The sequence below is a fragment of the Hippopotamus amphibius genome, chromosome 13, assembly GCF_030028045.1.
Source record: "Hippopotamus amphibius kiboko isolate mHipAmp2 chromosome 13, mHipAmp2.hap2, whole genome shotgun sequence".
In the NCBI taxonomy this organism is placed as follows: domain Eukaryota; kingdom Metazoa; phylum Chordata; class Mammalia; order Artiodactyla; family Hippopotamidae; genus Hippopotamus; species Hippopotamus amphibius.
In genome coordinates this window covers 18,324,335-18,468,513 of record NC_080198.1, presented here as the reverse complement: position 1 = coordinate 18,468,513, position 144,179 = coordinate 18,324,335, and the positions used below count along the sequence as shown (strand labels likewise).

General features: G+C 43.9%; 2 protein-coding genes across 4 annotated transcripts; one reads left to right on the top strand and one right to left on the bottom strand.

The window, feature by feature from the left end:
• Positions 1–45,254: 45,254 nt before the first annotated feature.
• Positions 45,255–108,625, bottom strand: EIF4E3 (eukaryotic translation initiation factor 4E family member 3). 3 transcript variants are annotated; one of them, XM_057705394.1, is made up of 7 exons: positions 108,423–108,616; positions 93,983–94,055; positions 77,533–77,627; positions 76,897–76,957; positions 74,204–74,270; positions 70,181–70,336; positions 45,255–46,379 (listed from the first exon to the last, which is right to left on the bottom strand). In XM_057705394.1, the coding sequence occupies exons 1-7, from the start codon at positions 108,602–108,604 to the stop codon at positions 46,222–46,224; spliced, it is 792 nt and encodes a 263-aa protein (XP_057561377.1). In that variant the 5' UTR covers positions 108,605–108,616; the 3' UTR covers positions 45,255–46,221. The 3 variants fall into 3 exon arrangements, with proteins under 3 accessions (XP_057561377.1, XP_057561379.1, XP_057561378.1); XM_057705396.1 differs by lacking the exon at positions 45,255–46,379 and adding an exon at positions 63,812–65,848 and having other exon boundaries at positions 108,423–108,625; XM_057705395.1 differs by lacking the exon at positions 45,255–46,379 and adding an exon at positions 68,434–68,911.
• A 26,240-nt stretch (positions 108,626–134,865) lies between these two features.
• On the top strand, positions 134,866–136,671 carry GPR27 (G protein-coupled receptor 27). The gene has a single exon (XM_057705393.1). The coding sequence runs from the start codon at positions 135,227–135,229 to the stop codon at positions 136,361–136,363; it is 1,137 nt and encodes a 378-aa protein (XP_057561376.1). The 5' UTR covers positions 134,866–135,226; the 3' UTR covers positions 136,364–136,671.
• Positions 136,672–144,179: the final 7,508 nt, after the last annotated feature.

Genomic DNA, 144,179 nt, shown 5'->3' with positions numbered 1-144,179 from the left:
AAAGAGGGCAGCTGAGGTAACAGGGGGGCGACAGCCAGATCACATAGCCCATCGTGGGCCACTGGAAAAGCCTCTGGCTTCACTCTGAGTGAGATGGAAGCTTCTGCAGGGTTTTGAGCAAATAAATGGCATGATCTAACAATGACCACAAATGCAGTCTATGAGAAATCCGAGCAGCGCTGGGGCTGTCTAGCTTGAGATGCTCTCAGGAGGACTCGGTAGTGCTTCCGATAGCGGAAAAGGCTGTTTGTGCAGAGCCATTCCCTGACCCTGAGGAGAAACATCTGGAGGAGAAACCCAAGAATGGAGGCTCCAGGGTGTCAGATTTCAGCTCAGTTGTTACCCACTGACATCTGCTGGGTCACAGACCACCCCCTCCCCCGGCCCCTCAATTCGCTCAGTTCATTCCCGCTGAAATCCACAGGTGATGAGGCTTTAACCATCAAACCAAGACTTAGCACCTAAAGGTTTTGCCTCTCTGATGTCTCTTGAGGCAAATCCTGTCCCAAACAATTCACATTAGTCTCAAAAAGAACCCCAAATATAAACCAGCTCTCTGGGGGCTGTTTCTGCCCAATTTTCAAGACTGTTGGGTTGTGATGTCAGAAACAGCCAGTGTTAAAGGTGCCCACCCTGCTAGCATAACCCCATCTAAATGACATGACCACTTCATTCTACTGAGAGCCTGCGTGAGACAGGAGATCCCTCCTCTGTGGTCAGGCGTAATCAATGCTTATGCTTCTATAGTCTCCAAAAGGAGCCACATGTCTGATGAATATTCAACATGACCCACATATGGTCCTTGAACTCATGGAATGTGAGAGCGGACAGGGACCTCTGTATTCAGCTACTGGGGGTGCAATACTGGCTCCACCACAACTGCCAACTCTGATGGATTTGGCAACTGACTGCCTGGAGGTCTCTGAAGAGAAGCGGCTGAAACGTGCAAGGAAACTTGGTACGTGAGCAAGTGATAGGAGTTGAGCAGCATGAGAACCCAAATTCATACCGCCATATCTAACCCAACCCTCCCAACACGATAGATAAGAAAACCAAAGCGTTTACTGTCCCCACTGGTCAAGAGAAACCTTGACAAAGACCCAAGTTCAGGTGCACTGTGATTAATATACACTGGTCAAGGATGGCTCTAGGTTTCAGCTCAAGTAACGTTAGGAATGGATGGCTGCCAGTATGGTTTCACATGTTTGAAAGGCTCCAGCATCCTAGCCAAAGGGTCCTTAACCTCTGTCCGATCCCCAGATTCCAAAGTGTATACCCAATAAATTTCAAGCTTCTCCTTTGAATTAAAACATTAATATCCTTGGATGGAGGCAATAGGATATGACTTAAATCTTGTCTCTCACAGTATGAATGATGTTATTAGATATCTTCCAGTAGAAAAATCTTTAATGATGTCATTTCAATTTAGAGAAAGATGATAAAAAAAAAAAAAAGTTACACCCAAGGTGGGTGGATGAAGATTAAGCAGTAAGCTCACTGAGCTTTTAAAGTGGGAAGGAGGGAACACAAGGAAGACGTCGTCTGGAGGTAATGCAAAGCCACTTGGACACACTCTACACTTCTGCCTAGAGCCAGTCCTGTTCACATCGTTTCGGTGTCAAATGGCTAAGTGATCTGCATCTTCTAATGGAAGCTATGCTAGATGCAAATTATTTTTTACTGTCCAATAATGGACAAGTCATCGTACTTAAAAAAAAATCAAACATAAATTGCAGCCAGATTTTATCATTCTGCCTTTACTTTCCAAGACTATTATGAAAACACTCTCTTACCATCAATCAACACCTTTTCTTGATCTTTTCCCATTGTGGTGATGGTTGAAAATGGAGGTGTCCAGATAAAACAGGCAGATGAGAGCAACGACAAGACAGGGCCAGGCTAAAGACCACCAAGGACAACAAACACTCTGCATCGGGAAGAAAATGGAGAAACGTGCATGCTGGACAGACCACGAGCACTTCAAGGGAGCAGCTGCCCACCTCCAGCTCATGATGGGACTGAGGGCCTAAACACCAGGCCTTCGCTTTCTCCACAAAGTCAGAAACATCTAGCTTATTGCATGCAATATCCTGATTTCTAAATGCTGACATTTAACTTTTAAAAAAGCTGAACACGATGCAAGCTGATCATAGACACCTTTGGCCAAGTTTGACTTATTGGTGACCACTTTGCTATCCCTGCTTTAAGGCAGGGGTTGGCAAACAATAGCCCTCAGGCCAAATCCAGCCCCTGTCCATTTTTGTAAATAAAGTTTTACTGGAACATAACCACTCTCATTCACTTGTGTATTGTCTTCTGCTGCGTTTATGCTAATAACAGCAGAGGTGAACTCAGCATGTTTGAAATCATATGACCCACAGTGCCTAAAAAAATTTGCTCCCCAGTCCTTTACAGAAAAAGTTTGCTGATCCCTTGCTTTAGGGTCTTGAAATTGATAGACCCTCCCAGGATCTCTGGTCTTTTCCAACAGATCAGCTGGCATCCTTTATTAAATGGATGCAGGAAGGGCCTGGAACAACTTCCGCTGGCCTGTTTGTACCACATACAAGCCACAAAACTGATTATTTTGCCATCACAAACAGAATAATCAATTTGAATACTAAGCAAACCATGAAATAGCAGAATAGTGGTTTTGTGAAGGGACTCCAATCACCTGAAGCAGAAACACCTATGTTAGAATCCCGCCGCTGCCACCACTAGCTGGGAGGCGTTAGGCTGAGTAATTGACTTATGAGTGGCTGTTGTATCATCTATAAAATAGCAATATCATTAAGTAAAGAATGATACCTACTCTGCAGGTTTTGTGTTGCGGCTCGAAAGCAATATATCTCAAGCATCTGGCACTTAAGAAAAGCTCTATAATGATGCAGCCAGTAATCCTAATGGTGGCAATAATAACAGTATCACACAGATTCCAAACTTTGCTGCCCAGCACATTTTCCTTTCCCTTAGATTTTCTTGGATAGGGAACATGATTCTGGGACTCTTGATGTTTCAAATGAATGTTCAGGAGAAACACAGAAAATGCCCTCCTTTAGGACTCAGTAATGTCTTTTAGGGGCTGGGGAGTGAGTCTCTTCAACGTAAGGGCTCAGGAAATGGGCAGAGTGAGTGTTTAATAAATGTGGGTTGATTTGTTCTCATGCATGAGTGTGTGGTTGAAGGGATGAAAAAATAACAGAGTCAGAAAAAATCTGAAGTTGGAGTGTAATATTTTTCCTTTGCACTGTTTCTTAAGAAATTATCTCCAAGTAGAATTCAACTAGTCAAATCCTGACTGGGAGGATATCTGCAAGAAGACTGACTTTTTTCAGCAGTCAATGCAATGAAATAAAGCTGTGGGGTGGGATTCGGTGGGGGAATGTTCCGGACTGAAAGAGAATCGGGAAACATAGTGACCTAATGCCATGCGCAGTTCTTGACCGGATTCTGGTTTGAACACATCAGCTATAAAACAACTTTTGGGGACATTTGAAAAATTTAAATATGGAGTGGGTATCAGATAATATAAGAGAATTAATTATTAATATAATTATTAATTGTTAGCTTTGATAATAATATTTTGGTTATATCATTTTTAGGGATACACAATGAAGTATTTAGGGTTAAGGTGTGCTAATGACTAAATCATTTTTAAACATTTTAACCAAAGCTTTTAAAAGGAATAAATACAGTGAAAGAAAAGCACAAGTGAAGGAAAAAGTTAACTGTTAAATTTAGGTGATGGGTGTATTATTCTTTCTACATCTCTGATGTTTGTAACTGTAATTTTACATGATAATGTAAAAAAAAAATCCATGAAATTTCTCTCTTTCCTGAGTTCTTAAGGATGCTGATTATATTATATTTGGAAAGTATATCTAGGGTTGTGTTGCCCTTTCATCTCTCAAGAGTAGAAAAGTCATCTTTTCCATTGAACTTTAGGCATTTTAGTAATAAGTAAAAAAATGTAGCATTACTAAAAGATTAGTTTCAGAGTATTAGTTTGTCATTGCTGCTGTAACAAATTCCACAAACTTGGCGGCTTAAAACAACATGAACTTATAAACTTACAGTTCTGCAGGTTAGAGGTCCAACACAGCTCTTTCTAGGCTAAAATCATGGTGTCAACACCTGGAGGCTCTAGAGGGAACCCCCTTCCTTGCTTCTAGAAGCCACCTGCGCTCCTTGGCTTGTGACTGCCTTCCTCCATCTTCAAATCCAGCAACCTTGCATCTTTGACCTTTGCACTATCATCACACCTCTCTTTCATCTCATCTAGGAAAGACTCCCTGCTCGTAAGGACCCATGTGATTAGACTGGGCCCACAGGGATAACCCACGATAATCTCCCTAACCACAAGTTCCGCAGCCTTAATCACACCTCAGAGTCCTTTTTGTAGGGTGGAGTAATACAGTCAGGTTTCAGGACTAGCATGTGGACCTATTTAGGAAAGGGCTTTCTTCTTCTCATCACAGACACTGTTAAAAACCATAATGCATGATATCATGGGTCGCAGGATTATGGAGATATTCAAAATAACCGTAGCAGCAGCAGCAGTTCCCACTGTTTGAGCATCTACAATATGTCAAGCACACACTAGGGGGTTTGTGTGTATTTTCCCACGTTCCTAATGAAGTTCATCAGATTGTGCAGAAGAGGAAACTGCAGTTCGGGGAGGTTATGAGACTTGCCAAGGTGGGAGCTTGAACTCGGGCCAATCTGATCTTAAAGGTCCCCTTCAATACCTCCCAACCCTATTCCTGTCTCTGGTGTCTGCAACGCCGTCCTACATTACTAACACACCCGGCACTTTAATTCATGCTGCTGACCTACCGACTGGTCAAATTGCAATTATCCATCTCTTTCCCTTCCTTCATTTTTTTTTCTCATTTCTTTTTTAAAAGAAAAATATCCCCTCCCTATTAGATTTCTTCTGGAGAATGCGCTCTCAAATACTTAAGCAAATATTGTCACCCATCTTGGACAAGTCATTTGCTTATGTAAACTGATCAGGACAGATGTCACATAAAATATTTGATTTGGAAATCATGTGGTTGTTGGACAAGACACTTTCAAAACTGGGGGTTTTATCAGAAAATTTGGTTAAGAGCATGCATAGAAAGACACCCATTAATAAAGAGCCCATGCATCCTGAGATGGGCTCACTGGGCTTGCTGCCTTTGTGTTTTGTCAAGGAGGAGAGCAGAGACATCTTGGTTGGTTAGTTGTTTCAGGAAATGAACAAGTTAGAATCAGCACTGACTCATCTAGAAACAATCTCAGCACCTAATGGATTTGACATTTCTGCCCAAACTCCCTTCTTCCCTCCCCCATGACAGCAAAGTGAAGTTACACTAAGGTACCTTTCAATGCAGAGACTGTACATTAGCCTAAAAACCATGAGACCAATTCTCACATGTGTGTCTTGATTTTAAAATGGCTTATAGCAACTATATTCCTTCCAGAATTCTTCAAAAATTTACAGTTATGTTATCTAACAAGCTCTCCATAGAGAGCTTGATTTAACACACATACTTCTTGTTAGAAAGTCTTTTTTCTTGAATAGTCAGGAGACACAAATTTCAAGGTACTTCTATTTATCCATTAGAGAAGATCTCTTTGTGTAATCTCTCCAAAGTGCATTTCAACTAAAGGCGTGATATAACCAACTCTTTTTATAGACACAATCCTCCTAAAATCACAGGCTGCGAGATGGGTCATTTGTAGATCGAGCTCACTGTATTATTGATTAGTTTTCCCCTTCCTTCCTCTTCCAGCAACACACAGACTTTGTCATACCAAACTCAAGCTAAGTCATGAGTGAACAGTTCATCAACTGGGAGAAATGGGAAAGACTTCGATGAAATAAATAGTTTGGTACCTCAAACACCATCATTTCATGTGTACATTGTATTCCTCTCGTAAATGCCAAAGCCCTCTGGTTGGCCAACTGGTTCTGAAAAATTACAAAAAATCTCCAACTCCTAAAGCCTGGTAAGCACCTCTTAATTTTTTTTTTTTTCGCTTTATGATATAGGAATAGTATAAACACAAGATGGGAGCACTTAGCGCTTCTTTTAGCATCATCTTTCTGGAGCTGAGAGGGCTGCCCAGGGCCTTCACACTTAGCCGCCTCTTTGGTCTCCAACTCAGTTCTTCTCAAGACATTTTTAGGGCCTCCTCCAGAGGCTCAGGCCCAAACAGATGTCCCTCTCGCCCCCACTTCAAACTGGTGTGGCGTGAAGAAACACAAGAGGGAAGAAAGGAAAAAAAAGCTTTAGTAACCATGTGTCGCAGTATAGAAAGTGGTTCATATATTAAAGGAAAGTCAAAATGAAAAACCAGAAAATATGTAGCTAGTTCAACAGCATCATGAAAAACAGCTTCTAGCAGCTTCTCAGCTGAACCAAGTAGGTGTGAACCTTAGAGGATAAGATTGATAACATGACACACACGGGTGGGGGTATTGATCATGACAGACAAACTTTAACTCCCAAAGGCAAAGTTTCTCAGCCTCTACAGTACAACAAAGCATAGCGGCTGATGCTTTGTTTAGGGGGATGTGCTATCGATATATGCTGCAGGCAGCATCCCTGGTCCCCGCCCCACTGACACCCGTAGCACTGCATCCATGGTAACTGAAAAAGTCTCCGGAGTTGTCAAGTGTCCCCTGGGAGCAAGATCACTCCCAGGTGAGAACTTCTGACTTCAGGTATGAATCTGGATTACCCACTGTTCCAGCTTACAATGGTTCCACCTAAAGATTTTCGAGTTTACGATGGTGCAAAACTGATATGCGATTCAGTAGAAACTGTGAATTGTGAATTTTGATCTTTTCCCCTGGCTAGCAATACTCTCTTGTGAGGCCGGGCAGAGGCGGGGGCTGTAGTTCTCTGTTGGTCATGTGATCACTAGGGTAAACAACCAACATACTTATAATCAATCTGTACCCATACAACCATTCTGTTTTTCACTTTTGATACAGTATCCAATCCATTACATGACATTCAACACTTTGTTTTAAAACAGGCTTTGTGTTAGATGATTTTGCCCAAACGTGGGCTAGTGTAAGTGTTCTGAATGTGTTTAAGGGAGGCTAGGCTAAGCTGTGATGTTGGGTAGGTGAGGAGTCTTAAACGCATTTTCAACTTACAGTATTTTCAATTTGTGATGGGTTTATTGGGACATAACCCCACCAGAAGTGGAGGAAGGTCTGCATATTTAACACTCAAGTGATGATTCCACTAGTTCAACCTAACAGGCTTCTTGGAATCCTCCGAATGAGTTGGCCACATTTTAGAAACCCAAATCTCAGGGTACTGACATCCAGAGAGTACCAAGAGGAATTACGTAGCCCAGGCACATCAATTTTATAGATCAGGAAATTCAAGCCCAAGACAGGGGGGCTAGCTAACCGAAGTACTTGATTTAATGGTGGCCTAGGCTTTGGTACTGTTTTTTAACAAAAACGCCCCAGATGCATCTATAAGCAGCTAGGGTCGGGCTAGGGATGGATCTACATGGAGATGCACTTTAGACCAGAGCCTCTGAAGAGCTGCCGGTGGTCTCAGAGCCTGTGTGGATGACTTCTAGACTGCCTTCAGGAAGAATAGCTCACTGGGATCTGTCTGTGACCAAGAGGGGCCACCCCCTTCCCCTTAAAGTCCTGGCTCTCAAAGATAACCTGGGTCAAGCAAAGAAGCCCCAACCTCCTCCCATCAGTGCCCCTGTTAGAAGAAGGCCTGGGTGTTCCCGAGACACAAACAGCAGGAGACTGGCTAAAATACAGGATTTCTTCATAAGCTGGGCAGATGTGTGTTTGCAGCAACTGTATTTGCATGAGAAAACATTCTGTATGGAACAACGGGCATGCAAATTTCACCTTAATTTGGCAACTGCAGGCCTAACACTACAGAAGTGAGTACATCAACTGCTTCCTCTGGCTCTCAGCTCCTAAACCTTGAGAGAAACCAGAACTCCTACTTCCTGCGATCTGCCTTCCGCTTCCCCAGCTCACTCCGAGACCTTCATTCCCTCTCCCTGAGGACTCCTCTTAGCAACTGCTAATCCCACTGTGGGCCTAGCCACCGGAGTAGGGCAAGCAGCCCAGATAGGATCCTGGAGGATGCTTCTGATCCTTGAGCCTCGGAGAACTGACAGCATCACCATACATTCCCAGTGGTCCTTCTTCTGCCTGGTTTCTTGGAGCTGTTGTCACGGACATGTGTTGTTTCTGTCTGCCAGGCCAATGTTCCCCCTCCTTCTGGTAACAACACCCGGGTTTTTTGCTTCCTAAGGAACTGCTCCTCCCCACTCTCAGTCCTCGAGGTGCAGGTGGGTTTGGCTGCACCCCCAACCCCACCTGTGGGATCAGAACTCAGGGCTGGCTCAGCAGAGCCCTGTGACTCTCTGGCCTCAGAGACTGGTTCAACGATGCGCAAATCAGGATACCTGGGCCAAAAGGCTGAATTCCAGGAGGGTAGCATTTTTGCTGAAAGAGATCAACTCCTGTAACACATGTTGCTGAGAGGACAGGGCCTGGGCCGGGCCAGGGAAGCCACCTAAGAAGCCTACAGAGGAGGGAGAAACCATGAGATGGAGCCTGACCCAGACCCCACAGGGTGGCTTGAGTTTCCAATCCGGCTCTGTCTTAAGCCACCAACCTTATTCTGGACTCTTATAACTGGTTAATCCCTTTACGTTTAAGCCAATTTGGAGTAAGCGCCCATCCCTGTTAACTGAAGTGGTCCCAGCAGGGGTAGGAGACATGGGGCTCCTCAGATCATCAACCACTTGCTGTCCCCCAAATTCCCTGAGTATTTCCAGACATCCTTTTCTTCAGGCTCTGAAGAAAAGATGGCTGAAGATCTCCTCAGCTTCTTGTCACCTATTAAATCCTAATCTCCTTAGCCTGAGCTTTCAGGCTTGCAGTAACCTGGTGTGAGTCACCTTGGTCACTCTTTCTCCAATCCCTCCCTCTTGGTGTCATACTCCTGCCTGCATCGCCCTCGGAAGCCCTGCCAAGGGTCCCCTCGTGGCCTGTCCATCCCCTCTCTGTCCTAGGGACTCACCAGTTTTCCAGTCTCCACCTCAGTGTCACCTTCCATCAAGTCTTCTGTGATGCCACCGGCTCAAAGCCACGGCTCTCTCACCTGAACGCCTGTGGCCTGTTGCCCGGACACCTCTGCACGGGGAAAACGTGATGTAGCAATGGAGGCCCACAGCAGGCATTCAAGAACATGCTGTTATTACCAGCATAGTCACAGGTGACTTGGTTCTTCGTGCCCAAGTCCTTGGTCCAGCTGCCAAACGTTAAGTCTCTCGAGGGTCCATGCCCCATTCATCCTTATTTCCCCGTAGCACTAAAACAATGTTGAGTGGATACGATCATGTCTGGATACTTGCTATTGTTTTATTAAAAATAGGCTCCGTCTTCATATTGCCAATAGGAAAATCAGGAGATGGAGACATAGAAGCAGTTATAAGGAACCACTTTGCCTGCATCTGAGATGAAGTGAGAAGTTTGGGTAAAATGGGGTATAAATTAAGTGGAGAGATGGGGGCCTAGGCTTCGGAGACAACTCGGTTTGGGTTTAGAGCCTGGTTTTGCCACTGCTGTGGGATCTTGGGCCAGCTTCTCAGCCTCCAAAAGCTGTTTCCCCACTGGTAAATTGGCATTTCTAGAACACATCTCACAGGATGCCCAGGAGGTGTAAACATTCCAGCACATGTGAAGTGCTTCGCTCATTATATGACAAGCGGCATGTGTTCCGGGAGCAGCCACCAAAGGAAAATGTCTGAGACCCCACATCCTGCGCCAGATGGTTCCCACTTGCCCTCCCCACTTCACTGGTCCTCCCAGCCTTGAGGATTACACTCCCAGGTGCTTATTTGTTTTTCAGCTCTTCCTAGGTCTGGAAATAGCGGTCTTCCGTCTCAGTAGGCTGTATTGCTCCTTTGTGTCTCTCTGAAAATTACTGTTGAAACATTTTTTGTATCATCCTTTTACTTCCTTTACATCATGACCCTGAGCACACTGTCCCAGGACATCCAACTCTTCTCTTTTTATTCCCCACTTGCCAATCTTGGTCAATTAAAAAAGGTCCCGGGACTTCCCTGGTGGCACAGTGGTTAAGACCCCACACTCCCAATGCAGGGGGCCCGGGTTCCATCCCTGGTCAGGGAACTAGAGCCCACATGCAATGCTGCAACTAAGAGTTCGCATGTCACAACTAAGGAGCTGGCGAGCCGCAACTAAGATGCGGTACAACCAAATAAGTAAATAAATACAATAAATATTTTTTTTAAAAAAGGTCCCCAGCTCCATAGGCGAAAGTTCAACGGGACAATTGTGACCTTCTATGGTGCCTGCTGCTGAGTTGGTAATCCAATTCTGTCCTTCCTTCTCTTGCAGATGGTCAGTAAACAGTTATTTACCAAGCGTCTTCCAAGTACCAGGGACTGTGCCGGGCGTGGGGATGTATGGTGAGCCAGCCAGACAGGTGTTTCCGTCCTCGCCCTCTTCGATTCTGCAACGTTTCTTTTCCATAAATGGAAGGACAAACAAAGACTGGAACCTCCCCAGTGCTCGTCTCCCCCTGCCATCTCCTCCTTTATTAAAATTGCAACACGAAGAAGGAAAACAACCGCCCTTCCTCCAAGAAGGAGCTCGTAACTCCCTGCCTCAGTCACTGGGAGGTGAATATGTTCACTGCTTTTTAATTATATTGGCCTTATTGTTTCATAAGAAAATAAAAAACAGTTTCAACAGGGAGACTGTGCCGAGCAGAGGAAGCCAAACATAACTTATGCACCTTATTAAAAACAATTAGGGACTGTTTGATGAGGCAGATTCGCTCCAGATGGCTAGCCTCCATAGAGCCACGGTTCCCATTTCTCCTCACCTTCCCCCAGCCTCTTCCCAAGTTCTGCATCATCAGTTTTCTTTAAATACAAGGATGGGATTGTAAGGGATGCTGTTCCCACGTTCACGCCTTCGCTCTTCTTCGCTGCTCCTACCCGAATGTTTACTGGCTCTGGACTTCTCCTCTGTCACCGTCTCGGTCCCAGCTCTCAGGCTGTCAGGAGCATGACTGAGAGACACTTTATCAGCCTCTCGAGACCTCCAGGTGTGCCTTGCTGGGTGAGCAAGTTTACCTGAGGGGACCTTGGGCACCACGCATGTGTCAGCATGCTGCTTCATTTCAGCCATGAGTGGACTGGGAGGGATACAAAAGACCACTGTGATGTAACACTGGCCGCCTTCCTCACACTCACGAGCTCCTTTCCCACCTCCTTCTCCGCGTTTCAACAACACCCACAGACTGGAGGTTCTCCCCACACATCGCATGTTGTTCTGCCCTGTGTCTTTGCTTGCACTGTGTCTTCTGCCTAGATTGCCCTCCTCCTACTTCTTCGCTCAGTTCATCACTATTCACCTTACAACTTTCAGCTAAAGCATCACCTCCCTCCCTCGCATCCCGTCCAATCTCCATACCTGGGCTGTGTTGACGGCTCCTCATGTTGATTTAGATCTTAACGATCTGTGCAAGGTTCTGTTTTCCTTAAGAAACCACGGGCTCCTTGAGGGCGAGGACCGAACCGTGTTCATCACCATCTTCTCAGCACGTCACACAATTCAAGGCACACAGTCTAGGGGCTCTCAATCCTAATGACCTACTAGACCCACTGGGCAGTTTCTTAAAAATAAGCCTGCCAGGGCCATACCTTCTAGGGAGATGGTTTGGGGTGCAGCCCCAGCATCTGTACTTTTTAGCAGCTCCCTAAGTGGTGCTCACACCCAGCAAAGGTTGACACCCATAACAGTCGTCACTCAACAGAGTTTGTGAAACTGTGCTCCTCCACGCTTGGAAACAGAAGAGATTTCGGGATTTTCTAGAATAGGTTTTTATCGGTCATTCCTGACTCTGAGAAATCTAGACATATGAATACATGAGGAGTAATTTAGTTTCCCATGTTGCTTGATTATTCTCTGAAAATAAAAGGGAAGAAATAGAAATGACAACAAAATGGCAGAAGGTTTATTAAACCCCAGCATCCATTGACAGAGGACTGATTAAAGATGACGGTGTGCCCATACATTGGACTCTTACACGGCGACTGAAAGGGCAATTCTCTGCCTACAGACAGGGACCAATACCCAAGACAGACTAAATTTAAAAAGTAAGATACAAAGCAAAGTTTCATGGCTCTTGTGGGTTGAAGTGTGTACCCCACGAAGAGATGCTGAAGTCCTTAACCCTGGTATCTTAGAATAAGATCTTATTCGCAGAGGATGAGGTCCTATTGGATTAGGGTGGGCTCAAATTCAATGACTGGTATCTTTATAAGAAGAGAGAAATTTGGGTACAGACACAGAAGGCCACTGAAAAACAGAAGCAAAGATTGGAGTGATGCAGCCACAGAAGAGAGGCATGAAACTGATGCTGCCTGAGAACATCCAGAAAGAATGTATAGTACCAACAACTGGACTTCCAGCCTCTGGACGCTGAGACAATAAATTTCTGTTGTGTCAGGCCACCCAGTTTGTGGTAATTTGTTATGGCAGCCCTAGAAAACTAATACGGTAGCCTATCATTTTGTGGAAATTATGTATGTATGTACATATGTAGGTATGTATGTATGTATCTATCTATCTACCTATCTACCCATCTATCTATCTACCCATCTATCTATCTATCTACCTACTTACCTATCTATCTACCTCTCTATCTATCTGGAATACCAAGAAACTGAGAACAAACATGGCCTCTGGGAAAGACAGGTGATGGCTACAAGCAACGGGAGAAATAAAGATTTATTTTTCAGGGCACGCTCTTTTGTACTTTTCGACTTTTGCACTACATTCACCTGCTATTTAAAAAAAAAATTAATGATTTTACAATTATTGGGATTTTTTTTTTTTATAGCTTGGATCAGCTGTGGAAATGACCCAAGAAACCTGCTTAACCTCTCAAAGCCTCAGACTTCACATCCAGAAAATGGGGATAACGATAGCAACCACGGTTGACCCTTGAACAATGGGGGGGCGGTGAGGTACCAACCCATCCAGCAGTTGAAAATCCGTGTGTAACTTTACAGTTGACCCTCCGTATCTGCGGTTCCCCACGTGGGGATTCAACCAACCTTGGATTGTGCAGTGCTGTAATATGTCTTTATGGAAAAAAATCTGCATATAAGTGGAGCCACACAGTTCAAACCCATGTTGTTCAAGGGTCAACTGTACCTCACACTCAGTGCATGACACGCCTGGAAGAGGCCTGGCAGAGAAAAGGTCTCATGGGGTCATCACTTTGGCTATTGTTTTTATGGCTAGTGTGTGACTAAAGGGCTTCAACAATAGTTAAACTCAAAATAAGGAATCGCGAGTGGGACCCTAGGGGGATTGGACTAGACTGTGGAGACAGAAAATAAAGCTTGCACTTGATCAAGGCGCTACATTGCTTAGCATGTGCTACACAGACGAGACCCTCCTCAGCAGGCTTCCTCAACAGCGGCCATGCCGCATTCGGGGCTGAATAACCCTAGGTGTGGAGGCTGTGCTGTGCACAGTAGGTTCTTTAGCAACATTGCTGGGCTCCACCCACTAGGCGCCAGCAGGATGCCTCTCTTCGTTGTGGTCATCAAAAAAGCCTCCAACCCAGAGAAAACCATAATTCAAAAAGATACATGGACCCCAACATTCATCACAGCACTATTTACAACAGCCAGGCCATGGAAGCAACCTAAATGTCCATCTATAGAGGAGTGGATAAAGAAGATGTGGTACACATATACCATAGAATATTACTCAGCCATAAAAAAGAGCAAAATAATGCCATGTGCAGCAACATTGATGGACCTAGAGATTGTCATACTGAGTGAAGTAAGTCAGACACAGAAAGACAAATATCATATGATATTGCTTATATGTGGAATCGAAAAAAAGAGGGTACAAATGAACTTATTTACAAAACAGCAGTGGGGTCACAGATGGAGAAAACAAACCTATGGTTACCAGGGAATAAGCGGGGAGGGATAAATGGGGATTGACATATATACACTACTATGTATAAAACAGATAACTAATAAGGACCTACTATATAGCACAGGGAACTTTACTCAATACTCTAACGGCCTATATGAGAAAAGAATCTTAAAAAAAGAAAAAAGAGTGGATACATGAATAGGTGTCAACATACCTGGTTCACTTTGCTGTACACCTGAAACTAACAACACTCTAAATCAACTATACTCTGATAAAGTTAAAAACAAACAAACAAAAAACCTCCAGACATTGTCTAATGTCCTCTGGTGTGCAAAACCGACTCCAGTTGAGGTCCACTGGTCTGCACATCAGTGGTCCCCAGTGTGTGGCCCCCAGGCCAGCAGCATCAACGTATAACCCTGGAGCCGGTTAGAAACACAGAATCTGGGCCTCATCTCAGACTTAACCACATCTGAACCTGTGTTTTAACAAGATCCCCACGTTGTAATTATACACATGAAAATTTGATCAGTGTTGACCTACACCAGTGGCTATCCCCTCCTAAACATAGGAATCCCTGCGCCTTTGGTTAAAAACACAGATTATTGGCTCCTACCAAACCTGCTGCATCACCTCTCTGGGAGAAAGGGCTAGAAATGGATACTGTAAAGTGATTCTTAGGATCAAGAAGGTTGGGGAAACTATACAGTATTTCTACAGAGGAACAAAATTTAGCAGTTACTTTCTAGAATTGCCCGGGGAGAACGTGTCTGGGCTCAAGAAACTGTTCTCCGGAGATTCAACAAATCCTCATGGAGCACTGGCCAAGGGACAAGCCATTAGAAGAGACACATCTCCTTACCATCATAGAGCTTACAGCCCACCTGTGCACAAAATGGCACAGAAGCAGAGTCTAGATGACACTGTTTGAACTCCTGGATCTGCCTGTGTCAGAACCCTTTGACTTCCTTGTCCCATGAGCAAATAAGATCTGTCTCTGCTTAAGTCAACTGAAGCTTGATTTCTAATCATTTGTCTCTGAGACAGTCTCAATTGACACACTATCCTCTAAAGTCACAAGACTAATTTTCCTTCCTATGACCATGCTTAATGAAGCAACCTTCTAATCCTAATATGGTTGTCCATGAAGCTCAGTCCCCAGGGAGACAATACAGAGCTCAGTGAGCATGAGAATGTAATGCTTTTCATAGCTATAGAGAACATTATAAATGAATTGTATTCTGGCTTTATACATCAGTCTCTTGTGAGTTTGGTTCCTGTGAGTCAGTGTCCGGGCCTTAACACATTTGGGTATACTTAGCAAAATGAATATTCTGACCAGTCCCTGGAATGAAGAGATATCACACCCACACCCCCCTGTTTTCAGGGAGGACTTCTTTAAATAGCAAAAAGTGGTTAAACCCAACTGGCCTGTAGATCTCCTTTCAATGTATGCAATAGAAAGGTGGATTTTTCCTTCTCTTATTTATAACTTCATTTATTTACAACACACATCTCTTTTTGTTCCTTTTTCTCCATCTTCTCCTACACAGTATCTACAGTTAGCATTCCTTTTTCGCGTTGCCTTCCATAAGCCCATATCTCTTTTTAAGACTTTGCTTTGGTTTTCTCCCACTGGTCCCAAGTGCTCACACAAAATGGTGCTTGGAACTCCTTCATCTGCTGCTCTATGCATTTCTCTCTACATACGACTTTCTAAACTGATATCATTTCTTTCTAACGTTCTCTGTTTTGCCAAATTAATTGCTGCCATAATACCCAACGTGTGAACAACCACTTACCTGGTTGTTTATTCCTGAATCCATACATTCGATGACCTACCCACTTCACTCCATCAGTGCGTTACATGTAACAACGACAGGAGCAGCCCTCACTCTCCCTGCTGGCTGGAATTTAAGCAGGTTAGAACTTTTGGGAGGAGGGCAAACACAAAGTATATAAAGAGACTTCACCCAAGAATCACCCATCCAGGGATGAATCCAGCTATGAGTCCTAAAAGAGCAGTAAGATAAGTAGACGAAGTTGTCAGGTCAAAGATGTTTGCAACGTTGATAACTGGCAAATTGTAAATAACCTGAAGGTCTAATGATGGAGGATCAGTTTTCTTAAAAAGCATACAGTCCAGAAAAAATCTACAATAATGCAAATTCCTATATAATGCAACTGGTGGATGAGCTCTGGTCCACGACTTGGCTGTCAGAGGTGAGTGGAAGTTCTTCCCCTGTGTAAAGGGTGGGGTGGGGGGAGGGGAGGCCAGGTGGTAAAATGTCAAACAATCCTGTTTGGGAAAGGAGGGAGATGGGTGGTGGGTCCCCACGTCATCAGAGCTCTCCTGGGCCTCATCTTCCCAGATGGGCTAATGAAACGGATGCCAGCTAGTGGGGAGATTTTTGGCATTGCCATCACTGGACGTCCTTGCAAGACACAGGACCCAGACTGGCTCCCTCTGACATGTAAGCTGTACTGGTCAATCTCCATCGAGAGGTACCAAACGGGAGGTGGGACTGGCAAGGAGTGGGGTCTTCCCTGTGGACTGCCAGAAGTCCTGTCCTACACTGTGGTGTGACCTTGGCTAAATCCTTTCATCTCGTTGTACCCCTACTTCCTCACCGGTAAAGTGGTAACAGGACTCACCTCACGGGGTTGATACATAAACTACAACCGGCCCATGGTTAGCATCTCTGAACATTTGCTATTATTATTGGTACTAAAAGTTATCTATCAGCTTTTTTTTCCCTTTCTTCTTACTATGCAGAGTTGGGATTCTGAAGGGAACAGCTGCACAGTGTTATCATCTTTCTACACATTCACACATAGCAATCTTAATGATACACCACAATGAATAATTTGGCGTTATTTAGCTCTCCGTACTCTAAGCCACGGACTGCATCAAACCCAACTCAAACAGCGATCTTGCTCTTCAAATTTCGGCAGCGAAGTCATTCATAAATTAAAAAAAAAAAAAAAAAAAAAAGGGCTCCTTGTTTTGTGTGAATCAATTCACAAGATAAATATTTAAATAAAATGTGGCTTCAATTGTGCTCTCTGATGGTAATTGCTGGCTCACACTCCGTTTCTATATCAATGTGTTTTATTTTTTCCCCCACACTGACTAATGAACAGAGCTGTCAGAAGCCCACTGCTCATGATCTAGGGAGCAACACATTAGCAGTTTCACATAAACACAAAAGCCAGCAAGGGAAATACACATGTAATACACAAAAACTCCAAATACTCAGTTGCTATGAACAGATAAAGAATCCAAGGCAATAAACATAATTAACCAAGTAACTGACATGCTCTTAATATAGGACCCAGCCCTGCATCACCCCAGCTACCAATCAAAATATATATATAATGCAAAGAACAAAACCCTTTCTGCATAGAACATACTCCATTGGGAAGAACCCACAAAATTCTGTACCTGAGGTTGCAGGGGGTGCGAAAAAGCTTATTTATATAGTTTGGGGATATTTACAATCCCCACATTGTACTCAGTCACATACTCTTGAATTTATATCCCATTCGAAGCGGGAAGAATCCAGGATTTTTTACCTTTAAGACTCAGGATTCTTTTAAATGTCATTTCATTCATATCCTTCATATCTCCATGGACTGTTCTGTTCCAGTTTTTACAGTTTATTCACTCCATGAAAATGTACCGAGTCATTACCATGTGCCTGGCACTGCTGGGGAAGATGGATTCCAGGAAGAAAACTTCCAGGCTCTGACAGTCATCAAAAGACCACAGAGGAGAGGTCATTGTCTCCCAAACCGCTGCGCTCACGAGAAGCACTGTAAACTCACAAACCGCAATTCTCTAAGATAAATATTTAAATAAAGTGTGTTTTCAGTTATACTCTTTGATGATAATTACCGGCTCACCCCCTGTAATTGCATCAATGTGTTTTTATCTCCTTGCCTCACGCTGATTAATAAACTTAAGATTCAGAAGATAGAGAACTGTGAATGTTAGTGATAAAAGAGGAGATACGACTGTTCTAAGTGATGGATTCTCCCGATTTCTCTACCTGCCAATACCTTCTCTGTCAACTCTTCAGCCATGTGGAGGGTGAGATTGCAGGCAGAAATTTCAAGACCTCTCAAATTACATCTGTGATGCTGGCATGAAAAGGCTGGGGTTCAAAGTGAACATCCCCTATGAGGTGGGTCTCCCCACAATTGTCTGAAGTCCCTATCTGGATTCTTCTGAAGAGGAAGCGGCTAAGCCTTGTAACCTGTTGTGTTCAATCCATTCACACCAGTGACCCCAACCAAATCAACAGCACCCTTGCTGGGGCTTGGAAAATTCAAGAGTGAAAGAAAAATAATGCTGCATAGCCCAGGAAAGAAGTTAGATGTGGGCTTCTTTCATTTCTTTTTTTTTTCTCTGACCCCTCTTCTTATGTGGTAGATCAGAGTATCGTTCAGAAATACCCACTTCCTTTGCCCTTCAGTTCCATGGATAGAGTGGGGACCACTTGACTCTGGGCTTGGCCATGTGACTTGCTCTGGCCAATAGAATGTTAATAGGTACGACGTAACCAAAAGGCTCAAAAATCACTTGTGGGACTGGGCATGTTCTCTTGTGTTTCCAGCACTGCCCAGGCCAGTAGCCCAGGGACCCCAGGAGGAGGAGAGGACCCACCCAGCCAGCTCCAGCCTCAGTCACCTAACCCTGAGCCATTCTGCGGACATAGGAGCTAAAGAGATGCCCGTCTTTAAATGCCACCAACATTTTGTTACCACCTGTTACTTGGCAATAGCTAATGACATAGCTGATCTCTGACGGTACCCATCCTGCATTCCCCGGCTCCTGTCCAATTAGAAGACACATCCCTTCTTCCCTTCAAGGCCTTTAAACTTTGAAACGCAGCAGCCAAGGTTTGTTTATTGGATCAAGAGAAATCTCAGAATCCCACGTCTTGGTTTCACATGGGACTTGAATCCATCACTTTCCTCCTTTGCCTGTAGCTCCCACATCTGCTTCCTTCACTCTCACCTACATCGTGAATTGCCTCCCCTCAGCCTCTGGGGCCGCTTCTTCCCTCTGCCCCTCCTCATCCCCCTTCCCATCCACTCCACATGTATGTCAGATGCTAGAAAGGCAGAAGGGCAAGAAGAGCGTGGAAAGGTCATAAAGGACACATGGAAAGATCACTTCGAGACAAATGAAATGAATGATGACGGCAAATACTGCCAAGCGGCTCAGTAGGCAAGGGCCGCCTCATTCAGCCCCGTGGCTTTAGCGAACCTGCACCTGCCAACAACTGTCAAACCCTCTACAGAAGCACAACCTCTGCCCTGAGCTCTGCACACATATTTGCAACTGCCCATTGGCTGTCTTCACCTGGACATACTGCAGGGATGCCTGCCCAGACTCCCCAAGCCGGATTCGTTATCTGCCATCCAGATGGTCCCCTCCGTGGGCCCTGTTTTGGTGATGGGCAGGTACAGTAGATGCTGGTGGTGTGTTCAGTTCTTATGTCCTTGGGTCTTACCCGGTGTGGCCTGTGCTGCAGGCTTCCCGGTGCCCATGGGCTGGCTGCGGGAGCTGAAGTCCACTCTACCCCGTGGACCAGAAGTGCCAGAGGATTGACTCCCCGCAAGGCCCAGCCCTCCTCCAACGGCGGCACCCCCTCTGGGGATCCCGTGGAGGTGCACGTTCTGACTCCCACAGGTCCCCCGCGGAAGCTCCAGCGACTACAATGGCAACGCCCTTGAGGACTAGCTGACGTTCCTAGCCTGACTCGTTCTCCACCACCTCGCCAGTGTTTCTTGGTATCACCTCCCAAGTAAACGATGTGTACAGGAATCCTCACACTAGGGCCTGTTTATGCGGGTAGCCAGACTGAGGCAAAATAACAATCGATCCTAAGCGAGATTTTACACTATCTCTTTCACACACATGTCTAATTGATCCTCCCCCCCGCAACACACACACACCCAATACGACCTTATTCATTCATTCAAAAGCATTACCAATAACCTAACACACCGGGTGCTAGGGATGCAGCTGTGAACAAGACAGTCAGGGCCCAGCCTTTCGGAGCTTAAGCTCTAACAGGGAGGACAGACAAAAAACAAGCCAAACATACCACCAAGAGTATTATCACCTGCAGAGATGAGTTTTATGAAAGAATGAAAGCCGTGTGACGAGATAAACTGAGGAAGGCCACATTCGGGAAAGTGAGCAGAGAAGGAGATGACATGGCAGCTGGCAGAGGGAAGAGCACAGGCAGTGTCTGCCCATCCGAAGACACGGAAGGAGGTCAGAGGAGGTGAAGGACAGGGGACAAGGAAGAGTGTCTAAGATAAAGGAAAAGAAGTGGGCCAGGGCAGACTTTGGAAGACCTGTGTGATGATCAGGGGCTAAGACCCACTGGAAGGATTTCAGCGAGGGTGTAACGTGGTATGCCTGGGTCTTAAAAACTTCCCTCTGCCTGCTGTATGAGGATTATTTTGGAACCTGAAAGTGTGGAAGCCCAGAGGTTCTGGGAACCTAACCCGTCTTCTGCTCAGGGTTCATTCTGAGCCCCATCACGGCTTGTCCGTAATATTCTCAGGGTGTCCGACTCTCCCCTTGAAGGTGCGCAAGCTGCCGGCAAGCACGACAAATATGAGCTGTGCTCTGGCAGGCTTCATCAGATAATCCAGAGACAGAAAAGTAAGCAGTAAGGCGAACACAGGGCCTCGATGGTGGAGGGGAGAGACTGGGAACTCAGAGCTAGAGGGGGTCAGGAAGAAACATGCAGGCTGAGGCCTGAGTGGTGGGAGCAGGAATTAACCAGATACAGAAGTTCACGTGCAAAGGTTAAGCAGAAAAGAGCATGGGGTGTATAGGGAACGGAAAAACTAAGTCTGGTCAAGGCATGGCTTAGGTGGTCAATGCTTAGTGAGTGAACGAGGGAATGAATGAATGGGTGTGGAAAGACACAAGCCAAAAGGGAGAAAATTCTAATCTAATGTTTCTAGTCCTTCAACATTGCCATTCAAGAGCTTACACTACATCGCAGATGACAACCTGACAAATGAGTTAAACTCAACTCGGGATACATTTACTGAGTACTTACTACAGCCAAACGTGTTCATTAAGCATTCGCAATAGATGCACAGGGCTGGCTCTTGGCCTGGAGAAACTCAGAAAGCCAAATGACGTTTGCATGACCACCAACGATTGTGCTTTGACACTTAAATGACTACTATCAAAAGTGAGGCATAAATGGATTTTGTCATGTGGGTTAGGCATAGAGATCTGTCTTCCCAACACAGTCTCAGTTTTTTTAAAATAAATAAATATATGTATTTTAAAGGTCTGGACTATGGGCCTAATCTTTCACCTTGGTCAACAGAAAGAGGGAGATCCTATAAACGGCAAGGTCCTACCGTATAGCACAGGCAACTAGATTCAATATCCTGGGATAAACCATAATGGAGAAGAAAAGGAAAAAGAATGTGTATACACACACATATATAACTGAATCACCTTGCCGTACAGTAGAAATAACCACAACATTGTAAATCAACCGTACTTCAATAAAATAATTTTTTTTAAACAGAGGGAGATCCTGTACCCTGACGGATTTCTACTTTACACCGCAGATTCTTTTTATTCCCTATAGCCTCGCTGTCCATTATTTTTATACTCTATACTTTCATCGTCCAACATGGTAGCCGCAAGCCCTCTGTGGTTATGGACGCCTTGAAATGTGACCAGTCTGAATTGAGATGTGCTTGTACATGTAAAAGACAAACACAATTGCCAAGATTCAGTATAAAAAAGAATACACCATATCTCATTAGTTTTTTTAATATTGATTACACACTGAAATAATGCTCTGCCGAGTATACTGGGTTGAAGTAAAATTAATTTCACCTGTTACTTTTTACGTTTTAAAATGTGGATAACAGGAAATTTTAAATTTTATATATATGTCTCATATTTGTGGCTCCTATTATACAGTCAGTTCTACTAGTTATATTGTTTCATATACAGTACGTATATTTACATATAATACAATATAGTATATATTATATATGTATTGTTATTTTGTATATAACTTACACAAAATAAGTTACGCTTATGCTGAAAATGTGACTTTGTTCCAACATGGTTGATATATTTAGAAGTGACTGGAGCGTAACACAAATGATGTGTTTACTTACGTCTGCAAGGAACACTAGGTAAATCTAGGAAACTGAACACCCAGCGGAACTGAGCGGCTAGGGAACACACAAAATGCTCCCACACGCGCAGACCTCAAACACCGACCAGCTACTTCAGTTCACCACATGGATCACACACCACACACACCCACACCTGGTGCTAAGACTTTCCGTCCAATTTCCCTCCACCACGTACCGTAACTCACAGCCCGCCACCCACTGCTTGTGCACGCCACTTCCCCAAGCAAACGCCAGGGCTTTTCCAAGCTAAAATGCAGTACGTAGTTTAGTACTTATGTACTCGTAATCAGTGAAAGTAGCCAAACTGGGCTGCTTTTACTAGGTTCTTTAAAAAAAAAAAATTGATTATGTCCTTAATGTTATGATCCTCACCCCAATTTGTCTGTAAATCCTGTTGTTTTCATTGCGAGATTTTGCATCTCACGGTGTTTTTCAGTAATGCCTATGGCTGTATCTCTATTGAACAGGGCTGTGCTATAGAAACTCAGTTCCCAAAGCAAGCACTAGCATCTCAGTCCTACTCTTCAGACACCTGATTAACAGGATGCTGGATCATCCTTTAAAGCAATCTTTAAAAAAAACAAAGCAATGTGATTTCAAGGTACCGTAGGGCCAAATGCCACATAACCTATACGAACACGGCTAATGATTATTTTGATTTAATAACACAACTGTGAACATCACTGTAAACATGAAAACAACCATTGTGCTTTTATGAACAGTGCTGGGGGAGTGAGATAAATAAGAAGTCTTGCTGCCTGGGGGGAAATGTTTGTTTGATGGATGAGATGTGCTTGTAGAGATGGACAGTGTGACTACGTAGGAGGGCTCTTCCTTAAAATCCCAGGGGCCACCATTACCATGACGTCACTGGAAAATTGCCGGTGGCTGGGATTCCTGCTTCTGAGAGATGACGCTTTATGTTTTTAAGCCTAGCTTTATCCGGGCGCTGTCAGAATAGACCCTGGGGGCTAGATTGGAAAACCAGCATAGAATATGGACTCACTTAAACATAGACACTTCCTTAAAAGCTTTTGGTTCGATGTGAATGTAAGTCATTTTGATTACTCAATTTCTGTATTTATTAGGAATGATAAACCAAAGTACTTGAAAATAATTTCAGTGGTGATGAACTGTGGCGCTGGGTCGATGAGGGACACGGCAGTCAATTACCCTCTCACTTTATTTTGGTCCCCGGCAATCAGTTGGGATCAATACTCTCAATCTCCATTGATAGCCGAGCGCAAATCACAAATAATTTTTTTAAGTGGGCTGTCACAGTGTGTGCAGGCAAGTACAACAGGTCCTGGGCTGTCCCCTGCGCTTCCGTGTGGGCGGCTGGGATTGGGTATGTGCTGTGGCACTCCCGGCCCTGCCGTGACAGCAGGACCAGCTGCAAAAGGTCAGTTCGGCCTGAACGGACCCTAAGCCTCACAACTGCATCTCATTACAGTCCACTGTGTCCTCTTCAAAATGGAGCTGCCTGAAATAAGCTCGAATCTGAAACTTGGTGAAATCAACAAACCGAGCAAAAAGAATTACCTGGAAGGTAAATCATGCGAAACTCGACAAGAACAAAGAAGGGAGGAACTATAACCCGGGAAGGATACCCATATATTCTAAATGTGCTTTTTTAAAAAGGACGTGGTGGGAAGAGAGCTTTTCCTGAAGGTACAGACTGGAGAAAGGGTGACTCAACTCAGCCCCTACGTGTGTCATTGGGGAGGCAGAAAGACCCCTAAATTCAAAGTGAGAGTCTCCTAGTTTGGTCCTTCAGAAGCTGGGTGACCTAGGGTAAAACACAGCACCACCGGACCACCGGAGAGGTGAGGCCCAGTTCCCGAACGGAACAGGTTGGATTAGGCTGATGGTTCCCAAACCGTGTTCCCTGGGGTACCCTGCACCTCAGGGAAAGGAGGAGAAGGGTTGAGGAGAGGAGGAAGGAAAGGGTGGAGGGGGATGCCAGGAAGCTCCTCAAGCTCCCCTCCGTGTGCTTCTTTCTCTTTGGTGCCTCTGGCGCTACGTCAGAGTCTGTCTGCAGGAACAGCCTAGAGAGCACGTGAGAGTCTGGACCCTGGAGCCAGCCTGCTTGGGGCTGCTTCCCAGCCTCCACTTTGTTGCCGGGTGACCAAGCCTCTCTGGGCTTCAGGTTCCACAGATGAGACCCAAACAGTACCTGCTCCCATGCACTGGTTACGGAGCCTAAATACATGAATATTTGTCGTGCATTCAGAACAGTGCCTGGCATATGGCACACCCCTACGTAGGGGTTTGAGTCAACACTTTTATGCTGCCTTTAGAAGACTGTTTTCACCTATAGGCCTAAATCAGGGGTCTCCAGACTTTGTAACCAAACATCCGTATCAGAAAAGACATTCTGTGCCTGCAAGCCCCATGTTTACATACTCGTATATGTACATGTATACAAGCACACTATAGTTGTAATGTATTTTATTTTCAAGGTGTGCAGACAATTCTGGGATGGACATAGGTAGGTCTATAAATAGGGAGTGAAGTTCAAACTATTGCCTTGATTCCCCTCCCGTGTCCTGAGCTCAGGGTGCTCAGCACCCAACGCTTGTCTTGGACCTCCAGTGAAAGCGGTTGGGTGAGCCGGGTCGAGTATAAGCAGAAGGCTTTCATGGAAGCAACCTAAATGTCCATCAACAGAGGAATGGATAAAGAAGATGTGGTACATACATACAATGGGATATTCCTCAGCTGTAAAAAAGGAATGAAATTGGGACATTTCTAGAGACACGGATGGACCTAGAGACTGTCATACAGAGTGAAGTGAGTCAGAAAGACAAAAACAAATATCATATGTTAACGCATACATACGGAATATAGAAAAATGGTACAGATCAACCTGTCTGCAAGGCAGAAATAGAAACACAGATGTAGAGAACAGACACGGATTCCAAGGGGGGAAAGTGGGGTGGTTGGGGTGGGATGAATTGGGAGATTTGGATTACCATATATACATTACTAATAAGAAAAAAAATCAAAATTGTACACTTTAAATATATGCAGTTTATTGTATGTCAATTACATCTCAATAAAAGTTCTCTTAAAAAAAATAAGCAGAAGGCTTTGCAAAGTCATGGCAAAGGGACCCTTGTCAGTGTCATTTTCATTCAAGAGGGGATGCTCTGTGCGTTCTCCAGCATGAAGTGAGCACCTCTGGGTGCCCTAGGGACAGGGGAAAAAAAAGATCAGGTCTATGGTCCTAAACACAATTCAGAAGCTAAGACTAAAAAGCTGGCCGCAAGCCTCACACCCAAGGATCCGTGACAGAGAGGTCATGCCGGAGTGCAAACAGCGCCAGGGAAAGAGAGAGGCCCACGAAGACGAGCGAGGTCTTCCGTGTTAGCACTCTAAGACACACAGTAAAAGCCTGCCTTTCGCCCGTGCCCTGCTACCCCTTGCAGAAATTCCAGGCCAGGAATCCAGGTCTTCCTGGCCTGTGTCCAAGGGCATTTCCTACGAGATCATGATCAATTAGAGTTACAGAGCCACCCATGTTCACCAACCAAACCCGTGGCCAGCTTGGGGAGCGTGAACTGTCCAGACTTCATCTGAGATCAGAAAAGCCCTCTGAGAAGGCTGCCACAGCCCCAGAGGAGGGAAGAGACAGGCAAGCAATGATTGAGAAACATCACATAGATGCGGAACATTTCATTTATATCAGGATAAATTTCTAAGTCACTCTCCTCTACAGATATTCTTAAGGGCTAATGTTTCAGGAAGTAGCCTCCAGAGCTGAGGAGTTTTATGCTATTGTCGTAGAAATGTCCTGGGCTGTCTGCTCAGCTCACCACAACCGTCCTATCTGCCCACCTCCTACACAGAGTGTCCATGTGCAGCTAGGTAGGTTCCACAGCAAAGCTGCTCAAAGCTCAGGGTGTACACCAATGACCTGGGGACCTTGCAGACATGGAGATTCAACAGGTCTCAGGTGGTTCGAGAGTCCACATCTCTAATGTGGTGTTGTAACCAATACCAGTAATGACGCCAGTGTTGCTCATGCAGGGACCACACTTTGAGTGACAGGCTGTATATTACTCCACCCACTGACCACGGCTGTTTGGACCTGGCGTAAACACCTGACCAAAATGAGCCAACCAGCTTCCCTCCCAGATGTTTAGCTTTGGGATAAAGAGCTTCTCTTCCTTCTGGGATAATCTCTCAAATGTGGAGAGATCTAAAAACTCAGAAGCTGTGGGATAGCCATTTTCTGCTATGTGGATGGAGAAAAATGTGAGAAAAATTGAGAAAATGTGCAAGACGAGGGACACAGACAGGACACAGAATGCCTGGGTCCTGCAGCTTTTAATTCCTGGGTCCAGGTCCTATTGAAGCCTCTCAAAGTTCCGTGACTCGGGTTCCACAAGACACCCCTTCATCATTACAACAATTTTCTCTGTTTCACTTAAGCTGTTGAAAGTTGCTTTCTGTTACTTGCAACCAAAGAATCCTACTATACAATATTTTAGACAGCGAACCGTTACCAAGGGCAAGCACTGGTCATTTTAATCTAAGACTTTACCAAAAACACATAAGAGGTGATTGTAAGACACCTGGTGATTGAATGAATGAACATAATGCCCCGGGCATGGCGTTCTCCACAACTTCCCTCTGCCCAGATTTGGAGGAAAGCCTTTTACTTCCTGTCATGCTGTCAATCCTAGAAATCCAATTGTGAATGCAGCACACTGTCAATTTCTCTATTTATGCCATCTATCCCCTCTGCACTCTGATTTCATTCTTCCTCTCTGGCAAGGGAGAAAGGGACTCGGGGAAGGTGTATTTCCCCTTTAAATACCATGAAAGTTATGAATATATCTTTCCCAAACTGCCAAAATAATTGTTTCATTTACAGAGCTGAAATTCTCCAGGGAGCGTCCCAGTGATGTTCTAAATTGCGAACATCAGATATGCAGAAAACAAATATGGAGCAATCCATATGCTCTCGATCCTGAATTTAGCATCTCAGCGCAACAAAAACTTGCATTTCAATCACTTTCAGTCAGTTTTGGGTTGTAAGTATGTGCAGGGTTAGGGCTGGAACGAAGCCACCGGCCTGGAACCTTCTGCAGAGAAGGGCTCTGTCTGCACAGCCTGAGGCTCCTGTGCAAGTTACCATTTAGAGAGTTCACTTCAAATTAACACTTACGGGCTGCAGATCCCCCGTCAAAGGGGAAACCGGAGAAGGCACTGGCTCTGTGTGACTGCAGAAGAAGTTGCCAAATTTCTCCCTCTTCCTTTTCATTACTACTCACAGAGTCCTATTGCTTGGGGGATTGGGGCACGGCCAGGCATTTCCCACTTCTCTGGGCTCCATTATGAACACAGCATGTAATGAGGGACAGGAGATCAGAGCTTGGGATGATGACACTGATGATGGGTTAACATTTATAGAGCACATTTTACGTCCTAATTGCTACTCTCAGAACCTTACCTATGTTAACCCACCTAGTCTTTAAAATAATCCTGTGAGGTGCGTATCTTCATTATCCCCATTTTACAGATGAGGAAACCAAGGCTCCAAAAATTGGCGTAATATACTAATTAGGTGTGGGGAAACGGCACTTGCCTTTTCCTGCCAACAGCCCTTCTCCCTCTTCTGCTCATAGTTCTCAGTTTCCCTCTGGAGAACCACTCTTCCCTGCTGCACATTGCTTTGGTGGGACCTTCAACTCTAGGGCCAAAAGATTCTATCTATTCAGTCACCCTTGGACTATATATGAACTACACAAGAGCAGGCACTGGTTTTTTCCATGTCAAATCCTAGCCCAGGGCACAATTTAGATGCTCAACAAATGGCTGAAGGACTAAACGAACGTAGCTTATCATGTGTAAGATATTAATGTAATGCTTCCTACAACGGCTGTGTGCTTAGGAAGTATCCTGATTGGTCAAGCCTGGGTTGGGTGTTTCCTCTAGACCAATCATATTCTCTCAGGAATGTGAATGCAATTATACATGAATAGAAGCTTTTGGAGCCGATTCATCCCGACCATGTGCCTTAAGAGGGGTTGCTACCTCTATCTTGGACCTGAACCTGTGCTTTTCAGGCCTGGATGTTCAGCTTTTGCTGCAGTTCTCTGAGGTTACCTCTAACCCACAAATAAATTCCCTTTTCGCTTAACTGCACCAGAGGTGGTTTGTACTGCCCACCAAATCACCCTGCATTTTTAACTGGCATGTTTGTACCATTCATGACATGGCTAGACCCAGAAAATTTAATTATGGGGCCATAGATCAGTGCTGAAAGCTTAGGACCTAAGGTTAGGCAAAGTCACTGGCATGGAGCATTCATTGATTATTCCACAAACATCATTCACCGAGTGCCTTTATGAGCCTGGAGCTATAGTAAGTCTCTCCCCAGACTTTTCAAGATTCACAATGCACAACAATTATCAAAGTACCATACCCACTTTGCAGAGGAGAACATTAAGGCTCAAGGAGGTTAAGCAGCTTGCCCAAGGACATAAATACAGGGAGTAGCATAGTTAGGACTGAAAATCATGTCTTCCTGAGGCCAAAGCAATTGCTCTCACCACGGTAGCCCACAGTCTCCAATGGACTGCTGGCTTGGCTCATTGGCCGGGCTGAGAAATCCAGTTGCTACAGCTTGAGCGAAAGCAAATAGAAAACTTGAATGGAAGCTGAGTTCCACGTGGGTTAAACTAGTTCAAGGGATGGGGACAACAACTAAGTAAGTTACTCTATGCTGTACTATTCAATAACCCTTTCAACTAAATTCTTTTAAGGGGAAATGCTGTCTGAATCAATAAAGATTCAAGAAATTGGCTGAACCGTCCCAATTCCCCTAGCTTCCGTGTTCCAGGTGCCTCAAATCTCCTCCCATCATGGTCTGATATGCACGTGCAACTTCTTCTGTCCTAAGGAGAGCCCTGTCATGTTTTACACTCCATACGAATCCATTCACAATCAACTTAAAACCCACTACAATGTGTTAAGACTAACTGGAAATATTTATATCAAAGAGCAGTGAATGACATCATAGACCCAAGTGCAATCTTTCTTCTCTTGATCTAGTGAACAGCAGATGCTTTTCCCCTTACACACCCATTTCACCTTCTTTTGTTGTCCCTGTGAATAAGCCCTTCCTGGTGCTTGGTCCATGTGGCTGAGTGGGGTTGACCTGAGTTCCTCCTCTCTCCTTAGAAGCAAAATGGGCATGTGATTCAAGTCTGCCAAATAAATGCCTTCCATCTCCCTGGATACAATATTTGGTTCAAGGTTGGCCACTGAATGGTCTCATCGGACTCAGTCCTGGGGCTTCTGCTAGATTCATGATATGAAGAAGTCCTCTTTCCCTTGGGATTTTCAGCTACAGGGAAGACAGAATGCCAGAACTGCCTGAGAATAAAGCCAACACCAGAGGAGGCAGACGTGCCAAGAAACAGACAGACGAATAAAAACTCACTGCATCATTCAAGCACCTGAATGCAGCCATACCTGAAATCTATATCTTGGATTTTGTAGTTAGAAAGTAAGACAGATGCTCCCTTTCGTAGAAACATCTCTGAATCTCCTAATCAAAAGAACTGAGAGTAATACCATTGACTCAACCATATGTTTTGGAATTACATTTATTTGCCCTGAACTGCTCCTATGTTCTCCCAAATCTTAATCAAAGTAAATCTTGCCTAAGATTTACTAATTTTTTTATTTTACATTTTAAAAACTTTATGCCCTAAAACTCCTTTGTCTGGAAGTTAAATGTTTTAACACAAGAAAGAGTGAAAATATAATTCATTCCCAACTGGGCATTTATTTGATAACCCAATTCTCTGTAATAGCCCAACTAATGTACTAGAATCATAGTTAGGAAAAAATACTTATGTGTCCTGCATATCATATAATATTTACCGAAAACCCACTAAGTTCCAGGCTACTGGGGTAAGGCATTAAACAAAACCAGAAAAAAAAAGTTCCTGCCCTCACGGCACTTATATCCTAGCAGAAGGGGAAAAGACAAGAAACAAAACACATAGATAAATGAAGCAGGGCAAAGTGAGAGAAAATGGTGGAGGAGGTGATGCTGTTTTAGACAATGGCCAGGAAGCTTCCCGAAGAGGTGACACTTGAGGCGATACTGGTGCTAGCTGAGGAAGAGTAGTGCAGGCAGAGGGAACAGCTAGTTTGGGACCCCAAGGCAGGGATGTGCCTGGTGTGTTCCAGAAACACCAAGGAGGTCAGCGTGGCTGCAACAAAGTGAGGGGAACAAAGTGAGGCAAACAGTGACAGGAGATGAGGTCAGCAAGGTAGTCAGAGGTTAGATCATCTGGGTCTTTCTAGGGCCAGAAAGACTCTGAGTTGGACTGTGCTATGATGGGAAAGCAATGGTGCGAGTGGGCAGAAGAATAGCATGATTGAACATATATGTGAAAAGAATCGCTCTCGTTATGTGTAGAGAATGAACTAAAGAAGAGCAAGACGAAACAGACTAGTTCAGAGGCTACTGAGGTCCAGGCATAAGACCACGTGGATCACGCAACTGAGGTGGGGGTGATAAGTGGATTCTAGATGTATTTTGAAGGTAGAGCCGCCTATCTGGTTTTAAGAATGGAGCCAATGTTGGAAGTGAGAAAAAGAAAATCAATGGTGTTGACACCAAGTTTTTAACATGAGCCTAAAGGTGCATAGAGATGTCATTTTCTGAGATAAAGAAGATGGCAGAGAGAACAGGTTTCGGGGGTGGAAACTGAGCTTAGTTTTGGACGTGTAGTTTTTATTGTGATAAAATATACAAACACAACATTTACTATTGCCATCATTTTTAAGTGTTCAGTTTAGCAGCATGACGTATATTCACAATGCTGTGACCATCATCACTATCCATTTCCCAAACTCTCCCCTCATTCCAAACACAAACTCTCTGCCCGTTCAACACTTCTACCTCCCCACTTCCCCTCCCCCCGGGCGCTGGTCCACTCTGTTCTACCTTCTGTCTCTAGTGGACACGGAAGTGGAAGATGCCGACTGGACACCCCCCTGAAGATATTGGAAGGTAGGCGGACACACTGACTCTGGGGTGGAAGGGAGGAATGAGAGCTAGAGACATAAACTGGGGAGTTATCAGCAGATGCAGAAGTCAGCCCACCATTCCCATCTTTGCACTGAATGTTTGACTTCGTCTCTCTCACTCCTGTGCAGCCCAGAAAATGAATATGGTGCCGGAGAGAGTGTCTGGCATAAAGTAACCATTCAATACATATTTGCTCACTTGAACAACTCAACTCTTTGCCCTCCAGTTTGTGGGCACAGCGATTCTTTGAACAAGACATTTTAAAAGTACAAGCCGTTAAAATCAATACCTCTATTTCTCGGGGGGAAAAAAAAGAGTCTAAACAAATTTTAAGATATACTGGCACTTCTACTGCAGTTTTCAGAAATAACGTTTGATGTGGTGATCTCTTTGGCTGATGACTGTGCCAGAACCCAGTACCACCTGACACCATGCTACGGTACATAAACAGACTGGGAGAGACACGACCAGATGTGGTGTGTCCCAGCGAGGATCAACGAGCTTGAAAAGCAGGAGACGAGGTCCTGTCTAAAACCAGGCACTTGACGTGTGTTTCAAAATCGCCAGCCTCTCCTCACGTGACCCTGGTGACGTTTGAAGAAAAACGTGATCGTGGAAAGAGGTAAAATTTTGGTTACCAAGATGGCACTCAGACAGTGATTTATCTGCAGCGGACAAGTGTTTCCTACACAGAATAATCTTCAAGTCTTGCTGTCTTCAGACACTGACAATCTCAGCTCCGTTCAGGCATTTAGGAGCAGCCGATGCTAGGGGCGCAGCCCCGCTTTGGACATGTCGACGTGTGCCGTACATCCTCAGGGTGTGGGAGAGGCTGCAGACTATCTTTGTGTAATAGCATTGGAATCATCGTCTCCAGTCGCACAGCCTTAAGTGCAGAAAGTTGCGGATAGAAACTTGGTAGGGGACGATTTCAAAAGCCTCAGCTGTTTACTACATTCTCTTGACACTTGCTTCCATCACCTGTATAATTAACCAGAGCTTAGTCATCTACCAGTGCCATGGCGACAGCCCTGAAGTTGAATTCAAATCTTAGCACAATCGAGACTGCAAAATTCAATGTACAGCAGTACAAGACGGGCAAGTGTTCATACACGCCAGTGTCAGTGTTTCATTGGGAAGTGGAAACACACTGGTGTTTTCTCTCCAGCATCATACTTTCTCAATTCACTGTCGTTGGGTTGGTGGATGCTAAAATATCTGAATATGTCATTAATAATATTTGAAGAAACCAGATAGCTTCTGGAGGGCATGTGAGAATTTCCAATTACACGAGCTGGAGTTTGAACTTTGAAAGCTAGGATACGTTTGCCCACTTTGGAAAAAAAGAGAACCTATTCTGTTTAAAACGCTGCTTATCTAACTCCAATTGTATGGGGAAAGATGAATTTACCTCCTGCCCTAAATTTTATCAGTGGCTTTGAACCTTCCTGATGAGCCCAGAGGAGAAAGGAAGGAGTATTTCTCCACATTCTCTCTGCAGAGTAAAACAAGATATTCAGGACGGATTCCACAAAAGGCTTTCTTAACCTGGTGCTATGTGGTGCTACTACCCTCTACCTGACAAACTTCCTTAGGGTACATGGGCCTTCATCTGTCCTCAAGGATGATGCAAACAAAGCATTTTCATTACTATTGTATCATTAAGAGACTTAAGAACCAAAAGAAATGCTTAAATTCCTGTGCCTGAGTGTTGACAAAATAAAAGGGACTTGCATTTATAGTGAGAGCCAATGGAAAAACCTAGCATGTCTTTCGTAATGCACCAACAGCATTTTCTAACAAATTCCACTGCAAAACTGAGAGCCAGAAATCTTTTTCAATAGAGAGAATAAGTTCCCTGGCCTTGGGGTTTTTGAATGAATGGTATATTTGATGCAAAACCCTATTTCAATAATGTGCCCCATTTGAAACTATTTTTAAGTTAGCATGGCCCTATTAGATGCTGATGATGGCCACTCTGAGCAGAAAATTTAACCTTGACTTTTCCTGCTACCATGGCTCAGTGTCTGTCATGCTCTATTACTAACGTGTTGACTCTCAGCCGTACAGGTTATTTTTATTTGGCCAAGTTTCACAGCTATTTAGCACTTGCTTCAGGAAATAATTAGTGCAATAAAAAGGGCTTTGAATATACTCAGAGGCCATGAACTCCGCTTCTTCCATTCTATCACTGGGAGTACATATAAGCCATAACATGTTGAAGGAAGTCCACATGAAGATGATTGAAAAAAAAAAAATTTACATCCTGTGGCACTATCCATGAATTGGTCAACCTATAGCAACTAGCACCTTAGCCTCTGGGCAGCAAGGAAGACTGCACTTTCGACAAGGAAGAGCACATTTCCTTCCAGAGGAATGAGACAGTTTCAAAAAGCAGTCCAGTTTATCGAATTTAGACTGTGTACAAATGGGACTCATGGTCAATAAGACTGAAGATCAGGTAGGTTAGGGTCACTGACAGTCTTCACGGCTCAGAAAGGAGAATCAATTTGGAGGAGCCATTGGACAATCAGGTGAATGACAGGATGGTTGCTGAGTTTCCGGAACTATAATCTCCAGTTTCACAGGACAGGCTGGGGGGTAAGAGCCCGAGAGCGGCGACAGCAGTAGGAAGAGTAAGAAAGGCACTGACAGTGGGGATGACAAAAGGACCGCGAGGGAGATGGACCCTACTGGTTTTGGTGACTACTGGGATGGGACGTGTGTTGGCTCACAGATGACTGGTTTTAATTCACGGACAGGAAAATGGAGATGAGTAGAGGATCTGGAGTCAATTAGAGAGGAATGTGTGCGGTTCTGTTTTGGAGAGGTTGAGTTTGAGCAGCCTGCGGAATGTCCAACTGGAAGCTGAGGTCTTGTCTCTGAAGAGAGAAGCCACACTTAAACGTCTAGATTGTGGGATGGCTGAGATCGAGGTCACATCCAGGCTCTGGCTAAGAACAAAGTAGCTGGAGTGTACGGAGGAAGAAACCTGAAGCCAGAACCTGGTAGGGGAAAACTGGAGTATGGTGGGTGAAAAGATGGGGGGAAAAAAGGAGAAAACCTAAGGCATGCGGTGACACGGACACCAGGGAGGAGGGAGTCTCAAAAGCTGTAAATGATGCAAGTTAGTTCCAGAAAACACAGACAAGGGTGAGGAGGAGGGGGATAAATTGGGAGATTGGGACTGACACACACACACTACTACATATAAAATAGATAACTAATAAGGACCTACTGTACAGCACAGGGGACTCTACTCCATCCTCTGTGATGGCCCACGTGGGAAAAGAATCTAACAAACAGTGGATACATGTTTACACATAATTGATTCACATTGCTGTACACCTGAAACTAACAAAACATTGTATACCAACCATACTTCAATAAAACTTAATTTTAAAAAGTATCATACAGTTTGACTTTTTGAACTCAAAAAAAAAAGAAGAAGAAGAAGAAAGGAAGAAAAGAAAAGCACAGAGGAAGCCCACAGGATTTGTTCATTAGGGAATGGTTTATTTTTGTTGGGTCAGATTGAAAGTGGATGAGGACTCTGCACAGCAAAGGAAATCACCAACAAAATCAAAAGACAACCTACTGAATGGAGACAATATATACAAATCACTTATCTGTTAAGCAGATAATATTCAACATATATAAAGAACTAATACAACTCGACAGCAAGAAACAAGCAAACAAGAAAACCCCCAATTCAATTAAAAATGGGAAGATCTAAGTAGACATCTTCCCCAAGAAGACACGCAGATGGCCAACAGCTTCATGAAACGATCTCAACGTCACTAATCATCAGGGAAGTACAAATTAAAACTGCAATGAGATATCACCTCACACCGGTTAGAATGTCTATTCTCAAAAACACAAGAGATAGCAAGGGCTGGCAAGAATGTGGAGAAAAGGGAACCCTTGTGCACTGTGGGTGGGAATGTAAATTGGTGCAGCCACTATAGAAAACAGTATGGAGGTTTCCTCCAAAAATTAAAAATAGAACTACCAAAGGACCCAGCAATTCCACTTTTGAATATTTACCTGAAGAAAATAAAAACTTTACTTTGAAAAGATACATGCACCCCCATATTTGTTACAGCGTTATTTACGACAGCCAAGAGATGGCAACAACCTAAGTGTCCACCGACAGATGAATGACTAAAGAAGATGTGGAACACATATGCAATGGAATATTACTCAGCCATAAAAAAGAATGAAATCTTGCTATGTGCACCAACATGAATGGACGTTGAGGGCATTACGCTAAGTGAAATAAGTCAGACAGAAGATGACAAATACCATATCATCTTACTCAAATCTGGAAGTAGAAAAAGGAAAAAAAACAAACAAAACCCAAGCTCATAGTTACAGAGAACCGATTGGTGGTTGCCAGTGTCAGGGGACTGAGATTTGGCAAAATGGGTAAGGGGAATCAAAAGGTATAAATTTCCAGTTATAAAATAAATAATTCTTGGGGGTGTAATGTACACCATAGCCAGTATAGTTAATAATACTGAATTGCAAATTCGGAAATTAAGAGAGTGAATCTTAAACGTGATCATAAGAAAAAAACATTTTGTAACTATGCATAGTGACAGATGTTAACTAGACTTCCTGTGGTAATCATTCCGCAATATACACAAATATCGAATCGTGTTGTATAGCTGAAACTAACAGAACATTACATGTCAATTATACTTCAATTTAAAAAACGTGAATGAGGAGATGGGCCAGTATGCAGAGGCATCATCTGTGGGGCTCTTTGGAGAGATGGGCAGGTGTAGGAAAGGAGAAGATAGGGGAGCATAAGGGCATCCTAGGACGAAGGTGCCCAACAGCTAATTAGTGGGAGAACAGGAGTAATGCAAGGTCTAGGCGAAAGGGGGTCATTTTATTATATCCAATGCACAGTTTAAATTCACGGCCATGGGTATCAAGGTTGAGTAGGCAGGCCATCAAAGGTAGAGTGGAAATGACAGTAACCACTAGAAAGCAGGGAGACATCATTTGGGGTGGGTGAGAAAGATAAGGTATGTATATGGGTTTTTTGTGTGTTTTTTTCTTTCCTTTTGGTATATAAATGATGTTGAGTGCTAGTGAAAACATCACCAGGGATATGTTTTCCATGGAATATTTAAAAAATTGAATTAGTTGCCAACATTTAAAAATTGCGAGTATTTCATATAATTTTCTTTTCTGATTTATCCTGATGAAGGGCATGAGCTGGGATACCCACGTCACAGCAGATGTCACGAGCTGCCTGGTTGTGGGCGCCCCCTCTGGACACTGCGGGGCTCTCCTGTGCCCTGGTCCTCACCATTCCCTGTTGTCTGCCCCAACCCACCAAGCTCATAATACCTCCCTGGTCTCCTGAAACACATGAGTTTGCAACCTCGTGGTCTGCAGGTTCTAATTAATCAGTAAGAAGAAAAAAGTAGAAAGCAATAGACATGTAAGAAATGATGATCGGAGGCAATTTTGGAGCCAGACCTCAAAGTCTACCTTTTTATATAATTCATAGATTCTAAATGTAAATTCCTCATTATATTTCTTCTAAAATATAGACACATATAAAATATAAATACAGATCCACATTCCCTTATTCACAATTCAGAAGTTTCAAGTTTTGTTTATTTTTTTAATTAACTCAGTGTTCGCAAGACCTGACCTGATACGGGATTTTTATAGAGGTTACTTAGATCACTAACATGAAGACTCACACATTTCACTGCAGAAACATTAATCTATCAGTGACAGCGTACACGATGTATGCTCCATGCACCATAGATCTTTATAAAATCCCCCTGATTCTATATTCTGGCACCAAGGATTTCAGGAAAGGGATTGGGATCCTTAAATATCAACATTCACACACCTATGAACAAAGATATAACTGTGTCCATTTGAGAAAAAAATGTATCCTGCTGGAAAAAAAGGGGGCAGGTGTCTAAAACAGTATTTTCAAAATAAATTTATGAAGACAATTAGCAAGAGTTGGGAGGGGTAGTTCAGTATTCTTAAGCAAGCAGGTAATCGGAAGAAAAGAGCAGTCATAAGAGTTCACAACAGATTTTTGCCAACAGAAGCAGAGGACACCACTGTATCAAGAAGCAAGTGTTTTCCCTTTGCTCCATCCCCAGACAAACCTCCACTTCATGGTCTCCGAAAAACAGACATCTTAATACCACAGCGATTTTACAAGGGGAGGTGAGAGGCTGCAGCAGTCCTCAAGTCTACTCGCTCAAGTGAGATTGCTCAGTCTTCCATGTCTGTGCCAAAGACTCTCTGGCATGGGGCTTACTTGCCAGAGAGACCAGCCAAGCCTGTCTTTCCCCAAATGGAGGCTTAACTCACCAGAGAGAAAACCCATCGGTTTTTGCATCAGCTAGAAGTCAGGCTCTGAAGGCTTCCAAAACCACATTACCAGGCATGGGCTTTCTAGACTACAATATCCTCAGGATGCATCTCTGACTGGTCTTTGACCAGCACTGTCAGTTGCCTGATGTTTCCCCTATTTTCTCTACTGGGGTGATGGTGAAAAAAAATCATTAAGAAAAGGAGCCCGATGTTCCACATAAAGCCAGGCTCCCCAGCGACATCCTCTTAGCCAAGCGGAGTCCGCCATTCGCAGGGATGCTAAGCGCTTCCGAAAACCATCTCACAGTTCCAGCGGTGTTCGGTACCTCTCCCCTGAGTGTACGGTACTGAACAGGGCCTGGATACCTGCTTGCTAAGCAGAGAAGAGCATGTACCTGGTTTTATGCCAAGCCAAAGAGAGTACCCACTTGGTATCACAATAGCTTGAGATCTCCAAGAAACTGATTTTTTTTCTTAAACAAAGAGTTTTTCTAAGAAGCCAGAGAACACACTGGTGAGATTGCTGTTTTCAACTGCACCTGAAGCTCTGGAGCCTGTACAAAGGAATTCGGATGAGGTGTTCTGCCCCTCTTTCCTCTATAATCTCTAAGGGATTGCCACATAAACCAGGGCCACTTTGGCAGTGGCAGCACTGACTGAGCCCCTCTCAAACAGAGCATGCCAAAAAAAAAGAAAAAAGAAAAAGCAAGGAACCAATGACGCCTACCGCATCAATATCCCAAAATACTTTTATTCCCCAATGCCCATCTGTAAAAGGCAACGCTTGCTTTGTTTAAAAAAAAAAAAAAGAAAGAGAGGATAAATGTGTTGGCATCGACATTCAGACACCACAGCCAGGCCCTGTGGGGTTGCCCACTTTTCTAAGCTTGCCTTTCTCCCTTTCCCGGGATGACAGGGAAGTTAGAAGAACAGGCAAATGGTGCAACAAGCTTTTCATTCTGACCTTAGTTATTATATTCCTGAGACAGAACCCAGAGTGGAAAACACCTTGTCATTTTTTTTTTGGACCCGCAGTTGCAGCCTGATTTCTCTTTCTTAGTATTTTTGAAATCTTTTCTTTCAGGTTATATTGGAATTCGTTGCCTCTGAAAATATAAAAGGGCTTGTCTGCATTGAATTCCTGGACAGCGCCTCCCTGATTAAAATCCAGGGTGAGTATAACATGCTTTTAGCACGTTTCCTAGTTAATGCAGCTCTTTGGGAATAATTCCCGTCTGCTCACCTGCAAATCTGGCGCTCGACTTTTCATTCTTTCAGTGCTTATACCATATAGCTGACTCTTTCCATCATTTATGTTACAGTGCCATCTTATGGTAGTTTATGACCACCATTTATGGATGGAAAAACTCTGGACCACCTCTCCAGCGTTTTAAAGAAAGATATGGGTTAAAAAATCATCTCTAATTAATCTCACCAGGTAAAATGTATCAAAAAGCAGAGGTCTGTAAATAAAAAGCTGTTTCAATGAGGTCTGCTCATGGCTGAACACTGCAGAGAATAAGTGAGCAGCCACACTAATCTTGGAGACAACTGATGAATTTTTTTTAAGGCATTTACGTTCTCATTCAGCGACTATCACCGCATAATCCAACATTTAAGAAGCAGCATTCTCCGTGAAGGCCCTGGTGTATTTAAGAAGGCTAACAGATGAAGAGGCTAGTCTAAGTCAGTGATTTGCTGCCCAGAATTTTCAGCTTTGCGTTCTCATGGTGCCTTATTTCTTCCTCCTCACCTCCAAAAAAACCAGGACAGAAAGCCCCACCAAAGTCCCTGGGCCCCTATCAGCAAGACACAAGTAAACCCAACCCCACTTTTAAGCCTGATCATTTGCAAATGTATTTCAGACCCAGGTTTAATTCCGAGAAGATTCCTTGGAGGAGCCTCCTTCCGGAAGTCTGCCTGCCAATTTCTGGAGGCTTTAAGCCGTGTTTCCTCTCTCTTCTCCAGGTTTCTTTCCACCCACAAAGTTAATGTACATCGTGAATGGGCCTGAATTGAACTGCCTTCATCAGAACTTGCCAGTTTTGTGCCTGCCACTGCCAGTCACTCCCAGGAGGGCACAAGGGAAGAGATGGTTTCAATTCCAGGTTGGTTGGGGAGGAGGTGGGGTTACGGGTAAATAAAGTGAGTTCATGGAATGGGACTGGCGGCGAGGGGGCGGGGGATCTACGGTGGTAGGGAGGGTTTTACTAAAATAATGTCCTATCCTCTTCAATGACAACGTCTAAGAGCTAACAGAGTAGTCCACCTGCAACTCTCACTTTCCAGAATTCTTTGTTCTCATCCCATCTCCCTCCCAGACGGCCTCACTCATTTTCTCATCACTCCTGTAGGATCCAGAGGAAAAGTCTGCGTTGCTGGTGCCAGGCAGTTTTCCACCTCTAGATGCTCCTTTTCTCTTCATAAAGAAGATACATCGCACATGGTGATTCACGAGGAAGGAAGCAAAATTAATATGCATTTCACCAGATCCAAAAGGAGAACTTTGGAACAAAGGCAATTTTTTTAAAACGGCGTTCGAATGTCAAATGTGTCTCAGGTTCTTCCTGCCCTGTCACAATGGAACTGCTTTCCTTTTTAACTGCTCCATTTTCAGTAACTGTAGGGATCACAATTTCAAATTAAACATCTCCAATAAATCATGGCGGGTTGGGTTTGCTGGGTGTCTGTGCCCCTTATTCGCTCACCCCATCCCCTCCTTTCCGCCCCCGTCCCCCCCCCAACTCTGTTTGGCTCATAAACTTACCTTTGCTGACCCTTCTCCCCTCTCCTGGCGAGGGGGCTATTCTTCCTTCAGTCCCTGCACGTGAAATGTTCTTCTCTCTTCAACTGTCATCCCCCAAACAGCAGGGACACGCCTGGTGCTCACATTTCCCCCCTCTTTTCTTGAGGGTGTGTTTGTGTGTCTCTTATTGTTTCCCCCTCCCCCGCCCCCTTAATCAGAAGAATGTGATCAGAGACTCCAACACATTGAGCTCAGAGTCTGAACTGACTGTACCCATTAGGAATTCTTAAAGTGCAGCTCACTCTACAAAATGACTCTTTACAGATGCAAGAGTGACATCATGGGTTGCCTCACCCCCACCCCACCTCCCAACATGTATGGTTTTCTCATTGCTGTTCCAATTTACATTTCTCGGTTTACCAGTCAAAAGAGATGCTTTTTCTAATATCCATCCTGCAGACTCCATCTGGGATCCCCCAAACAAGCTGTGTTCTTCTGCCTCTCTCACAGGCAGGAATTAGAAAAAGTCTGCACAGGAGCAGGGACGAGGTCAGGCCTTCTTCATCCTGAACCAGGAGCCTCAATGCCTGCAAGTATGCAGGACAAGTGAACAGGGAAGATGAAATACAGGCCTTCCTTCAAGTGATTTTTTATCCCATCCAGCCTGCTGATCTTGTGCTAATTACCTTGGGAAAGCCCAAGTGCCAGTCCTCAAAAAATCCGAAGCAAGGACATCTACTATCACTGCAATTATCCTACGATGATCGTGCATCGCGAGATATTATTACCCTTCCAAGCTTTTGGCCTAGTGTCTCATGTGAACGGAGAACCAGATGGGAGTTTGGGGGGCTAAAATGGATACACCAATTATTTATAGATTCGGACTAAAAATCATGTGAACTGCCTTCTGTGGAGTTCCATCTCCCGAGAACAGACTTGAAATAGACATAGTTGTGCAAAGTCTCAGAATCCTTCAGAATAATCCTAAACATGATGTTGCAAGCAGGCAGTGGTGGAGAGAAGCCTGAGGAATTTGAGAAGCCCCTTAATAAAGAAGAACAGAGTTTTAGAGCTATCTTTCGGGCAGCTCTAGAATGAGACCCAGCGGTTCAACTCTACACCCTGTTGGCTTTAGCAGCATTGCCCCTGGCCATCGTGACCTCCCGGAAAAGCCTTTAGATCTCCACTCGGCGGCTTGCATAGCTAGCTGGGTTTCACCAGCTTCTGAGCAGAAGGAAATTGTTCCTAGCACCTACACATGACAGGCGCTCAATCAACATTTACTAAATGAAAGAATAAAAGCAGACTTTCTTTTGTTAATACTAAGTATATGACTATGTATAGTTGGAGGAAGTTTCCTTAAATTCTCCGTTTTTTAACTACGACATATATTTAAGCATTTTTTTTTTTTCCTTTTGGGGGAGGGTGGTGGAAGGCAATATTTCTTGAAGGATTCCTTCGTGCTAGGTACCACACTAAATACCTATGTTGCTTTATTTCAACCTTATAATATCTAACAATCTGTCGCGTCTTACAGTGGAATTATATATAACCTGGCCGAGGTTAACCAGCTTGTCTAGGTCACCCAGCCAAATTACTCTGGAGCCCAAGTCCTGACTGCTCCCAAACACAGCCTGTTTTTCAGTGATTCAGAATTGAGAAATCCTGCCTTCTGTTATTACTCATAAATCTAAAAATCACGATGGAGGAAATTTTTGGAGAACTGCTGAGGGCCTTAAGATTTTTTAGAGATGCTTCCATATTCATAGCCAAAAAACCATTTAAGGGAATCAGCAAAAGCTTCTGCTTTTATTTTTTTTTAATGTCTTTAATAAATAGTCTCTTGAAAGACAGGAACAAGCATCCTACACTTAGCTCTAAACTCTCTCCAGGCTCTCCTCTCTATTAGACGACTACTTTGGTTCACAAACTAGTGAAAATGCGTCATAAAGAAGTCATTTAGAAATGAACTTATCTCTGTTGATATCAGTACTTCAGTTACGGTGTTCATTTAAATAAGCTATCTGGGGACTTCCCCGGTGGTCCAGTGGTTAAGAACCCACCTTTGAATGCAGGGGATGCGGGTGTGATCCCTGGTCGGGGAACTAAGATCCCACATGCCAACTAAGCTGCAACTACTGAGCCCAGGTGCCACAACTAGAGAGAAGCCAGCATGCCGCAATGAAGAGCCCGCACACTGCAACAAAAGATTCCGTGTGCCGCAACTAAGACCCAATGCAGCCAAATAAAAAATACATATATTAAAAAAAATTTAAATAAATAACCTATCTGTACTAATTTAACTGTTATTGATATCCACTGAAGCATACAGAGCATCATGAAACATGTGGGAGAGAACTTTGATCCCATTTCCTCTTGACTTGGGAAAAAGTCCTCCAACATCAGAAAGGAGAGATTCTGCCACTCTATCAAGCTCACATGGAACCAAAACAAACTTTTCTATTTTCCAGTTAACTGTCATTCTCAGGAAAAAAGCACTCCGTTTCTCCCCTGAAAAGGGAACAGCAGTACGCCAGGTCACCTCCCCCAGCCCCACGCAGAAGTGTTCACTGGGCCGTGGACGAGGATCTCAAGAAATGATCCAATTCTGGGCCCTCCGCTCCACGCGGCTTGAATAATGTCAGCTGGAAGAAATACACTTCCTAAAAATTACAAGAAAGCAAAAAAAAACAACATCCCAAGAAGGCTTTCAATGTGTTCTCAATACTCGCTTTGTGTGGGGGCCATTTCCAAGTCAATCACCTAAAGTTAAAGACACCCCTTTAATTTTATTTTAATGATGCTCGGAAAGTTGCAAATGTGGAAACCTATCTTCCCCCTTGGTTTTAAATCCCCTTGTTCCACAATTAATTTTCCAACTGTCACAGCATGGAATGCCGTGGGATTGTGAGTGTGTGCGTGTTCCCCGCGTATTCTTTGTACTTTCACCGCACACTACCTTAGATCATCCTCGACAAGAGAGCAAAGGTTATCATTAGCGTGTTGAATAATGGATGGTGTCCATTGTATTTTCTTGTTTAGGACAATAAATCATCCTGAAAACTTTTATTATGTTCTGTATAAAATGGAAGCACATCAGCACTTGTTATGTTTGCCTCTCCTGAGTCGGTTTGGCAGGGCGCCTTAGGCTGGAAAGAACAGCCAGGGGTTGCCAAGCAAGGGCTGGCTTGATTCTGTGCCCATTCCTCCAGGGGATGTAAACATCCTGGCCTGGAACACTTCACCAACCTGTAGCGAGAAAACTCCCATGCCCAGCGGTGCAGTCGGGAAAGCTGGAAACCGTGAGTCACAGCACCAGCCAGGCCCTGCTGGGTAACAAAGAGGTCAAAGGCGGAAGCCACATCCACCTGTCCCCACCCCAAATATGAGGACAGCACTGGATTCCATGGACAGCCAGGCAGGAACCGAGTGTAGACAAAGGGCAAGGAACACCAAGACGGACAGAGTCCCCACCAACCACGTGCCAGAGACTGCAGCACACACTTTCACGTGCCTTATTTCAGGTCCTGTCGAGGATGGCTGCTCAGTGGGTAAGGCCATGGGCTCCAGAGTGACACTCCCCTGGGCCACCACTCACTGGTTGTGCTGTCTCGGGCGATTTGCCTCATCTAATTCTCAGGATTCTCAACGGCAAAGTGGGGACAGACCAGTTAGATACTGAAATCCTTTCCTAGCAGACCATCTGGAGTAGCGCCTTCAATCCCCAGAGCCCACACCCTCCCACTGTCCTGGCTGAACCAGACACGCCCCCCACCCCCGCCCAGGGAACCTCCCCATCCATCGTGGGCCACCCTGCAATCCAAGAACTAAAGAGACACGTGGGCACAGCACAGCCTCTGGGGCCTCTCCAGTGATAAAGGCTGATCTGCTCCCAGCGATGGGTATCCGTGCGCATCAGTCATTAGATAGCTTTCCAGGGCTGTCCTAGGGACAGGGGCGGAGTCTAGAGAACCTATCAGATGAGAAGCCACCCATCAATGACAATGATAGGTGTGCTTAGTATACCGATGTGGAAAGCTAGGCTGAACAGGGTTCAGTAACACAGAGAAATCACGCAACCAGGCTATGAATCTAGGTGGCTTCCACTCTCCGCTCCACATCTGTCAACCATGAAGTATCAACGGAAGAATCCTAAGAGCCCCTTTAACGATGATGTAGAAGAGCTTCCCTCCTAGAGAAAGCCATTGCTTCGGCTAGATTTCAAATGTCCATGCTCATTTTTAATGTCATCCCCACGGATGTGTTAAAAGGGCAGCCTGAATTCTGTTGTAATGACAATGTTTTAATTCTGTTATCAGACTTATTACATGGAAATTGCTTTTCCCCAGCCTGAAAGGAACAGACTGCTCTCAGCTGTGGAACAGAGTGTGACAAGCACACAGCTAGCCTTTTCAACCACAAGCGACATGATGCTCTTCTTATGTCTCGGTTCTCTAAGTGACTACTGACTTGTACCTCTGTGCTTCTCCGTGTTTTTGAGGATGAGGGAGAAAGTACGTTAAAAAGATTAAATATCTAATTTTATAGTCAATAATTTCTTTAAAAAGTCGTATTGAGATAGACTACTGTCAGGATACATTAGAAACAGTAACGGTTCACCAACTGGAAATGTGACTCGCACAGAGTCATCCCAGCATAAACCTATACCCTGCTCTCGAAGGCACAGGCTTCTGGTTCTACATCCTGCTTATCTATCAGCTATTATCACTTGAGTATGAAACAGTCACTTTGGGGCAAGAGGATGCTTCTACAGGAATAGAACATGAGGCAAAAAGTTTTTTTGTTTTTTTGTTTTAAAGCTCTTTATTGGAATATAATTGCTTTACACTGCCGTGCCAGTTTTAGGCAAAAAGTTTTGTTAAGCGAAAGGAGAAGGAACATTACGGTGGGGGGGTGGGGGGGGGCCAGAGTGGAGATTATTGCACAACTCATTTAAGACTTAGCTACTCAACATGCGGTTCATGGACCGACAGTTGTCGACATTACCCAGGAGCCCATCGGAATCTGAGGCCCACCCGCTTCATGTATCAGAATCACTATTCTGATCAGATGCTCAAACAATAAGAGAAGCCCTGCTCTAGGGAGTCCGGCCTCTGCTCACACTGGGTGGAGAGGAGTTGGGGGAGGGGGTGCAGCAGAAAATGGAGTTTTAAGAGATGGCAAAGTACCCAAGTGTTTGCCTAAGAGGTTATCCTGCCTGCATCCACTGCAGGGGAGAAACCTCTGCTTTGGGATGCTGAGCTGGCCGCGGCTGCACATGGCGTGGTGACCATCTGTGTATCAAGAGAAGACGAACACTGTGCAGGAGCGTGGACCTGTGCGGAGCCTAAGCACGGCCAGGTGTTTAAGTGGGAAAGCCAGTCTTGAAGATCAAAGGCAAGTCGATTGTAAATGAGAACATCTTGCCCACCAAACCCAGGGCCTCGGAATGGAGAGAGGGGGACATCTGAACAGACCAGATGTTAGCAGCCAAGGGCTCCTGAGAGCCCAGAATAAACTCGCTTCAACAGCTCTGTGGCATCAAAACCTCATTATCCGCCAGGCCCACCGCTAAATGCAAACACAGGTTCTACTAGCAGATGGAGAGAAGTCCGTGGAGGCCCCCAGCTGTCCCTGTGGTAAATGGGCAGGAATTAATTAGAGGACAGACACTGAAGCCCCCGAAAGTAACTTCTCTTTTGTGGATGACAAGGGAATGTAGTTTTTGGAAAAAGCTGGGTGAGCACTTTGCCTTACGCAGTCTGGGGTCAGGCAAAGCGCCGTCTCTGCGGGCCTGAGATGGGCAGGCAAGTTATTTTTGTACAGAAGCCTGGGTGGTTCTGGCTCAGAAGCTTACACCCCTTCATGCCGGGACTTCAGATCCGGTACCACAGACCCTGTCACTCCACCAGCAACGCAGTGGCCTCGCAGGGACACAGGCATCTCACGAACTTGTGGATTTTCCACAAGTACAAGCCGGTCTCTTCTTAATTGCCCCCACAGAGATTTTCCTAAATACATTTAAATAGAGTAATTATTATTGTTATTTTACTTTCTTCTGGATGGCACCTTTCCTACATGCCGCTCAAAGAACTATTCTGAAATGATCCAACTAATCTTTGCAAAATTCCTGGGAAGAAGGTGGGTGGTACTTTCTCTACACTTCTGGAGGAGACGGAAGAAATGGAGAGAGGCTCAAGGGCCTGGGGGTAATGGGGATGCGCGGAAATGGAAACCGGGCTCCCAAATCCCATTCTCCCAGACAGCGCTCTTAAGTTCAACACCGTCCAAGTCCCCACTGCCTAGACCAGAGCCCTCAGCGCAAAGCCTGTGTTGAGATCCCGGTGCCAGCCCTCAGTAAGACACGCCAAAGTGTCTTTGTGCAAGTGCATTAGCCTCCCTGGGCCTTGGCTTGGGTGTCTGTCTGATGCCTCAGGGACACGCTGTCTGCTTGGGGCAGGGTTCTAAGCTGAGACCCTTTTGCTGCACTGGGAAGCACAGCCTCTGGAGTCCACGCCCCCGTGGGCTCTTCTGCCCTTTTATGCATTGCAGCGTCAATGGCATATTTTGGCATAAAATGGGGCAGAGGCTCCGAGATTGGGCTTTGGAGATGGACGGCCTGGCTCAGATCTTGACTCCAATTCTTCCTAAGTCTTAGGCCTTGGGCAGCTCACTTAACCGCACTGAACCTCTGTTTCGTCATCTATAAAATGGAGACGGTGATGAGTCAGTGAGATAGTGCAGACAAAGGGCCTGGCATCAGTACGGATTATACAGAGAGAGGGGTTAGGAGGACGAGGAATCCTGGCTTGCCACCTCTAGCCACGCGACCGCAGGCAGGCAGGTCACCTCACTCACCGGGTAAGGAAGATTGCTGTGAGGCTGCACAAAGGTCACAGATGTGATTTACAACAGATTCGGGCACAGAACTCGATACATGTCATTAATCCTATTATAATTTTTGTTTATTTTCCTCCACTTCATCTGGGGAGCCATGAATACTGGCCTCCACCCCCAAGAAAAGGGATTACTCCACAATTTGAGGGCGACGTGAAGGGGAAAAGGGCTCAGCATCAGGCCACTTTCCCCAGTAATCCGAAGAAGAGTCTCTCAGCTGGACAGCGCTCCCTCTGGAATCGGAGGGGCTGCTGCTGCCACTCACTGGCTAAGTGATGCTAGGCCAGTCTCCCCATCTTCCTCTCGGGCAACTCATCACCGCAATTACGGTAATACGCGAACCACCGTGATCTGCCACAAAGGTGACGAGCTGATGTACACAAATGCCCTTTGTCAACTCTTACACACTCCATGCATTTAAACGGCTATGAACTCAGAAACATATACTTGAAAAGCACACGTGGGTCTGAATTTTCATTTGAATGGGGGAAACTAAACACTTTTCTATGTGTGCTTTTATTTTTCATTCCTTTGAGTTAAAAAAAAAAAAAAAAGGTTTCTTTAAAGCTCCTGTAGCAGGTAGGAGAAGAATGAAGACACTTTAATTTCCGGCGGTGCCAGCGCTCTGGATTTGGGCTTCACCCCCAGCTGCTCTCAAACCAAACCAAAACCAAACAAACAGTATGTCCACCCACCTGGGAGACTCAAAGTAACTCTGGATTTCTCTTTGCTGAGTTTCCTGTGGGTACTTCAAAGCCTGGAGACTTTGCAGATGTCTTGGTGGTGATTTCCCTTTAGCAAACACATGGGAAATACTCCAAGAAGAGAGAGACCGGTTCCACGAGAGGAAATTTGGCGGCAGAGAGAGAGGGAAGCAAGCCGAGCTGATGAGTGCAGTTGCCCAGGTTCATCTCTCAGACATACGGCGTGCATTTGCAGCTGGGGTCTAATCCTTCAGCACACCTCCAGCACTTACAGCTAGCGTTTATTTCTAGCCTGTGAATAGTCAAAACCCAACTTGACGAGAAAGAATTCTATTCCACACTTCACCATTGGCCAGACCCTCCCTGCATGCCGCCACCCCCAGGGGAAGATAAGAACAGTGGGCTCTTCTACTTGAGAAGGGGGAGGGGGTGGCCGGCAGAGGGTGGGTCCAGCCACCAACGAGCTATTTCCAAATCTGTGTTTCTTTGACATATCTGATTCTCCTCCCAAAGCCAAATTCCCTTAACATAGAGTCAGGGACATTTTTACTTGGAGCAGCTCTAAAGCTTGAACACAGAAAGTAAATCTTGATTTTCAGGGAAGTTCTTTTGTGGATTAAAATCTGCTCTTTGAATCAAGCAGCCAGCTCATCCTTTTAAAAACAAGCATTTATTACACAACAACCCGGCCTATAAACCTAGACATGGACTGGTAAGAGTCTGTGCAGGCAGCAAGGTGACGGCCCCCAGGCAGGGCCCCAGGGTTCGTTCCAATGGTGGGAGATGGTACGGGGGTGGGGGCATCCACTCCATGTCCCGCACAATCTCCCAGGACATCTGCAGGAGGCTATGCAAGGCAAGCCGCCTCGATCTGGCGGGACAACGACCACAGCTATGGGTCAGGACGAAGCCCTCTCACCCACTGGGATATCAAACCCACAGGACCAACCAGGCCTTCCCCTGGGAGAGGCCCTATCAGCTGGCCCGGTGTTCACCCCTGGTTATTTTACATTCCAAAGATCCTCTGAACATCTGCTATGAGCCTCCTGAGGACAATCATGGTCTCCATCCTCACCAAGTCTAGCGCGCGAGACAGACAAGCAGGCAATCTCCATAGAGTAGCTATGAGCTATACGGGGAGAGGTGTGCAGCTCTACAGAGGAAACAGGGGAGGGGGGAGGGAGGAGGAGAGTGCTGCCAGGGCACCTGGGGCAGTCACTCACCTCCAGGGAGGGCAGTGGGGGTGGACAGATAATGGGAGTGGATCCACAGGGCTGGAGACCTAGCTCCCTGTGGGCCAATCAAGGAGTCAGGACTTTATCCCCATGGCAACTGAGAGCCACTGCATCACCCAGTCCCAGTCCCCTGGCATCTCAGCTTATGCTAATTGCTAAAATTTACTGAGCCTGACATAGCTTCGAATACCACACAAAATGTGGACCGTGCTGTTATCTCCATTCTTCAGCTAAAAAAAAGGGAGGCTGTGTAGTTAGGAAACTTGCCTTAGGTCATCCCACTACTGGGACCTGAGGCTGTGGTAGAGCTTTTAGAGTTTTGTCACCCAGTATCAATACCCCCGTATCTGGGGAACCACTGCCATTGACTTCACTCCTGCATTAGGGATGGGTGTCTGACGTAAGCCTGCCCTGTCACCACATGGCTATGCCCTGTCCACAGTAACTGACTCAGGAATAAGAATGAGAACCAGTTAGTCAATGGTACACAATCTTGGGACTTACTAGGACTCCAGCGAGAGAAAGAGAGGAAAAGTCTGTATTTTTGCACTTAAAACTGGGAGGATATACGTTTACACCTGGAGAATGAAGACAACAGAAAAATAAGAACCAAGATAATAGGTCTCCTGGATCAAACTCTGCCTGAAACCATCCCTCCACAACTTTTCAGTTACGTCATTCTTTTTTTTTTTCTTTAACATAGTCTCAGTTGGTTTTTCTGTCACTTGGAATGGAGTACCCCTAATGCAATGTTGCTTATGGTGACCCTCTCTCTTTGTACTTCTAATGTTTTACACTACTGAAGTTAATTTGGTGTTTTGCATGATTCTTACTTTTAAAAAGTGTTTATCCTCAGTGAAAATTTCAGGCTTGGAATAAACAGAATTCAGAAAATAAAGGCAGAGTAGAGGACAGGGGTGTGTTATTTAAACAACTTCAAAATTACAGTTGCCTAGGGAAAAGGAAACTGGATGTGGAGTATGGGGACCAAGGTACACATCCTGCTCCGAGGCTCACTAGCTCTGTGACCTTGGCCAAGAGACCTTTCCCCACTAAGCTTCAGGACCCTCAGCTGAAATAAAGGAGTATCACTAGCTAGGACGCTGACTTAGGTCACTGCTTTCGAGCCAGCTCTTGAATCATCAAAAGTTGACTAGCACAAAGTTAGGAAGTCCACTCAGATCCAAAGGTAAAGGGGGTTCCTCTTCCAAGAAAGTCCGCACCTGTTAAATCTGGCATGTGTAGCTGAGAAAAGTTCATCATTGCACTTGTGCCCACAGAAGCGGGACCAGGTAACTGACAACCCCTGGAGGACCTAACTTGTACAGGATCTTGGGAATCTCCAATGACAGCCTCGGGAGAGGGCTTCCACCCTGCCTCAAGTCCTACTGGGCTCAGGAGACAATACCTCACCACCTAGCCGATGGACAGAGAGGACTTTCCCTGGCTCACTTACGACCACCATAGACTCTCTCTAGAGCAAACTCTGACCACGAGTTTCCAAGGCACAGCTGGTCTTGGTTGTCTCTTAATGACTCAATCTAGTTAACTGGGAGGAGGCCCAAAAGGATCTCATGAAAACCACCCTGGTTAATTTATCAAGATCGACACTGGCAGGTTACACATGGGTAGTGAATTTGAAATCATCTGATGAGCTGAGTGCTTTATTTACCTATTCTACTAAAAATTAACCTTAGCATTTCTACAGCTTTTAAAAATAGATACTTCTGACCTATTTTGAACTTCATACAATGAAGAAAGTATCTCTAAGAACTGGAAATAAAGAAGTAATAGACTTTGAATACAAATTGCTTTTAAAACCTGTGTTCTGTCCCAGGTAAATACATTTTGTCCTCCAACAGCTCAATCTAGGAACTCAGGTATTTCCATCTGCAACATGAGATTTAAAGTGTTGTAAAAACATGAAATATACAAAATGAAATGGATATGTGAAATGGCTATTGAGCTTTGTTCTAACAGGGGTATGTTATAACCAGGAGTCACTGATGCTTTCCACGGGCAGAAAGCAAATCCTCAGCTCCCACAGCACCAAGGTACACACTCACATGCAGTCCTGGCCAAGTCCTCACACCACTTCCACCTTTGCCCATCTCATCTGAATGACTCCAGGGCTGCTCTGTCTGGGGGCTCCACGTTGGGCTAACAGACGTGACAAACCATTGAGGAAAACAAAACAAGGGGAAAACCAAAGTAACTCCCATTTTCATCCTCTTAGAATCTGACACATTCTCCAACTCCAGCCAACCATCCAGCAGAAACCATTAACAGTGCACAACGCTTGTCACGGGGACTAAAATTCAGCGACATAAACACAAGAGGCAGAAACCATTCATGAAGACGAGATACTACATGGACAAGACAAAGAATTTGATTCAAAATCACAAACCTCCACTGAAGTTTCTTCAGGGCCAACAATTTCTGCCTCGTGGTGGGAAGACGATGCATATTAAAGTTAGTGACAACTTAGTTTCTTATTTGGGGGGCGTTCTAAACGCTTGAAAGTCCAAGGGGGCTCCCGCGGGTTACCCTAGCCTTCAAGCCTCCCTCCAGGAGCTGAGTTAAGGGGTGGAGCCACGCAAAGGAAGTGTAATGGCTACACTTCCTTTAAAGATGCTCTCAAACGCCGGGAGGAGACAGGTGTTATTAATAAATTACTTTCTCCTACCACCTGACGTAAGGCAGGGGCCTCTTTGCCAGGCTCACCGCATTTCTTTGGTCCCTCCTTTTTCCTACTCAGTAGCCCTAACTTTCTTTATATTTCTTTTCATTCACCCCATCCCTGGCCCAAAGCAGCTCAATTTTCTTGCGTAACTTCAGATATTCATAAACACTGTTACTTCCTACTAATTATTTAGGAATAAAAAAGGTGATGGGGGAGGGGCGGCCAGCTACTATTATTATTGTTCACATTTGTTAAAATGAGCATGTTACTTTTATTCTAAAAAAAAAATTCATAAAAATAAAGGATTTCCGGACTCTACTTCAGAATGTGATTTTAAAATAACTAGCCAAATACCTAAAAACCAAAAAAAGTAAAACACCAAAACAAAACAAAAACAAAAAAACAAAGAAACAAAAAAACCCCAGGCCTGCCTTGCCCAAAACACTGCAGTACCGTGAGGTATCAACATCAAAACCTACACAAGAACAACACTTAACGGTTGGTGATGGGCCTTCATGCATAATTTTCTCATTTACTCTTCCCACCATGAATGAGGGGACGTTCATCCTTCCTGTTACCCAGATGGGTAAATGGAGGCTCAGAGGTCAGGCAGCTCATTCAAAGTCACAAAACGAGCAGGTTGGGGTGTAGGGAGGTGGGAACGAGTCTTGTCACTTAAAACACAGTGCTCTTTCCGGCCACAAAAGCTATCCCCCAGGAAAGGCGCGTGGGTGTCTTGGGTGTCTTAAGACAGCACCTGTGAGCAAGGTGGCTCCTCCGTTCAACCAACAGCAGAGCCTCTGTGTGAAGGGCTCTGGGTGAGATGGAGGGTGACAAGGCCCGGGAACGCTCAAGTCAGTGCCAGCCTGGCAAATGAACACACACCCCACCTCGAGCCATGGGCTCAAGTGTCTCCTAGATTCCGAGAGAGAAGAGGTCTCTACTCAAGCTGCAAAGCTCAGAACAGGCTTGATGGGGGAGGGAGCCTGGGCTTCGCCTGCTCAGAGCATGGCAAAGGGGTGAGCAGGGAGAGATGGGGGCAGAGGGCTGGGGACAGGAGGGCGTGGCTGGCCGCAGCTTGGAGTCAGAGTGCAGGGGTTAGGGTGGTTCCAGCTCACAGGGGGAGGCAGAATCCTCAGTACAACTTGCTCAGTGCTGGAATCTACACGACTACATTATTAAGGGTCCTGGAATGCCACAGACATTTTGAAAATCATCTGTCAGGATCAGAAAGATACTTGCAGGAAGGATCTTCAAACCAAGTGTCAGTACTCAGAGATGGGGCCGTGTGACCCCACATCACTCCACCCACGCTTATCAGCCGTCAGTCGACGGACGGGAGGCTGCGGTGGGGCTGGGGGCAAGTGGACCCTACAGACTCATAGAAGGGGACCTCACAGTGTGTACACGCGTGTTTTGCCTACATCATTAAAGGGGGGGAAAAAAAACCTTCCGAGACTTCTTTCCAAAACCGCGATCTCAAGGTATGAACCCTTCCTTTTGTGAAGGCGTTCTGGGAAAAGCGTAAAGCTCACCCAGGACAGTTAAGGGACCATATTTCGTGCAACAGCAATTCTTCTATATTTAGAAGGTGGAGCAATCACAAGAAAGATGCGAGCGGTGTCCTTGGATGCCCCATGGAACAGGCGGATGACAAAGCTGGTAAGAGGGTTTTGCGCTGCAATCCTGTGCTCCCCGATTTAGCAGAAGGCTTCTCTCGCTCTCTCCCTCGAGTGGGTTGTCGGGGCAGACCCACAGCAATTGCATTCTGAAGCCCATTCCTTCACCTGGTCCTAGGCCTGCCTTCACAGGTATATACATCCCCTGGACTCGGGGAATTTCCTTTTTTAGCCAGGTAGAAGTCAATTTCCTTATCCAAACTCCAGGCTATCTCTAACGTTTGCCAGATATCACAGACCGACTTCTTTCTTTCTTTTTTTAACCTCATCTTCACAGCAGAAACATAAAAGGAGAGATCTATAAACATTTCAGATTCATAATATACTACTTCCCCTCGGTCCTTCTAAGCGGAAACTTTGCTCTTGAATAAAGGTGAGCATCTACCAAGAAGTAATTTTCTCTGTCAGGAGGGCTCACCATGCACTGGGTCGCAGCTGAAATGTGTTTTAATAAGGCCTTTCTCCTTTACAAGCTCCGCTTGCTTTCAGCTCCTTCCCACAGCCGCAAGCGGGAGGAAGATGCCTCTCAGATATCCTTTTGTTACTCTAATCAGAGCCAGAAGGGCTGTATTGACTTTCGGGCCTTGGGGAGTTGTAGTTCTTTTGTATCCATCTCATCCAAGAAATCAAGTTTGATTAATTTGTCATCAAGGAAAATGTGTGATCCCCTCAGAGCCAGGCCTCTGAAGTGGAAGGATGAACTTGGGCTTGCGAAAGCCCAGGTCAGCGGGCAAAACAGCAGTGGCGCCAAATCGAACGCGTTCTCCTCCGCAGAGCTGCCTGTTCTCGTTTAAAACACTTAAAAAGAAAACAACACAAAACACAAACCCTTTTCCACGCAAGCGTTCCGGGTTGGACGGCTCCCTGGCCGGGGTCTCCTTTTGTTTACTTTAATTTTGAAAACAGAGTTATCAGAGCTACAACGCAAGGCCCAGAGAACATTTAGCCATGCCACAAAGCACGGGGGGGGGGAAGGATCTGACCTCCTGCCAATCTTAAAAGACCACTGTGAGTGGGAGAACCGAGGAGACTGAACTCGGTGTCAGCACGTGCTTCTGGAATGAATAATCGGAGGGGTCTCCAGCTGGGTCATGGGACAGATGCTCATTTATGATGCTCTCGTCTTGTTAACCTGCACTTAGTGGAATTCCCAAACTGCTGAAAATGCATAAGGTAAGCGGCCCCAAGATATTATTTAATCCTAGGTTTAGGGTCATATTTCTTGTTCAGATGCTATATATGCTTTATAAGGAATTACAGGGCTTTTAAAAATGACAGAGTGAGCAGTCCTCAGGCATCCCACAGTGTAAGAACCCCTGTATTTAACATGTTGGTGCACAGGCCGTCTTATGACGGGTACCCTCAGGTAGAGACATAAAGACGCAGGGAATTACTGAGCAGAAGGCAGGGGCTCGCGTGGCTCTGAAGGATGTTTGAAAAGCGCCAACCAATTATAAACGGCCTCTGTGGTGACTGAATTCACCGTCGGAACTATCATTAGAGAATTTTAAGACAATACTGAGATCAGTGAAAACACTCAGCTTTAGAAATCTGAGGATGTTTTGCCTTAAAAAATAAAACCCACCTCTGCTTAGGGTAACATTCGAACATCCCTTCATTCAGACATGCATTGAGTCTGCAGGGTGTGGAGGCATTTGGAACTCAAAGATGTTAAGAACTTCTTCCTATCTTTCTTATGGTCTAGTAATTCAGAAGTTTTAATATTTACCAAACCCCTGAACGGTAAGCTCCAGAAGAAGGGGTGATGTCTTGTTTATTTCTGCATCCCCACTGCCTGGAACATTTTAGTTGTTCAATACATGTTTGCTGAATGAATGAGTCAATATCCCATACAATCCCCATCTCAGCTATATTAATGCCTATCAACGTTCCTTCAGGGTATCCAGGATTCAAAGAATACGGCTGTAAATCACGGGATTGTGGTGTGCCTCCTACAACCTTGGTCCACTGTGAAACGTTTACGTGCCTACAGTCCACACTGGACAACACAGGACCTGTGCTTCAACACGAATTTTCCCGGCCTGTGCACATCTTCATCAACCAAACCTCCTTCTTTATTCCTGAGTAATGATGGCAATTATGTCCTTAGAAAATAATTAATCGGAAGGTTCATTCAGGTTTTAAACTGGTTCATAGCAAATGGACTCAGAAGCCAGGTACACAGAGCACAAGTGAAGCAGGTAGATGTGTTGTTCCCAATGTGGTGTGATGAGGTGGAAAGATCAGTAAACAAACAGGAGTCTAGGGGGGTTGGCCAGTGTTGCCACCACCAACTCACAGGACCTCAGACAGCTGAAGCTGGGCCAGTCCCTCAAGAGGAAAGTGCCAAAGTTTCAGTGGATCAGCTCATCCTCTTTGCTGGATGTACTGCATGGATACAGCCAACCAGTGCAAGTATCATTTACTAACACTTTGCATGAGCAAAGTACTGAGCTGGGTGCCTAAATATGCTTTTTGCCTTGAAGAAGCTCCACCTTCTTCCCTTCTAAAGGTGAGGAAACCGGGGCTCACAGAAGATGAGCGACTTGCTCAAGGCACAAGCGAATGGGATTTCAAGCCAGTGGCACAAATTCCAAACTAGGCTCCGTGCGTTATGCCCAGTTTGCTTCCCTTCTGAAGGTTCACACCCAAGGCTAAGTCGGGCATCCCTGAGAGGTTCAACCCAGAGAGAATCCCACAGTCTGCCAGCAAAACCTCCAAACCTTTCACCAGGATGCCTAACCTTCTGGTCAAGGAATCGGATTCCATATTCTCTGCTCTTCTCCTTTGCAATCTCTGTTAGAAGCATTTGCAAACACAAACAGTTAAAGGTCACCAGTAAGAAGTAGAAAAGGGATTTCGCACGATCCATCTGTGCCGGGAGAATCCAGAATTGGCCGTGAATATGTTGAAGGGCCTGCACTACACCAGTAATTCTTTTTCACCTGCCATCCACAGCAGTCAAATGTGTTATTCTTGTACATTCTTTGGAGAAGAGTGTGAGGCATGTGCATCCAGGCTGGGCACCAAGTGTGGTGGGGAAGCAAACGTCAAGGATAAATTTTTTAATTCCCAGTTAAAACCTTGAGAAAACAAGCAAGTGGGTGGTACGTCCTAGTTATAAGGTAGTTTCAAGGCAAATCTGCTTGTGTGGAAATGATGCAAAGAAGCAGATTAGAAAATGTGTCTTTTTTCCACAGAAGGTATGGAATGAAGGAAAGATCACTGATTTTAACAGTCGCAAGATTTGGGGATCTGCCTGCAACTCTGCCACCAACTGTTTGTGTGACCTTAAACAAATTCTTTATACTCTCTGGGTCATGTCTTCATTTGTAAAAGGAAAAAAAGGTGATCCAGGATGGCGATTTTGCCATCTTTTTCTTAAAGCTGTAGATCCTTTCCTTTAGAAGTAAACTCTTAAACCGAATCTCAAAATTCTGGTACATCGGAATCTTCACCTTCCATCAAGGCAGCCTAGCACTGGGAGAACAGGCTGGAGCCATTACCTTGGATATAACTTGGCTCTGAGACATTGACTGTGTGACCGTGGACACGTTATTCACCTTGCCGAACCTCAGTTTCCACATATAGAAAATGGGGACAACAATGAGAGGATCTACCTCCTAGAGTTTTGGAGAGAAGTACATTAATTATTCCATGTGCTTAGAGGGCACAGAACTCCATACACATTAGCTATGAGTGTTAGTAATACTATGGCTATGACCAGAGCAGCGTACCTCAGCAGAAGCGTGTCAAACTCTGTCCACTCGCTGACTTGAGGGGACAGCAATTGTCTACAGTGTCATTCTGCACTTATCATTTAAAGGGTTTACAAATATTTTTTCTGAACTCAACGTTCAAAAGTAGAGGAGCTTCTATATAAAAAGATAAATGTGAGGTTTCTCACTCCAGTGATAAAACCAGAAAGAAATGCAAGGAAGTGCTTACTGCAAGTCAGGGTAATAGTTATTTTAATGGGGAATGTAGGGGCTGTGATTGAGAGGGGACTCATGAACAGCGCTCCTGGGGTAGCAGGCAGAGTTCTATTCCTCAACCTGGGTGCTGTTATAAGAATGTTCCCCTTATAACAATTCACTAAGCTACACATTTGTTTTGGGTGGTTTTCTATATCTTTGTTTTATTTTACCATAAAAAAAGTCTTAAAAGTGATGTTTCATAAAACAAAATCAATGAGCACATAAATTACGCTTACTGGCTTCCAACATGTTAACATTTTGCCACGCAATGCATGCCCGTATGGATGTGTTATTGTTTTACTAGACTTTTAAAAATATATTTTACAATGGGAGCTTTGTTTGCAGTACCTAAAAGTATTTCTGTAGAACCAGCCACCTGGGGAACACTCTTTGAAAGCCAAAGGACTTCTGTTAAAATTTTATTTATGAGTCCGTGATTGTTTTTTAAAGATACACTCTGATAATCAAAGTCTTGTCCTTCAGAACCTGACTATCTTCACAAAATACCAATTATGTTTGCCTTAAAAGGGGGCACATTGCTTTGGTGTTGAACCTTCATTTCCATCATTTTCCAGGAAGTCACAAAGTCCAAAACTTTCCTGGGACCTGAAACCTTCCTCTAGGTCTGTGCTTTCTAGAATTCTATGCATGCAAAAAAAAAAAAAAAAAAAAAAGATTTAAGTTTCCCGAGTGAAAGAGCAAATTGGGGAGTAAAAGCTTGTCCACATCTTTGAGGCTGGGAGGAGCATACACATTTAACCATACCATCTGTACAAATGGTACCAGAGTTCAGCATGCTTATGACTGGAAAGACTTATGATTTATGCTTGCTAGTTAAATATGCTTATGATTTAAACTTATTTTCTCTGGCAAGAAATATGCTAGTCAGCACCATGGCGGAGCCAGATGATGGGAAATAGATACATTTTTCAATGATACACATTTTAACTTGCTGAGCCTTGTAAATGCTACTGTTTTCTTTTTATAACAAAAGACCTACCTTCCTGTAGGATTCCAGAGAGTTTAAAAAAAAATACATTAGTGAAAACAGTTAAAAAATTTTTAACAGCAGTTACTACACTAAAAGAGTCACTGGTGTTGGCCTCGAAAAACAATGAATTTTAGGTGGGAAGGCAGAGCCTATGCTTATAAAACAACCAAAAACACATTCCAAAAGTGCATGGATACCCTCGGGTGATAAAGTACACACTGAATACAGAGCTGCAGAAATCAGACTCAAATGGGAGGAGGAGATATTTGGAAATCTTAAAGCCTTCAGACTGTTATGTCCTGCCCCTCAAAGCTGTCCTTAAATTCACTGTGTTAAAATTAATTGGGCATCATATACCTAATCTTGAACTGCACAGGGACAGACAGGAAAGTCTACAGATGAATATGGCATCTTCTGTTTGTTTTTAAAGGTACATATTAGCAAGAAAGGAAGAGTAAACCTACTTGGCTAAGTAAGGAACAACTGACTCTTACGGGCAAATTGGAGCACAAAAGACAAAGAAACATGATTTGCTTATTCTAAAATGAAACCATTCTTAGTAGAGGGTAAAGAAAAAGAATGAAAATAAATGAAATGTGTTTTCTAAGACACTAAGATAAGTCCTATCACCAAATATATTCAAGAAGGGAGTAGAAGAAACAGAAATAGCTGCTTCCTGCCAGAGGACCACGGCAACCTACTAGCTGTCAGACACCATGCTAGGAGCTTCGTACACGTTCAAACAGGTGACAGAAAGTTTCAGTAGGTGCCGGAATGAACAGGGTTTGACAATTCACCACACATGTACGTGGCACCTTATTAAGATGAAGCAATGTGGTTACTAATAGCGCATGAAATTCTAAACCTGGGGAGTAGAATGACATTTCTATACTATAGAACCCAATTACAGCATGAGAATTCACGGCAACAGAGTAAGAAAGATCTCAACATAAAGTTCTACAAATTAATGAACACTTAAACAAACCCCGTGAAGCTCTGACTTAAAAAAAGGAAGGAGCACCAATTCACAGTAATACAGTCCCCAAGCAGAAAACAGCAAGAACTTCTGCACGAAAAGCCCAAACATGTGCACTAAACACATAAATCACTACATTTTTTCAAGTAAGAAAAGCACAATCTAGTCTTACCTGATGGCTGCCAAAGGCTGGAATAAAAATTACTGACGTAGAGAAGCAACTTTCACATGTATCTGAACATCAAACACAACACACAATATAAAATCAAAAATAACTAGAACAGAAAACTTTTCAGTCTGACCTTAAAAATACGGAGCAAATCACTGGATGAAGTCAGATCAAAAGCAAGGGCATTACACCAGCTTGTAGCCATATGTGAAAGGGCCCCAAACGCACAGGGCACAGATGGTATACCACGGGGAGGAGGCGGCACAGGCAGACCCCGAACTTCAGGCAAATAAACCTGCTTCAACTTACACAGGTAACACAGTTCAAAAGAATGGATGATTTTGAATGCAACTGATAAGGTTTTAAATTGGGGACAAATGGTGGTGGACATCCCAAGCTGAAGTGTGCCCACTAGTTTAAGGTCACAAATCCTTCTGTGTAACAATCTCAGTGAAACTGAAATCTCAGTGAGGGGACATGCAAAGAGATGGTGACTTGTTATTAACTAATTACTGAGAAGATGATTAAAACTTTCTGAAAAACCATACAATGGCTGTCACCTATATTACCTGGTTGAGGGCTGAGAAATTTGCAGGGGGGGATTTATTGTATCCTCGCAAAACTAATAGCTCTATTTGAAGAGAGAAACCCTATAACTTAATTAAAATGCTCAAAGTCCTTGAATATTCCCCATTCATCATTTACGTAAACTGCTAAAACTAAAATGTTCACCTCCTTAAACATTCATTAAAAGTCACTCCTTCATATGTAAAAAAAAAAAAAAAACTACAGAAAACTCAGAAAGGCTCATATTTACTTGTTTGTTTCTCTCATGCAAAGTTGCCAGGTTAATCAATCTCAAACACTTGTTCCAAAATAATAGTTTCAGAAAACTTTTCTGATTCAACAAGAGAAGTTGGAACTGTCATAAGGAAATTGTGCATTTCGTTAAATGAGTTGATCACTTTTTTCAGGCAGCAACCAAAACAAAAACATTTAAGACAGATTTCTTCAACCTCGTGATTTCTGAAGGACACAAGAGCATAGAATATCCAAAAGGCTATTGTATTGGATATTCTAATACGGTACATTCAACACACACATATACAATGGGACTCTCTATTTTAGTAGCAACGGTGAACAAAATAATATTGACTTCACAATGACTTTTGCTGATCATTCACATGGTTTAGGAAATACTTATTTGATTTTTTTTTTGATACTTCTACGTATCAAAGAATCCTTCCAGTTTAGAAACAGCTTTGCTAAGCCACGTCTAGGAATGATAATTAATTGGAGTGGAAATTCATTCCCAGGCTACTTTGATAGTCGTTTGAACAGTTTTGCGTTATTTTACATGCAATTTTATAGCTCTATAACGTTCACTTAATCTTGTTCAATGATGCTGAACCCCAGATGCCATAAGACATTATAGGAAAGTACTTACTGCACATATGGGGCAACTACTTTTTCCGAACATTAATTTCTTTTCTCTTAACAGGCTGAAATGGTATTTAGAAAAGAGAAAAACCACCACTCTGTCTTAAAGGTTTTATATCATGGACTTCCGGAGATGGGCTACCTATTACTGCTTGTGGTCCCAGCCATAAAGTTATTTATGAGCATCACCTTCTCAAGTCTAAGTAATAATGGCTTTCTCCAGCCTTCAGAAGGTTGTTGGTATTGTACGTTTGAATCAGGTCACCTGAGAGAGCCTGGGGCTGGGGGGGGGGGAGGGGTCTCCTCATTTGTCACATCAGGGGGCTGGATATAATCAGGGGTTTGCAAAGTGGGGTTTGCGGACCACCCACATTAGAACCACTGGGGCACTTGCTAAAAAGGCAGGTATCTGAATCAGAAACTCTAGGTTTGGGGGTCGAGAAAGGAAGCACCCCAGTAATTCTTCTGCACGCTAAGGGATGAGAAGCCCTGGTAGATGATCTCAAAGGTCCCTTCCACTCTAAAATTCTAAGAGTCTGTGAGTTTTGCTTTAAGAGAGTCCCATCAGCCAGATCTACAAGATAGTGACTTTGCGCTTGAATGGGTTAACCTGAATAAGAAGTGTTGTTGGATGTCGATACATATGTAAAAGCAGAAAACAAAAACAGAAGGGTATCATCAGCTGTGGGAGGAATCTATCCGGGCTTTCTTCCTCTTGGGAGGTGTGGAGGAAGAACCCACTCTAACTGCTACACAGGAGAAGCGGTGCCAAGGGGCTTTTCACTGCACTCCCGTTCCTGTCCTTCTCCTCCTCACCTTCTGACTCCGCTCTGCTGTTGAGGTAGGTCTCCAGGCATTTACAATTCTGAGTCGCCAAACTCTTAAGGAACTTGTCATCGGTCTGAATATCCTCTTTTAAGCAATATACAATCCACAGGCAGTCCTCTACTTTCATTTGCAATGAGTGAAATGTGACAGAAACATCAATATAGGAAAGGCAAACAGCAGACTTACATTTTGAAAGGGGAGTTTCATATTTAGAAAGCAAAAAGCAAAAAAAAAAAAAAAAAGAATCAAACTCTAATACTACTTCTCCCTTTGGGCACAATATTTGCCCAATTTGATGAGCTATTTCTGGTATGTCCTATATGTTAGTATATTTCATCCCTTCTCTTCCTAACTGCTTATAGGCTCAATGAGAGCCTAAGATTCGAGATTTTTTAAAGCGCATCCGGAGCGTTCTATCTTTGACACATTTTTATTAGGTGTAGGAGAGCTAAACTTCTACTGGTAGGATCTCATCAAATTTTTATAAAACAACAAGAGCAACAGGCAGCGGAATCTTAAAATAATTATACAGAGCTGGGTACCTTCTGCTGCTGAACCAGAACCGTTGGCTGGAAGGCAGCGCCACCATGTGATAGCTGCAAACGCTGTCGGTTTTGTATAAACACAGAAGTTGGGATCCTCTCAGAGCTGGGCATCTTAGAGTAAAGGCCCACCTCCTGGAATAATAAGGTTATTTTCTAACAGCACACTGTGACACTGCTTTGGTCGCTGCGTGTGACTGGCAGAGAATGAGAGCTGTTTATAACAAGGGCATCTGACTATGCGTGGGTGTATCAATGCCCAGACTGGATCAGATATTCACTGCATGATTGGGGTGACTTGTTTTGGGATTGGGGGTGTTCCCTGTTTAAGGAAGCCTGGACTGGGATGTGGCCTGCAGGCTTCCATGCCCAGCTCTGTCACACTGGCTAGTCCACTGTCCTTTTACAGAGGACAATCTCCCTGTTGGCAGATTACACGTGTCTAGTGGACGCAATTATACCCAAAGTTTCTTTCAAGTATAGTCTTGTGACTGTATGTATGATGTAGATGTCAGCTAAATTCCAGAGAGCGGAGAAGGCTAGAGTCAAGTGAAACTCAACTTCTGTTTCCCTTTCCGTGTTTTCTCTCCATCAACTGTATCCTGAATTCAATAGGCATGTTATATTAAATGGACGTGTTCTCTGTAAGCTATACCCTCACTTCAGAAATGCAGAAAAGGTGGGATGGGGGGGATATTAAAATGGAGTAAGTCAGCATTCAGAAAGCGCCTACAAAAGAAAACCGAAATACAGACAAGTTACTTTCAATGGGTATATTCCGTCCTTATTTACTAGGAACGACCAAGACCAAAGAGTGAGCTCTCTGGCTTCTGGGCTTCTGGGCTTCTGGATGGCTCTAGGCAGAGTCCAGATTGCACCTGCAAAGACCTGGCTGAAAGACACCTGGATTCTGAGGCAAGTGCCCACTCTCCCCAGCAATGGCCAAGGTGGGGACGCTACCCTAACACAGAAGTCACATGCCCCGCAGAACATTTCCTTGTATCTCAAAAGAGTATTAGCTTCTTTAATCCAAAAAGGTAATGAGAGGTTTTTAAACTGATTAAATCAGCTTAGTTCATACACTGTCTCTTATGAACTAAATATTCAATTAAAACAATTTCCAAAGCAAAATCTGACAAAATCCTCTCTTAGAGCAATTTAGATGATAGGTTCTTAACTGAGGCAAATTAAATCCTTCTCACAGTTGGTATTTTCCACAGGGTCAGAAAGAGTTGCCCAAGTTCTCTGGGACAAGGAAAATCTACATTGTGTGTTAAGCCATGTTTTCGTGATCATAAACACGAGAAACTAGAAAACATTAATGGGAGCCTAACATTCCTGTTCCTTTCATTTTATTTTTCTACTTCAAAAGCTACATACATGCAACACTTGAATGTGTCATCACCATGCTTTAAATAAAGTCCAAAAATAAAAATACTTCAAAATCCATTTACTTATGGAAATATATATGACAATTACAATGGAGATAAGTCAATTATATCCTTTCTTCTAATCTATCGGAAAAATACTTATAAAAAAGAATTTAAATTCATGCCCAGAATATTTTTTTAAATCCTTGATCAATAATTTAAAAACAAGTTGGATGTTAGTACAATGTTTAAAAGAGCAAGTTCTAGGCTTCTGAAAAATGGGTCTGATATCCTGATACCTCATTTTGAAGTCACTGAGGAAACTCAAGGTCAGAAACAAAGCATTAAAAACAAAACAAAACAAAAAACACCCCACAAAGGCCATGATCATTGTTATTACGATTGATGTGGTGAGTAATGCAAGTGAAGGGCACGCCTTTTGTGAAACGACGTTGTTTGAAATCCTGTAAAATGTGTGAATGGAGAATTTTATTTACACACACAGGCTGGGGGCTGCAAGCAGCCCTCCCTCTCTCTGCTGGTCAACACGGCAAGAGGAATTAAAATCCCTGGGCGCGACGACGTTCGGAGTGCACTGCCCTGCTGTGAAACGTATACGCATGCCCTAGCTCCCCTGACTCCAGAAAAAAGCCAGCAGGAGGAAACATCTCCACGTGGCCCTGCCTTTTTCAGGCAGAGGCAGTAGGAGGCTTGGCAGAGTCAAGGGAGGGAAATCGGAACATTTCGAGTGTTCCGGAGGGTGGTCATTGCCTTCTCCTACAATCGGTGTTTATTTGGTAACATCATACGATGTATCTCAACAATTCCAAAAATTAATGTGAACAGAATGCATTTGGAGTTCGACTTTGTGAATGTTCACATTCATCCTGGAAATGAGATTTAACTTCTGCTCCTACATGGAAAAGGCAGGGGAACGCCATCCAGGCTGGGGGATGACATTATTGCAGACGACACACAATGTGAGCAGGAAAAGGCGATCATTTAACAAAATGTGTCTGAGTTGATCTGGAAAGCCCTAAGTGGGTACACACACCCCATATTCGGAAGAAGCTTAATTCAAACAATTAAAATATCACCTTCTTTTAAATCAGAAATTATCAGGTTTCCTATTGAGACAAACCCCTTGCTACCATTCTAAGCCTCCCTTTGAAAAGGCCAAATTGAAATTCTGGTTGGAAAATATTTCCACAGAGGGTCCAAAGATCTATAGTTTGATTTATATCCTGATACTCAACTGTGATTATAGTTTTCATGTTTGGCAACCCAACTATTAACTTCCTTTCATCTCTAAAAAAAAAAAAAAAAATCTTAAAAAGGGAAAAAAACAAAAGATGCCTGTGATGTCAGTGCAAAATCAGATTAAGTAAGGTTTTTCTTTGCCCTGGGACAGAAAAAAAGCAATGCCCAGTGCACAGTGTGCAGGAATGTGTCACAACAGATAATCAAAAGACAGGTTTCACCAAGCCAGTATTCCTCCAGGACAGTGTGGTTCTCAAAGGCAATACTGTCACGACTATGCATGTTCTCATTAACTAGGTACAGCAGAGCTACTTAAAGGGAAACCGATTTCTTGTGCCTCAATGAAAGGGGGGAATAGAAGACAATAATCAGACCGAATGAGGAATTTAAAAGGGCAAAAAAAAAAAAGGGGGGGGGGGAGTGAAAAGAACAGAAAATTCAGAAAGCCAAAAAAGAAAAAAAAAAAAAAAAAAGAAAAGCGAGTAATGTGACGGCAAAACCCCACACAATCTCCGCACCCCACCTGCCACTGTGAGTGCTAATTGCTCAATCTGCAAGGGCAGAAACCCACTCTAAATGGACCAGCATCGGGCTTCGGCAAGTCTTCTCTTCACTCTCCCTCCTGTTAAGACCGTTTCCAAAACCAATCAGCAAAGGACAAAGAATTCTTTACAGAGTGCAATTAGTGTTTTCCACGTCCACCTTCAAAAGCATGATGCTCTTCATGGGCTAAAGGACAGAAAAAAACAAAAAAGAAAAAAAGGAAAGAAAACTTTAAGCAAAGGATGGGGCAACCCTCCTCTAAGGCATCTCATTCAGTTTCCCCAAATGTTGGCAAGAACTCAAATACCTTTGTGTGCCAGTAACTGTTAGCTAAGGCATGCATTTCCTGAGAAACGTCATAATGAAAATTAAAACAAGGAATAAACAAGCAATGGGCATGCTGCCTGTTTCTTCTTGCTGTGCTGGAGGAGAGGATGAGTAATCCCCTAGCTGATGGAGAGGACAGGACAGGCTGTGAGCAAATTCTGCAGGGAAAACGTGCCCTGCAGGACGCAGGGCTGGGGAGGGGCCTCGTAGAACCGAGACAGGGGCCCTTCACAAGCCTGTCTTTAGAAATAAAAGAAAACAAAAGTAAAACAAAACGGAGAAACAACATAAGGGAGGTGGCAATGCTCTCAGGTCCTCCCCCACTTCTAAATACCCTCTGTGGGAAATGAAGTTTCATGTAACGGATGGGTCTTTGATTTTTCCCAATCATGTTTTTTTTCCTTTTTTTTTTTTTTTTTCCAGCCCTACTGTTGGGCTTGCAAAATGACTACTTAAAATTAGGAACTCCAGAATAAAATATGATGCTACCAAAAAGATTTTCCAAAGACTTAAATTTTTATAAAGTGGAGGTGGGAATTGGGAGACCTGTGAAATAGAAAATACTCTCTCCAAGGCAAAAGGCCACATTTGAAAATCCACTTCCCGGACTTGGTCAGACCATCATGAAGTGAGGGCAGATCCTCTTCTCTCAAGTGGAAAAGTCACTGTCTTGGGTCTGATCCAGCCAAAGGCCACTCAGGATCCCCCGTGCTTTGTCCCCCTCCCCCTTCCCCCTAGGAAGGATGTCCTAGGAAGGCAGACATGGGCTGGCCCCTCCCAAATGTGTATTTTTAAGATGGACTAAATTCTCCAGACTAGTGTTGGGTAGGGGTGAGGCGGGGAACAGGACCATTTTCCCTTCAGGATCATCCTGGCTGTTCACCCAAACCTGCTCTTCACTTGGATAAAACGTTGAGAGAAGCACACTTCACAGCTCCCTGGGTTACCTCGGGTTGGCCCAGTTCCCAAGGGTGGCCAGGAATCCGAGCTGACTTAACTGAACACGTCTCATGTGTACAACTTAATAAATATTTCATTTTATGGTTTTTTTTTCTTTTTAAGAAAGATTTTTAGGATAGACATTAAAGAAAATGTGGCCTGCTCTGCAATAAAGTATATGGTTGCTGCTGGGTCAAGTGGGGGTTGGGGCGGGTGGGCAAAACGTTGCTGGACCCCAGGTGATACATCAAGAGATAGGAACTGTCCCCAGATTTTTATTACTTCTAAGTGTGAGGGACACCTTGGGGCAGCCACCGCTGAGACCGTGCAATCCTGACGGGTGATGGAGATGGAAAAGAATATTCAGAATTGGGAGAGTTCTGGGGAACAGAGAAAGTTCTGTGGGCCTTAGGTCAGCCTCGGCTGAAAGAGAATATAGAAAATCTCAAAGCCGGGAGTCAGCGAACTTTTCTCTGGAAAGGGGCAGAGAATATACATCTTAGGCTCTGTGGGTCACAGGGTCTCTGTCTCAACTATTAACTCTACCCTTGTAACATTAAAGCAGCCACAGATGATATGCACACAAACAGGCATTGCTAGGTACCAATACACTTTTATATATATAAATACTGAAATTTGGATTTCATGCAATGGTCATATGTTACAAAATATAGTTCTTTTTTTTCCCAACCACTGAAAAATGTGAAAGCCATTCTTAGCTGCAACCCGTACAAAACCAGGTGGGAAGGGGGCAGATTCGGCTTTGACAGTGTAGTTTGCCAACCTCTGCTCAAAACAATTCTCACATCAGCAGCAGATGTGTCATTCAGCTGCTCTGAAGAACCTAACAGAATTTGGGGGGAGGGAGGAGGGGGTCAACATTCATTGAAGTTTCTCAGTCAAAAAACCAATCTGTATCCAACGGCACAGATAACTTATCAACAGCCTGACCCTCACCCACCTGGCTGCAGGCCCTGCCCAGATTCATTAGGGCTCTTTCTACATGGGAAATTCTGCCGTGTCCCGTGGCTCCTGTATACTTGTGAATACTTACACCAGGATCCTATTAACAAGACTGAGGAAAAGCATGGAGTTGGCCATTTCTGACCTCGCTCACCCTACACTGTTCTTCACTGAGCTGTGAATAACATGTCTGCCCAAACTTCATTTTTCCAAATCAATTTTACCGCACATGATGTATAACCCTACTGAGTAAAGGACTGCCTGCTTTATATAAAATAAAGAGAACTGCTTGTTTTTTTTCCAATTCCAATTTTTATTTGAATAATCTTTGAATTTTTAAATGTAATTTATGCCATTAAAATATGCGTTTCTACTAAGACCTGTGGCCAGTTCTGCCTAACTTGCAAACTTCACAAGGGTCTCTACATTTCGGGCATCTAATCCAGGGAGCCGCAACCTTCCCCCTTTGTTTGGCTTTTATCTCCACCCCACCCCCACCCCCCACGCCTCCAGCCATCGCAACAATGAAGCGATGACTCAACCTCTCTTAGTCTTACCTGATTACTGCCATTGCTCTAAAAAAAGAGCCTAACCACTCAGTGGCCTAATTACCTCTGCTGCCTAAAGGCTCCTATCACGTTGAGCCTGCTGCTAACGGATGTGTTAGCTAGAAATTTAATCATAGAATTTTGAAGCAGAAGGGACCTTGGAGATCATATAGGACCAACCTTCTCAAAATTAAGACAGGGAAGTGAAAGAATGAGAAATTGGGACTTGCTCGAGGTCACAGTGTTGACGTGGGAGGAAAACCCTGAGTGCCTGACTTCATGATTCCATATCGCTTTCCTCCTCTTTGGAGTCAAATGTGGAGCTGGTTCTAAGGTGATAAAGAACATGTTCGCCCCATTCACAAACGGCTGCAAAGCATACTTCCTTTGGGGGCGGAGAGTTTCCACTGGAGTTAGTCTCGTGGAGTAGAAAAAAAAAAGACCCTTGGTGACCTTTCAATGAATATCTGGGCTGAAAATACAATTAATGTTCCCTAAGGAATCAAAATGGCATCGACAAATGTGCGATTTCCACACTGCACAATCAATAAGCGACTTCCGCAGTGCGATCTTCTGTCTCTTTTATTTAAACTTTCATTTAAAATTCAGATGCTAAGCACCTCCTGAGTATCTGCAGCAACAGATCTGTCCTACTGCTTAAAATCTAAAGCACTGGGCCTGCGATTATATGATTCCTTAGAGGGAGGCCTTTGTTTCCATACCATAGTGAGACAATCACAAAACAAAACTTGACTTTTTCTTCTTTTTGACAAGGGGTTGGGAAAAGTGAAATGGTCATGGAGTGTATTTCACCAATTCTAAGATGCATGCCCCCCACCCACCTCCTCACTGCACATTTGAAGACCCCTGAAATCAAGAATGTGTCATGGTTGAATTAGGAGCCTTTCACTTTTCTTTCTTAGTAATACTGAAAGAATACTTATCATCAAGGGCATCTTAGATTCGGTGAAATACTGTGCTTAAAAAAACTGGGTTGCTGACTCTGGGAATAGTTTGGGAAAGAGGAAATTCATCATATACGTGTAGGGCTGTCAATCCTTTTCTCTAACTCACTGTTAAAACTGTAACTTGCAGTGTGATCCACCAAACATTGGTTTAATGGCACTAAGCTGTTTTCATTATGAAAAAGATGACTTTTTCAAAAGAGCACACAAAAGCAATGAACATGAATCATGATGGAAACAATGGGTCCACACACCTATTCATACTGTTAACATTTCACCACTATGCGTGCATTCGCTTCTGTGTCACAGTCATCCGTAATGAGGACGTATTAGCATTTCAGTAGAACATTCAATCATGCCTGTGCTCAGATCCTCCACAAATACAGATGTTATACATTATAAATCCCTGTTTATGAAGGGATGATTGAAAATCTACCTGCCAGCTCGTATAAGAACTTTTTTGTTATTGTTGCTTCAAATAGAAGGTAATTTTTTCTGAGAACGACAAGTGTGAGATCAGGTTTGAATTTTTGAAATAATAGAAACAGTACGTATCTCCTATTCTGATACATGAGTTTAGGCGACAACTGAAATCTCGTTTTAATTTCTGAGGCTAAACTTTTTTTCTTAAGACCCTTAAATGTATTTTATTGAATTACTTGCTGGATTATAGAATTTCAAGTGATCCTCCCTTCACCTCATTGGCAACACGGTTTCTGTCTTTAAAAGGATGATAGAATAAGCCAGAAAGTAGGAACTGGAAATGAAGCACTTACGTTTATAAAATACTGCTTTAAAAGATATGTGGGGCAGGAGTTTATAGATCTTTTCTAACACGGTGGCTTCACCCACTAAAGCGGCATTTACATTCCAGACTTGGACGACGTCTTCCCGGTCCCGGACGCTGACACTAACTCCTATTACTTCGTCATCTGAGGGGAAGGAAGCGGGAGAAAAGAAATGAGTGATCATTTCGAGTCTGCTGGAACCGGTTTTTTAGCACTAATCATTTTATCTGAAAGTTACATAGAAGATGATCAAAAGAAGGTGGCAGGAGAGAACCCGTGATAAATACTGTTTCTAAGGGGAATCGCTGGACCAAAGCAAGTTAGCGGGCAAAAGCTGTAGCAGCCACATCACATGCATCCGGGGACTTAGATAAACAGAGTGTCCCGGCCAAACACATTTTCCAGATAAGTAATTTACCCTTCTTAACATGTTACCGAAGCTTTGGACTATTTCTTACTCTGTTTTGATGAGACTTCTTCTAAAACGAGTTGCGTAATGCTCGGCCCACTGAAAGCCAAGTGAACTCACATGAACTTTTCCTCGATGCTTGGCCGTCTTTGTTGAGAACAGCAAGGATTTCTCCTGACTTCCTGCCAACCATTCAGCGATCTCGGGGTGGTTAGTGCTCTGGGCCCCAATGCTAACTGGACCCAGACTGTGTGTTCCGAGCGGCTCCTTCTGCTTTCTGTGGTTTGCTTGTCTGCTCCTTTCCTATGAACCCTCCCTGCTCTCGCCTGCTTCTGCCTGGCCATCCCCCGCTTCTGGTTTGGGTATTTTAACTGTGGGCTAGAGAATCAATGACCATCTGTTAGCACTGTGTATAAAGTAAGAGTAAGTATCTTTTAAGTGTGGCTCTGTTATTAGAGCACTTCAGCAAAGGGACACGAAAGCATTTATCTACTTTGATTGATGTAGGTCTTTATTTTTTCTTTTTTTAACTGAATTCTGGATTTGGGGCTGCTTTGTAGATATTTGAGAATGGTGGCTGGATAAGTAAGGTTGTTTACTGTCCTATGAAGCCACTTTGTGTATAGGAATTTGCAGCGAAATGACAGGCATCAAGACGACTCCTGGTTTACGTGTTCGTGGCACATTACTGAAATAGGGTCACCGCTCTGCCCTTGTGCTCTCAGCATCAACGAGTGAAATGTGAAAGAGGAGCATTATCAAAGTTAGGACACCCTGCTTCAGTTAATACGTTTTGCCTAATTGTCCTTTTTACTCTAAATCTGTACATCTCAATATTTCTGCTATCGGTTATTCCGTGTGTCTTCTGGAGGTTAAAATGTTCCAGCATTTAGGCACAATTTAAAATGACCATCTGTCAGATGACTAAAGGAGTTCATCTTCAGTAAAACAGTTCTTTTCTTTCCTCTGTCCTTCCCTCCTCTCCTTCATTCCCTCTCTCCCTTCTTTCCTTTTTAAATAAATTTGACTCTGGCTAAACGTGTGTGACCTGACACTAAATAATTCCACGTACAGAAATGTGTGAAAGCAGACAAAATCAGTTGAAAGTGTCAGAAGTCAGGCTTGTGGCCACCTTTGGGGGAAGGCAGGGTGTGGAGATTCTGGAGGCCAGTAACATTCTGTTCCTAGATCCATGCCAGTTATGGGGATCTGTTTACTTTGAGGATATTATCAAGGTATACACACTATAGTTCGTGTCCTTTTCTGTATACGTCACATTTAAACAAAAAGTTCCCAAAAAGGAAACAGGACCTGATCATGGCTATCCCATCTACTATCCCATCAAGAAATCTGTCTTATGTACAGGTCTCTTATTTTCTCGTTTATCTTCAAAGTATATTTGCTGGAGCTCAATGTTAAATTTTATGGGAACATAAAATCATCAAGTAAAGAGGGAAGCTTCACCATTTGCCACTTTCAAGAACAGCCATGAAGACACTTAGCTCAGCCTTTCAGGAAAAGGGCAGCATTTTCCAGTCTTTTGGTTTTGCCCATTCTACACAATTGGTCAGAGGATCCTGTAACTGATGGGCGCTGAAAATCCTGAACTGTCAGTACTTCAGTCTGGCCTGGCTTTTGGTACCTGGGTGTAGCCTCCCAGCACAGCACTTTCAGAAAGGGCACGGTAAAGAGGCTGCAGCCCATGTGCAAAAGAAGGGTCCGTCAGCAAACATGCAGTGTTCGTCAGGAGAATCGGCCAGCAACACCCTGATGACTTTAGGGTGCTGGCGGCACAGGATGTCGGAGCTAGGAGGGGCCCCCGTACGAGCTGGCGGAAGTGAGGACCCGAGAGACGAGCTGACCTGCTGCAGTGGTGGAAGGAGACCCTCTGGGTTAATGCAGAGCCAGCGGTTAATAGTTAACGGTGCTCTCGTTTCGAAGTCAACCACAGAACAATAGGTCTTCTTTGCTCAATCCCAGCTATTTATTATTACTTAGACTATTTTCCCTGGTTCTGGAAACAGCAATAATTCATACCGAAAACTTCCTCTCCCAGGGATTTATGTGTTTATAATTATACTGAAGACGCATTTTTGGCCACATATTGTAAAGCTGCGAACTACCCCCAATTAAAACAGAAGGAATCTGTACTTCTAAGACAATTTCGTCTGAACCCAGGTTCTGTCATCAGTGAATAAAAAGAATTAAGGAAAACAAAAGTAGAATGATTAAAACTGTTAGTGAGGTAAATATGAAACCTGAGTGGCACTGGCTAGGCCTATAAGAGTTCCAGAAGACAGAACCATTTAAGGTTCTGAGGGCAAATCGATCAATACCAAATAGTTACAAAAAATAATTGAAGCATTCAGAAGGAACTACCCAAGGAGAAAACAAAACTTTAAACCAGCAATTCAATTTTCCTTTATGAGTAGTTCCATGACAAAAAGAAAACAAAATAAAAATGGGGTAAGGGATTAAGAGGTACCAACTATTAGGTATAAAATAAGCTGTGGGGACGTGTTGCGTGGCTTGGGGAACAGAGGCAATATTTTGTAATGAGTAGAGATGGAGTATAATCTTTGAAAACTCTGACTCGCTATGTTGTGCACCTGTACCTTATGAGTTTTGTACAGCAACTACACTGCAATTAAAACAAAAAAAGCAAAATAAAAACGTACTCACAGGGCTCTCAGAAACTCAGTCTTTGAAAACAGTGTTCAAAGTAAAGTCCTGAAGACTTTACACGTTCGCCTCAGTGGTGGGATCACAGGCATTGATGGTGACTCCTCCCCATCTCCCCTTTACCGCTCCCTTTGAGTAGAAGGGACCAAGAGAGGGACAGGAGGAAGGGGCGAGGACATGAGAGGGGCGCAAAGGACTATGCCGACTTAACTGCAAACTTCAGTCCACAGCAAAGGCACCTGGCTCTTCTGCAAGAGCTGGAACTGATCAAGGAAACCTACCACCAATTGTGTTAGGAGCCTGATGTCAAACTTCATTTTCTTCTGGGACAAATACGAGGTTGTATGCCGATTATACGTCAATTAAAAAAAAAAGTTTTCCTTTTTTTCTGCCTTTTTATTTTAGACAGATGGTCATGGATACTGTGAAGATGAGCTACAACTGCAAAAAAATAGCTATAGGCATAGACACATGTGCATATCCGTATCATACAGCGGCCCCCAATCTTTTTGGCACCCGGGACCAGTTTTGTGGATGATAATTTTTCCACATACGGGGTGGTGGTGGGGGCATAGGTCAAGCGGTTGTGGGAGCGAAGGGGAGCAGCAGGTGAAGCTTCGCTCGCTAGCCCACCGCTCACCTCTTGCCGTGGGCTCGGTCCCTAACAGGCCACTGACAGGGGGGTTGGGGACCCCTGAATAACATGCACATATGTAAATATACATATGTACATACACATGTACATACACATATAACACTGAATGCCATGATCACATGGAAAAAAGCTAAGTAACGTCATCGTTACAAAATAAACAACTCCAAAACAGGTACAAAGCCAAACACACAGAAACACACGGGCCGGGACCGAGCACAAGCGAAGCGCGCAGGGGCGGGATGACCAGAGTTGAGGACTGCTTTACCTGCGGCGGCACAATCTGTGAACTGTTCCCCGATAGTCGCTAACAACAACTCTTTCCAAACTGTGGACTGGTGTGGGAAAAGAATAGAAAACAAAACAGAACCAGAGAAGAGAAACACATACACATTTTTAAACAATTATCTTCAGGAGCTACACAAGTCACATTTTCTTTAACCTCTCCTGCCCTTTCCACGCCCGTATCGGGAGCCCGCAGACACCACCGAATCACAGGCGTAAATGCTCAGGTGGGGGTGCATATTATACTGTTTTACAGATTGCTTTGCACAGATGGAGACAAGGGAACTCAAGTCACAGACTCTGTGTCCACAAAACTGTGGGTCCAAAGTCCCAACACTAATCTTTAGTGCCACCTCTGATGAAGCTGAGAAGAATGCAGGAAAAATGCATTCAAACGACCTATACTTTTCTGATTTCCTTGCCTTTCACTGATTCAAAATGTATCACCTGGTTATAAGTGGATGTTACTAGGAAAATCCTTCTCTTCAAAACCCTTTCCTGTTTTTCTTGCAGTTTATAAAGTACTTCCAAGGTTACACAAGTGAAGAACACTTAAGGAAATTTCTGGTTTATTTACTACCAGAGACTTGCCGATTTCCATTCACTTGAAGGCATTTTGTTTCTGCTAAGTGACTGAAGTGTGTGTGTGTGTGTGTGTGTGTGTGTGTGTGTGCGCGCGCGCGCGTGCACGTGTGCGTTTCTCTGGAAGAATTACTGCATGCTCTAGTCCACCTCTTTCCAATGAGAAAAACTGAGCTTCTTCTACTCAAGATCTACTAACACCATCCAAACAGCAGCCAGCATCCACGCACAGGTAACGAGGCCTCCAAGTTCTTCCAGTTCCTCCTCCTCGAAAAATTCTTGGTCCCATATCTCTTCCTTGCCATGGTTCACAAGCTCTGAACTCTGCCAGAACTGGATTTGAATCCTTACAGCCAGTTTAGAGCTGTGTCCCAGGCAGGCTATCAGCCTCTCTGAGCACCAGTTTCCTTCGGTGAACAGGGAATAATAATAGGACCAACCTCCCAGGGTTGTTGTGACCATGAAATTAGTTAACAAATGCATTTGACGGGCTCAGTACTGTGACTGCAACAACGGCACTGGAGATTTAAGATCCATTCCATAAATAGCTGTGTGTTTGCTCTGGACCAGGTGTCCAGTATATATTAACTATAATAAGTGTGTGTATTATCATGTTCTAATGAGCTGAAAGCAGCCTCGCTCAATTTTTAACCAAGGCCATAGCAGTTAACCGTCATGACTTTTCACTCTCAAGGACGGTTTTCCTTTCTCTTTCCTACATCCTCTGTTCTGGTCTACCTGTCTCCCATCTGGAAACCATCCCTTCCGTTTTCTATGTGCCCCGTCTGCAGCCTCCTACACTGTTAGGGATGAAGATGAGAGTGTCGAGAGGAAGTCAGGGGAAGGGGATGCTCCCTCTCCTGCTGTGAATTCAGATGAGGGTGACCTACTGGATTCCCACCGGTCAGCAATGAAGAGAGGGCTGAGCTGCTTGGGATGAGAACGCTTATGCAGACATGAAAGCCTTATTATTTGTGACTGAAAGTGGTCAGGTGAGCTGACAAGGAGGGAGGACAAACGTGTCTTTCAGCTACCTTTCACCCAGCGCTGACACCATGACTTTCTACTAGAAGTCAATGTCTCCTGCAAGTAAGTAAAGAACACGACAAGGAAATTGTGCTCTTACTGAAATTCAACACAACTTTCTCTCCTCTTAGGGGGGCAGAAGAGCTTCACAGGCCTTGCTTCGTTTGCTGTTTGCTCCCCTGACATTTTTAAAATTATATATGCCGAATAATAGGCAAATCTTGCAGCTAAGCGTCTTAATGATAGTTTTTGCATTTTTAACAAGCAAGTTGGGTCGTATCTTTAGGTTTGTGCTTATCGGGAAACAATGCCAGGTCAAGCCTACGGGTCCCTGGAGATGCTTCAATTCTTTGAGCTTATCCACATGAAAGAAACCACGAAAAGGTGAGAGTGGGTAGCATCTGTCCTCTCATCCATTTCCAAAGAAGTGTTTGGTTTCCCAAGGCTTAAGAATAGATGTGAATGTTCTTTTCAGTCAGTACAATGAATCAGAGCCCACTCCTGGGAAACACAGGTTTCTGAGGCTTGACCGCTGCCAACAGCACCCAGCAGGCCGAGCCATCAACCAGGTTCTCATCAAGCCCAGAGGGAGACTGGGCGCAAACTCCCAAGAAACCCCAAAGAATTGTGAGATGCAAGACCTCCCACGCATCCCCACTCTCCATGCCAGGGTCGTCCTCAGAAGTGCTGGTCCCCCTTAGTGGGGAAGGGACAAGCCTTTGCTGGGAACGGTCCTGCTTCTCACTATGTAAACCCACTTCCACTTGTTAGCTATGGCTGTCAAGGACATGACGGCCATAATCAGCTTTTCTGTAAAATTTACAGGCTTGTAGCTGTTCAGACTATATGATGCAGTCACACCATTACACCATTGCTACAGAGACTCACATAATATTTTCAAGGTGACAGTGTAAGGCAGAAAACAACCAAAGTCAGAAGAGAATTTCTCACTCCCAGTCCCATTCTGAGTCTCCCAGGCAGACTGTCTAAAATGCACCAAAGGTTCAGCACAGGCAGTCAACAACAACCCCAAACTTAGCTTCTAGAAAAGCATCAGAACAAACCTACCGTGCTGTCCTTGGGAACTTTCATCTTCCATACGCCACCCTTTGCATTACTCTCTTCTTCCCTGGATCAAAGACCAACATTCAAGGTTAGACTCATGGATTAAGTAGTTTTACATCCATCTAGTTTAACGATGGATGACACTAAAAACAAAAAACAATGGAGCATTCTGCAATAAACTCTCCCCTCTTTGCTTTACTGGAAACAGTAGCAGATGAAAGAAAAAGGAAGGGGGTGGAGACGGGGAGGGAAGAAAGTGGGATTCAGTGGCCAAAAGAGCAGGGAAGCTGATGGGACACCAGGTTCTCATCCTCAAGGAGGTGGTGATGAGAGGCTCCCTAGACTACCTGGGGATGGACAACTTAGTACAAGTGCTTCACGTGTGCGAAGGCCTTTACATTTCAATGTAAAGTCCTCCGTGGGCGACGCTGAGACACCGGCTCATCGTCCTGGAGCACGAGGGGAAAGCGGCAGAGGGAAGGGGCCTATTTCAAAAATAAATCATCACTAAAATGACTTTGCAACACCACCAGGAGAAAATTACTTTGGCATCCCAATCTGGCATGAAGTTAAGTACTGTATTAAGTTCACAACCATTTCCCTCCCATGTTAACCTCAAATTATACAGAAGACACTTACCAAAGTGGTCGCCTCTCTCCTCTCATTAAATGATAACTACATCTCAAAGGCAGGCTAGTCACGGGAGGAATATTATTGTACACACTCCAGAATATCTTTAAAAGAAAAACACCTTGTTTAATGCACCCAGTATTGACTTACTATGCCTCTAGATTATAAAATTAATGCATTAGAGAAAAAAAATGAGATTCTCATTAAGTCCTACCCATTCAAACTAGATTTTTCTCAGCATTCTTTCTAATTTTCTGCTAGAACATGTAACATAACATTAAAGAATGTTCTTTTCTGAAGTCGGGCCAAGTTGTATGCTTCAGGAAGCTATGGTTATTAAGCAAACATTCCTATGCAACGTGTCTTCACATAAAACTGGTTAAGGATCTTGCTAATGATTTTTCTGACAGGTAGATGGCATCTAATAAAGCCTGTAGTGCTACGTATATGTACTGAACTGTATTTCCTCATAACACAGACTCTCTCTTCTTTGTAAGCCTAGAAAGAGTCTGCTATGCTTTGGATTGGGGGATGGGGTGCAGAGGAGGCAAAGAGGAATCCCCTGACACGCTCTGTCCGCCTTCCTTTCCTCTCCTGCAAGGAAAAGGGAATAACTCAGTGGCCGAAGCAACGAGTTGCCCAAGGTACAAGGTGTTGTGGATTCCATGTGTGTGTGCTCCCTGAACTCACAGGGTGAGACCCAAGCCCCCAGTGGGATGAGGTTAGGGAGCGGGGTCTTTGAGCATCATTAGGCCGTAAGGATGGGACCTCCCCCCTCTCCATGATGGGATTAGTGTCCCGATAAGAAAAGCAAGAGACCTAGCCCTCTCTCTCCACCATGTGCGGATACAATGAGAAGATGCCTGTCTGCCTGTAAACCCAGGAAGAGTGCCTTCACCAGGACTCCACCATTCTGGCACCCTGATCTGGGACTTCCGGCCTCCAGAACTGCGAGAAATCAGTGTTTGCTGTGGAAGCCCCCCGGTCTATGGTATCCTGTTATAGCAGCTGCAACTAAGACACAGGGTGGCTGGTAGTCAGAAACAGAGATTACATAAAAATAACAGAAGAATAGCAACAAAGAGAGTAACAGCAGTAACAGCAGTGGGGCCAGGATTTGGTCTGGGAACTGTTACAGGTGTATGTAATTTATCCTAAGGACAACCCTATGAGGAAGTACAATTATCAGTCCTGTTTTATAGATAAGGAAACCGAGGCACACAGACGAATCCTGTCATACCAGCATCACTGTCTGGTACGACCATCAGGATCAGGACAGGGAAGTTAGTTTACAAAGAAGAAAACCCTTCCCAGTTTGTTTGGAATGGGCCTGAGAATTACTATGCTACAAACTCTATACATAGAATTACCACACAAGTGAGAGATACCATTCTGTGTGGTAAAGTATGTCGGGGTGACTGTCTGGGTCTCCTAGTGGATCTGAGGAGGACAGAAGAAACAACAGAACAGTTAGAAAAATGAATCCAAGGGTACCATGAGGAGCGCCTTAGGCGGAATGAGATTTTATCTGTGTTGAATGATAATCCTTAGGGGTTGTCTGAGCCCATGTCGTATAAAAATGGAAGCTGAGTTAATTGCAAGGCCAGCAACAGTGAATGGTAAGATAAAACTGAAGGAAAAAACAAAAAAACAAAAAACCTGACAATCGATTTATTAAGAATACCTTATAAGAACCTGCCGTATAGCACAAGGAACCCTACTCAATACTCTGTAATGGCCTATATGGGAAAAGAATCTTAAAAAAAGAGTGGATAGGTGTATATGTATAACTGATTCACTGTACTGTACACCTGAAACTAACACAACATTGCACGAGGGTGGGTCAAAAATTATCCGCACTCCAGTTATATTAAAACTCCTGCTGGCTGCACTGTCTTATCGGTGCTTTCCATTCAAGGCTACTGTCTCCCCAGTCACTGCTGTGCAGGTGTGAACGTGTTACATCAGTTTATTTGTAACTGCCATGCAAGCAAAAAATGGATGCCCCACTTGTGATTTGCACAAAAGAAGAGCAGCGTGCAGTGATTCGTGTTTTGTGGTCTGAGGGTGTGCACGTCCACACACTTCTGCCCACACTCTCGACACTCTGCAAAGACTTCATTTTTAGGTGTTAAAGCATCCTCCCTATAGTCCTATCTTGCTCCACTGGACTTTCATCTGTTTGGTCTCCTGAAAGCAGCCCTATAAGGACTAAGATTCACTTCTGATGAAGAAGTGAAGACAGCGGTGCACTCGTGGCTCGCAGCTCAGCCTAAAACATTTTCTAATGAGGGAATACGAAAGCTTGTTGACAGATGGACAAAGCGTATTGAAAAGCAAGGAGATCATGTTGAAAAATGATGTATTTGTCTTCTCTAAAAGTTAATTAAAATAAATTCTACAGCCAGAGTGCAGATAATTTTTGACTCACCCTCGTAAATCAACTATACTCCAATAAGAGTTATAAAAAAAATATGATGAGAAAAAAAATTTTTTTAATTAAAAAATTAAAATGTCAGGGAAAACCAAAAAAGAAACAAAAAACAAACAAACAAAAAGAATATCTTGAGTTCCTTATACTAAAACAGTGCTAATGTAGGGAGTAGCTAAAAATAGCTCTATAGTAACAGTAGGTCCTCAAACAGGCATCGGTCTTTGTGGTGATACCTACCTTATAAATGTTTTGCTATCAATGCAAATAACACAATTACTCCAATATTTCAGTTTTAGCCTGTCGTATGGGTGTGAATAGGCAGGGCTGGAATTTGAGGCCAGGTGTCCTTAACCACTAAGCTATTTCCTCTGCAGATATTACTACACGTATTAGGCACATCTTTCTCCAGTCCTAGAAGCCATGGACCAGGTCACAAGGTCACAGAGTAAGGGGCACCCATTGAAGATGTTTTCCCACCAACAGGTGCCCTTAATCACAGTGACTATGTCACTGCCTTAGCTCCAACCTAGGACTTCTGCAATGACGTGGCAATGACCTGTGCAGAATTTATAGACAAACTTATGCCAGAATGTTTATAAATTCCAGCTTCCACCAAGAGGACTTTGGTGTCGGCAAACTTCAAGTCTTCTAAAGGGCATCCCAGGCCAGATGGGATGCCCTCACACCCCTGCCAAAGTTCTCAGATCCTAACTTTTCACCCAGTGTTTGAAACACCTTGGAAAATACAACAAAATACTGCTCCCATTCCAAAGGTAAGAAAATCACATAAGGGCCATGCTACAGTATGTAGCTTTAGAAGCTTCTCTTAAAAACACAAACAGACAACTGATTTTGCTGGTCTTGAGAAATCTGATAGGAGGAGATTACAGCCCAAGAAGATATGGTGAGAGACTTCAGCCTAATCTAATGTACTTATTAAAGTCCATATTTGCATGTTTGTGCAAAAACACAAAATGAGAGTGAACTATGTGGTGACCTCATTGAAAAGAGCCCCATTAAAGTCCGTGGCACTAAGTCGGTCTGTTTCCTTACTGCAAACCTCACCCAGTGTGTGGAATACTGGTCAAGCATGTAAGATGGCAAAAGAGCTGGAGGAAGGAACCCAGAATCACACAGCTCCTTAGACCTTCTTCCTCCCCTGAGGAAGTGGAAGCACTGTTTCACTGGAAGCTTGATAATTCCTGGTCATATTCTCTGTAACACACTGTTACTTTTGTTGAACTATCTAAATTTTACTACAGATAGAACCTTGCAAATAGATTTCAAAAGCCCTTAGACAATAATTAATACTAAGTGGTCTGCAAACAGTAGATTGCAGCAAAACTAAGCACAATGTTTATTAATAATGATGAAGTGTTTTTTTTCAAAAGCCTTCATGATAACCCAAGGAGAGGTAGGGAAGTCAGGCATCATTTATCCAGTCAACATGTGTGGACACCGGGGAGGGGCAGGGTGCTGTGATGAGTCCCAGGTGTGGTGAGACTCACTAGACAATGGTGTCCAACTGACAACTCCCCAACCTGCTAGTTCTGAGTGAAGCAATTATGCTCCTCCTGACAGTCTTTTGCCAAACAGATAATCAATCACTGCCAGGAAAACTGGTAAACTTCCTCCTCAATTTTTTTACTAAATATTCTGAAGGAAAAAAAGAAGACAGAGGGCTTTGCTTGTTGTCCGGAGGATGCAGGTGGGGAGGGCTGCAGGGGAAAGGATTTGGGTTTGTGCGTAAGAAGCCACAGTCCGAGGCTGGAACAGACTCAGTGAGCTGGCGACTTCCAGGAGGTGGTGAAGCAGGATCACCGTGGGGAAACGTGAGACTTAATATTCGTTTAATCCAATACTTGGACATTAGTCTGAGGCTTGGACAGTCTTCTATAAACACCTCTATCGCTGGGACAAGAAACCCCAAAAGTTTGGACAACCATGAGGAAACAAAGAAACACCATGCAGGCAAAGGAGCAGGAAAAAAACCCACAAGACCAAATAAATGAAGAGGAAATAGGAAAAATGCCTGAAAAAGAATTCAGAGGAATGATAGTAAAAGTGATACAAAATCTTGATAACAAAATAGAGAAAGTACAAGAAACACTTCATAAGAACTCAGAAAAACAAACAGCAATGGATAACAAAATAACTGAAATTAAAAATACTCTAGATGCTATAACCAGCAGAATGACTGAGGCAGAAGAACGAATAAGTGAGTTGGAAGACAGAATGGGGGAAATAACTGCCACAGAGCAGGAAAAAGAAAAAAGAATAAAAAGATTAGAAGACAGTCTCAGAGACCTCAGTGATAACATTAAGCGTACCAACATTCGAATTACAGGCATCCCAGAAGAAGAAGAAAACAAGAAAGGGTCTGAGAAAATATTTGAAGAGGTTATAGTGGAAAACTTCCCCAACATGGGAAAGGAAATAATGAACCAAGTCCAAGAAGCACAGAGAGTCCCATACAGAATAAACCCAAGGAGAAATACACCAAGACACATATTAATCAAACTAACGACAATTAAACACAAAGAACAAATATTAAAAGCAGCAAGAGAAAAGCAACAAATAACATATAAGGGAAAACCCATAAGGATAACAGCTGACCTTTCTACAGAAACTCTGCAGGCCAGAAGGGAATGGCAGGATATACTGAAAGTCCTGAAAGAGAGAAACCTACAGCCAAGAATACTCTACCCAGCAAGAATCTCATTCAGATTTGAGGGAGAAATCAAAAGCTTTCCAGACAAGCAAAAGTTAAGAGAATTCAGCACCACCAAACCAGCCTTACAACAAGTGCTAAAGGAACTTCTCTAAGGAGGAAACACAAGAAAAGGAAAACACCTACAAATACAAACCCAAAACAATTCAGAAAATGGTAATTGGAACACACATGTCAATAATCACTTTAAATGTAAATGGATTAAATGCTCCAACCAAAAGACACAGACTGGCTGAATGGATACAAAAACAAGACCCTTCTATATGCTGCCTACAAGAAACCCACTTCAGACCAAGGGATACATATAGACTGAAAGGAAAGGGATGGAAAAAGATATTCCATGCAAATGGAAGTCAAAAGAAAGCTGGAGTAGCAATACTCATATCAGACAAATTAGACTTGAAAGTAAAGACTATTAAAAGAGACAAGGAAGGACACTACCTAATGACCAAGGGATCCATTCAAGAAGAACATATCGCAATGGTAAATATCTATGCCCCCAATATAGGAGCACCTCAATACATAAGGCAAATGCTAACAGCTATAAAAGGGGACATCGACAGGAACACAATAACAGTGGGAGACTTGAACACCCCACTTACATCAATGGACAGATCATCCAAACAGAAAATAAATAAAGACACACAAGCTTTAAATGACACATTAGACCATCTCGACTTAATGGATATTTATAGGACATTCCATCCAAAAACGACTTTCTTCTCAAGTGCACACGGAACATTTTCCAGGATAGATCACATCTTGGGTCACAAATCAAACCTTGGCAAATTCAAGAAAATTGAAATCATATCAAGCATCTTCTCAGACCACAACGCCATGAGACTAGATATCAATTACAGGAAAAAAATTGCAAAACATACAAACACATGGAGGCTAAACAATTCACTCTTAAACAACCAAGGAATCACTAAAGAAATCAAAGAGGAAATCAAAAAATATCTAGAAACAAATGACAACGAAAACACAACAACCCAAAACCTATGGGATGCAGCAAAAGCAGTTCTAAGAGGGAAGTTTATAGCAATACAGTCCTACCTTAAGAAACAAGAAAATGATCGAATAAACAACCTAACCTTACACCTAAAACAACTAGAGAAAGAAGAACAAAGAAACCCCAAAGGGAGCAGAAGGAAAGAAATCATAAAGATCAGAGCAGAAATAAATGAAAAAGAAAGGAAAGAAACCATAAGAAAAATAAATAAAACTAAAAGCTGGTTCTTTGAGAAGATTAACAAAATTGATAAACCATTAGCCAGACTCATCAGGAAAAAAAGGGAGAAGATGCAAATCAACAGAATTAGAAATGAAAAAGGAGAAGTAACAACGGACACCTCAGAAATACAAAACATCATGAGAGACTACTACAAGCAACTAGATGCCAATACATTGGATAACCTGGAAGAAATGGATACATTCTTAGAAAAATACAATCTTCCAAGACTGAACCAGGAAGAAATAGAAACCATGAACAGACCAATCACAAGTACAGAAATTGAGGCAGTGATTAAAAATCTCCCAACACACAAAAGCCCAGGACCACATGGGTTCACGGGCGAATTCTATCAAACATTTTGAGAACAGTTAACACCTATCCTTCTCAAACTCTTCCAAAATATTGCAGAAGGTGGAGCACTCCCAAACTCATTCTACGAGGCCACCATCACCCTGATACCAAAACCAGGCAAAGATGTCACAAAAAAAGAAAACTACAGACCAATATCACTGATGAATATAGATGCAAAAATCCTCAACCAAATACTAGCTAACAGACTCCAACAGCACATTAAAAAAATCATACACCATGATCAAGTGGGGTTTATCCCTGGGATGCAAGGATTCTTCAATATACGCAAATCAATCAACGTGATACATCATATCAACAAATTGAAGGATAAAAACCATATGATCGTCTCAATAGATGCAGAAAAAGCTTTTGACAAAGTTCAACATTCATTTATGATAAAAGCTCTCCAGAAAATGGGCATAGAAGGAAATTACCTCAACATCATAAAAGCCATATATGACAAACCAAAAGCCAACATCATTCTCAATGGGGAAAAACTGGAAGAATTCCCTCTAAGAACAGGAACAAGACAAGGGTGTCCACTCTCACCACTATTATTCAACATAGTTTTGGAAGTGTTAGCCACAGCAATCAGAGAAGAAAAAGAAATAAAAGGAATCCAAATTGGAAAAGAAGAAGTAAAATTGTCACTCTTTGCAGATGACATGATATTATATATAGAAAACCCTAAAGACTCTACCAGAAAACTGCTAGCACTAATTGATGAGTTTAGTAAAGTAGCAGGATACAAAATTAATGCACAGAAATCTCTTGCACTCCTATACACTAACAACGGAAGAGCAGAAAGAGAAATGAAGGAAACTCTCCCATTCACCATTGCAACAAAAAGAATAAAATACCTAGGAATAAACCTGCCTAAGGAGGCAAAAGATCTGTATGCAGAAAACTTTAAGACACTGATGAAAGAAATCAAAGATGACACAAACATATGGAGGGACATACAGTGTTCCTGGATTGGAAGAATCAACATCGTGAAAATGTCTGTACTACCCAAAGCAATTTACAGATTCAATGCAATCCCGATCAAATTACCAATGGCATTTTTCACAGAACTAGAGCAAGAAATCTTACGATTTATATGGAAACGAAAAGACCCTGAATAGCCAAAGCAATCTTGAGAAGGAAAAATGGAGTTGGTGGAATCAGGCTTCCTGACTTCAAACTATACTACAAGGCCATAGTGATCAAGACAGTATGGTACTGGCACAAAAATAGAAAGGACAATCAATGGAATAGAATAGAGAACTCAGAAGTAAGCCCAAACACATATGGGCATCTTATCTTTGACAAAGGAGGCAAGAATATACAATGGAAAAAAGACAGCCTCTTCAATAAGTGGTGCTGGGAAAATTGGACAGTAACATGTAAAAGAATGAAATTAGAACACTTCCTAACACCATACACAAAAATAAACTCCAAATGGATTAAAGACCTACATGTAAGGCCAGACACTATTAAAACTCCTACAGGAAAACATAGGCAGAACACTCTATGACATCCATCAAAGCAAGATCCTTTTGGACCCACCTCCTAGAATCATGGAAATAAAATCAAGAATAAACAAATGGGACCTCAAGAAACCTAAAAGCTTTTGCACAGCAAAAGAAACCATAAACAAGACTAAAAGGCAACCCTCAGAATGGGAAAAAATAATTGCCTATGAAACAACGGACAAAGGATTAACCTCCAAAATATACAAGCAGCTCATGCAGCTTCATACCAAAAAAGCAAATAACCCAATCCACAAATGGGCAGAAGACCTAAATAGACATTTCTCCAAAGAAGACATACAGATGGCCAACAAACACATGAAAACATGCTCAACATCACTCATCATCAGAGAAATGCAAGTCAAAGCCACAATGAGGTATCACCTCACACCAATCAGCATGGCCATCATCACAAAGTCTGGAAACCACAAATGTTGGAGAGGGTGTGGAGAAAAGGGAACTCTCCTGCACTGTTGGTGGGACTGTAAGTTGGTACAGCCACTATGGAAAACAATTTGGAGGTTCCTTAAAAAACTACAAATAGAACTACCATATGACCCAGTAATCCCACTACTGGGCATATACCCAAAGAAAACCATAATCCCAAAAGAAACATGTACCATCATGTGTATTGCAGCACTATTTACAATAGCCAGGACATGGAAGCAACCTAAATGCCCATCAACAAATGAATGGATACAGAAGATGTGGCATATATATACAATGGAATATTACTCAGCTATAAAAAGGGATGAGATGAAGCTATATGTAATGAGGTGGACAGAACTACAGTCTGTCATACAGAGTGAAGTAAGTCAGAAAGAGAAGGACAAATATTGTATGCTAACTCACATATATGGAATCTAAAAATGATACTGATGAACTCAGTGACAAGAATAAGGATGCAGATACAGAGAATGGACTGGAGAACTCAAGGTATGGGAGGGGGCGGAGGGTGAAGGGGAAACTGAGACGAAGCGAGAGAGTAGCACAGACATATATATACTACCAACTGTAGAACAGTCAGTGGGAAGCTGTTGTATAACAAAGGGAGTCCAACTCGAGGATGGAAGATGCCTTAGAGGACTGGGGCAGGGAGGGTGGGGGGGACTCGAGGCGGGGGGAGTCAAGGAAGGGAGGGAATACGGGGATATGTGTATAAAAACAGATGATTGAACCTGGTGTACCCCCCAAAAAATAAAAAATAAAAAAAATAAAAAAAAAGAAGACAATATACTTGGACATATTTAAGAAGAAAAGATGCCGTGTGGTGGCAGACAACATGGTGTTAAAAAAAAAGAAAGAAAAACATCCAGCAAATACACCTCCAAAAAAAACCCCGCAAATACAGAATTTCTTCCAAGGGTCATAGCATATATATCTTTGAAAGTATTTTTGAAATTTTAAGCAAACATTTTTTTCCTTGGGAATTTCTAATTGGCTGGGGCTTGCATCCCACCAACTGAATCAATAGTGTTTATGGGAAGGGCAGGCAGAGCCCAGAAGACAGGCAGTAACTAAAGAGTTAAATAGGGACTTCCCTGGTTGGCACAGTGGTTAAGAATCCACCTGCCAGTGCAGGGGACACAGGTTCAATCCCTGGTCTGAGAAGATCCCCCATGCCGTGGAGCAACTAAGCCCATGTGCCACAACTACTGAGCCGACGTACCACAAATACTGAAGCCCGTGTGCCTAAAGCCTGTGCTCTGCAACAGGAGAAGCCACCACAATGAGAAGCTTGTACACCACAATGAAGAGCAGCCCCCTCTCTCCACAAGTAGAGAAAGCCCCGTGCGCAGCAATGAAGACCCAATGCAGCCAATAAATAAAAAATAAAGTAAAATAAAAATTAAAATAAAAAAAAAAGAGCTAAATGGATGTTTTTAATTTACAGCAGACACAACAGGCTGAAAGCAAAGTGCTTCTGACTTGGGAAAGCTAGGTACTTGAGAGAGAAATGGGTTTGCTTTGAATTCCAAAGGACTTGACTTAAAGTGAGAAGCAAATTCTGGAGGACTGATGGGGAGTAGGTAAGAGGAAGGCTAGGATGTTAGGGCAATTTCCCACCAAGCAGTAAGTCAATGAATGAAAAATACAGCCTGCGTTAGGGAGCTAGGTGGGGTTCACCCTTTGAGAGAACAGGAGAAACGTTTGGGGCAAACAGCAGAGCAGTGTGTATTCACCTTCCTGGGTAAAGCCCATAGGTATATGTTTATTGAGGTTAATATTTTTCAGTGCACAGGGCTTTCACTTTGGTGAAAACCCAAAGAAGTGATTGGACTCAGAGGCTTATATACCATTTTAACAAAGGATGATAAATTGTGGAGAGTGACCAGACAAAGGAAAGGGGGGGTTGGGAGCCCCTAGAGGTGGTATATGGTAGGACGGTGCTGAGGAAATACACGGCACCTAAGATTGCTTAGTAGGTTTTTATGCAGACTCAAGTGGTAAGAAAAAGGGATACCTTTATGAATGTAACTTTATGTCACCTTTAAAAGGGAAATTTATGCCCTGATTTCAGGAAGATAGAAGTACGGCAGAAAGCTCCTCTTGCGTCAACTGCTGTTTTTCAACTGCCTTCAGGTCAAAATACTTCTTTACCTTAAGTGACATTCTTGGGGTGGCATATTCTGATCCCCTTTGAGACACCAAGTTTTACATTTGAAATGACTAGATTACTTTTCTTTTGCAAGGTTTAATCTCCTCCCCACCCCACCTTAACCCCCACCTGCACAATGGCCTCCACCAACACGCCAGCAGACAGAGAGGATTCCGGGTAATTTGACTTCAGTTCTGTTTCTGCACAACTGGGTTGTGACTATAAATGTTGATCCCATCATATACCCCATGAATAAATTAAGTGATAGGTACATCATCCTGTTATTCTCAATACTAAGTCTTCGCTAAATAGAACTACGAAGTAGACCTGCCTGCAGGGCCTCCCCTCTCTCTTTCCAGAAGGGAGCTCCTCTCTTTCTTCCCTCGACCCTGTCTCTTCACCCAAATGGTTTGCTGTAGGTCATTCTATTGCAGGATGCCACCTACTGTGGGCTGCCCTGCTGTGTTCCAGGGCAGTGAGGACTTGGAATCAATCTTTCCATCATTCTCCCTCATCGATCCTGTCCTATAAACCTCTCCTCCCGAAAGGGACAGCCCTCCTTTCCCAATGATTTACAAAGCAATCTGCTGTCCTAACTTAACGACCTATAACAGCACAACAACTGCACACCTTCTGATAAGGGATAATGCCTTGATATCACCGGCCACACACAGGAACAAAAGGAACACCCTCTTCATTTTAAGAGACTGTATATGTATTTCTATGAAGACCTTCTCTTTATGATAAATGATGCTGGATACCCATTTAAAGAAGGAATATGAAGTTTCTGTTTTCTGTAAATTTAAGTAAAAAGTCGGTCAATTTATGGGACCACTGAGTAGGACATAGAACAATGGGACACAGTGTGGCAACACCTTGAAGGTGATACCTGAGGTGGCTTAGACTGCTCTACAGGAATGAGTTTCCAGGGCTGGAATTTTGGCCTTGTGGTAACAAGGGAGCCTTCCCCTGCAAATCGTATCTGGCCGGCAGCTCCCTTCTCCCACTGGTAAAATCAGGCTTGTTCAGAAGCCGTGTTCTATCCTGTGCTGCAACCATTTAGGACATAAAAACACAGGAGAAATGTGGAAAATGTGGAAATGTTTACAAAAGAGTAAAAGGAATCAATAAGTGTCTGGAAAACGCATATAGATGAAATATGGAATTTTCCAAGAAAGGCAGGAAAGTAGGAAATCAATTTAACTCCAAGCAGAGGGCATTATTGTTGGCTGTGATGAGAGTGTCCTCAGCAGGGGTCACTGGGCCGACTGGAGGCACAGGCCTCCTCCACTCCACAGTCAGTGTGGAGCAAAAACAAAAGGATGGACCTGGAAGAGGAGAGAGTTCCGGTCCCAGAGACATGGCGTGATTGACTGTTTCCACCACATGTTCTGGGCCACATACCTCCCAGCCTCAGTCCCTCCAGCTAATAAATGGGGATGACAATTCCTCTCCCACCCCCATCAGCATCTGTGATTTGCTGAGGGCCTCAAAGTACAAAAAGATGTATTATCCAATAGGTCCTTATGGAAATCAATCATTAATAGCACATGATACTTACACTGCATCTAAACATAGACGAGGGAAAAACAGAGATGACTAGGGATGTAATTTTTTCATGCTGACAGAGTGAGAGTTCAAGAATCAACAAAGAATCACAAAATAAAAAGAGAGGAGGACAAAAGCATATCCTCAAATGACTTTAAAATCAGCACCCAGGCCAATTCTCAAACACTGAAAAGCTATTCAGAGTTTAAAGGTACAGGCTGAAATCCCCAGTTACTGATAAGTTAAATATATTTTCATAAGTAGAGGTATTCGCAGTGGTATAATCTGAGGAATAATTGCTTGAAATAAACCATCTAGAAGTAGTGGTACACAGTTTTGTGATTTAAAACATGATTGAGGAAAGTACAAGAAGATGTTCCAACAAAAACAGGCAAATAGGGACTTCCCTGGTGGTCCAGTGGTAAAGAATCCTCCTTCCAATGCGGGGGACGCAGGTTTGATCCCCGGTCAGGGAACTAAGATCCCACATGCTGTAGGGCAACTAAGGCTGTGTGCCACAACTACAGAGCCTGCATGCCACAACTACAGAAGAGAAAACCCGCACGCCACAAGTAGAGAGAAACCCACACGCCACAACTAAGACTTGATGCAGCCAAAAAACAATAATAATAAATAAATAAGAAATAATAAAGAAGATGTAGGCAAATAATGGCAGATGAATGCATTATTATCATTGGACACTTACTATGTGCATTTTACGTCCTTGTGCCATTTCATTCTTACAACCTCATGATACAGTTGGTGTCATGCTTATTCCCATCCTAGAGATGAGTACACAGATACAGAGAACCCTAATCCTAACCCAACTTGCCCAAGCTACTAAGTGGCAGACATGAGATACCAACCCAGGCAGTGTGACTACCCCACACCCCAGCCCACATCCTCCCGGGTCAACTGATGAAGCCAGAGGGTAGAATCCAGCACCTCTGTAAAAGCTGCCAACAGCGCAGGGCTTACTAAGAGTCAATCACTACTAGGAGCTATGCAATCTCACTTAACCCTCACTCAACCCTAGGGAACGGGAACTGCTACTATCTCACTTTCACAGATGAGGAAACGGAGGGGGACAGACACACAGGAGATGGGACAGAACTTCCTGACCCTGAGGGCAGGGTTTCATTATCACCCCCCTATGCTGAAGGAGCCCTGTTCCTGACCACTTTCTTGTGAAACTTTAATACCACCGAGAGACTACGTGTCTGTGTATGTACTATGTGCATATTTGTACTTTATACATAGAAAAGAGTATTTTTTTTTTTTGCCCCTCCAAGAACCAATTTCTGCCCCTATTGGGAATGTGTGGCCACAGCTTAATGGGTCCTTATGCGAGCAGTTTGCTGTGACTCAGGAAAGTGGTTCATTTATTAATTTCTCATTCATTCATTCATTCATTCAATCCTTCAGTATTTAAGGAGTGAAAGGACCCAGATACAATATAGTACTGTGTGATTCCATTTATATGAGGTTCAATAAGAGACAAATCAAATGCATAGTGACAGCAATGTGAACAGTGGTTGCTTCCCGAAGAGAAGGACTGGAAGGTAAAGGGTATAAAGGAACTTTCCAGCAGGATGGGAATATTTTTATCTTGACCTGGGTAATAGTTACAAGTTTGTGTATCTTTGTCAAAATTTATCAAACTGTACACTTAAGAAATCTGCATTTACCGAACAAATAAATTATATCCCAAGAAAGTTTTTATGAAGGTATTTCCTAGTATGTGCCGGCCTGGATGCTAAATCAGTCCCTGAAGACCCTGTATCAGTTGCTGCCAGACACCAAGTCTCAACCAATGCTCTGCTGTCCTCACGCAGGGTCAGGGAAACAAAGTGACCCGCCAGTGTCATGTTACCAACATCTTCCTGGAATCCCAGGTGCAGCTCTGATGATCCAATGTCAAAACGGCATGGAAAAAGTCTAATGAGGACCTCCAAAAAGAAAAATCAGCGGGCTTTAAGAACTTCTACACGAGGACACGCTTTAGAATCAAGGGCTCTGAGGTTTACACAGAGACTCTGGGAAGAGGCAACAAGGTTCACAATGTCACCAGGGGGAGAAGAGAGGGGGGCCTTTCCTGGACTCTGAGAGCACTTGTCCCCCTGGACAGTGGCCCACGTGCTGCCCTGTGACACGGCTTGTACTTGGCACTGAATGGTTACTTACAGCAGCACTGTTATTCTGCTTTCCACATGCTTATGTCCTTTTTCTCAACTCAATCAGAAACAGTTCACGTGTCGGGACTGTGTCTTTATACCTGGCTTAGGACCCTCTGTGGCCACACGAGGCACCTTACAATCAGATTCCTGGGGATGCAGAACCATCAGTACTAAATTTTCTGAGCCGGATATTGGGAGAAGTGTCCCAGAAAAGGATCTCTGGGCTACTTCTGTGCAACTGAGAGGCTGCTGAAGAGACACCGCTAGATTTAGGGGGGACTTCCCTGGTGGCACAGTGGTTAAGGATCCGCCTGCCAGTGCAGGGGACACGGGTTTGAGCCCTGGTCCAGGAAGATCCCACATGCCATGGAGCTACTAAGCCCGTGCACCACAACTACTGAGTCTGCGCTCTGGAGCCCACAAGCCACGAGTATTGAGCCCGCATGCCACAACTACTGAAGCCTACGCACCTACAGCCTGTGCTCTGCAACAAGAGAAGCCGCCTCAGTGAGAAGCCGACACACCACAACTTAGAGCAGCCCCCACTCGCTGCAACTAGAGAAAGCCCACGTGCATCAATGAAGACCCAACAGAGCTCCCCGCCCCGCAAAAAATAAAAGATTTAGGGGTAGAACATGTAAACGATTTAAATCTGGCCTTTCTAGAAAACTCAGGACATATAGTCAATATAAGTGTGAAGCAACCTTAAAAGTCTTCCTTTGTCTACAACAGTGTATTAAAGTAAAAAAGGGGAAGAAACTTGATAGAATTTGCTTTTGAAGAAAACAGTAATGTGATCCACTAAATAAACCAGTTTTTTTGTTTGTTTTGTTTTAAGAAATGTTCATCCTAAGAACTGGACAGAGAAAGAACTAAGAGAACTAGGCGTGTACGTGCTGAGAACCTATTATGCATCAAGCTTCCTACCAAGCCTGGTCAAAACATCATCTTGGTGAGTCCTCACAACCACCCATGGAAGCAGGTGCTGCCATTACACCAGCTTTACAGACATTTAAGACTTGATACTGGTCCAATTTAGAACAAAGGAATCTGAACACGGCGCGGGAAATGGGTCTGAAAGCTTCCACTTTCTTGCTCAACACCGTTCGGCTCTCCCTGTGTGGCCTGTGACCTTCAATAACCCTGCAGGTGGCTGCCAGGGCCTCTCACCGATGGCAAACAGAACCCAGAGAGGCAGCGGCTGAGCTGGTGTTTGAATGGGGACACAGACTGATATCTTCAAAACCACATCACAGACCGCTGCTCATGAGGGTCTGGGAAACATGGAGGTAGTAGACAAGATTCCAAGGTCAGGGACTTCCCTGGTGGCACAGCGGTTAAGAATCCGCCTGCCAATGCAGGGGACACAGGTTTGATCCCTGGGCCGGGAAGATCCCACATTCCGTGGAGCAACTAAGCCCGTGCGCCACGACTACGCCTGCGCTCGAGAGCCCATGAGCCACAACTACTGAGCCCACGAGCCACCACTACTGAAGCCTACGCGCCTAGAGCCTGTGCTCTGCAACAAGAGTAGCCACCGTGATGAGGAGCCCACGCACTGCAACGAAGAGCAGCCCCTTTTCCCCGCAACTAGACAAAGCCCCTGTGCAGCAACGAATACCCAACTCAGCCAATAAATAAATAAATAAAAAAAAAAAAAAAAAAAAAAAGACTCCAAGGTCACCAGGGGATGAGCAGGCCACTCGGGTGTGTGCTTAGCAGGCCTTCGGGGTGGACGTGGCTAAGGGCTGTTCTGCCAGAATGGACATGAGAGCCGAGGCCAGGCCAGGGCCCCAGGCAGGTGCTGCACGCACAGCACAGGTCTCGGGTCGGGGGGTTAAGTGGCTCACGTGCAGCAGGTGTCTTCATCTTACCTGCACTGTCTGTACTGTGTAGATTTTCTTCAGATTTGAGGCACACTCAGCGGCTGTGGCTCCAGGGAGGGATCTAAGCACACAGGAGCAAGAGAGCAAACAAACAAGAGAAACAAGGAATCAGTGTTCACGGAACATTCCACACTGTGAGTCTGCAGGTGTTCACACAAATCTGGCTAGAAACCACAGAAGTGGATACTTCTGGGATGCCGGGTATAACTTAGGATGTGAAACTCCTATTTGGTCAAGTCAGGCGTTTGCTTCTCCTGACAACAAGCATATTTGCCCTGTGGAAATTTAATAGGAAAAATGGAAATGGAAGTAAGAAAGGTACTGGAAACCTTAAAAATCATGTTTAAAAAGATACTAAAATAATCATGTAATAACCAAGACTTATTGGCCTAGGACTCTGGATAGGAAACTGGGCCTGCTGTACAGGTGACAGTGACCATGCTGGGTCCTGACCTGGTCACATGTTTGAAAAACTTGTTAGCTCCTTGGTGGTAACTATTCATGAACTCTTGAGAAACAGGGTGACCTTTTGCCAACTTGAAGAAAACATGATTATTAAAAGTCACCCTTTGTTTCACCTGAATTTTCATGTTTCCAAAACACGTGCCTTTAGAAACTACTTTCAGTTATTTTCCCCAGCTGATTTAATTAGCTCTGTTGAACTCTGCTGTCAGAATACATTAATCTTTAGTTTGCCATACGTTCCACTAGATGGCAACATACTACAGGCTTATTCAGCAGAAGAGCCATCCACTAGGACCAGCTTTACTCAGCACCACGTCCTGGGTTTGGGGTAACAGCACCTGCTCTCATCAATCTGCAGAAGCGAAGCCTCTCCATCCCTGTCACCTCTCCTTTCTCCCTATACTGAATTAGCAGGTCTTGCTCAGGAATGTTGGGGTCCAGCTACATCAGGCCTGAGATTAAAAAACTCAAATAACACTCGACAGCCCCATGTCTGGTTGTCAGTAAGAATTAAGTGGCTTGCGGTGAGCAGAAGGCACTGGTTCACAGCTGGACCACAAGGATCTGGGATCCATAAAAGGAATGCTCTTTATCAGCCACTGACCCTCGGAGAAACAGTCCCCGAGGGACCTCAAGAGGGTGAACTTCCAGGCAAGAGATGTGCACAAAACTGACTCAGCTCAGAGGTGGCGGGGATGGCAGAGCAGAGGGCCGTGCCCAGTGGTGGCGAGAGCATCAGGCACCAGGGGCAGAGCTCTGCAGGCTACGGTCGTGGAACTGTGGACCAATCATCTGGACCTGGGCAGCAGATCTGATATAAAAACCGCATTTCTGAACACAGCTCCCTAGCCTGGAGGCCATAAGCACAATTACAGACTAGTGTGGAGGCAAACAAGGGACACTGCTGAGCAGGTGGAGTCTGATAAATGAATCTTCCCGAAAGCACCAGGTTTACCACCAGTTATTATGAGTGTGCTGGACACTGTGTTCGACAAAAGGAAATCCACAATAACCACCATGGCTGCATTTTGCTGCCGGACCCGGAGCCTAACATAACGACGCTGCAGAGTGTGGTGACGAGCCAGGCACTGGGTCAGCACCTGCGGTGGTGGCGTCTGGCCCACGACGCACCTGCTGCTCTATCTGGGCTGCCCGCGGCACTGAAGTATTGACTCTGATAAATACTAATTTGCTATTCAATACAGGTTTCATGCTGTTTGGGGCTTAAATTACAAAAGGATTGGGGTAAAAAACTAAAAAAAGAAAACCACCCAAAACCTTAACCTTCTCTGAATAGATCTTCACATGAACAATCTATTGCTTTTATATGAAAACCTACTGGCACTTATTCTAATACTGACTTTTGTTCCTTTGAAAAGTTTAGCTGACTTCTCCACCAAGTGGAGTATATTCCCAGCAGATATACCCCTGGCTGCCCAAAGCACACAGCAGAGCATATATGAAAGGGGTTGGGGGCGGAAGTGGAGTGAGGGTCCAAAAGTAAGAAATGTACTTTCTGCATTTTTTTTCATTTTTAAAACTGTGCATTTCGAATTTTTACTAATTTTTAAAGTTACCATTTGATTTATGATGGTTTAGAATGAGTATAATTTGCATGTTCACCTCATACAGCATAATGTCAATTTAAGCAAACACAACGTGACAATAACCTCCTTTCACCCAGGAAAAAAAAAATCATTGATAAAACTTTGCTTTATCTGCCTCTTTTTAAATGCCTCCATCTCCATGCTCTGGTCTTTTACTCATATTCTACGGCAGAAGACAATTATAGAAAGTCATTTAGGTCTGTTCAGTTTCACTATTCAAGTTTTTTGAAGAAGTCTCTGGTCTCCAGAGTCCAAGAAAGGCTCTAGCATGAAACAACGAGGCAGTGCTTCTCAGAGTACAACAATGTCAGGGGCTGATAAGTGTGGACTGAATTCTTGCTTGTGTGCTAAGCATGTCGCCTTCATCACAACACTGAATCCTCGCCAGCCTACATATGCAGATGTCATGATGACTTCTCGTCATTCTACAAGTGAGCAGCCCAGTGCCTACGGAGGTTTGATAAGGTGCCTCAGGCCACAAAAACGTGATTTGATACAGGTGACCTGAGACTTCCTGCTCTTTACTCCTCACTGCTAAACGGTCCAGTCAAGCTATATACACACTTACATATATATATTTAAAGCTCTTTATTGGCATATAATTGCTTTACACTGTTGTGCCAGTGTCTGCTGTACAACAAAGTGAATCAGCTGTATTTGTACGTATATCCCCATACCCCTCTCCCTCTTGAGCCTCCCTCCCACCCTCCCTATACCACCCCTCTCAGTCATCATCCATCATTGAGTTGATCTCCCTGTGTTATGCAGCAACTTCCCACTAGCTATCTATTTTACAGTTGGTAGTGTGTATATGTCAACGCTACTCTCTCACTTCGTCCCAGCTTCCCCTTTGCCCCCCCACCCCGTGTCTTCAAGTCTGTCCTCCATATCTGCATCTTTATTCTTGCCCTGTCACTGGGTTCATCAGTACCATTTTTTTAGATTCCATATATATGAGTTAGCATATGGTATTTGTTTTTCTCTTTCTGGCTTACTTCGCTCTGTGTGACAGACTCTAGGTCTATCCACCTCATTACAAATAACTCAATTTCATTCCTTTTTATGGCCAAGTAATATTCCATTGTATATATGTGCCACATCTTCTTTATCCATTCATCTGTTGATAGGCATTTAGGTTGCTTCCATGTCCTGGCTATTGTAAATAGTGCTGCAATGAACATTACGGTACATGTTTCTTTTTGGATTATGGTTTTCTCTGGGTATATGCCCAGTAGGGGGATTGCTGGGTCATATGGTAGTTCCATTTTTAGTTTTTTAAGGAACCTCCAAACTGCCTTCCATAGTGGCTGTACCAACACACATTTTTTAATGGACTTTTGTAATTGACTCTTGGCGTGTTCTCATCAAGGCTGTGGTTTTTGCTGAATCCTACTTTTTAATACAAGATTCTATCCATGTTACATTCTTGGAATAGTCTTTATATCAGATCAAGGTAGAGAAGGTCCTCACTAAAACCAACATGATCACGCGCAAGGAGAGCTCTATTCTGCTTAACATCTTAGGATGCTAATGTATCGGTGTTTGAAAGGAAATGTGTCAGCTTCTATGGAAACTGAGTTGCCTAATTTCTTAATGAAGGAGGCTAGATTCTCTGACCTTCAACATTCCTTCCAGCTGCTGGACGGTTTTATGAATATCCAGGTTTCAAAGTAAGAAAACAATGCTGTCAGAACTTCTGATAGTGAATGGTTGGCTGGCTTGCCAGTGCAAGGAAAGCCATTCTCCTGCAAGCCAAATCTGATCCGGACAGACACTAGAAAACACTAAAAAGCCTATACCTCATGTCTGAACCTCAGCCATCTTTAACCAACAAAACTGTGCTATATCCACAAATTCAATTCTAAAAGGACAAACAAGCCGAGATTTATAAGTGATCTGCCTTGTAAACAGATCCGTCTGTACCGGACTTGCTAATTCAAAGTTGAACTGGAAGCTGTAGCATCTACAGTTACTGTTTCTTAAAGTAGCATTGTGGGCGGCTCCCAGCAAAGCTGCAGCCGGCACCTTCTCTTCCCTGTTCCTCTAACAGATAGTTGTAGCAACTGGAAGGGAAGTGTTTGTAGTGAATTTCGATGAAGGAAACTTTTTTTTTTTTTTTTTTTACTGGTATCACACATATAGTACATTCTCACATCTTAAAAAAAAATCTTTTTACTTCCTCATGTTACAAACCCAAACCTTTCAACAGAACCCTTACCACACCCTCTCTCTGGAGACCAAGGCTGCTCATATAGTTAGGAGTGGACGTGGCCTCTGGGGAGAGGACATTTGGCAATACCCAGAGACATTTCTGGCTATTACAGCTGAGGGGGTGTTGATTGCATCAAGTGGGTAGAAGCCAGGGCTGGACAGGACAGTCCCCACAACAACTCACGATCAGGTCCAAAATGGTAAGAGTCAACGCTGAGAAACCCTGCGGTATACATGAAACAAACAACCCGAGAAGACTTATGATTTATTTAACCCACAAAGATTCACTGCACATCTCTTTTAACTGATAGGGATACAGCAGTGCTCATTCTAGACAAAGCCATTGTCCTCATGGAGTGTATGTTCTAGAACTGGCACCCCTGCCTCTCTAAAGTCCCCAGACTCCCGAAGGCAAAGAAACGATGTTTAGATCCTACACACGTTGTATGTGTCCATTCCTGGAAGGCTATACAGCTGAAGCTGTGGAAAATCACAGAATCGCGGAGCCAGGACCCATTTTCACATTCTTTGAATACTATGTCACCCTCTCACAGTATACAGCTGGAGGTGAGAACCCAGCAATGGAAAATAAATGCCTCCTGGATGGATCAGGTCAAGGGGTTTGAATTGCTCCACTAGGAGTTTCCCCTCTGATTTAATGACAGTAATGTAATAATGGCTGCCTTTTATTGAGCACGTACTATATGAGAGGGGTTTGCATACAGATCTCTAACCCTTAGAGGAGTCCTGCGAGGTTGGTATCACTATCTCCATCTACAGATTAGGAAACAAACTGTGAGCCTGTTTTTAAGTAGCAGATCTTTTCCTGGTCTCCCTGGCTCCGATGCCCACAATCTTCCTCTTGGATGAGGAGGCTTCTCAGTAAAACACCAAGCAGTCACTGTCAGCATGGGTGGTCACAGACAGCACATCTTCCGGCAAATCCCCCGCTCAGCCCTTTCTAGATTATCTACTCCCTCCTTGGGCCCAACCACTGCTCTTACCCATCACTCTCTCCTCCATCACCACCCATCTAGCCACACTGCTGGGAGGTTGAGGCAGGGAGAAGCAGAGACGCAGGACAGGGTTAGATGCCACCAGAATCCCTGGCAATAATGATACCCCAAAACATGATACAAGGAACACAACTCGGGAAGAACGCATCTACAATTCATCGTTTTCTGAGGCTGGACAGGAGAGGAAATCAATTTACCAAACAAAAGCCAAGCTGGGCTGTAGCAGGGAGGCAGGAAAGCAGAGGGGTTAAGAGGACGGTCTTTGAAACTGACAGAACCGAGTTCCAGCTCTGCCACCCACCAGCTGTGTGACAAGCCTGACTCTTCCGACCCTTGCTTCCCCTTTCTGAGAACGGCCTCTACCCCTCATTGCTTTGCTACTTAGACTGCAAGAGCTAATGCACGGAAAGCTTTCACACAGCACCTGGCATTCAGTAAGCAACCGCTGCCGTCGTCACCACCAACAGCAGCAACAGCAGAAGAGGACCAGAGGCGGAAGCCATTAGAACTAAGAGACACTGAGCGCATTTTCTAATCTGTGGGACAGAGAGCAAAAATCCCAAGAAGTCTGTGAGAGTGCCTCAGAGCTGAGAAGCTCCTGGATCCATCCTCAGACAAGAAAGCCCATCCCGTGCCAGTCTCTCTGGGCTTAAGGCCACAGCTTCCGTGAGCCGCTTCCACTTGGATGTGGCGAATCCAGAAGCTTTGATGGTTAAAGCAGAAGTGGGAAGAGATCCTTCCAGGTCTGCCAAGTAGATGATTAGTGTAAGATGTCAGGGGAACTCTTAATGTTACAAAATTCCCAAATCGAGCTTTATATTACCCCTGTGTGTCTTCAACTTAATAGCAGAATAACAGCAAATGCATCTTAAGATTCTCTATGTAAAACTGTTTAAAATCCCTTTCATTTGGGAGTTAGAAGGCAGGAAGTTCAATAAGTTGGACCAACTATTCAACGTAAATGGTTTCCAGGCACATAACCACCATTTACATGCAAAAATTTAATGTGCTATTTACAAATCATCTTTATCTACTCATTAAAGCAGGTTCCTAAGAATCTGCACAAGACAGAACTCATTTGGCTCATTTTAAGTCTGAGACACTTCAAAGCATTTTTATCCTCTCTTATTCAAGAGATACTTATTGTGCTCCCAGTAAGTGAACAGACCACATACGACGTGCTACGTGAATGCATTATTAATTAAACACCATGAGGTAAATAGCAGTTGCAATCCCACTCTGCAGATTAGCAAACTAATTCTGAGGGCAGTGACTTGCCCAAAGACTCACAGTTGGCTAGTGGGAGAGCTGATACTTGAACCAAGGGTTGCCTGGCAACCTTGCTCTTTGCCAGGAGCCTAAACTGATCACTTCCGGTGTGACCCCCACTCTGCTTGGTGCTGTGCACACAACACTGCACCAAACACATTCTCAACTCTCCTGCATCTTGCAACCCTTGTCCCTGACTTTCCAGCAGTCCAAATGTGCCTTCTCCACTGAATCCCACCCTTACAGAGATGGTTTCTGCAGGCTAAGCTCAGGAATAACATTCACGGGGACAGATGCCTTTGTAAGTACCTAAGGAAATTACCTTAACCATTACTTGGCTAGCTCTTAGCAGACCTCAGCACCACTTACCAGGGACCTCGATTCCTGGAGATGCTTCCTACAAAGGAAAGAAGCTGAAGAGGTTTCCCCAAACCCTGCCCACATCCATGCCACTTAAAGTGTAGTCCATTAACCAGCAGCATCACCTGGGAGCCTGTTAGAGCTGCAGAGTCTCCAGGCACCTGCTGAATCCCAGGTGATCTGTCCATATATTAAAGTCTGAGGTCTGTTGACTTCTATCATCTAAAGCAAATCACCGTAAGAAATGGGAAATAAAAGCTAACGAACTATAGACAGCATCATCAGAAAAATGTAAAAAAATCATTATTTTCACAGATGTATTTTTTCCACCACCCAAAGAGATGATTAAGATGGGTTGTCATTACATGCGAATAACAAATCCTATACAGGCACTTAAACATGGGCTTTCGGTTGGGCTCTCTTTCTCTGCCAGTTCTGAAGCAGGGAGTCCTTGGGTTGATTATCTCCTGTGACATGGGCCCCCAGTTTCCTTATTTGAGAAACTCAGTGGCAGCCCCAGATGACCTCTCAAGTCCGGTCCAGCTCCCATATCTGCGGATATGCAACATGGGAGAACAGTGTCCCGTTCACGGCTCATATGCACAGGGAAGCAGGGTACAGCAGGGTGAGGGATGCCATGCCTGGGGCCACACAGTCCTTGCTCCAAATCCTGTTAGCTGTGTGACCTCAGGCAACTTACTTCTCTGGGCCTTCCCTGTCTCACATGTAAAACGCTGCTGGTACACCCTACTTCAGTATTGGGAGGATTCTGTGGATATTTATGTACAGCTCCTGTCTAGTGCCCAGTGCCCTGAAATAAACAGCTGTGATGAGTAATAGGTTAAAGTGAAAAAAAAAGTTTAAAACTTTACATATGGTCCAGGAGAGCCAAGTGAGGGATACGCACGCCCAGTGCACACGCACACAATAAATGCTTGGTGAAAACATGAATGATACCTTCATCTTATAAGAGAGATCAGTTCATTTTAGTCAAGAGAATAACCTAAATGGGGAAAATTTTAAAGCCAGGGACACGTCTACTAAGAGCCAATCTTCTTGTTGAATCTACTAACACCAGGCTCAGCTGTCAGAGAGGAAATCTACACAAGCCCAGATACATGACGAAGGGTGTCCCTTGTATATCATGCAGTCCATTAAAGATGATTTCCTTTTAATCACTTTCAGATAGATCTGTGGCTTGTGGAGACACCAGCTTCCTGTTCGAGAAAGAGTCACCTGCAAAAATGGGCCAGGGCCTATTAATAACATTTCACAGTGCATCGACTGAAACTATCTACATAATCTAAATGCTTGATTTTTGCAGGTTTATTTGATTTTGATTTTTTCCTTGCTTCCATCTATTGTCACTCCTGGCCTAGGAGCTCCTTGATGGTAGCAACTGGGACTCTTTTCATCTCGATACCTAATTAATCCTTTACCGCATAGAGGTTGGGTGAAAGAAAAGTATAATAGTGAGAGCTGACACTGGAACTTGGAAAGGCTAGATTCTCAACTGTCATCATGCCAGGTCACTGAAGTCTTGCCAGCTGTCTTAGGTTTGGAAATAAGGAAATAGCATCTGTAATCCCGAAAGCAGAAAAATATATTTTTGAGAAGCTAGTATGTACCAGGTAAGGACTAGTAAGCTTTCTGAGTGAGGATGCTTAGGGCCTTTAGGCCTGTCTGTAGGAAGCAGCTACTGACCCACAGTTGGCCAGGGCTGTGAACCCCAAGGTCAGGGCCTTTCCCTGCCTAAAGTACCCAGAAACCCATCGCCTCTTACAGAAAATAAAATCCTGGCCATTAAGAGAGCTTGTGGGTTCAGAAAATCAAGAATGGGGAAAAAGAACAGGAAAAGTCGAGATGCCAGCCACTCTCTTCTTGTCACCTACAGCCTTCTCTGCCCTCACCTAGACCCAGCAGGCCACTCTGGGATGATCAAGGATGATTTGCGGATCCTCTTTGTCAAGCCTGGTCCCACGCCGCCCCCACCGTGTGTGTTATTACGGAGCCACCGCTGGAACGCACTGGAACTCATTCCACCTTGGAAGGTGAGTCCCTCGAGAACTCAGTCCCTCGCTGAACGCTTCACTGGTGCTACTGAAGCAGACGGTCTATGACCTCCTGGGAGGCCCAGGCCCATGTTGTCATCTGTGCATTCTCAGCACCTACAATACTGACTGGCAACTAACAGGCCCAATTAATCTGATCAAAAAACAGAGCAATAACTGTGAAGTTTTAGCATCTAAGGCATTTGTTACAAATGTACACTCTACCCCGGAGGTCTGATGGAGAGGTCTGGGGCAGGGTTGGGAGCCTGTATTTTTTAACACCAACTGGGTGGAGCTAAACCCTGATGAGGTGCTGTTGCTGGGTGATGTAGTGAGGGCTCACCTTTGTGATGAAAAACACAAGAATACGAATACTAAGCACCTACTACGCACACACCGTAAGGTCCACTTCTGGACAATTATGTCTCATGGTCAAAAGGGAGGGACAAAGGAGGAATCAATCATCCTTAATACAAATACAGGCTATAAAAATGCTATAGGAACACAAGGGAGGTGGACTTAATCCTGCCTGGGCCCAGGGCTATTTAAGCAATTACAGAGTTCGCATCTCAGGAAGGCCTCAAAGGATGCGTGGCAGCTTTTTAGGGAGACAAAGCAGGGAAGGGCATCCCAAGCAGGAACATCACGAGACAGATGTCAGAGGTTGGCAAGTCCACGGTTTATCCAGGAGAAGGGCCAGGTGTCTGCTGTTACCAGAGAGAATGGACAGACTGAGTGGTATAAGGGAGTTGGGGAGATGTAGGTGATGAGGCTAAAAAGGAGGTGGGTTTCTCATTAAAAAGAGCAATATAGAAGTTTGTACCATAAGCTGCAAGCCTATGGTTTTCTCTTTTCTTTTTTTTCAAAGCCGGGGAATGCTTTTTTCAAATGAACATGGCCCATTTCTGAAAACAAACAACAACCAAACCAATCAGAGCTGCTCTGGTAGAAGCAGAGGTGGAGATCCTCAATTCCACCTGTGTGGAGCACACAGCCTGGCGAGACTGGCCCCTTAGATGGTGAGAGACACAGAGTAAAAATCCACTGCTGTAGCAGAGGAGAGGCGCAGGGGAGTTCTGGAGGGACCAGATCAGGTGTTGTTTAGAAGGCCAGCCCTGCAGTCCACCTAGGTAGGGGATGCCTGGAGAAGGGACAGGCTTGAGAGCAGGCAGGCTAGCATGTGACTGGGACTGGAGTGGACCAGGATGTGCAGAGGAAGGGACACGGGGAGGAGGGGACAACTTAGGCTTGGAGCAACGTGAAGTACAGAACTGGCAGGGAAGGGTGTTTGAGAGAGAAGGAGATCCCAGGTAGAATGGTGGTGTTGTTGACCATGACATGGTAGGGCGTGTGTGCCCAGAATTCAGGAGAGAGGTCAGGGCTAGGATGCAGATTTGCAAATGATAATTAGAGTAACATGAGCCACCACAGGAGACGGGAAAGTCACTGGGGGTAGGATTCAACAGTCCCCTAAATATTTAGTGTGGGCTGAGCTGTCCTAGGCTCTGATCTAGGAGCTGAGGGCAGAGCAGCAGGGAAAAGAACCGTGGGAAGCATACACTCTAGTGAGAGAAGATAGACAAAAGATGCTAATCTTATGGAAACAATAAAACAGGGGCAGGGGCTCAGGGACTGTGTCGGGAGATGCGGGTCATTTTGCATCAGCGGTCAGGGAAGGCTTTGCTGAGAAGATGACATTCAAGCAGAGACTGGAAGGAGGAGAAGCACAGACCTAGCAGATGACTGAGGGAAGAGCATCCCAGGAGGAAGGACTCTCAGTCACAAAGGCCCAGGCTTGGGATGATGGAGAAAGAGCCAGGGGGCCAGCAAGCTAGAAGGGCACGTGCAGGAAGGAGAGTGACAGAGAGACAGCAGGAGAAAGGTGTACCACGCAGGGGCAGGAAATGCTGCAGGGTTTCATGGGCTATGATAAGCACTCTGGCTTTTGCTCGGTGAGAACCGGGGAGCAGAGAAGTGACATGCTTTAACTGCGGTATTTAAAGGGTCCGCTTTGACTGCTGTGATGGGAATGAACTGTACGGGGCAAGAGCAGAAGCAGGGAGAGCAGGTAGGATGCTCTACCTTCATCCAGGTGACAGATGTGGTGTGGTCCAAGGTCTGGGGTGGAGGCGGTGAGAATAAATTGGATTTTAGGTACATTTTTGAGGGTAGAATCAATAGCATTTGTTGATAATGGATGTGGTGGGAGGGAGAAGGATGGGGAAGGGGATAAAGAAAGGGGGGAGGGAAGGAGGAAGAGGAGAGCCACAGATGACTCCGAGATTGGGAGGGGGTGGTGAACAACTGGCAGGATGAAGCTGCTAGTAACTGCTCTGGTCTGAGATGGGACAGATGGAGGAGGCAAGATGGGGAGGGCTGCTGAGGAAGTGGTCTGGTGTGTGCTGAGGTGGGATGTGTATTAGGCATCCACATGGAGACGGAGAGGAGGAGTGTGAGGTTTTGGGAATCACCATCACAGAGATGGAGCCGAAAGCCTTGTCACTGGATGACATCACTGGTGTGGATGGGAGCAAGAAAAGGACCGAGCACTGAGTCCCTTAGATAGAACTCAGAGGAGAGGGAGGTCACCATGAGATGAAAACAAAGCAGTCAGAGGCACACAACCAAGAGTGGCCTCCAACAATCAAGACAGGGCAGAGTTTTAAATATCCGGAAAAGGGGAAGAAAGCTCTTCATCTTACCCCCCACATGCTTAAATCCTTAGCCATACAGTCTAATTAAAAAACAAAAAAACAAATAAGGACTTAACTGGAGTTTACTACTGACACTGCAAATAACTCTATTGGGCGGGGGGGGGGGGGACTCTCAAATGCATCCCTGATGGATGCCGGCTTCCTAACACTGAATTCAGACAAGCTGCTGTGGGGACCGTTGATGGGGGACGGGTGGTAATTAGGGAGCACTGGATGATAATGTTAGTAGTTAGCATTTACTGAACACTCATTCTATGCGAGGACACTTGCTGGTGTTTTACATTCATGGCACTCATGTAACCCTCAGAACAGCCCTACCAAATATATCCTATGATTATTTATCCACATTTCACGAACCCTGCAAGTGAGGCCTAGGGAGGCTAGATGATCTGTTCATCATCTCACAGCAGGCTGGAAGGTGGGACAGGCCAGGAGGTAGGTGCCAAAGACTTTCAAGTAGCAGGAGACCTTTGGATGGTGCGGTTCTCAAGACTGACGTAAATGGCGGCAGACATTAGCTACCCGGGGTGAAGGATGCCTTGGAGGGCTCTCCTGAGAGCCTTACCACCCTCTCCACAATCACGTTTCTCTGGGGGAGAAAAGATACAGGGCAACCTCCCGAACACAATGTGTTCACAACCCCAAGGGGAAGGGGGCACCCTACATTTCCAGAAAAGTAGAGCAAGTTCAGTAAAAGCTATGGGATGGCTGATCAGGCAAACTAAATGCACATGTGCAATGCTGGAACTAAATATTATTTTTAAATTAACATAGTCATTAGTGCTGAAGATCTGGACACGGTGGCAGTAACATTTCATTTGATTACTGGCTTTCAGAGAACGAAAATGTGCAAATACACAGGAGAAAAGCTACAGTCTGTCTTCATTGAAGTTACCATAGTCGTATCTTAAAAGATACTAGACATTCTTGAAAAGTTGTGTTAAGCTACGAAGATATATTTACAACACAGGGAATAGAGTCAAAATTTTATACTTACTATAAATGGAGTATCACCTTTAAAAATTATGAATCACTATACTGTATACACTGTGTAACTTACATAATATTGTACATCAACTATACTTCCAAAAAAAAAAAAAAAAAAAGGATACCAGATAGTCTTAGGCCATTCTTAAAAAGTCATGCGCCTGTAAATAGGCTAACTTTTGGCCTGTTTATAAACAAACTCTCTTGATACTGTTTTCAGCAGCCCACAGTATCCAATGGTCCAGAGGTCCAGGTTTAACACCTTGAAAACAGATACCAGGTAACAGCAATTACAACACACCTCTGAAAACAAAGACACACATGATTTCATTTCGCTACCGTTTGCGAAAACCATTCTTGTTATGACAGTAAAACGCTCTCTTAGCATCTCATAACGAAAGTGAAAACGTTTTGAAAAAACGGGACTCACTGTATCTCCCCCACCCCCTAACTTCTCTGTGTCCCTGGAAAGGACAATGACTCTGTCAGCTCCTATAGATGTGTGCTAATTCCAATAGGAAGAAAGGAATGAGCTTGTCTTCCTAAGAAGAAATGAATATCACTTTTTAAAAATCTTGCAGGCATTTTATGCAAGGCTTGTGAAAACCAGATTTGCATCTATTGAGTAAATCTCACAGAAAACTGTCACATCAGTGTTTTCCTAACACTTAACGATTCAGTAGATACAGTGTCATCAAAACTTCCATAAGCTCTTGGGACAACCTTGAAGTGTCATCTTGGGCACCAGCTGCACGACAGATACTAAGTAGGGGCTTTGCAATTCACCCATTTATTCATTTGTCAAAAATTTCTTGTGCTCCTAACTAGGTGCCAGGCACAAAGTTCCTGCTCTCTGGCCAGTAACAGAGGGAGACGTGTTGAGGGATTGAGACACTGAAAATACACAGTTTCCTACACAACCCAACTCTGTAGCACTATAAACATTAAGAAGAAAAACAGGGAGGACAGGCGTGAGGGGAGGGACGGGGTTGCTAATTTAGATGCGGCAGACATGTAAGGCATTTCTGAGAAGGTACCAGAGCTGTCCCCTGAGAAAGCTATAACTGTCCCCACTTTACTAACAAGGCTCACCACCGAATCCCCAGCGCCTAGCAGGCGTGTGGGTCCACAGCAAGTGCTCAAGAAATAGTTGCCCAGCGGATGAGAAAGCACTCGACGAGGCGTCCAAGGCAGCCTCGGGGGTCAGGGTGGGTAGCCGCCCGCTCTGCCCTAGTAATACCACCGCCGCACACTTCCCAGGGGGCCGGTCCACTTTCCCGAGCGCTGTCACAGCGAGGGCGGTGTCCCGAGTTCCCCAAGAGCCCCGTGGGGGTGGCCGGGACAGCATCCCTCTCCCCACTTTACAGCGAGGACCCCTCACCCCCGCCAGGCCCGGCACCTCCCACCGCCCAGCCAGGATGCCCGCCCGCCGGCGTTTCTTCTTCGGAGGGAAATAAAGGGGGAAAGCGCTACCGAAACTTTGGGGGACCGCGCGCTTTCTCGCCCGGCCGGGAGGCGAGGCCGCCCGACAGCCGCTCGCGCCGGCCCCCACCTCGGCGTCCGAGCCGGCTCTGCGCGAGCTCGCGCGGCGCGGCCGAGGCCCGGGGCGGGGCGGGGGCGGGAGCGAGGGGGGACCGGGGCGGGCGGGCGGGCGCGGGGGCCGGGCCGCCGGAGCGCCCCCGGCCCGCGGCGGGGAGGCGGGCGCCGAGACAAAGCGGCGGCGGCGGCGGGCCCCGCGCGCCCCTCACCTGTCGAGCCAGAAGGTCCAGGGCGAGTGCAGCGGGACCTCGCCCGGCTCCGGCCGCAGCGCCGACAGCTGCTGCAGGCCCAGAGGCGGCGCGGTGCTGGCGGCGGCGGCGGCGGCGGCGGCGCGGGGCCCCGGCGGCTCCCCGGCCCCGGCGGGGGGCGCGGCGGCCGGGGGCATCGCCATTTTCTCCGCCCCGCCTGCCAGGCCGGCGGACGCGCGGACCGCGGGGCGAGCGGCGGCTGAGTCACCCCGGCCCCCGCCCGCCCCCCGCCGCGGCCGCCCCGCCCCGCCCCGCGCGCGCCCCGCCCCGGCCCGGCCCTGCCCTTCGCCCGCCCGGCCTGAGAGCCGCGCAGCCGGGCCAGTTGGGCCGCGCAGCCGGGCCTGTCGGGCCGCCGAACAAAAGCACGGCCCAGGCGAGTCGGGGGCCGATGCGGCGCAGGCACCGACCCCGCGGGCTGGGACCCACGGACGCGCGGGCCGGAGGGAGGGCAGAGCGGCGGCGGAGGCGGATTCCAGGCTACGGGGGCGGGGGGGACAGAGCAAGGGTCAAGCGGTGGGTTCTGCAGCCAGACAGGGGGTGAGCAAAGTGGATGATGGGTGGGCTACAGAAAGATGGAGGGATGGATGAATGGTCCAGTGGATGGAGTCCCAGACCCACATGGTGGGAGAGGAGGAGGGGTGGGTCGACATACCAGCAGTCTGAAGGATGGGTGGGAAAGCTGGCAGATGGTTGGAGGAGGGGTGGAGGGATGGAAGGGCAGATGGAAGCACAGTTGGATATGAGAGACAGATGCCCGGGGAACCGCTGGCCAAGTGAATAGAGGCTGGAGTGCCCAAGAGTGCAGGAAGAAAGGGTGAGACAGACAGAACCAGGACCACTGACCAGGGCACGAAGTTGTTACAGGTCAGTTTTGCACGTTTCCTAACTCAGCTGATTTGAACGGACCACCAGGTGCCCAGAGTGTGACCAACTTTAAACGAGGGTGCCCAAAGTCAGCCCAAGTTCTCCACATTTGCCCAAAAGCACCCACAAGGAAGGAGGAGGAAACTGGGCATCAGGAACCCAGCCCTCTGCTTTCTGCACCTTTGAATACAGAGGAAGCCCCTATGGCCATAAAATTCCTGAGCCTCCTAGCACCGCCTCTTGGCAAGTGTCTGTCATTCTCTCTTTCAAAAGAAAAGGAGAGGCATGAGGGTATGTGAACACACATGTCATAACTGGCATGGACATGGACACCCTCCTTAAACTTGAATTTCTGGATAGTACCCCTCTGTCCTTTACCAGCTGTGGATGTAGATATCTCCTCAAAGATTTTCTATCTGGCCTGACATACTTTCGGCTCTTAGCCTGAGCATCTCTGGGATGGGCTAAAACAGGATGGGTTCGGCGCTTTCACAGGCACTGTAAACACCTGTTATGAATCCCAGGGTAGGTGTCTTCCCTAAAAGGTATCCAAGTTCAGACAGAATGACAGCAATAAAAACAAGACTGCTATCCCTGCTTCGAACATAATTTTTATACAACATGTGATGCTAGAAGCAGTGACATATTTAAAAGTCCTTCCAATGCTGAGACACAAGGGGCCCTTTTGGTTAAATGCATTTTTTTGATTAATTTCTCCTTTTATTTTTTCAAGAAAATGCATATATGGTAGTGTTTAAGCTATTCTGAGCACTTTATCATTATTAACTCATTTAATCCCCACAAAATCCAATGGGGAAGATACTACTATTAGCACATTTAATAGATGAGAAGTGGAGAAGTTAAATTAACCCCAAGGTCACCCAGCTAAGAAGTGACAGAGCCAGGATTCGAACATACGTATTCAGACTCCGGAGTCTAGGCTTCTAACTGCCAGTCTCTACTACCTCTTTAACTGGAAAACGAACAGGTCCACAGAGTAAAAAGAAGGAAATGACTAGTAAGTCTCCCTCCCTCCCAAGGCTATCAATCTTCTTGCCCAGAGGAAACCACTGTGAACAGTTTCCTTTTGGAAAAATGCAAGTATGAACATAAGAGCATATATCTAGATACATAAACTGTATTCCTACCTGTATCTTTTATAAAGAAATAGAAGCATTTTATACCATTGCTTCACCTCCTTATCTTAATTAACATGACATATCTGAAGACTTTCATATCAAAACATATAAATCTACTTCATTTTAAGGACTGCAAAGTACCACTCTAAAGAAGTACTGTAATTTAATTCACTAGCCCTCAAGGTTTATTTGGTTTGCAGTCATTTTTGCTGATAAATAATGCTACCATAAGCATTTTTATACTTAATGTCTTTCCTCAGCTGCACAAGCTTATTTCAGAGTAAGTTTGGAGAAGAATTTTTGCCTGAGTCTAAACTTTTGATCCACGTTGCTAAATTACAATGCAAAATGGTTACATACATTTATATATAATTGACTTATAAATAATGGCTGATTCCGAAATTTTTTATTTACTTAGTGACATCTTTAATCTTGATATAAAATTCTAAGGCATTGGTAGAAAGGGAGTTTTTGCTTTCTAATGATTAGAACTAGTCAAACCGTCAAGTTTAGCTTCTTCCTTACGCCCTGTAACAATACTCTCAGCAAGAAAGGCATATTTTAAAAGTTTGATCTGCAGTTTCTAAAAGAGAGTATGCACCACATGATAAATTACTTTCAGAATTTAGAACTAGGAGCAGTCTGGCAATTTGTCCTCATGGAAGATCAAGTATGCACCTCCCTCTCTTTTTGCTTTGGCTTCCAGGATGCTCGAAATTACATCTGATGTTCAATCACAACATCAGTATTGACCCATGAAAAGGCATCACTATTTTTATATCACTATATTCCTATTTTTATTTTAATGATTCAGTTGCACACGTGCACCTCACACTGTGAATCCCTCAAATCTATTCTGGAAGTAGGTGATCTATAAAAAATGTAAAATTTAAATCACCTTCAGATTAAGAAAAGAGGTCAGGTGACATGACTAAGGTGAGAAGCAAGGAGAGTACCACAGGCATTACTTTCATTCCCTTCCCGTTTGAAACGTGTAAGAGACTTCACTATCGTTATCGCTCTTCAGAATCATCCTTAGAAGATAATAAATGAGGCAAATTCCCCTCATCCTTCCCACTTTGCAACTGGGCAGCAGGAATTCCAGTTTCAGTGTAGAAAAGGAACTTGGGGATTATCTACACACACCCATCATATTACAAATGAGGAAACTGAGGCCCAGAGAGGTGAGGTGACTTACCCGAGGCCACAGCTCTACGAAATAACAGAGGCAGGACTAGGACGTGGGTAGCTTGAGATCCAGGCCAACGTGTTCTCCCACTGCATAACACACAACTCAGACGGCTTGGGGTGGCAGGAGGGAGGAAGAGGTGACCCCACAGCCCCTAGCAACAAAAACAACAAAAAAAAACTTGAGGCACTCATAAATAATTAAGCAATTAGCTGCAGCAGCTACTCCCCTCCCTTCCAACATCCAGTCACCAAGGCAACTTGGGCAGGGTGCCTGCTGGTTGCCTAGTAACAGTGTGGTCTGCTCCCCTGACATGCTCCCTAGGCATCAAAAGATATGAGAGCTGGGAAGAGCCTTAGATAGGGACCACTATTCCAACACCTTCATTTTCCAAATGGGGAAATGGAGGCCCAGAGAAGCCGAGGAAGCTGCCCAAGGTCACACAGCTACTCAGAGGCACAGCCAGGCTCCACTTCCAGTTGCTTTCCATTGCACTATGGCTGCCTCAGGGACACTGCAGATGGAGAAGAGGAGATTTCTCCACAGTTTGCAGACGAGTAAGAGAGTAAGATGGAGAGAGCAAGCAAGAAAGAGACAGAGACCTTGCGCTCTCAAATGCAATTAACAGGAGCTGGTAATCCCATCAGCCCAACTTTCATCATCACCATGGCAACATGGGTGAGGTGGGTACCAGTTGCCTAGTAACAAGTGGTCCTCTGTCTTCCACTCACATCTGGCTCCCTGGGAGTCACAGGAACAGTAGAATAGAAGGGAAAGCAGGGATCTGAATTCAGTCTCCTCCTTTGACCAACGTGGAACCTGAGGTTCACAGTCACTGTACAAGGTGACAGAGCCACAGAGCTAGCTAGTGACAGGGATTCACTGTGGGTCAGCCAGCCTTTCTTGAATTCACTCCATTTATTGCTGTCACAGCACTGTGGAAAGGGAAGCTTCACTCAATAAAGTCAAAACATGGCCAGGGAATGGCAAGTGGTCCTCGGGAGGTATTTCTACTGCTTGTCTGAATACTGGCGATTCCACACACGAAGCCTGGCACACAAGGGGCACTCTGCACAGCACGAAACACAGGGTCTCTACAGTCAGAACACCTGAGTCCAAAACCAGTTCTCCCCAAACATGGAAAGTGTCTTATCCCTCTACACCTCTGTCTCCACATCTGAGAAATGGGCATCCTGAGAGTCTCTACCTCTCAAGATGTCATTAGGATTAAATGAGAAAGCGTGCACATCAAGTGCCGGGTATACAGTAAAGATGTAGTAAATGTTAAGTATTCACTGATTCCACTTTCAGTAAATATTTGTGGCATGTCTGCCATGTAAATGCCACTGTTCTAGGCTCCTGAGATTCATTTGCGAGCAATACAGACAAAAGAAACCCCTATTTCAGGAAGCACACTTTCCAACGGAATAAATATTATATATATATACACACACACACATACACATACATATATACACACATACATATATCTATTTCAGTGTTTGTTGAATGGGTGGAGAAACTCATTGGCAGTATGCTATGTTTATGTTACCGGGCTCCTTCTCTAAGACTGAGAAGTTTCCTGTTTACAGGGTGTGATGCTATAAATATGCAGGCCTGTCTTGTATGTGGAAACTCCCGTTTTCCTTTCTTTTAAAATCTCAGAGGAAAAAGGAAGGCAGTGGCCACTAGATGGCAGACCTCAGTCTCCCCAGATACAGGGCCTGGAGGCACAGGCCGGGGCACAGACCCTGACATACACGTCCAGCAAAGGCAAGGGCTGCAGCTGGTCCATCCCAGGGCAAGGCTAGGAGGGGTGGGAGAGACCAGAAACGCCTCTGGGACACTGCGGGTGTCAGGGGAGGCCGCAGTGTGGTGTAAGACTCTTACAGTCTCATTCTTGTGGTCAGTGAGACTGAATCCTGCCTTAACCAAGAGCTGCCCCGTAAGCTGTGTGACCCAGGGAAGTTTTATTCACCCTGCCGAGCTCCAGATTCCTCCTGCGGAACAAAGAGATACTAACAAGAGCTCCCTCTTGCTGCTGCTTTGAGGCATGCATAAGAAAACACGTCTAAGGCACCTTGCAAGCTGCGCAACGAAAAAGCTCAAGTAATGTTATGGAATCTAAAAGACCCCTGAAGGTCTGGTTCAGGGTTGCAAGTGGAAGAGAGAGGGGTAAGGGAAAGAGCACGTATTAAAGCCTTTGCAATGAGAAGACGGAGGTCCTCCCAGTCACTGGGCTTGGAAACTGTGGCACCGAGGTTCGGCTGTCCCACCCTCCACCTCCCTATCCACCCGTCAGCCCCCGAGTCCTTGTTCTGTTCTTCCTGCCCTCGCGCCGGTCTTCCCTCTATATTCTCAGGGGGAGCACCCGCTCCCGGTCCTCACCTGCTGAGGTCCCGTGAAGCACACTAGTCTCCCTGCTTCCAGCACGGGCCCCTCCAACCCACTGTGGCACAGCAGCCTGAGCCACTACCCCCAAACACCCATTTGGTCATGTCTAAAGTGCTCCACTGTCTTCTTACAGCTCTTGGGAGAAAGTTCAGACTCTTTCCGGTGGCCACCAGGGCTCAGTATCTTCTGGCTCCTTCCCGCCTTTCCAGCTCCGTGGCTGTGCGCTCCCACTGCTGCGAGTGTCTCTGCAGCCTCGAGGCATCGTCACCTGCTAAATTCTGTCCTGAGCCTGCAGCCCCTCTGCTCTGCATGGCTGCCCGCTTCTCCCTCAGGCCTCCCGCTCTAGAGCAAGTCCTCTCCATCCCTGATCATTTCCTTCCCAGCCCATGTCACAGCCACCCTGCCTCCTACATCAGAATATCTGGTCCAGGACGGCCAGGCCCCTCTTCTTCACCGCTGTGCCCTGGTGCCCAGCCCAGGGCTGGCCACGTGGATGACACATCACCAAGGTCTGTTAAGTAAACGAACCGGGTATACAACAGCTGTTGATCGAAAGGAACAGCCTGTGAATTCATCTCCCAGTTTCTAGACTTTCTCCCCGGTCAATGTAGCCTTTGTGTAGATGGCATATCAGTCTTCCTAAAAAGCACCGTTGTCCTGTTACCTGTATGCTCAAAAGCCCGAACAAATGGCTAAATGGCTGTCTGTCTCCTCAAACTGAGGTCTGAGATCTCCAGTCTAGCATTTGAAATCCTTTCCACCCAACCCACCTTTCCAAATGTACCTGCAAGTTTATTTCCAAATACATTCGGTCATATATGTATATATACCTATATTTACATATACATGGAAATAGAGGAATATATATGAAATGTGTTTGGAAACGTACATACTTGGACACACCCTCCTTCCCTTGGCGAGTCCTCATTTCTGCCATGACGTGCTCCTGAGAGCAGGCCTGTGACCTCCTCCTCTGCCAGGTCCTAGTACAGCATCCAGCACATGGGAGACTCAAGCGTACTGCATCAGTGACCTGTCTACTCCCCACCCGGTCAACACACTGTGTGCACTCACATTTCCACACTCTCACCTGAGATCTTTCCTCTCTTCCCTGACCATCCAAACTCTCTAACCATCCTTCAAGGGCCAGAGCAAGATTCCACTGCAAGGGATGAGTCACCACACACACTCCAGAAAGGGGCAGGAAATCCAGACTTCCGGAAACACGGCTGAGCAGGTGCCCAAACTCCTTTTCTCAGGAACCCTCTTGCCCTGGCAGCAGGAAAGCTGGGACGTAACCATGCTTTTCCTTGGTTAGGAAAAGAGTCCCAAGGACTTGAGAAGCACTGGTTGTGTGGCCACTCTGAGAACTGAAATGAAGGACTTCTGCTGTGGCCGCACAGTATTTCACTGATTGCAGGAACAATGGTTCGTATACGCACCTCCTACTGTTGGGCGTTTAAGTTGTTACCAAGGTTTGTCTCCACCCGGTGCCCTCCCCCCCCCGGCAATAAATATACGCAGCAAACCACTGGCTCCTTATCGATGAGTAGTTATTAACAATCCCCCAGGCCAATCAATCAACCAGAGAGGTGAGGATGACTCACATCAGAAACTGGACCTGAAGAGGAAGGCCAGCAGGCCTCCACTTGGTCTTTGGAAGTGTTTAAAGGAGAAGAAAAGATGGACAGTAGAGAGGCGATGTGAGCTGGGGAAAATCCAAAACTCTGTGTCTGAGCCACACTGAACAGCCATGTGATTTGGGAAACATCAATCAAGCTCTTTGTGTCTCCTTTCTTTCTCATTTGAAAAATGAGCACCCGCTTGTACCAGCTTCACAGTGCTGTCTAGAGGTGAGGCTCTGCACGCGCCTTTAAAATGCCCCATGCGTTCAGCGCGCTACTTCCTTATGACCATTCGTGGCAGGGAGAGCCCCACATCTTCTGTGCTTGATTGAACATGAGTGTTCTCCTTTGCACTCTGGAGACTTAGAGAAGAGTGTGTACGGCAAACGACTGTCCTGGTTTTTCTGAGACTGTCAGGATTGGGGCACGGGAAGTCCTGGAAAATCCCTGCTCAGTCCTGGGCAAACCGGAGCTGTTGATGGTGCTAGGGGCATATCCACGGCCTGATACACTTGGCTTTCCACACCCATCATGGAGGCCTCCAGTCCCCACGGCAGCTGACAGCTGCTGGTACACTGGGAGTGTATTACTGGTATAGTGACCAGCAACAAACTGGTCACTTCTTCACAGCTAAGAAGCTCACTGCTTTACAAATAAGATTTCATTTTGAGCTATCAGTTATGGCTCAGATATCACTAAGGGGAACATTTGCAAGCTGGTATTCTGAGGGAGGGCATTGTGTTTTCCAAAGTTTTATATTTTAAGCTTAAATAATCACATCATTTTACGGCTTAAGAAATCTTGATATAAAAAATATCAACTTCCTCAGCAAACTATTAGGAGGTGATGACCCATGTTACACAATGACCATCTCTACCTTATTTTCTATATGAGCCTAAGTTCCTTGGGGGGGAGAAGACCTTTGCGGTCTTCACAGAACAGATGCCTCATGTAGCGGATACTCAATAACTATTGGGATGATGTATCCCTGTATGATTACAACATTTATGAAATGTTTTATAAGTCATTTACTTCTTAAGAGCTGCGCAGTCTAAAACTGGAGAAGCTATTATCAACTGACGGGCAATTAGCAAAGGAAAATAAAGCAATTTTTGAAATGAAACCACATTATTTGTTTTCTTCAAAAAAAAAAACCCTGTAATTGCATAAAAATTTTAGAACAATAACTACCGTGCAAAGCGCTACATTAGGAATCATGAAGATGCTTTCAAAAAGCATTTTAGGCCCACGAAACCTTGCAGTTAATCTTTTACCATCAGCAGGAATTGCACGCTCCCTGTACAGAAAGATATTGTCAGTTTTTACTTCCTTCCTGTTGATTTTCATTTGTTACATATTACATATATAATGTTAATTTGCACATTATGGTATTTCTTTAAAAGTTTCTTAGTTTTTATGGTAAGATGGCGTCTGGGAAGTGAAGGATATGCACATATTCTTTACATAAAGTCAGTTACAACATGTGGTCCCTAGTGGGAGTCATGAACAACATGGTACCCACAGGTCACCTTGCACGTGTGCCTTGTGTCATCAGTACATACTATCACTGACAATGACCTTGGAGAGAATTAAGAATCATTTTTGTCCTTTCAAAACCTTCTAGATCCCTCAGAACTAAACTCTGAATGATCCCACCTTTGAGCTGATCCTCTAGCATTCCTAAAACGCCCAAGGGTCATCTTTCATATTGGATGAAACATAATCTTGTCCATAAAATACAGTATCTTTTTTTCATATTTTGCAAAAGCATAGTTCATGATGCCAATAATTTCCTGTCTTTCATTCTGAGGGAAAACCATTAAGACCATATTCCTCGCAAGAATCGAAATTTAGCAGTAAGAGGCCACAAAGCACCCTTGAAGGCAAAATGTGCATTAGCAGTGAGGAAACAAACCTAATGATTACAATGTCCAGATGGAAACAAATAACTGAACCATCCTCTGTCAAATCAAATAGCATCTTAATAAGTTGCTGCGTCATCTCTGTTGATTTAATTTAACTGGAAGATATAAGAAAATGGTTCTGACCTGCAAAAATATCATTTCTCATGCTCATTAGCATTTGCCCTGCGAATCCCCTCCTTTCACTTTGAAGGTGAAGTCACCTCCAAAATGGTATTTAGGTTTCTTGCCCTCAAAAGCAGCCCATGTGAAAAAGAAAAACAGCCCCAAACTGGAATGAAATTATTGGAATTTTAAAAACTGGAACCCCAGTGCTTGGTCAAATCTTTTATCAAAGAAAGAATTCAAACGCTTCTTTTGGCATACAAGCTGGTAAGTACAAGTTGTCATGGAAACAGGATGTATTCAAATTATACTAGGAATGACGTTCTTCATCTAACTAGGTGTTCATCTCCTCTAAATGGGGAGAAATTATTGTAGCTGAAATCCATTATATTTCTTTCAAATCTGCATTAAAAACAATCATTTCCTTTATTTTATACAGAACTACACAGACACAGAGCCTCACTCTCATAAATGGGAGAATTAAAATTACTTGCAAAAGAACTGGTGCGTAAATAAAAGGCATAAAATGAAAATGAATCCCATGACATAAATCTATTGATGCACAGTGAAGGGGTGAAGGATGGAAATCAGACAATATAATACCACCTTCACTTACAATAGAACATTTTTCTTCTATAGCGTTAGTGACTATTTTTTACAGAATGATCTCGGCCAGTTCTCTGAAAGTTGAGGTGATCTGTTAACAGGTGTACTGTCACCACTGCTGATTACGGCACAGGCCCTTGTTAACTGACACACATGTAAGAAAGACACAGAAGAAAGGCAAGGCTGTGATGAGCAGGCATTTCTCACTACTTAGTAAGGCAATCATTAAGAAACACATGGTTCAAGCTAATTTTGTGGGGAAAGATTTATAGCATGTAAGGCCCATGAAGTCACAGTGTATCTAAGAGGTAACCAGAAAATCTTTTTGGATCTTGATGTTCCTATGGGAACATCTTGTAATTTTTTTCAGGTAAAGATAATTTCTCTACCTCCTTCCAAAAGATGAGAAAAAAGATGTTTCGTGTTTTGCAGCCTAGAATGCTGCGGTCTCAACAAAATCTTTGTCCAAGCACTTAAGACAACGATCATTCAAATTAAAATGCCAACAGTTCCAAAATATACAAAGCACTCTTAAAACTCAACAATAAGAAAATGAATAACCTGATTGAAAAATGGGCAAAGACCTGAACAGACACCTCACCAAAGAAAATATACAGATGGCAGACAAGCATATGAAAATATGCTCAACATCACACGTTATTAGGGAATTGCAAATCAAAACAACAACCAGATACTAACACACAGTGATGAATATGGCCAAAATCCAAAACACTGACAACGCCAAATGCTAATGAAGATGTGGAGCAACAGGAACTCTCATTCACTGCTGGTGGGAATGAGAGTGGCACAGGCATTTTGGAAGACAGTGGCAATTTCTTACAAAACTAAACATACCCTTACCATACGATCCAGAAATCACACTACTTAATATTTAGCCAAAGTATTGTAGTTGAAAACATGTTCACACAAAAATCTGCACATAAATGTTTATAGCAACTTGATTCACAACTGCTAAAACTTGGAAGCACCCAAGATGTCCTTCAGTGGGTGAATGGATAAATAAACTGTGGTACATCCATTAACTGGAATATTATTCAGGGATACAAAGAAATGAACTATCAAGTCATGAAAAGACATGAGGAAGCTTAAGTGCATATTACTAAGTGAAACAAGTCAGTCTGAAAAGTCTGCGTACCATATGATTCCAACTACACGACACTCTGAAAAGGGAAAAGTATGGACTCAGTAAAAGGATCAGTATTTCCCAGAAGTTAGCAGGGAGGAAGGGATGAATAGACAAAAGAGGATTTTTAGGGCAGTGAAACTATTTTGTATGATACTATAATGGTGGATATATGTCATTGGATATTTGTCGAAACCCACAGAATGTACAACATCAAGACTGTATCCTACTGTAAACTACAGACTTTGGTGATAATGATGTGTCGACGTAGGTTCATTGATTAGAACAAACGTACCACTCTGGGTGGGATTTTGACAGTGGAGGAGGCAGTGCATATGTAGGGGTGATAGGAATGAGGGAAGTCTCTGTATATTCTGCTCAATTTTACTGTGAACCTAAAGCCACACTAAAAAATACAGACTACTTTAAAAAAAATACCAACAGCAGTAATAGCTACCATGTCATGACTGCTTAACTATGATCCACATTTACTCATCTCAGCTATTCCACATATCAACCCTATGAGGTGGATACAATTATCATCCCCATTTTATACGCTGGAGGCTCAAAATGCTTAAATAAATTCCCACAATTACACAGCAAGACATACAGAGTTGAAACCCAAGTCAGCCTTGTTGTAAGCCTGCACTCCTAACATCTGCAGACTCTTCTCTTGAGGACAAGTTTCACTTCCCTGAAGACATCTCTATGTCATATGAAAAATTAGCTCGGCCTTTGACTTAGGGAAGGATTTGAATTACGCCCCAAAATGCTAAAAGCAGAACACTGTGGGAAGAGTGTACAAAGAATATATACGCTTATTAAATAAACAGCACAGACTGGTAAACATCAGATTTCAATTACAAATTAAACAGTTGTTTAGCATTTGCCATAAATTTGGTTGAACCATCTGCTTTTAGAGAGGGACTGTTTAAGAGATATAAACCAGTAGATCCAAGAATCTCAGTGAACTCCAAACACCAAAAACATAAAGAAAATCACACCAAAGGAAAGCATAATCAAATTGCTCAATACCAGGAAAAAGATATGTTATGAACAGAGAAACAAATATAAGGATTAGAGAAGATTTTTCATGGGAAATAGTACAAGCAAGAGGATAGTGGAGTAATCTCTTTAGTGCTGAAATTAAAAAAATGTCATCCTAGAATTTTATATCCAGTGACACATCTTTTCAGAGACCATGGAGACAATGTGCTTCCAGAAAGATGGAGTAGAAATGCTTTTCTCAATTTTTCTCACTAAGTACAGTGAAAAATCCTGAACATTATGTATGAAACAAACAGAAGGCATCAAGAAGGTAGCACACCAGCTAGGGACCTTGGGACTCCAAAAGCGACATGATGGTGAGTTCCCTGGGATTTTTTTTTGCCACATATATCTCAGATTTGGAGCTGGAAAATCTGGCAACCTGGAAATGACAATGGCTACAGACAAGAAAAGCCCCAACAAAAGCCCTTCTCCATAACCAAAGGACACGAAAAGGAGTAGCCTAGCAAGATAAAAATTTTTCGACAGTAACTACTCTACACCAGCCAAACACCATGGGGAAGACTGTGTGTGACCCCACCTCTACCCAAGCCAGCAAGGCCAAGACAGGAGCTTAGGCTTCTACCTTGAGCAGGCAGAGTGGATTAAACAGACAAACAAACACTGACAGAGCAAAAACCCCATGATCCTAGAGTATTCTACCTACAAAATACTCACTTCAAATACAACATGGTTAAATTGGATAAGGATTGAAAAAGATATTCCATGTAAATACTAATCTAAAAAAAAAAGTAAAAACGGCTCTATTAATATTGGATACAATGGAGTTCACAGCAAAGTTTGCTAGAGACAAATGACATTACATAATGATGAAAGAATCAACCCACCAGGAAGACATAACAACTCCAAATCCATGTGCACCAAACAGAAGAGCCTCAAAATGCACAAAGCAGACCCTGAAAGAGCAGAAACAAGAAAAGCAATCCACAATTACAGCTGAAGACTTCAACACTCCACTCTCAGCAATTGATAGAACTATAAGACAGAAAATCAGCAAGGGTAAAGAAGAAATGAACAACAAAATCAGTCAACAATATCTAACTGAGATATACTACACTTCAGCAGAATACACATTTTTTTCAAATGCTCTAGAATGTTCACTAATATAGATTACATTCTGGACATAAAAGAAACCTTAACAAATTAAAAAATAATAATAATAACAGAAAGTCAACATGAAAATTCCCAAACACTTACACAGTACACATATAATAATCTACAGGCTAAGTGGGGTCTCAAAGAAAATTTAAATATACATAAAACTGAATAAAAAGGAAAATACAGCACATTAAAATATGTCAGATGCAGCTAATGCACTGCTGAGAGGGAAATTTATAGCACTAAACACTTACATTAGAAAAGGAGAAACGTCTCAAATTAATGATATAAATTCCTACATTCATAAACTGGGAAGAGAACATAGTACCTAAAGCAATGAGAAGGAAGTAGAAAAAGCAAAGATAAGAGTAGAAATCAATAAAATTGGAAATAGAAAAAATAGTGGAAATTAATAAAACAAGAAGTAGGAGAAATATACACTTTCCACATGCAAAAGCTGAACGTAGTTACCACCATCAGACTCATGTTGTAAGAAATGTCACATGAAGTCCTTTGAGAAGAAGGAAAATTATATCAGAAGGGAATTTAGATCTACAGAACGGAGTGAAGAGTACTAGAAATGGCAACCACGTGGGTAAATATATTAGAATATTATATTGTAATTTAAATATGATCTAGTCAAATAATAACCATGTAGTGTGGGGTTAATAACATAAAAGAAAAATGTCACAAGAATAGCACAAAGGCTAGGAGGAAGGAATGAAAGTATGCTATTGCAAATTTTTATGTGAAGAGGCATAATGTCACTTGAAGGTAGACTGTGTGGTAAGTTAAAGATGATGCTATACACCCTAAATAAAGCACTGACGTAACAAAGTAAAAAATTACAGCAAACAATCTAACCAAAGAGAGAAATCATAAAAAACATTTAATTAATCCAAAAGAAGGCATAAAAATAGGGAAAGGGGAACAAAGAACAGATGGGACAAGTAAAAAACAAATAGCAAGACGATAGCCTTAAATCTCATCATGTTCATATTCACATTAAATGTGGACAGTATAAATACCCTCACTGGAAGTTACAGATTGTCAGACTGGATAAAACAGCAAGACCCAACAAAAATGCTGCCGACAAGAAATACTCTTTAAATATAGAGACAGAAGTTAAAAGTAGAAGGATAGAAAGTCTATTTTTCTTTCTGCAGGTAATACACGAAAACATTCATTTGACAAATATTTACTGAGTACCTCCTATGAGCCAGGAATATATGAGAAAATCTGTTAAGAAAACAAAAGAATTTTAAGAATTCATTCAAAACCACACGCCCACGTACACATGTAAACACACACATGCAAGCAGACACCCTGAAATCCCAGGCACAGACCATAAGCAAAATTAGACATTACATTGATTCTTAGCTTGATTTTATGAGCATATCCTGCCATAAAATAATTTTTTAAATAAAAAACATAAGAGTAGATTAGAGACATACCAGGCTACTTCTAATCAAAAGAAAACTGGAGTGGCTATACTATTATCACACTAATTAAATTTCAGAATAAAGAATATTACCAGGAATGACAAAGGTCAATTAATAATATAAAGGAGTTACTTCATCAACAGGACACAGCAATTCTAAACACGCTGCTCCTGGTAATAACAGAACTCCAAAATACACAGAGAAAAAACTGTGAGAAGTGCAAAGAGGAATAGCCACATCCATAATTACAGTCTGAGATTGCAACACCCCTCTCTCAATAATTGATAGAACAAGTAGACAGAAAATCAGCAAGAGTATAAAATATTTCAACAACATTATCGACTGACTTGACCTGATTGACATTTATAGAACATTCTGTTTAACAACCACACAATACACATTCTTAACAAGTACACATGGAGCATTTAAGCAAGACACCATATTCTGGGCCATAAAACAACTTGCAATAAATTTAATAGAATTCAAGTCATATGAGTATGTTCTCTGATACAATGGAATTAAATTAAAAATTAATAACAGCAATATCCTCGGGAATCTCCCAATATATATAAGCTAAATCATATACTTCTATACAACCTATGGTTCAAAAAAGCAATCAAAAGGGAAATTAGAAAGTATTTTGAAATGAATGAATATGAAAACACATCAAATTTGTGGGAGACTGCTAAAGCAGTACTGAGGGGAAATTTTTTAATAACAATCCTTGAATAGTGGTCTCATATCAATGAACTCAGCTTCGTGTTAAGAAACTGGAAAGAGAAAACTGGACTTAAATTAAGTAAAAGAAAGGAAATAATAAAGATCAGAATAGAAACCAACAAAGTAGGAAACAGAAAAACAACAGAGAAAATTAATGAAACAAAAACATAATTCTTTGAAATTTAAAAAAAAAAAATGACAAACCTCTAGGCAGACTGTTCAGGAAAAAACTGAGAAAAAACAAATTACCAACATCAGGAATGAGATAGATGATATCAAGAAAGACTCTATAGATAGCAAGGGAATTGTAAAGAAAACAAAGGACTGATGAATAAATCTCTGAAAATGAATTAATAACATTGATGAGATGGGAAAATTCCTTGAAAGACACAAACTACCAAAGCTTACCTACGAAGCAAATAATAACCATAGCCATATAGCCATAATATCTATAAAAGAAAAGTAGTATGCAGGTAATACCTTCCCAAAAAGAAAAGTCAAGGCTCAAATGGCTTTACTGGTGAATCCTATCCAACAATTAAGGAAAAAATAATACCAACTATACAAATCCTTCTTCTACACAAACTACATTAAAAAAGTTGGAAAGGAGAGAATACTTTCCAACTCATTCTATTAGGCCAGCCCCACTCTGAAACAAAAAACAGACAAACTAGCACAAGAGGAGAAAATCAGAGACCAATAACCTTTATGAACACAGATACAAAAATCTCAAAATAAATTTTAGCAAGTAGAATATAAGAATACATAAAACAGATAATACATCATGACTAGGGTTTCTCACAGGAATGCAGAGGTTTAACATTTGGAAGTCAATTAATATAATCCATCATTTAACAAACTAAAATAGTAAATCATCTCAATAGATGCAGCAAAAGCAGTTGCCAATCCAACATTCATTCCTGATTAAAAAACAAAAAACAAACAAAAAAACCTCTCAGCGAAGCAGGGATAGTAGGGAACTTCCTCATCTACAGGCATCTACAAAAACCTACAGCTAATATCACACTCAATGCTGAAAAACTGAATGCTTTTCCTTTAATATGGGGGAAGAGACTAATGAGGCCCATTCTCATCTCTTTTTTTTTTTTTTCCATCACTTCTATTTAACATTGGACAGAGGTTCTAGCCAGTCCAATAAGGCAAAATAAATAAATAAATAAATAAAAAGCACTGGAAAAGAAAAAGTAACACTGTTCATATTCACAGACAACACAATCATCTATGTACAAAACCTGATGGAATTTACCCCCAAAAGCTATTAGAATTAATAAGTGAGTTTAGCAAAATCTCAGGATACAAGATCAATACAAAAATCAATTATATATTTATATACTAGAATTGAACAATTAGAAATGGAAGTTTTTAAAAACACCATTTATAATAATGTCAAAAATATGAAATACGGATAAATCTGATGAAAGATGTATAAGAACTGTACACTGATAACTACAAAAGAGTGCTGAAAGAAATTAAAGACCTAAATAAATGGAGAAATATACTTGATCATATGTAGGAAGATGGAGTATTGTTAAGATTTCAATTCTCCCCAAATTGATCTATACACAATCCCAACTAAAATCCCAGCATGCTTTTATGTAGAATTTGACAAACTGATTCTAAGACCTATATATAAACACTAATCACTGAGAATAGCCAAAACATTCTGAAAAAGAAGAACAAGTTTTGAGAAATAACACTCACTGCTTTAAAAAGCTTATTTAAAAGCCACAATAATGAATACAGTGTGGTACTAGCATCAAGATAGATGCAGAGAAACTGAACAGAACAGGGAGTCCAGAAATAGACACACATATTCATGAACAATTGATTTCTGACAAAAATGCAAAGGCAACTGAGTAACAATAGTAGTTTTTCAACAAAGAGTGATGCAACAATTGGTTATCCATATGCAAAAAAAAAAAAAAAAAAAAGAACTTCAATCCATACCTCCCATACCTCATACCATTTACAAGAATTAGCCTAATATGAAACATAAAACTAAACATAAAATTTTAAGAAATCAAACTTCTGGAAAAAAATACAGAAGAAAATCATTGTGACCCTAGTTTAGGCAAGGATTTCTTAGATATGACAGCAAAATCAAGTTTTTAAAATAATTCAAAATGATAAACTGGACTTGGTGAAAATTAAAATCTTGTGCTTGTCAACAGACACTATTAAAAGAATAAAAAGACAAGCCACAGACCAAGAGAAAATGTTTGTGAATCATATATCTGAAAAAGAACTTGACTCTGGAATATATTTTTAAAACTTTCAAAAATCAATAATAAAAAATATATAAATGATATCATGAAGAAAGGGCAAGAAAATTGAATATAAGCATTTATCAGCAAAGAAGATACAGAGATGGCAGATAAGCACACAAGAAGATGCTCGACAACATTAGCCGTTATTTCCAACATAGGAGAATTCTATTCCCAGCCAAACTATCACTCAAGTATGAAGGTAAAAGAAGTGCACTTTCAAATATGTAAAATCTTACTGAGATATATACAACCCCTAAAAAGAAATGAGAAAAAGAAAGAAAGAGAAGGAAAGAACAAGAAGAAGACGTGGGCTACAGGAAACAGGAGCTCTGACAGAGGAAGGTAGGGAAGAGGCAACCATGATATTTAAGGGAAATGCCAGGGCAACAGCTTTGCAGACAGCTGTTCAGATCAGATTGAAGAGAATGAAGGTGCTGGGAGAGAGGTCTCCAAGGACAAAAACACAACCACCTGATTGGATAATGAGTTTGGCTATAGTGAGTGAAACTGTAGAGTTCTGTCAAAAAGTTTTAGATCAAGTGGGTTACAGGCACATATCACTTTAAGAAGGAAATAAAAAAAAAAACTCACAATCATTAGCTCTAAGGAAAACAAAACAATGTTGTACAATTCACAAACTGTAGTTATCATGTATGATTCAGCTGTGAACTATATGACACAGTGTGGGATTTTACAATTTTACACCTCACTGCTGCCAAGCTGACTCTAACTTGTATTCATTACAGTTCCATGCCTGTGAGGAGAGTGTCAGAAGGGTGGCAGCGGGGGCGGGGGGGGGGTGTCTGAGAAACGTAGCTGTTTAATCATAAAGTCTGTGATGCTGAAATCAGACCTTCTTAAAATCATATGGAAGTCTAAGGAGAAATACACCAGTCATATCTTCTAAGTGACTTGTTTCACCATCAAAATCTGTCTGCCTTGTCTCTAAAGTAAGCTCACCTTTTATTTTGGCAGATACTCTCCCTAACAGTGGTAATAACTCTGGCCAGTGAAAGATTCTATACTTCATCTAAATGAAAACCCAGTGCAAAGCTTGGGCTGGGCGGGGAGGTAGAATTTATATATGTGTGGTCGCATATATGTATAGACGGTGGGTATTTTAAAGTAAGTTAAACTTCCATTTTTCATTACAAGAAAGTTATTGGATAACTGGTAAAATCAAAAATCAAGAAAGAGTAGGTACATCCCTAAAGGTGTATCTTGTGGACCTCAGTTCCCTAGCTTAGAGCATTTCATAAGGATGTACAATATTCCAAAAATCTGTATCTTAAAAATTACAGTCTCTATAGTTCTCTAGAACAGAAAATAACAATAATCAATGCACTATTTGATTTTTGAGTAAATAAGAGAGGAGAGGGGAGAGGATTATAGAAGTAGTAGCTGTAATATATACTATTCATATCATGATTTCATACACAGGAGGAGGACATTTAAGGAACAGGTTTGATCCTATCATCTTTGGCACTCACAGGAGCACCCTTCTCCTGAAAGTTGTATTCCACCTTTCGAAAGCAAAATTTACCATCACAACATGATTTAACCACTAGAAGGAGTTTGAAGTGGTTATTAAATACTATAGAATGGAAAAGAGAGGGGCCATATCCAAGAAGGCTTTTTCTCACTTGGAGCCAGAGCTATAACTCTTTGAAAGAAATGTATTACAGAAATACCAAAAATGAGATTTTAAGTGGTGACAAGTGTAGATTTTTGTTTCTTCTAAATACTGGAAGTGTTTGTTTTCAAGTAATTAAAATACTGCCTATAGCATAATGGTTTTTCTCAATTCTGTACCAAGTGATACAACCTTCAGTTTAGTATTTATTTATAAGATATTGGGACTTCCCTGGTGGCACAGTGGTTAACAATCTGCCTGCCAATGCAGGGGACATGGGTTCAATCCCTGGTCCAGGAAGATCCCACATGCCATGGAGCAACTAAGCCCATGCACCACAACTACTAGGCCTGCGCTCCACAGCCTGCAAGCCATAACTATTGAGCCCACATGCCACAACTACTGAAGCCCATGCACCTAGAGCCTGTGCACCGCAACAGGAGAAGCCACCACAATGAGAAGCCCACGCTTCACAACAAAGAGTAGCCCTTGCTTGCTGCAACTAGAGAAAGCCTATGCGCAGCAACAAAGACCCAACACAGCCAATAAATAAATACATGAACAAATTTATATAAGACATTGATAGTTTTTTCCCCTCAATTACGTATTCGTCAACACAGCCCTGGATGTGTATTTATGAAGAATTCAGGCTTTCAGGCCAGACAGACCAGGTTTTAACCTTGCTTCACCATTAGAGACTATGTAATTAACTGCCGTAATTAACATAAGACTCAAGGCTCCTCATCTATAAAATGTCAGTATAAGGTTTTGAAGAAGTAAATTAGACACTGTATGCAAAACCCCTTGGTGCACTACTGGATCTAAAAAAAAAAAAATGTGCTAACAGCTTTTCCAACGGGTAGATACTGTACTATAAAGCTACTGGCTGAATAAGAATTTCTTAATCGCTCCCCCCAAGTTCATTTCAGCAGCAAAGCATGCAAATCCTGAAGCAAACCAAAGACACAACCCTTGCACACGTAACCATATGGCCAGACATGCTGAATTCTTCGGCCAACTCCAGGGAAGGGCCCAGGAGTTCACACCCTAAAGGCTTATGTTCACTCAGAAAGCAATGAGGAGTCCGTGTCACTTTCCAGGCCCGCAGCACCCTTTTAAAAAGGATACTTCCTACAGTTACAGAGGTGACATGACTTTAATATGAAATGTGGGGTTTTGTTCACAGTTATGTATTTTCTTAGGACATTCAGAGTTGCGTAACTATCACCACTACCTAATTTTAGAAGAATTTTATCACCCCCGAAACAAATGCTCCAATACTCATTAGCAGTTACTCTCCAATCCACTCTACCCTAAGTCCTTGACAACTACTAATCTGCTCTCTGTCTCCACAGATTTGCCTACTCTTGCCATTTTACACAAATGGAATCTTGCATTACGTGGTCTTTTGTGTGTGACTCCTTCCACTTCCCATGGTGTTTTCAAGGTTCGTCCATGTTGCAGCGTATGTCAGTACTTCATCCCTTTTATGAGTGTATGATATTCCACCACAGGGAGAATTCACATTTTGTTCACCCATTCATCCAACGATGGACAACTGTATTGTTTGCTCCCCTGGCTAGTATGAAAAATGCTGCTATAAACATCTGTGTACAAACTTTGTGTGGACACATTTTTATTTCTCTTGGGTATATACCTAGGAGCTGCTGGAATTGCTGGGTCACAAGTAATTCTGTTTAACTTATGAGAAACTTCCAAACTATTTTCCAAAACAGCTGCATCATTTCATATTTACACACCAGCATTGTAGGAGGGTTCTAATCTCTCCACATCATTGGCAACACTCGTTATTGTCTATTTTTTTTCATAACGGCCATCCCACTAGGTGTGAAGTGGTATCTCACTATGGTTTTGATTTGCATTTTTCTAATGATTAATGATGGTAAGCAACCTTCCATGTATTTACTGGCCATTTGTATATCTTTTTGAGGAAGTGCATATCCAAATCCTTTGCCCAATTTTAAATTGGACTGTGTGGCTTTCTATTGTTGATTTTTAGGCATTCTTTATATATTTTAGATACAATTTCCTCATCAGATATATAACTGGAAAATGTCTTCCATTCTGCAGGCTGTCTTTTCACTTTCTTGAAGGTGTTCTTCAAAGGGCAAACTTTAAAAATTTAATAAAATCCAACGTATCTTTTTTTTTTGGCTCACCCTTTCGGTGTCGTATCTAAGAAATCATTGCCTAATCTAAAGTTATGAAAATTTACTCCTATGTTTTCTTCTAAGTTTTACAGTTTTAGCCCTGACATTTACGTCTATAATCCATTTTGAGTTTAACTTTTGTATATAGTGTGAGGTAAGTCTCCAGCTTCATTTTTTTTCATGTGGAGAAAACTGTTCAAAGTTTTCATTAAACCACATTTTACTTATTAGACATGTGACAATATGCCATGCGTGTACCCATAAATGACATATTCAGTCATTGATTCAACAAATACATGCAGCAAGGACAATATTTTGAGATATGACCTGATGTATTTTCTTCCTCCGTTTTTCCTTTTCCTTTCCCACACTGAAGCAGATAGCAGGGTCTAGGCTTCTTTGCCAAGGAGAGGTTTACAGCAGGTAGCTTCCTGGCTTTTGTTTTCCCAAACACCTAAATTCTGGGACCACTGACTGGGTCCATGAGAACTGACCAATCACGTTATCCAGAAGAATAAGAAAGAACAGTATTCCCCAGTGTCGGAGTACACAGGCAGTCCCCAGAGAGGAAGGCAGAAGAGAGAAGGTACTGAGAGAGAGGGGATCTGTACCAGGTTTCCCAGACACAGTGCTGAGAGGCATCTAATACAATACACATCCAGATTCCCACTCCCCAGGTCTGGCGTGAGGAGCTAAGAATCACCAAACCACAATGGCTTATAAGGACAGAAACAACATGGCAACAACCGCCCAAACATCACCGACCTCTCATACACATGCCCATGTTACCCAGAACGACTGTGTGCTGGGCAGTCTGGGCACCAGCCTGGAATTACAGCACATCTGGAAGAAGCAAAGGTCCATGACGAAACCCCAGAAGCACAAAGGTTACATTTTTTTCTTCATCATTAACGCAAAATGGCCACTCAGTCAGAAATTAAGTTTGTACGAAGCAGTTAGATTTCTGGCACCCTTGATTTTAAGGAGTGATGTTCACACCTGCCACACAAATACTGAGATATTGCCTATATATGTGTATATGTATATAGGGCATCCTCCTAGGCTTGGTTGAGGTGGAGAATATAAAAGTCCATCAAGCCATGGTTAGCCAAGGCATTTATAGGCTGGTAAGAGCAAAAAATGTTTTTACCATTTATTACGCGCCACCTGGATGCACACCTTGTGTTACACTCTTTTTGTAAATGGGTCGAATTCAATGGAATCTTCCTCGCAAAAGGCCTTTGAGGTTCAGAGGAAGTAAGGGACTTGGTTAAGGATACACGCTAGTAATTGGTGGGACTTGGATATGAACTAAGGTATATTTAACTCCAAGTCCATTTTCAGGCCTGAAGTTATGACTCCCTCCCACCGAGGGGCCGATCTGAGTACTATCCTTTGCTAACTCAACATCCACTGGACATAGACTTTGGCTAATGTTTTCTAAGAGTTGGGATGAAACTAAGTCAAACCAGCCTCCTCTAACTTGATGCTCAATGTGCCCACTGGCAGATGACCAGCCAGAAGCCTGAGGCTGGACAGGAGACATCAGCCAAACTGGCTGCCATGATTATGGGAACTGTGGCCTTGACTGAATCCATCAAGGTCTGTCAACCAGTCTTCCAACCAGCAGACTTCCATTACCATTCACATCATCCATACATGCAGCAAAGAAGCAACAGACCTAATCTGGAGTGGAAATCCCAACTTTTCTATGTGCAAAAGGAAGAAAGTGGTTATAAGCAAAAGGGAAATTGTTCTTAGAGGGAAAAATCCCACAGAGCTGTTTCACTTTGAGAGGTTGGCACTCAACTTGCTGCCTAAGAAACTATTTTAAATTCTTGTGTGAAGCTTCCTAGAAACAATAAAGGAAAGTAAGTTGATTCCGGCAATGAAATGTTAATAGTTTTTCCTTAAGTATTAATCTTCTGAACAAATGGTGACGGTGAAAGAAGCAGGCATATGAATGTGGTGAGAGCCGTGATTTATATATTTTCTATTGCTGCTTCTGCTATTTGAATCTGGGCAGATGACTTGACCAAATCTCAAATCCCAAAGAGAAGCATACCGAGCCATAGAGAGAAGCAGAAAACACAGAGAAATCTAAATTATAAGGAACTAATGTCTCTTCTTTTGGGTCCTTTTATGAAGAACAAATCTCTCCACATTTGGAGAGACATAACCATTTAACTTTCATTTTTCTCACTTGCAAACTGAACCTCAGAGGTGAGGACCCTCAGAAGTCATTTGGTTCAATTTCTCCTTTTGCAAATGGGAACATTTGAGATTCTACGAGATTAAGGGAAGTGTCAAGTGTTCATCAGAACAAATAACATGCAGATTTCATCTAAGCGAGAAGGGTACTGTCGTAGGAGCGAGGAGACCTGGATTCTCCCGTCCACCAAGCCATGTATGAGTTTACAAAATGAAAGCACTGGACTAGATGGTTCCATCTAATCTCTTCCCCTCTTTGAAGGGGCTTTAATTCTGTGAACATGAATTATCAGCAGTTTTCGGGTGTTTGTTTTTAGAAGCGTAGTAACTTTTTTTTTGCAGTTATGATGAATGGGCAATACCTATGGTGGTTAAGAGCCTGGACTCAGACTTTCTCCCTTGCAGTCCCAGCTCTCACACTTACTTGTGGTGAAAGCCTGAACAAATTACTTAACATCTCTGCCTCATCTGCAAAATGGAGATTGTAACAGTACCCACCACATATGGGCCTCAGAATGATCCCACGAGATAACACACATCAAGTATTCAGCACACGGCATGGCACAAAGCAAGTGCTCAGTAAACACAGGCTGCCATTAATAGTGTCATAAAGGAACCAGAATTGGTGTCTTTGTGTGCATTAAAAGAAGGCATCCCTTCCTCTGGGCAGATGCAGCCCAATGCTAAGGTCCACATCAAGGCTGGAACTCATTGTCTGTGGCTCTGTGTCTGGCCCTAAAAAGCTGAAGTAAGAAAGCATTCCCCAATATCCTTTGCTGATCGTGGTACCCAATGATATGTATGTTATCGTGTAGGCCTTCTAGGAGACTCTTCAGAGGGGGCCCACTTAGATGAGAGGAACACTTTTGCTCTTCGTTTCTTTTCATTCTTTCTGCTTGTAATGCTGAGGGAATGGCTGGGGGGGCAGCAGCCTATTGATCACGAGGGAAGGGCTAAAAGATGTTCAGAGACTCAGTCCTTCAGCCAATAATTCAACGCCAGCAACCCCTGACCTACAGACTTCTTGTTTCATGAGAAAAATAAACGCATGTACATTTCTGGGCTACTCTTACCAAAATGCAATTCCTAACCAAAATGCCTCCAAAATCTACTTCTATTTTCTGTCACCAAATATTTGCACACATGCCTGGTCAGCCACTTGTTGCTGGCCACCGAGGGGCCTAAGTCAGGCCCTCACTGGCCATCACTTAGATTTTTACAAAACGTCCAAATGCCCTCCAGGTCCTTGCTATTCCAAGTGTGGTCTGTAGACCAATGGCATTAGTGTTGCCTAGGAAACTGTTAGAAAGGCAGCATCTTCAGCTCCATCCAGACATGCTGAATCGGGATCCCCAGTGATTTGTGCACACATTAAAGTCTAAGGCTCTGGACTAGACTTCCAGACTCTGCTCTGTCATTCCTCTTAAACACTGCTGCCAAAATAATCTTCCTGACATACTTCAGTAATTTTCTAATCATGTCTCTTTCCTCAAAATCCTCCAAGGGCTCCTGACTGCCTACAGACTAAAGTTTAGACTCTTTAGCCTGACAAGGCTTTCTATGATCTTGTGTCATTCTAAAAACGCCCATCAAAGTGCCTGCCATGCTAATAAATAACATTCTGCATAAAACAAAGCAAAAACGAGTGTACCTGAGAAAGAACATATGTCTTAATTCTGGCTTCTCCAACCCAGGCATTGGGGATATAATATTATCAAAAAATCAGACACAGTCCCTCGCCTTCTTGGAACTTAGAAATTAGTTCAAAGGACAGGATCTTCAAAAGAAATAAAAAATATGTAATGATAAATATTAAGTGATAAGAAGGAAATGAATGGGCAATGGTACAGAGTAAGCTAGACTGGTCAGAAGAATGGCCCAGAGGAGGGGGAGCCTGTGGAGGGGCTGCTCCAGGCAGAAGCAACAGCCCATGCAAAGCCTAGAGAGAACAGGGTGCGCCTGAGGCTCAGAAGAGGGGCTGCCCTTTCAGGCTCACCCAGAAAACTGACATGTGTAAGGAAGGTGACATGGGATTCACCTTCTAAATCACTTAAGGGAAAACGCTGAATTTCCTTTCTCTGAAAGATGTCTTCACTGGGACCACGAATGGGGCAGAGAGCAGGGTATATGCTTCAGAGTCGCTGTGAGTCCAGCCCTGGAAATAAGAGTCAAATCTGAATCTGGGAGAGCTCTACCACTTACCGGCTCTCAACTCCCTTGACCTCCAAGCCTCTGCCTCCTCAGATATAAAGTGGGCTTAAGAACAGAACCAACTTTGTCGTTACTGTGCACGCTGAGGGCGATAATGCTGGTAAAGGTCCCCAGAACACTGCCACCCACATCAGCGCTGACCTGACCATCAGAGGTTCCAAGGCTGTGATGATGACGATGACTTGATCACTATTACCCTGCGGGCAGAGGGCTCACCCCGGATCCTCCTGTCCACCCCCCGCCCCCCACTGCCCGAGGCCTCCCGACCCTGCCATCCCAGGCAACCTCCCCGCCGCGCACGGCTACCGTGACCCCAGGGCGGGCGCCGGGCGCCGCCGCCGGACCCCCGTTACCTGGGGCCAAACGCGACCTGTCGTCGCCTCGCGTCCTGGGCCCTGCCTCCCTCCCGGCCGCCTCCGGGCCCGCAGCTGAGGCGGCGGCGGCGCCCCCAGCCCAGCCCAGCCCAGCCCGGCCCGGGCGGCGCGGGATGCCTCGGCGGGGCTGGCGGCGGCGGCCACGCGGCGCGCTCCGGCGGAGGGGAGGGGGCTCCGCGGCGGCGGCGGCGGGCCCGGCGGGGGGCAGAGCCCAGAGGCGCGGCGGCGGCGGCGGCGGCGGAGGAAGAGGAGGAGGTGGAGGAGGATGCAGGGGGCTGCGGGCGGCGGCGCGGCCCGGCCCGCAGTGAAGCCCGCGGCGCCCGAGGCGCAGGGAGTGGCCGTCGCCTCCTGCGCGCACCATTCCTGAGATGGCGGCGGCGCGGCGGCAGCTCGGGGAGCCGAGGAGGGGTCAGCCGGCCGCGGGCTGAGGCCCCGCAGGCCCGGGAGCTCGCCGGGGACCCGCGCGGTTGGCGGAGTCCCGGCCGGCCGGCCGGCCTGCGGAGCGGCGAGGCCGGGGGCGGCCCCGGAGCGGAGCGCGGCGCCCGGCCCGGGGAGGCCGCGATGGCGAACGCGAGCGAGCCGGGCGGCGGCGGCGGCGGGGAGGCGGCCGCCCTGGGCCTCAAGCTGGCCACGCTCAGCCTGCTGCTGTGCGTGAGCCTGGCGGGCAACGTGCTGTTCGCGCTGCTGATCGTGCGGGAGCGCAGCCTGCACCGCGCCCCGTACTACCTGCTGCTCGACCTGTGCCTGGCCGACGGGCTGCGCGCGCTCGCCTGCCTCCCGGCCGTCATGCTGGCGGCGCGGCGGGCCGCGGCCGCCGCCGGGGCGCCGCCGGGCGCGCTGGGCTGCAAGCTGCTCGCCTTCCTGGCCGCGCTCTTCTGCTTCCACGCGGCCTTCCTGCTGCTCGGCGTGGGCGTCACCCGCTACCTGGCCATCGCGCACCACCGCTTCTACGCCGAGCGCCTGGCCGGCTGGCCGTGCGCCGCCATGCTGGTGTGCGCCGCCTGGGCGCTGGCGCTGGCCGCGGCCTTCCCGCCCGTGCTGGACGGCGGCGGCGGCGGCGGCGACGACGAGGACGCGCCGTGCGCCCTGGAGCAGCGGCCCGACGGCGCCCCCGGCGCGCTGGGCTTCCTGCTGCTGCTGGCCGTGGTGGTGGGCGCCACGCACCTCGTCTACCTCCGCCTGCTCTTCTTCATCCACGACCGCCGCAAGATGCGGCCCGCGCGCCTCGTGCCCGCCGTCAGCCACGACTGGACCTTCCACGGCCCCGGCGCCACCGGCCAGGCGGCCGCCAACTGGACGGCGGGCTTCGGCCGCGGGCCCACGCCGCCCGCGCTCGTGGGCATCCGGCCGGCCGGGCCCGGCCGCGGCGCGCGCCGCCTCCTCGTGCTCGAGGAGTTCAAGACGGAGAAGAGGCTGTGCAAGATGTTCTACGCCGTCACGCTGCTCTTCCTGCTCCTCTGGGGGCCCTACGTCGTGGCCAGTTACCTGCGGGTCCTGGTGCGGCCCGGCGCCGTCCCCCAGGCCTACCTGACGGCCTCCGTGTGGCTGACCTTCGCGCAGGCCGGCATCAACCCCGTCGTGTGCTTCCTCTTCAACAGGGAGCTCAGGGACTGCTTCCGGGCCCAGTTCCCCTGCTGCCAGAGCCCCCAGGCCACCCAGGCCACCCTCCCCTGCGACTTGAAAGGCATCGGTTTGTAAGTGGCTCTCCCGCCACCTGCACCCCAACCCGGCCTCTCCCTTTGGCTTGGACGGTGACGTCTTTTCTCCCCCTTCTGCCCCCTTTTTAATTTTCTAAGCTGCCTTCAAGACGACTCTCGAAGTGCATCATCACTTGGATTGTACAGACTCCTTTGGGGGGGAGGGGGGTTTCGAAGTCCCAGCTCCTTGCCATTGTCCTTCTAAATATATTTTCATCCTGACAGGAGGCCCCGGAGTCTTTGTACTGGCACTGATGTCTTTTATTTCACGTATTACTCTTTTTTTTTCCTTTTTCTTTTTTTTTTTTTTTAAATAAAGGTGAAACTAATTTTCTTCATGCGACCTTTCCTAAAGACCATGGCCCGTTTTCTACAGAAGCTATTTTTGACAACCTCAAGTGGCATTACATTTTGCAGTGGAACCCAGGGGGACTTCACAGGTTCGATTTCTTGAGGGTCTTCTGTTGGAAGCAGGAGAAAGAGGGAAAGTTCTCTCAAGTTCTCTCTGGATTGCCGGCGGTGGGGTCAGTTGGACTGCTCTGGTTCTTTGAAGGCGTGGGGAACTTTGTTCAGTGTTGATATTGAATTTAAAGAGCAGAAATGGGAGCGAGGAGCAAGGCAGTCATTTTTAATCAGTAACAAGTAACACAAGTAAGATTTGTTTCCTACCTTGCTTTATACTACTAGGAAATGCCCGTCAGCGACAACTGCTCTTTGTATCATACCAATCTTGAGTGGAAACATTTCTGTAAAATTGTACCTTTCAAAAGAGTAAAAAGTGTTTTGGTTAGTAATGGTGTGGAGAAAATACAGTATTGCATGTTTTTGTATGTACTGATTGTGGTTCACGGATTGGGAGGGCTCTGAGACAAGCAGAGTACTAAATCAAAACTGTTTAGGTATTTTGTGCCAATAAAAATTGATTTTATGGAAACAGTTTATGCTTTGAGGAGCCCAGTTTTATTCCGTCTTAGGAAACTAATTTCCACTTTGAAAATTGTTATTCTTTTGTTCATGGTATAAATGGATGGAATACAATGATACTCTACTTCTGTGAGACAAAGCCTTTCCTTAAAATGTTTGCTAGGTTAAGCTGTGCTGTTCTCCTGATGGTTATTTTAAATTAATAACAACTGTAATTTTAAATACTATTTCTTTGTTAGACACATTGTACCCTTAAGTTGAAAGACTAAATTCTGCAAGTACTGTATAATATTTTTTCGCTTATAATGCTACATTTTTATTAATGTAGCTTCCGTTTTGAGGATTTATATCTGTATTTCTCTTTGCATTATATAAATACACCAGTATTTTCATTCTGGAGTGGGTCTTTGTTGCTGTTGTTTGAGGCTGTGACAGGTGGTAATATACGTCTAAGTAAGGTACGCATGTTCTTACTATCCTTTTAGTGCATGCTGTTTAGTTGACCATAATTTCTAAGGCATTTGGAGGCTTCTTAAAATGCAAGATAAAAAATCTGCAAATCTTCTCTTAAAGGGAAGAAGCAATGTATATGTATATGTGTATATATATATGTTGCTATAAAACTTTTTAATGAACAGATAAAACATGAGTAATCATGAGTAAGCATGTAATCATTTTGATAAAATAATTAAAAATGGGTACAGTAGATATATTGAAATTTGAGTTGGGCATAATATAAACTATTAAATATTCAGTCCAAGATGGATAAGTCATAAGAAGAGGGTGTGGCCAATTTATCTCAGGTGAATGGTCAGCATTATTTTATTTTGTCTGTAAATGTCAATCAGTCTATGCAGACAGTCTTATATTTGGAAACTATGAGCAACTATTAGCCTATTTCTCTCCAGATCATAAGGCCAGGTAGACGTTAATTATCCAACGGCCACTCATCAGAAATCTTACCTTACCTAAAGACAGGCCCAGGAAGTAAATCTCTCCTCATCCAACCCCCCACCCACCCAAGTGATCCAAGTTCAAAACATAGAAGTAACTAAGCCCATGTGACGCCCAGAATTTTTAGCGCCTGCCATGGCACAGGAACCAGGCCAACAGGGCTAACTCCTATACGACCCCAGCCTTAGGCAGTAGCTCTGGGGCACAGAGACATCCTGTGGGCTTTATGTGGCCTTCAGTTCACGGATATATTTTCATAGAAGAACCCATAAACCAGTGATTCTCAAATTGTAACATTCATAATAATAACTACCTTAAGTACTTGCAGGGTCCAGAGATGATTATTAGAAGGAGTTGAGGTGGGGCCCAGGAAAGAGCGTTTTTAACAAGATTCCCAGAAGTTGGAGGCCTGTCTCCAGGCCTTTGCTCAGACGTGATTTACTTAGACACCACGTGTACAGGCTTGATCTGGTTTTGCTTTGCTTTCTTCTGGTGGGATGGGAGATTTCTAATGAGAATTCAGGTGACAAGTAATAAGGAATGACAGCCAACTGTAAAGGAAAAAAGCAAGAAGAACCAAGAGAGGCAGAGAAACTAGCCGTCCAGGGGCATATTGTGCAGGAGCAAAACTCCCCTTGCACCTCAAGAGCTCTTTTCATCACTGAGTGTGCGAGTCTGTACTTTGACTGTTCATTATATTAATAAAGAACCATCAAGAAAAGGTTAGTTGTGTTTCAAAATACTCTACTCCTTGTACCAGGACAGGTACAATGTATTTGGGGAAGACGTCCATTAAAATAGCTCATTTTCTTTCACTGAAAAATTAATTCATCATAACCTCCCCCGCTCCTCCCTGGGTGAAATAAATGAGTTATGTCTATATTTGAAGCCAAAGAAAATAGATTGCTTGTCTATAAATCTTTCTCTGCGTGTGTCCTGGCATAGAATTATTGGGTCTAAAATGAGCATTTTTAGGACTTTTGATACCATGTGTCAAATTGCTTTGCAGAAAGACATATCTACTTAGATGCCTACCTGACCATGTTCATTTTTTTTTAAATTAATCTCAAGTGGGGAAGGGAATAAATCAATAACCATAGTGATAGATGATAATCTTCGTATCCACTATTCAGCCTTGCCAAATCTTGTCAGTCTTGCCATAATGGTTTCTACCTTTCCCTTTCTCTTCTTTTCTTCCCTTTTTCATCTTCTTTCTTTCCTTCTCCCTCTCTTATTCCTTCTATTGCTCCTTCGCTCTCTCTATTTTCTTCCCTTCCCTTTTTCTTTCTTCCTTTCTTTCTCCCTCTTTTTGAAAGAAAGAAAACACGACACAATCCTTTCAGCCAAGTCTTTGGTCTCATCATCAGCCATCTGCATTCTCAAATCCCCTGCCCCTACGAGCTAACAGGCTCCCGGGTCCTGGCGCTGAGTCAGGATGGATAACTGAGTTGGCAGGATTGGTCCTACCCTTCACTGTCTTGCTAAGACCCATAGGCTCAAGTGCAAAATGTCTGGTCTGTCACAGAAGGCCGTTTGTGGTCCGGCCCTCCACTGCCCTGGCCTCATCTTCCCCTTGTATTTCCATCTCTCCTTTCTCTGGTTACCTTTGTATAAGCTCTCCCTGGAAAGCCCAGCCCCCTCCTCTGCCTGGGGAATCCCTCACCGACTCCTCCAGCGCAGAGGCAATATGTGATCACGGGGATGGCACGGGTATAACTCACCTGTACAGCCGTATCCCTGGGTCCTGGCTCAACATCAGGTTTGTGCTGGACTCAGATCCAAGACTTCTGGAAGGCCTTCTTGGCCCAGTCACCCCTCTGCTGGGCTCTCACGGTGCGTTGTGCTTCCCTCCATGAATCCTGGTGCATGTGTGGGCTCCTGGCTCCCTCAGCTGGTCTCACCTCCTCCCACTCCCTGCTCAGGCCCTGTGCTCCAGCCACTCCAAGTCACTGGCAGTGCCCTGAACAGATGGTACCGGGTCACACCAACATGCCTTTGCAAGCATTGTTTCTTGCATCCAAAGTCCTTATTACTCCCTCTTTGCCCAGCTCAACTGCTGTTAAGCTTTCAAACATACAGGGTGAGCTCTTAGACAGAAAAGGTGAACTAACCTCTACAGAGATGGGGAGATTGTCCCTGTGCAGGTCCTGAAAAATTTCCAAGTCTCCAAACACAGTCATTAGATCTGAGTGTCATGGTGGGCTAGGTAGCAGGCTTACTGGCTTACTGGTGTTTCAGGTTGTCTGTGAATTGAGATGTCTGGGGTTGTAAAATGCAGTGGACCAAATACTGTTCTCCATTTGCCTGGTAGACGTATCACTCTGTGTGATCCTGCTACTGAACTTCAAGAGACCCTCTGTGAGGGGCAAAAGAGGTAATGGGAAACTGTCTCCACCCATTCATCTTCTAGACCCATATCAATATCCTTTGCTTTGTTTATTAGCTGTTGCTGCAGTAAACAGAATTAAAGACAAACTTAATCTGAGTTCAAGGGGTTCTTTATGCTTTTTCTCCAACTTGGACAAGACTTTTGGGGTCTAACTCAGCCCATGGACAGAGCCATCTTGCCCTCCTTTTTTCTTCCTTTTGGGATGTTTTTGATGAGGATGTAATGCTTGGAGCCATAGCAGCCATCTTGCAACCATGAGAAGAAATATTGTCAACATGGTTAAAATAGCAGACCAGAAAGATAAAAAGAGCAGACATCTATTTTAACATTGTTGCACTACTTACCGAAACAAGCAACCTCGTATCTCTAGATTTTAGATTTCTGGTCTTGAAATAAAAACTGCTATTGCTTCAGGCACTAATATTCAGAAAGCCTGTTATATGAAGCAACAATTAATTACAACAATACTTAAAATAACTCCATCCTCTCCACTCCCTTGACGGATATGCCTGATATCCTGGAACCATAGTCACAAATTTTTTAAAATTAGGCTTACTTAATTCATATTTCCAATTATCAGATCATTCCACCTGGTGTTAACTGTTAGATTAACCTGGCTCTGGAAAAAATAATAATAAACTAGATTTGACTTGATTTCTTATCTATTACAAGGCTGTTTCTATTGAATCACACTTTCTAAAAACTGATATCATGATCAATGTATTTTTAAGCTTTTGATATGATGTTTAGTTACAGGAATCTGGAAAACCACCTGAATGAATCTTTCTAATCCATAGATATTTAAGCAAATAAGAAGCCAGTTTCTATGCTGGGAAGTGCGGAGGATTACAGGGGATAAGAAAAGGTCCAGTTCTCTTGCTGATGAGGTAGCAAGCTAATTCGAGAAGCCTGGCAAATGTGCCCCAAACCATAAGTCAAGGCAGAACATGATATCTCCCAGAAGAGAGACCTAGATAAAGAGCTCAGGATGACGAGGCGCTCCGAGGAGCTCAGAACGCCTAGCCGATTGCCCAGAAAGGGCCTGTTGCCCAACTGAGGGAAGCAGGAAAAAAACATGGAAGGCGGAACGAAAACTGTCCAGTTCCCATCTTCCCCATCTTTCTGATTCCCACATTCTCCTCCCTCTGGGGTCCATTTTCAAAATAAATGTTTCTAAGGAAATAGAACTACAAAATTCTCTCTTCAAAGTTTTTGTTCCAATTCTATGCACATGCTCAAGTGCCAGGAATGGATGTGGCCATTTTAATGGAGAAAGTTTGTTACATAATTTTTTTTTTTTTTTTTTTTGCCGGGAGAGCCAACAGATTACGTTAGAAATCTCAGAACCGAATAGAAATTAAACATGTAGCTCTCAAGAAGACCACTCCTTTCCCCTCCCAAAGAAAGGGGCAGTAGCCAGTTCACACTACAGAAAAGGAGAAGAAAAGTCTTAGTAGGTATTTGATTCACCCCATATACTGGTTGCGGGCATTAAAGATTAATAAACAGCTTGAAATTTATATCTGAAAGCCTGAAGACTCAAAGTCACTTCAAATTATACAGAGAAAACATGCACAAATGTTTGAAGTTGCAATGTCAAAGCATAAATGCAACTCTCATTTCTCCGTAACATTAAGGAGACAGGTAAATTAAAGCTATTACCACTTGGCTTCTACGAGGAATAATTTAGTCATGTATAAATTAAGTTTTAAGTGGCCAGCCTACTCTAGGGTAGAGAAGATGTCAACGGGTAGGAAAGTATATATTTAAAAACATCACTTGATACCTTTCTATTACCTGAGTTATGCCAGCCTGTGTAGCTTTCTAGGATGGAAATCTTACTTTCTGTCAGGATGTGATATCTGAGAACCACACACTGTTTTTCAGTAAGAACCTGTGTTGGAACCTGGAGGGTACAAGAAATGGTTTCATCTTTTTGAAGATACACAGATGTGCTGTAATCCTGAAAGGCTTTGAAAAATTATTAAGTTGCAACACTGACTTAATACGTGCCTTATTAAAATATTCTCTAGAGATCATAAAATTTAAAATGCTTAAGGAGATGAAACTTTTCCTTGCCTTTTTCATTTAACGGAGTTATTTTTGTCCTTTAATCCCCCCATATGTTTTCCCCCTATAGTTCCTGAGTCCTGATCAATTTGCACTGCAATGTGCTTGAAGAAAAAAAGGAAGTAGAAGAAAAAAAGGAAGAACAAATAGGAAAGAACCCCTGTCACAGGTATTCATTCTGGAGAGTGATATACGAAAGAGTTTAACTGTATAGTGTGTAATTCTTTTAACCCACAGCCATGATCTGTTTCATTTGCATATCTGTCTTGAGGAATTATGGGATACCCTGAGCTATTTCTAGAATTAGATTTGCATAATCGTTCTAATCCTTTATGAGTAGGGTAGCATGTGGTCTGACAAAAGATTTTTTTGTAATTTGTAAGTTACGTTGTAAGTTTTATAAAGATATTAGAATTAAACACCTTTAGATATATATTTAATACCTGCCTCTATTCAAAGAAACACAATTATACAAAGGCATGATTAGTCTTCTGCTAATGGCATATTACTTTACTTTTTGATAGCTGGAAAAACAGCTTTGTTCACTGAAAGTTTGTCATTTGAAATTTATTCTTTTTTATTTTTCTAGCACCTCTTGGCAAGATTAAAATTCATTTAAACGTCATAAGATAATGCCCGGTTGTAATGAGCCTCAGTGACTCTCTGAGTCTCCCAAATTTCTTCATTAGTGGGTAGATTACATATTTGAGCTTGACATAGTGGCAGCAGGAAATACATTTACACATTTTTTTAGCGTATGGAATATGGATGCTCTTGTGACCAAAGAACGTGACTTTAACCACTTCTGATTTGAAGATTCTTCTTCCCTTTGGTTATCAGTTTCTCATGATGATATCTTTTCAGGACTGTGATAAAGATGAAAACTCCATTTTGGATGTTTGAACACTCACCACTCTTCAGCCTCACACTCTCCTTTCTGTTTTCCCCACACCTGGGCTAGCCAGCCCCAGCAGAGAGGAATTCTCACCCAGCCCGGCCTTCTGGCCACAGTAAAAATGAAAACCAACCAAACTGCCTCACTGTTGCCACTTTGTTTTCTTTCTTTTTTTTTTTTATTGGAATATAATTGCTTTACACTCTCGTACCAGTTTTTGAGGTACACCAAGTTCAATCATCTGTATTTATACACATATCCCCGTAGTCCCTCCCTCCCTCGACTCCCCCCCACCCTCCCTGTCCCAGTCCTCTAAGGCATCATCCATCCTCAAGTTGAACTCCCTTTGTTATACAGCAACTCTCCACTGGCTATTTTACAGTTGGTAGTATACATACGTCTATGCTACTCTCACTTTGTCTCAGCTTCCCCTTCACCCCCGGCCCCCCCAAACCTCGAGTTCTCCAGTCCATTCTCTGCATCTGCGTTCTTATTCCTGTCTTGTCACTGAGTTCATCCGTACCATTTTTAGATTCTGTATATATGAGTTAGCATACAATATTTGTCTTTCTCTTTCTGACTTAC

Excerpts from the sequence above, each read along its gene's own strand:
- EIF4E3 (XM_057705394.1), bottom strand. The coding sequence starts at position 108,604 with ATGGCGATGCCCCCGGCCGCCGCGCCCCCCGCCGGGGCCGGGGAGCCG. Across the intron at positions 94,056-108,422 it reads TGGACCTTCTGGCTCGACAG|ATCCCTCCCTGGAGCCACAG; the intron begins GTGAGGGGCGCG and ends CTGTGTGCTTAG. Across the intron at positions 76,958-77,532 it reads GGAGAGAGGCGACCACTTTG|GGAAGAAGAGAGTAATGCAA; the intron begins GTAAGTGTCTTC and ends TCTTTGATCCAG.
- GPR27 (XM_057705393.1), top strand. The coding sequence starts at position 135,227 with ATGGCGAACGCGAGCGAGCCGGGCGGCGGCGGCGGCGGGGAGGCGGCC.